The following is a 138,277-nucleotide window of genomic DNA, read 5'->3' on the forward strand; positions in this document are numbered from 1 at the left end:
ATTCCCTGCCGCTACGGATACATATAAGACCGAAAACATCTTAGCAGAAGGCTTCTGTTATTCGGTCGATATCATCCTATTATCGGCCACAGGCTGTGAGGAGAGTATTATTCCTTGAGGACCAGCTAAAACTGAAGTCACAGCAGGCACGCTTTCTGCCCTCTTGCTCGAACACTTAATGGATTTTGATTTCGTACTGTGGTTAACCATTGTCGCCACCTTGGAAAAGGTCTCGGCATGGCTAACCACTGTATGCGAGGAATTCTTGTGATTAAAAGTTCCTTTAAAACTTTTTTGATAGCCTATTTCCTAATACCTCGCATTATTTTAGAGTGTTTACTCCTCGGTTATTCAATTTGAGGGGTTTCGACATACCGTTCGCAACACTTCGTTACGCCTTTCTGACCAATACGTATTCGGTTTTCGCTCTTTCGGTTGTGGAAGTCGGCCGGGGGGTTGCCAAAATAGTTTTCGAGCTTCCATTCGGAATTCCCATATCCACAGTGTCTGTTAGATTGTGAAGTACCGGTCTACCGACTGTTGTCGTTGAAAATGTCGAATTATGCGTCATTTTGACATTTGCATCCTGTCTAATAGAGGTGGAGACTTTAAATACCATGTTTTTCTCCTCGTCCGGAATACTTCCCGAACTCAGACGAAAATCTGAATATTCCTCAATTAGAATGATCAGGGACTCACTCTGTCTTATAATATGGAAACGATGTTAATTAGACAAAAATTGTCTGTACCCGCAGTCTTAATGGCCTGGAATGTTTCGGAATCCACGATTTTGATGTTATGGGTAGAGTTCCTGTTCGAAGCCGTGGCAATATTTGGGATTTTCGCTCTTATGACAATGGGGATTGAGTAAGAAGAAGTTGTTATTTGTTGTGATTTTTGTTTAAAAAATGAACCCATTGGTCGATTAAGACAAGGACTTGGTAACTAAACCTAATACATCCTTAAAGGTATGAGACTATGAGTCCATGATTGCTCGTTAATTTAGGACGCTAATATTTGTCTCATCAGTCCAATGATCATTGACACCCGGTCATTTCCTCCGACAATCTCGCCTCGGACCCGCTGACTATCCGAGACTGCTTATTTTTTTCGTACAGGCGAATATCAGCAATAGGCGGTAATTATTGTATTAACATTTTGTTACCCACTGTTGTTGTTTCCGTAAATTTTCGTGTTTTTTGCAACAAATTGAAATAATATTCGATTTGTATATAAGGACTATAAGGATCTGAGTACTCTTTTTTACACAAACATTTAATTTCATGGTGTTTGATGATAACGGTAACGTTTGCTGTCCATTAAGGGAACCCCCCCCCCCCCCCCCATTCACGATTTTATTTTTTCAAGATTTTCAATGGGCTGGTAAATCAATACCAATGCTTGTTAAGGTTTGTAACTTCACACATATATAATTAAAGATTTAAAATAGAAGACAAATAATTTACAAAAAAATTTTGTTGTTGTTTTGTTGTTGTTTTTTGTAATTAAAGAAAAGTCCTTATTTTTGATGGCGGGCATGATAACTCCTCACTGGAACATCGGAATCCGAAAATTCCAACGGTGTTAGAAAGAGTACATGTCTGGCTCTCGTATGAACTAGGATTATTGACTTCGCTCTAAAATTAACAAAATGGCGGACCTTTGAAAAAATATTTTTGGAAAATCGCCGATTTTTTTACCAAAAACCAAGTTAAAAAATAAGGAAGATCTTCACCGATTGGCTTTATCCTAGTTCATAAGAGAGCTATACACTCCCAGAGAAACGTTGCAAAATTTGGAACCGATTGGATTATTAGTTTTTGAGTTATCGTGCCCGCCATTTGCAAAAAAATGTTTAGAGAAAAACGCGTTTAAAATTTGAGAAGCCCTTCAGCCGTCACTTAATGCTGACACAATAAATCGGCTATATCTTCAAGAGTTCTTGAGATTTTCACATGAAATTTTGTAGAGACATTCTTTAATCGGTGTAGATTCGAATTATATCTACAAAAATTTTGACCCCGAGAATGGGGGGGTCCCCTTAATTCATTGTCAGACAGTGGAATAAATTTATAACGAACTACTCGGGATTAAGTCTAGAATATGTTTTAAATATAAAATGTGGGTTGAAATAACCCTGATTCACTGTTAAAAACCATAAGTGAATATTGTTATCTCTGTCTGTGTCTTTGTATTTCAATTACTTTCCCTTATTTTTTTTTTTTTCTGACCACAATTGAAAATACGCAAACGAGCTGAACATTATATTTTGATATGTTTTGATTGAAAAGTAATTGTTTCATATGTCGGTAATCTGATAGTAATCGAGTCACTTAAGCGTATCCATGTCTCGGTTTCTTTACATTTGTTTGGGTTTTTGTTGAAAAGATGATACCTACCCTTTTTTGTTTTGTTGTTGTTTTTCAAATTGAATGCCACCAAATATTCATTGCAGCTTTTGTGGTTTACACATGGAATGCTTGGGAGGGTAATTTTCGAATTCTCACAACAATCTAAAGGGATGATTTGGCAATTGCCCGTTTTTGATATTATCATTTCATTGGCTCAACCAACAGACAATAAGAAGATACCCTCTGTTAACAGCATTAAATTAGCTTTTAATTGATCATAATGGAGAACTTAGAATGCGAACCGAGGAAATGTAAAACATTGTCGAAGGTAATTAGCACTGGTAGCACTGATAATGGTTGGGATGAAATTTGGAGAGGTCTATAATTTGTAGGTAGAAACTTTTACTTATGTAATAACCTCGACCAGATTTTCATAACATCGACCAGATTTTCATACTGCGTCAAATCCTAGACCCACGAAAAACACATCGACACATTCCACATATTAGTCGATTATAAAGTCGCATTCGACAGCACAATCCGTTCAGAGGTGTTTAAGTCTGAGTTCAACATTCCTGCAAAATTAATACGGCTATGCAGTATAACTTTAACTGGCACAATGTCGGCATTTAAATTCGGAGAGCCCTTCAATACCGAACGAAAATTCAGACAAGGCGACATTTTGTCGTTTGACCTTTTTAACATCCTGCAGGTCATACAACATACAAATGTGAACAGATATGGCACTCTGTACAAAACAGCATATTTTACTCGCCTACCCCGATAACATCGACATAATGGGTCGAACATTGCGAGCGGTAACCAACCAACTTGGAACAAAGTGAGAAGGAGTCTGGCAAAGTGAAACTGGCAGTAAATGGCGAGAAGACCAAGCCGGCGCAAGACGTACAGTAGACTCGGACCAACTGTGGAACTTGAGAACTTCGAATTGGTTAAAGATTTCATATATCGTGGTACCGCCATAAATAAAACTAATGGCATCAGTTTTGAAATTCGAAGAAGGATAGTGTTGACCAACAGATGCTACTATGGTCTGAGTAAGCAATTCCAAAACAAGGCTACCTTCTGATACTTACTTGCGGTACTTGCTCAAGCAGATGAGGCAGCTCTTGTAATTTATCCGTAACATCTATGGACCGATCCATGGGTTGTACCATTATCGAGCTGAGTAAGCAATTCAAAAACAAGGCTACCTTCTGATACTACCCGTGCTGTTGTATGGATGTGAATCATGGGTACTTGTGCCAGCAGATGAGGCAGCTTTTGTAATTTATCCTTAAGATTTATGGACCGATCCATCCATCTACCATTATCAAGCTGCAGTGACTACGTTGGCTGTTATATGTTGAGAGAATGGGGCGTTCTCATCCCCAGGGGGAAAACCACGAATTCGATGGAAAGATCAAGTGGAAGACAACATTTCGAAACATGGTATTTCAATTTGGATGAGCTACATACAAGGCAGACGCGCCTGCAAATAATTTTTATGCTCGGTCTATGAAACAAACGTTCTGTCACAAGCCAGCTAAGTAAAGTAAATATGACGATCGAAAATTATTTTCCTATTAATCCTTCAAATTCCATGTAGCAAAGAAACATTATTCGATTTTTTAGATAACTTGTCAAAAATCTTAAATATGTATTCTGGATCCATTCTTCAATTATTATACCCTACACCATAGTATGGAGGGTATAATAATTTTGTCAACTAGCCATGTCCGTCCGTCTGTTGTAATCTTCTGAAGGAATTGAGATAGGGTGCTGTAATTTCGCATAGGTTTGTCAGCAGGCAGGTCAAGTTCGAATATGGGATATATCGGTCCCATATAATTGTACCCCCAATTTTCGGGGTTCTTGACTGCGCTTTTCAACCGAATTTGCTGAAATTTGGTACATTGGGTACCAAATGTCTCCACTATAAATAATAAATATCGGCCACTTTTTCTGGTATCCCCTATATAACGGTACCCCCCAATTTACGGTATTTTGGGGAATTTTAAGCGCCTTTCGGTTTAAATTCGCTGAAATTTGGTACAACGGGTTCTTATTGGGTACTAAATTTCTCCACTAACAATTATACATAGGCAAATTTTTTAGGGTAGCCCCCATATAAGGGCACCCCCAATTTCCGGTATTTTGGGGTACTTGAGCGCGTTTTTCAACCGAATTCGCTGAAATATGGTGCATTGGCTTCTTTTTAGGCACCAAATGTTTCTACTACAAATTATAAATATCGGTTCACTTTTTCTGGTAGCCCCCATATAACAGTACCCCCAATTTAATGTATTTTGGGAGTTTAAACGCGTTTTTAAGTCGAATTCGCTGCAATTTGGTACAATGGGTTCTTATTGGGTACCAAATTCCTTCACTAAAAATATAAATATAGGCCTATTTTTTCGGTATTATGCGATTCTTGAGCGTTGTTTAACCGAATTCGCTGTAATTTGGTATTTGTAGTCGCATATGGTGACAAACATTCCTATATAAATTATAACCCCTTTCTTATATGAAAATAGCTGATTAGTTCCGTGTGTAGGGGTTGACCCCATATAGGCGTATTCTACCATAGTATAGGGGATAGTTGTTACTCGAAATAGTCTGTTTTACCCTACAAATTATTGAATTCTAAGACGATTTAGCCATCGGTTGTAATCATTCCGCTTTCTAAGGAAATCGTGATAAAAAACTCGAACCTGACGATAATGAAATATATCGGCCAGCATTTATGCCCATCTCCCCCATATAATTATACCCCCCGAAGAAAAGAATTGAGACACAAAACAAAAATATTGGATTCGAAATTGACTTATGTCGGCCATTAATTAGGCATAGACCATAACCCCAAATATTCACTAATTCCTACACAATGTAATCTAACTTTGTAACCGCTTAACCAACGGCGAAACGCGTCGCATAGTGGTAGGAATGTAGTATCTCTCTGGCTTTCCTTTTCATTGCAACTCCGATCATGTAGCTCAAAATTATAAATATAGGTCCACTTTTTCTTTTAGCCCCCATATAACGGTACCTCCTAATTTTCAGTATTTTGGGGGTTTTGATCGTATTGGCTGTAATTTAGTATTTTGAATTCTTAATAGGTACCAAATCTCTCCACAAAAAAATTATTGAGTATGGTTTTTTTCGGGTAGCCCCCATATAAGCCCCCATATACCCCCAATTTTCGGTATTTTGGGGTTCTTGAGCGCTTTTTTCAACCGAATTCGCTGCAATTTCGTATTTTGTAGACGTATGTGGTAACAAATCTCCCTACCAAAAATTATTAATATTCGCCAGCTTTTTGGGGCAGTCCTCATATAACCCCCTCTTTATATTAAAATAGTTATCTGATTTGTTCCACGTTTTGGGTTTGGTTCTAAGTCTCCCTTGTAATCATTTCACCTGCGGAGGATATCGAGATAAAAAACTAGAACGTAAGGTTCGATAATGAACTATAGCCCGCAGAAGGAGTGGACCGATCGGTATAGGTCAACTTTTTGATATGTTCCCTATATTTTCATTTCAGGTACCTGTCAGTATATCTATGGTGGAGGGTACACAAAGTTCGGCCCGGCCAAACTTAACGGTTTTTCTCTTGTTTCTATTAACTTCTGTATTCTAAGACTCAGGTATATCATTTTTGGGTGTACTCGCCAAACTTTTTCTATTTTTTTCATGTCTATCCGTCCCTCTATCCCAACAGCGCTCTCAAATTTTTTTCATTCGGATTATTTACGGCTAACGAAGTATTCTGGTGTATGTACTTCCTTTCAAGGCGATGTCCTCCCTTCCACACAATAAAATTGTCTCAATGACCACTTTTACTTTATACTTTTGTCCTTTAATGTATCGGAAGCTTGTTTGTCTATAAAATATTCTATACGTTTTGAAATATCTTCCAATGTTTATAACCAGTAAGCGGAGCAGTATAGTCGGACGGGGCCGACCATACGATACCCTACTCAACTACCGCGGACCTCAAATTTTCTGCGGATGTTTATTCCGAGGCTGGGCAATATTTCGTGATATTTGCATCCTCTTGCCCGATTAGAGGTAAACAGCACCTCTTCCTCACACTGACATATTTTCCGAATATTACGAGTATTCAGTACAGCTATTGTCCAGATTCCCTTCACCGTGGGTTGTGTTGTGATGTTCGGCTTTCATTTGTGGTCTATATATTGACTCGAAAACAACACAAAAAATTAAGTTTTGGGTCCACTTCATTCCAAAATTATTATCTGATCATTACCGAAAATTATAGGCGTTGTCCTTGACCACATGGAACATTTCAAAGCGATCAGCGCTATAAGTTCCACTCTCTAGAGCGATATTGGGTTCCTAAATAATATACGAATACGGAGATACCTGTAAATATTTAGGTGTAACTCCCACATCCGATCACATACAACAATATAATTGGTATTAATTTAAAGGTCAACCACTCCTCTTGGATATAATATCAACTTCTCGGGTCTATGTCATTCAGGGGTAAATATATACGCCATAGAATACAAATTTTGTCAATTTTCATACAAAAGTCGGGGTCCATTTGACCCGCTAAATATTGACCAATCTTTATCAAAACAGGCATGCCTATTCTTTGGTCCGATCCCCTTCTTCATGCAAAATTTCACGATGTTCGGGCCATTATTGCGGCCTCTGGAGCACCAGAAAAACCGACAAAAATTTAGAATTTGGTCCATTTCATCCCCTAAATATTAACCGATCTTTCCCAAAAACAATAAGGCTCTTCATTGGCCAGAACCCATCCTACATGCAAAATTTCGTAAAGATTGGTCCATAACTGTGACCTGTATCGTGTTTACAAATTATAATGGACAGACGGACGGACGGACACACATGTCTAGATCGACTCAGCTAGTCGAGATATGACGATCGGTATACTTAAAGGTGGGTCTAGGACCAATATTTCGCGGCGTTACAAACTTTTAGGGCTGCACAAAGCTATAATACCCTGACCACATAGTTGTGTAGGGTATAAAAATGTTTGACTCATATAAACGTGTACGCAGAAGTTCTTGATCCAGCTTCCCAGTCTGAATGCCTGTAATTTTGTATTTAATTTTCCCAAAACATAAACAACCTACTGGCAGACAATTAACAATGAAATAAGGTCCCGACCTTTAAAAAAATTAAATACCCACCATATTTTGCATGATATAAAAAACTCGACCCGCCGGACATGACGATTGCTATCGATGTAATATTTTATCATTTTAGCAATTACATTGATTCAAACTATTTAACAACATATTTCAAAAACCATTTATTTCTTCATACAAACCAGTACCTGTGCCCAGCCTACCACCACAACGCCACTTGACAATATTCAGCTAGTGATCTTGCTCTTCCCATTGTTCGAGACTACTTAGTGTGGTATGGTATTCATACAATTTACTGAATCGGTTTATGATTAGTCCGCTCGGATTAAAATAATGTTTGTGTTACTGATTTAGTCCTGTTTAGAAAACAATGATCTAATATTTGGGTCAAAAGAATGTGGCATAAAATGGTCGGGGAGATTCTGGGATCACCAATACATATTTTTTGGTTTTTTAAAATGTAACAAACAATTTTTACCTATGTTTGTATGTACTCGTATGTTGATGTTTATTCACTGTCCGACCTATTTACGTCTCTATGTATTCTAGTTATTCATAAGCTGATCAACTAATCGTCTCGCTCCTACTGTCGCTCCTCTTATCCTTGTTTTCGTCTACTTAGTTCGACATAATTCGCGCAAATTTGTTCAATCGTCTTATGATTATGTGTCCGACTAAGAAAGTAATGTTTATGCCACTAATCCGATCCTTGTTGAACAAACAATGGCAAAGAACAATTACAAAATAAAACCAGTAAGGAAAGTAGTAAAGACGGACGGGGCCGACTATATGATACCCTTCACCACTATGGGTATATTAAATAGGACTATTAACATGAAATTGAATGAAATAAAATATGTGATATTTATCTAAATGTGAATCTACCTTGATCTATACATAAAGTATGTAAATCGACTTCAAAACAATTATAAATAGGTCATCCGTTGGGCTATGTATGTACTTCTACAAATCGCAACTACGTAATTCTGTGCTCAATTTTGTACGTTGTGCAAAATTTGATGTCAATCTGAATAACATGAGGAGTTTTATGCCCAATTTACTTGAAATCGGGCGAAAATATATATGGAAGCTCTATCCAAATATTAAGCGATTTCAAACAAACTTGTCACAGGTTAGGTTATACTTTTTTCAGAACGTTTTGTTCCTATCAGTTCAATTCAGTACGTTATGCCAAATATCGTGCAAATCGAATGATATATAGGGACTTTGGGGCACCATTTACATGAAATCGGACGAAACTAAATATGAGAGCTATATCTAAATCTGAACCGATTTTCACAAAACTTAGCACACATCATTCTAGGCTCAATTCAGTACGCTATGCCAAATTTCGTGCAAATCGAAAGATACTTAGGGACTTTGGAGACCCATTTACTTTAAATCGGACGAAAATACATATGGGAGCTATATCTAAATCTGGACCGATTTTCACGAAACTTAGCACACATCATTCTGGACCTAATTCAGTACTCTGTGCCAAGTTTCGTGCAAATCGAAAGATATACAGGGACTTTGGTGCCCCATTTACCTTAAATCGGACGAAAATATATATGGGAGCTATATCTAAATCTGAACCTATTTTCAGTAGGGTTCGTCCTTGGGCCAAATAAGTGACTTGTGCCAAATTTCATCCAAATCGGATCATAAATGCGACCTGTATTTTGTTAACAAAAATACATGGACGGACAGACGGACATGCATAAATCGCATACCTATGCATATTCTCAAAAGGAACCATTTTATTATTTTTGCCTGTTACAAACATATGCACAAAGACATAATACCCTATATCACACTGTGGTGAAGGGTATAAAAAGAAGTTGATTTAGGCGCTTACCTAGGGTTTCTAGGTTATCTACTTGAAAAAAGTAGTATATGTTGGTTGATACAGATGAAACTTATTTATTTTTAAATTTAATTAAGAATTAAATCATTCTGGAATCCCATGTAAAATGAGAAAGAAGTAATATGTGTATAAAGTTCGGTGGAGCCGAACATATTATACTCTGCATGTTGACCAATCTTTACCAAAACATCCGGTCCTTCTCCATGTAAAATTTCGTTATATTTATATTTCGTCTTATGATTAGTCCGCTCGGATTAAAATAACGTTTGTGTTATCTATTTAGTCCTATTTAGAAAATAATGATATAATATTTTTGACAACAAAGTGTGACATGAAATAGTCGAAGAGCTTCATATATTGTTGAACAAACAATGATAAAATATTTTGGCAGAGATGACGTAGAAAGGTTCTGGCGCTTGCACACGAAAGAAATAAAATTGTCCAAAAAGTATGGTGTTCTTTTTGTTAAAGCATGAACTCATTCTGGAGCTTAATGTCGGCCAATATTGATTTTTTTAGTAGGGACATTTACCCATAAGTTCACTCCTTACACAAAGTGTTAATATTTCTAAAAGTTGTTAATTCAATATCAAACGAATGGGATGTCCGCTTTGATCCAAACTTTGTACATCATAATATTTTTACCTTGACAAGATCAAGTGGGACCCAGAAGGAGTGGATCTCCCTCTGGAACCTCTAATTGTAATACTTTTACCAAACCTAGATTGGGTCCGAACACGGGGCCCAACGATCCACTCCTTCTGGTACCCTCCCACACAAACATTCACACATATATTTCTATAGAGCAACCTCTTCCAGTACCTCTCCACAGATGGTCATCTATTAAATAATAGCATATACCTTAAACAAAACCAGTGTGTAGTAATTCCGAATACCTCCGTTAACCATAGGCTGGGGATAGACATCAGTCGGCAACACTGAATGACACTTTTTTTTATTGTTATACTCTCCAACATGAGTTGGACATTGAACATACCTTTAATCGATCTGTACATTTAGTATATGTCATTTATATGTCATGTTAATTACTGTCGGGAGAAAACGAAATACCAAACTACTGATAATGAGGTTAAAATTGAGATAGAACCTTGAAAATACCGACAACGATACGTGTCCTATTTTTGGAGCTATGTAGAAACATGAACTTATATTGAACATTTTCTGTGACAAGCTGTTTTTCAGTCACTTCGTAACGCTAAAATACTGTAACTTCGCCTAGAACCATCAAAATGTCAAATCAACCAAGATTTATAATAAGAACTCCACATATTAAATACCGCCAACACATTTGAAAAAATATTTGAAATTTTCAAAATTTCGAAAATTAAGTCTTAATGCTATATGAGAACCAAGTTTGCCAATTTGGGTATATACCGGGTAAAATCTCATTTGCATTGGTAATTATTTGGATATATATTATATTGTATCGCTAATACAACATCTTATACTCTATTTCCGAGTTTCTCTAATCCAATCGGGTAGTTTTATAGTTCATTAAACACGTGGGAATTACCAAAATAGTATTAACCCAAATATTGGGTACTAGCCAGTGCCCGCTATTTTGTATGCGGAAAGGGAATAAAAGCAAATAAATAATAATTTTTATGGAAATCTTGAATGCTGTATAATACCACCTCCATTCCTACATCTAAAATGAAGGTTTTTTTACTACTTAATACTTTTCGTACTCATAAGTATGAATTTTCAAAACTATCTCAATCGTCCTTTCAAATAGTAAGTCCAAATTTAAAAATTCCAGCTCTATCTGTTCACCAAAATCCAAGTTGTACCTGATTTGATACCATTCTGTACTTTTCTACCCATATTCCAATAATATCCCAATCCCAAGTAGTAACCGTTCACCACAGTCCAAATTGTAGCAAAAATATCTCAATTCTACACTCTGCAAAGTTTCAGGATCCCAGCCCTATCCCATTACATAGATCCAAATTGTACCATGTAGTACTTTTCGAACTTATAAATTCGAATTTCTTACACTACCTCAATCCTGCACTCCAACAGTAATTTTAATTTCAGCACTGTCCGGTCACACAAAAACAAATTGTAAACTATTTGGTATCATTTAGAACTTTTTGTTCTGATAAGTAGGAATTGCCTAACCTACCTCAAACCCACACTCCAACATAAATTTTAATTCTAAAATTCTGAGATCAAGTTCTATCCGTTCACACATAATCATATAGTACCAATTAGTACACATAAGTAATATACTTCCATATCTCAATTCTACACACCAACAGCAACCATCATTCCGAATTTCCAATACTGTCTCTATAGTATTGTACTATAGAGTCATTTTAATTTCCAATTTCAAGACTCCAGCTCTATTTGTTCATCTATATGCAACTTGTACAAAATTTAGTACCATTTAGTAGATACTTTTTGTACACTTAAGTACGACTTTTTAAAGCTACCTCAATTCTTTCAGGATTTCATCTCTATGCATTCAATTAAATGCAAATAGCACTAAATTTACTACCATTTAGAACTTTTCATACATAAAAGTACGAATTCTGTATTCCATTTAAAATGTCAAGATTCTATCTATATATGTTCAACATAATTTCAATTATAACTAATTTAAGTACTTTTCGTACACTTATAGGTTGAATTTCCAAAAACCGTTTTATACATATTACTAGCTTTCCATTTGTGACCCACATTCAAAATTTCAGAATTCGGAGGTATATTTTAGTACTTTTCGTACCCTTCTAGTTCGAAGTTGCAAAAACCTAGCCTTATCTCACGCCTACACATCAACAGCAACAACCGACACTTAAAATGTCAAGCTTCTAGCTTCTGCCGTTTCGTCTGGGCGATGATCTATCCGTGATTCACTCACTTATCACTAATCTATTTTATATATTAAGATAGAGACCGTGCTTTTACATAGGCGAAATATAAAGGTTACACCTTATTTTAGATATGACTATAAGAGAAATTTAGGGTTTTTCTGCATATGCAGCCATCTCTGGCTAAACCAGCTGATCCATCTCCGGCTAACCCAACACCAAGTTCGGTTGCAGCTTCTAATGGTAGCAGAATAGCACCGGTCCCAAACGACATCTTGACAGCATATATTTTCATTCAGGTTTCTTGGGGAATAAAAAAGGATCCGTAATTCGGGTTATGTTAAATTGTAAACAATGTACAGGTCGTATTTATGATCCGAATTGGATGAAATTTAGCACAGCTAATTTATTTAGCCCAAGGACGAACCCTATTGAAATTATGGAAAATTGGTTCCGATTTAGATATAGTGCCCCCATAAATCTTCGTTAGTTTTTATGAAGTGTACCAAAGCCCCTATATTTCATTTCATTTATTTACATATATATTATAGCATAATCAATCATTCGTTCGATTTGCAGGAAATTTTGCATGGCATACTGAATTAACCCGAATAGTGCCGTAATTATTTTTTCCGAATTGTGGGGCGAAACTTTCAGCGTCTCTAGATTGTGGGCCGCTGAATTCAAAAATTTGATTTGTATCCTTTTTTCTTATCAGGATAATCGACAGGATCAATTTTTGGGCTGTGGCCGTATGTTCACACTAGCACTACTCGGGTACAGGTGTTTTAGATTACTTATTGATCTATTATGAGTGTGACCATATGGTCAAGCTAGCACAGCTCGGTTTAAGAATCCAATTATGTGTACTAAGTTTAGCATAGATTTATTGAAATGGCATATGTACGGATAAAGATAAAAATCACATATTTTTGTTCAATTCCATGTCGATGGTTTTTTGAAAAGTCAGAATATACCCAAAGTGGTGAAGGGTACCATATAATTGGCCCAGACCGACTTTACTATTTTCCTAACTGGTTATATTACTAACTTACTGAGCTGGCTTATGACAGATAGAGTTGTACAGTTCACGAACGAACTAGTTCAAATGAACGATTCACTTAAAATACCGATTGAACTAGGTCTTTCAAAGTCGTTCTGTTTAGTTCGTTAAAAGAACGAACTGGAATAATCGTTCCTTTTACTTCAAATGTGAGCGTTTTACAGACCTAGTTCGATTTTTCTGTAAATGGAAGCGGCGCCGATCGAGTTTTATGTTGCATGTAATATTAACAGCGCTTTCACTTAGTAAACATGTAAAATATGTTGCCTATCATTTATGCTCGCAAGTAATTTTTCAATTATTCTGAAACTTTTTTTTTAAAATCCGCACCTTATACACCCCCATAAGCTGTTTCAAAATTTGTCTATATAATATCCTAGCCATAAAAAAAATTTTAAATTGATTTTATTCACACATCACAATCTTCCAAGAACACAAACTATCAACTGAACGATTCGGAGAACCATGAACTATTAAAAGAACAACCGAAGTAAAGCGACAGCTGAATAAAAGAGTTTAATTGTGAACGATTGAACTACTGAACTAGAAGACCGAACAAGTTCAGTCAAATGAGCTGAACTAAAAAGAGCGATCAGCTATCTGAACTAGATAGAAAAACACTAATGACAGAACGGTTGTTCCATAAGCCGAGCTTAGAAAAGATTTTCCAGGCTCGTCGGTCTTGTGCACATATCAATCAATTTGAAAGACCATTTTCCGAAATGTTGTCTTCTACTTGATCTTTCCATCGGATTCGTGTGCTTCCGCTTCTGCGTGACCATCACTTGTCTCGCTTTTATATGCCTTTTGAGCTGGGGCATCTTCATCCATTCTCACAAGATGGCCTAGCCAACGTTGTTGCTGCAGCTCGATCCGTCTGACTATGTCGATGCCCGAGAATATATGGTGTAGCTCATGGTTCATTCGACGGCGATCGGCGACAGATCGGCCCATAGATCTTCCGGAGAATTTTTCTCTCAAACACTACAAGAACTGCCTCAACTGCTAGCGCAAGTACTCATGCTTCAGATCCAAACAAAGAGTGTGAGTTTGGTCTGGCGAGAGGTGGCCTTGCTTTTCAGTTGCTTACTCCGACCATAGTAGCATCTGTTGGCCAACACTATTCTCTTCCGGATTTCAATGCTGATGTACCACTTTATATACGGTGGGAAGGAGACTTATTCCTCTATAGTTGGCACATATTATCTTGTCTCCTTTTTGTGCACGGGGCACAGGATGCTGAAGTTCCAATCATTGGGCATGCATTCCTCTAGCCAAATTGTACAAATGAGCTGGTACATGATCCTGCACAGCAACTGACCACGTCATCTCTTATTGGTTCTGGGGTATCTTCTTCACCGTCACTATTTGATACCAGAAGCTTTTCAAAATGCTCCTTCCAGATCCTCAACACGCTGTCTGTATCCGTCATCAGGTTTTCATCTGGTTATATACTTATATTTATTAAATTCTATGTATAAACCAGTGAGCGGAGCAGTATAGTCGAACGGGGCCGACCATACGATACCATACACAACTACCACGGAACTCAAATTTTCTCCGGATGTATATTCCGAGCCTGGGCAATATATCGTGATATTTGCACCCTCTTGCCCGATTAGAGGTAAATAGCACACCTTCCTCACACTGACATATTTTCCGAATATTACGAGTATTCAGTACAGCTATTGTCCAGATTCTCTTTACCGTGGGTTGTGTTGTGATGTTCGGCTTTCATTTAGGGTCTATAGATCGACTAGACTAGAAAATAACACAAAAAATTAAGTTTTCGGTCCACTTCATTCCAAAATTATTATCTGATCATCACCGAAAATTATAGGTGTTGTCCTTGACCATAACTGGAACCTCATGGAACATTTCAAAGCGATCAGCGTTATAGTTCCGCTCTCTAGAGTGATAATGGGTTACTAAATAATATACGGATACGGAGATACCTGTAAATATTTAGGTGTAACTCCCACATCCGAGCACATACAACAATATAATTGGTATTAATTTAAAGGTCAACCACTCCTCTTGGATATAATATAAACTTCTCGGATCCATGTACTTCAGGGGTAAATATATACGCTATCGAATACAAATTTTGTCATTTTTCACACAAAAATCAGGGTCCATTTGACCCGCTAAATATTGACCGATCCTTATGAAATCAGGCATGTTTATTCTTTGGCCTGATCCCCTTCTCCATGGAAAATTTCACGATGTTCGGGCCATTATTGCGGCCTCTGGAGCGACCGGAAAAACCGACAAAAATTTAGTATTTGGTCCATTTCATCCCCTAAATATTAACTGATCTTTCCCAAAAACAATAGGGGTCTTCATTGGCCGGAACCCATCCTACATGCAAAATTTCATGAAGATTGGTCCATAACTGTGGCCTGTATCGTGTTTACAAATTATAATGGACAGACGGACGGACACACATGTCTAGATCGACTCAGCTAGTCGAGATATGACGATCGGTATACCTAAAAGGTGGGTCTAGGACCAATATTTCGCGCCGTTACAAACTTTTGGGGCTGCACAAAGCTATAATACCCTGACAACATAGTTGTGTAGGGTATAAAAACGAATAATCATAGAAACCCCCAGTTGTATTATTTGAGCCTTCATTTTCAAATTACTAGTAATTTAACCACGTTTGCTAGAAGTTCCCATTCATATCAGATGAGTTGAATCATAAACATTATTTAATTTATATTTATTGAAATTATAATTATTATTAAATTATTAAAAAAAGACATGGTTAGTCAAAACAAACATTTTTTATTTTTAGTATTTATCTTCAAATATCTGACAATTTAACCACGTCGGTTAGCCTGTTTCTTAGCATTTTTCTTCTTTTGATTCTTAGCCTTGGAGTTCTTGCTACCCTTCTTGGCTGGCCTCTTGTTTTTCTGTTTCTTATTCTTTTGCTTCTTGTTTCCTTTTTTATTGTTTTTCTTTGCTGGTTTTTTGGGTTTCTTATTTCCCTTTCCTTTCTTATTGGGTTTTTTGTTAGTTGCAGGTTTTTTGGTAGGGGCAGAGGGTTTCTTGTTAGTTAACGGTTTTTTGGTAGTGGCTGAGGGTTTCTTGTTGGTTAACGGTTTTTTGGTAGTGGCTGTGGGTTTCGTGTTAGTCCCCGCTCCTACCGGTTTTGAACTGCCACTATTAGGTGTGGGAGACGGAGTTGGTGATGGGGAAGGTGTTGGTGTTGGTGCTGCTACAGCGCCGGTTGGAATAGCCGTAGATGGATCAGCTGGTGTTGCTCCAACAGCAGGTGTGGGATCCACTGGAGAGCTGGCAGCAGGTGCAGTTGGTGGTGGTGATCCCGTTGGATCTGTTGCAGCCACAAAGGCCAATAATAGGGAAAAACAAATAAGACTTAGAAATTTCATAGTTACAGCTGACGAAAAATTTCGAAGTGTATATTCGGAATGAACTGTAAGTGGTGATTGATACGAAACATCTTGAAAAATTCTGTATTTATAGTAATATTTTATTGAATCGTTTCTTGGGCAAATAAATTTGGAATTTAGTAAAGATGTGATCATATTTGTCCAGCTTTATTGAAATTTTAACTTTAAAATAAAGTTCGGCTTACGAAGAACGCACTATTTACTAATTACAAATAAATTCGATAGGTAAACATTGTCTGACGTTAACAAATGTTTTCATTTTGGTTATTAATGTTTACATTAAATGTGTCAGGGGCTGTTCTATTAAACATATGTAATAGTTGGAAAGAATACGATATTAGCCTCATAACGCACGTGTCTGGTTTACAGAATACACAAAACCCAAAATGGATGTGACTTACAACATTACGTTGTTTAGAGGTACCAGAAGAAGTGAATCGTAGGTCTATGTTTTGATATGGGGCCCATTTAGAGATCTTGACAAAATTTTGGTATTTTAAATATTGAACTGTTGTTAGTCTAGGTTCTTGGAGGGTAAACAAAAAAACTTCACACAAACTTTTACTATAGGCACCTGTTTTGACGTAACCCTCCATATAAAGATCGGGCAATATTTTCGGTATGTATCCTAAAACAAACGCTTAATTACCCAACCTGTGTAATTTGGAATTTCGTTTCGTTCAGAGTATAAAAAAAAACACTTCTAACAGACAATTGACAATGTAGATCTATGTTCTGCTGCAGTATTTGTATAGGAGTCTCCATAGATGATTTGTAGTATTTTCTACGTCCACCCTGTGGTTGAAATCTTTAGAAAATGATAAATCTAAATTTGATGGAAACATTTTCTAACCGAAGTGCCTTGGCATTTCTTGGAGAGTAAATAAAAATTTTCTCAGAAAATTTTCGACATAGTTTCATATTGTAACATAGTCTCCCTATATAAATGTCCCGCAACATTTTCGGTATGTTGCTGCTTCTAGCCGAACTTTTTCAACCTGGAAGGTTGGTATTTTATTTTAACAGAGGATACAAAAACCTCTTGACAAACACATCTCAATTTAGGTCCACATTTTAACATACCTAAGTAAGTATGTTAAAATGTCGGACCTGGCTTGTGACCGAATATTTGTTTAGTAAGCCTACCTTGTGCTTAGATCTTTCAATTTGAAAGACCATGTTCTGAAATGTTGTCTTCCACTTGATCTTCCACTTGATCCATCGAATTCGTGTGCTTCCCCTTCTGCGTGAGCCATCAGTACTCTCACTTTTATATGCCTATTGTGCTGGGGCATCCTCATCTATTCTTACAACATGACCTGGCCAACGTAGTCGCTGCAGCTTGATACATCTGACTATGTCGATTTCCGAGAATAGATGGTAATCTTTCGGAGATTTTTTCTCTCAAACACTCCAAGAGCTAACTCACTGCAGGCACAAGTACCCAGCATCTTGTAGAGTGTATGTTTGGTCTGGTGAGAAGTGGCCTTGTATACTTAGACCATAGTAGAATCTGTTGGCCAATACTATCCTTCTCCGAATTTCAAAACTAATGTCATTAGTTTTGTTTATGGCGCTACCGAGGTACAGGGTTGCCCATATTCGACGGACCGATGTTTTTTTAAAAAATCAAAGAAAAAATAAAAATTTGGCGGTTGGCAATGTTAATCATTTAATTTGTTCCAAGCAGATTTGTTTACATCAATTTTTGAATATGATATCTCTCAAATGGCCGCCTCTGGCGTTGATGACGTATTGTGCCGTTTTCGCACTAACGCCGCACCAAACTGTGACTTTTTCGTCATGAAGAGGCACTTCTTGAATCTCCTGAGGATTTTCAGTGGCGTAAAAACGGCAATTTTGCTTATTTACGGACCCATTCAATGTGAAATGGGCTTCATCGGACATGATAATTTTGTTCCAAAATTGCTCGTCATCTTCGGCCATTTCGACGACTCTTTGGGCCCATTCCAATCGACGAAGCTTGTCCGCAGGCAACATTCTTTGCGTCAATTGAATTTTGTACGGGAACAAATGCAAATTAATGCGAATAATCCGTTGTAAAGTGGACTTGGGGACCGTTGTTAAGTGGACTTGGGGACACTGGCTCGTACGGCAGCGATATTCTCGGCTGATCGCCTTAGTGAACTTTTATATGGCCTCTTCGGATTAGAAAGAGCCTTACCAGTCGAAAATTTTTCGTATAAACGCTTAATGGTGTTCTTAGAAGTCGCACTTCTCACATTTTTTAATGTTTTAAAAGCACGTTGATTTTTGACTTCTTCTGTTGAATTGGTTCATGGTAAAAATCTGCTTGGACTGACGCTTCAAATGCGGTATGTCATTAAGCGATGTGACATCTCTGTCAAAAGTTATGGCGTTGTCAGATAGGTCCGGCAACCCTGTATATAAAATCATTGACTACCTCGAAGCTGTAGTTGTCAAATTCCACAGTTGGTCCAAGTCTACTGGGCGTCTTGTACGTTGATACCATCAGCTTGATCCTCTCGCCATTTACTGCCAGACCCACTTTGGCAGACTCCTTCTCAATTTGTACAAAAGTGGCGGTTAGCGCTCGCAATGTTTAACCCATTATGTCGATGTCATCGGCGTAGGCGAGTAACATATTCTGCTTGGTGTACAGAGTGCCATTTCTGTCTACATTTGCATATCGTATGACCTTTTCCAGCAGGATGTTAAAAAGATCACACGACAAACTGTCACCTTGTCTAAATCCTCGTTCGGTATTGATGGGCTCCGATAGGTCTTTTCCGAATTTAACTGCTGACCTTGTGCCACTTAAAGTTATCCTGCATAGTCGTATTAATTTTGCAGGAATGTCGAATACAAACATGGCTTTAAATACCTCTAAACGGATTGGGCTGTCGAATGCGTATTTATAGTCGACGAATAGGTGAAATGTATCGACGTGTTTTCGTGGGGGTTTTCCAGGTTTTGGCGCAAAGTGAAAATCTGTTCAATGGTGGATTAGCCAGGTCTGAAGCCGCATTGGTATGGTCCAATTATGTCATTGCCCATTGGCTTCAGTCGTTCACACAGCACGCTGGATAAAACATTATATGCAATGAGATGGAGACTTATCTTACTTATCACATATATCTGTCTTTTCTCCTTTTTTGTGCACGGTATGTGTTCCAATCATGCCATGTTATATTAATCTGTTAGTGTTTACTCCAGATCAACGTCTGACCATCGATCATGAATACTTCGGCAGGTAATCCATTGGCACCTACTGTTTTACTATTCCTTAGCCGAATAATTTCTATTCTGACCTCATCATGGCTAGGTGGTATACACTCTATACCGTCATCTCTTATTGATTCTGGGATATCTTCTTCACAGCCACTATTTGATACCAGAAGCTGTGCAAAATCCTGTACGTCTCGATTTTATAGCGCTCACGTTTTTCTCATTATTTCTTCTTTATTTCCATATTTTATTTATTTATTATTTTTTATTTTATTTAAAATTCAATCCTGCCGAACTTATCATATCATTTGTATACCTTCCCCATAGCATTTATTGTCTCTAGTCGGATGAAGTTTAATGATGGGCTAGTTCGCTACACGTTTAGACAAAGCCCCCCATATAAAGGTACCCCCGAAATATATTCTGGATCTGAATAAAATTCTATTTCGATTTATGCATGACCGTCTGTTGAAATCACGATAGATAGATATTTATGATAGACCTCTGAAAATTTGCACAACCATTTTTATACCCTTCACCACACTGTGGTACAGGGTATTATGTCTTTGTGCATATGTTTGTCACAGGCAAAAGGAAACGAGATAGACCCATGGTTCCTTTTGAGAATATGCATAGAATCACTTTTTAAGTCGATTTAAGCATGTCCGTCTGTCTGTCTGTCTGTCCATGTATTTTTGTGAGCAAAGTACAGGTCGCATTTATGATTCGAATTGAATAAAATTTGGCACAGCTCATTTGTTTGGCCCAAGGACGAACCCTATTGAAATTGGGAAAAATCGGTTCAGATTTAGATATAGCTCCCATATATATCTTCGTCCGATTTAATGTAAATGGTGTACCAAAGTCCCTATATATCTTTCGATTTTCATGAAATTTGGTATAACGTACTGAATTGAGCCTAGAATGATGTCTGCCAAGTTTCGTGAAAATTGGTCCAGATTTAGATATAGCTCCCATATATAGTTTCGTCCGATTTCATGTAAATTGTGCACCAAAGACCCTATATATCTTTCGATTTGCACGAAATTTGGCATAACGTACTGAATTGAGCCTAGAGTGATGTCTGCCAAGTTTCGTGAAAATCGGTCCAGATTTAGATATAGCTCCCATATATAGTTTCGTCCGATATCATGTAAATTGTGCACCAAAGACCCTATATATCTTTCGATTTGCACGAAATTTGACATAACGTACTGAATTGAGCCTCGAGTGATGTCTGCCAAGTTTGGAGAAAATCGGTATAGATTTAGATATAGCTCCCATATATAGTTTTGTCCGATTTCTGTATATGGTGCAGCAAAGTCCCTATATATCTTTCGATTTGCACGAAATTTGGCATAACGTACTGAATTTAGCCTAGAGTGATGTCTGCCAAGTTTCGTGAAAATCGGTCCAGATTTAGATATAGCTCCCATATATAGTTTCATCCGATTTTATGTATATGATGCACCAAAGTCCCTATATATCTTTCGACTTACACGAAATTTGGCATAACGTACTTAATTGAGCCTAGAGTGCTTTACGCGATGTTTTGTGAAAATCGGTCCAGAATTAGATAAAGCTTCCATATATAGTTTCGTCCGATTTCATGTATATGGTGCACCAAAGTCCCTATAAATCTTTAGATTTGCACGAAATTTGGTATAGCATACTGGATTGAGCCTGGAATGATGAGTGCTGAGTTTCGTGAAAATCGGTTCAGATTAAGATGTATATATTTCCGTCAGATTTAATGTAGGTAATGTACCAAAGTTCTAATATTGCATAGATCGATTGATTTTAAGTAATTGACGCACCAAGGAACCAATATATGGTTGATAGGAACAAAACGTACTGAAATTAGTATAACCCAACCTGTAACAAGTTTCGCTTAAATCGGTTCATATTTGGATATAGATTCCACATATATTTTCGTCCGATTTTAAGTAAACGGTGCAAATGGTGTTTGTAAGATTGACATGAAATTTTGCACAACTTACAAAATTGAGCATAGAATAACGTAGTTGCGTTTTCTAGAAGTACAGACATAGCCCAACGGCCCAACATTTGTCCCATTGTAACAAACAAATGACATGCTTATAGATTGATCTAAGTTGATTCACATTTAGATAAATATCACATATTTTAGTTCATCCAATTTCATGTTAATTGTCCTGTTTAATATACCCATAGTGGTGAAGGGTATCATATTGTCGGCCCCGTCCGACTTTACTACTTTCTTTACTGTTTTTTTTTTAATTTTGTTGAATGGAAGCAAAAAATGTCGGAAATAGCATCAAATTTTACAATATGTTTAGATTTGTTCGAATTTGTCACCCTTGGCACGAATTATGGCCTTCAACGGCCAATGAAACCGTCTCACGCTGCCCGAATGTTGATCTACAAACCTTGCTTTCCAAAATACTCCAGACGCACTAACCCAACGGATTGGTATCCGGAGATTTTGGTGACCATTGTGCGCTGGAAATAAATCGAGGAACCTCATTTTGTAACCATTCTTGGTTGGCGCGTGCTGAGTGCGAAGGTTCTGAGTCCTGTTGGAATGTCCAAGGTCTGCGTACAAAATGTTTGCGTGCCCAAGGCTTTAATACAACTTCCAGTATATATTCGCGATAATATTCGTCATTCATTCTGATGCCACGGTCGTTTAAAACGAGCGGAAAGCGATCATCGGCTGTTATGACGGCACACACCATCACTATCGCCGGCACTTGAGTTCTGGTGGCCAACCAAAGGTGCACATTTTCAGCTGACCTCTTAGGCAAGTAAACACAATCATTTTTTTTGTTTACAAACTTCTGGACAACGAATGTTTTCTCATCGGAGAAACCCAAACTGGCAGTTCACCACTTTCAACCAATCGAAGAAACTCTTTAGCTCTTTTGAGTCTATTTTCTTTCTGTTGCGGTGTAAGTTCTTGCACTTTTTGGAATTTCAATGGCTTTACCCCGAGATCATTTTTCAATATTTGCCGAATGGAATATTGTGATATATTCAGTTCACGAGCCAGTTTTCGACCACTGCGACGCGGGTTTCGATCAAATCGCTTTTTTACTTTTCGAACCATTTCTGCTGATGTTGCTGTTTTCTTCCGTCCACTTCCATGACGTCGGGCTACGCTACCAGTATCACCGTAACGAGCGATGGTACGAGGCACAAAAGATTTATTCAATTTAAATGCGGCGGAAGTGCTCTAACGATAGCCACTTGTGGTTTTCCAGCCAAATATAAAGAAATCACACTATGACTTGAATTCCATCACGAATAACTTTTTTTCTGGAAAATTCTCAACAAAATGCTTTTGTACGCCTGTAAACAATATAATGAGCTGTCACTGGAATAATTTCAACAGCTGTCGGACGAGTGGCTTAGACATGACAGCAGTTTGAAGTTGGTTGCAGTTTTTTCATCTCACCCTGGAGTATTATCTCTAGTCAGGTTAAGATCGAAAATAGGATATATTGATTCACGTGGCTACCGTGATCTTCGATGTTTTGAGAATATAGAACACCCCAATAAATATCAATATTGGGCCACGGTTAGATAGTTCGGAAGTTGGACATTTAAACAAAAAGTTTGCCATCAGTGGCTGCAATGCAGTATTTATGGTTTCCTGTGGAATATCCATGGAGAACATAACCGTCATAGGTCCCACTTTTTGTTATGTTCCCTATAAAAAATTCAAAATCCTTCACTAGCTCCATGTGATGTTGAAAACTTTGTTAGAACTAATTCTCCGAAATATATAAAAAATCTGCCTGGCCGAACTTACTTCCACATGATCCTTGTTATCTACTACAGCCCCCCTTCGATACAAATTGTCATCATAGTGCCTCTTCATTTTTGGACACAAAAGAAATTGATTGGGCGCCATAATATGAAGTTTTGACTAAAACAAATCTGCGCCGTTCTGTTATTATGATGTTGTTTGTAAAAATCTATGATTTTTTCCTAACACCATTCCGAACATTTTAGGCAGATTATTTACAGAAAATTGCATATAACTTCCAGATACAATTTTTTTGCGAACTTGTAATAGAAACTCTTGTTGCATGATTTTTACCGTAGTAAACTATGAGCAGGACCAAAGACCAAACGTGGCCTGATTTTTTCAAAATATCACTAATGCGGTCATGACCTCTCTGTAAATTATCAGGGTCATCGGGGACTGAATCCAACATCTTTTAAAAAAGAGGCCAAGACAAAAAAAATATCAAATTCCATTAAAATAATTTTCGATATATTTCTATCAGACCGCGTAAAATCACATTTATGTGCAATTTTTTCTAAGTGCATATGTTCGGTCGCAGATAGTGTATCTGTCGGTACAAGTCCAATAGATAAATTACCTTCCACAGTTAATGATTTGTATCTGTCTTCCTAGAAACATTTAGTTCATATGTCACATCAAACCACAGAAGGCGAAAACGTCCCAACTTTTACCCCCAAAAAGTTTTAATATCAGATTCTACAAAACATATATTTTTTTAACAAATATTTACGTGTATGGCAAATTTCGCAAATTAGTAAATTACTAATGTTTTGGCATGAACTACAAAAAATGATAACAAGAAGAAGATGGAAACAGCAAAATGCTTTCATAAATATCGATTTGACATATCGAATTTTAATTAAATATTAGAAATGCCAAAACTAAAACAACTGAAATTGCAAAGATAATAAATGCTGTAAAAAGTTTTTTTTTCGAAAATAAACATATCGTGGGGGTGGCGCAGGGGATGATAGATACCAAGCAACGGCTCTGATTGGCTTTAACATGGCGACGCCCAGGCTTATATTGTCCCTCTTTCATCTCAATTGTGGACACTGACCTCCACGCGGTGTCACCCGTTGAAATAGTGAGCTGATATGTGCCGCGAGTTCACCCATAAAAACTATAAACAAGTGAAAAAGCATTAAGTTCGGCCGGGCCGAACTTTGGATACCCTCCACCATAGATATATACTGACAGGTACTTGAAATGAAATATAGAGAAAGTACAAAAAAGTGGACTCATACCGTCATTTCTACAAACCGATTATGTTAACCATGATACAGACTTCAGAAATTTTTATGGATAATTATACCCTCAGCCTTATGGATAATGAGGGTGTATACACCCTCAACGAAATATTGGTTCTAGACTCCATGTTTCTTTGGACCAAATTTATTTCAGAACATTTTGATTTCATCCAATTTTTGTCCATCTTATTATTTCTTCCAAACATAGTTCAAGTTCGAAGATGGGGAATATCGGTCCACTCCATCTGGTACCTCCTACAGCGGGGTTAGGTCTACAGAGGGCCATATATAGTTCATTATCGAACCTTACGTTCTAGTTTTTTATCTCGATATCGGATATGTGGAGATTTGGTACCTATTAAGAACTCCAAAAAAATCAATTACAGCCAATTCGGTGGAAAATACGATCAAAATCCCCAAAAATACTGAAAATTAGGAGGTACCGTTATATGGGGGCTACAAGAAAAAGTGGACCTATATTTATAATTTTTTTTGTGGATACATTTAGTACCCAATAAGAACCCAATGTACCAAATTTCAGCGTATTCGGTTTAAAAACGCGCTCAAAAACCCCAAAAGACTGAAAATAGAGGGGTACCGTTATATGGGAGCTATACCTAAACGTGGACCGATATATCACATCTTCGAACTTGGCCTGCCTGCAGACAAAAGACAAACCTATGCAAAATTTCAGCAACCTATCTCAAATACTTCAGACGGACATAGCTAGATCGTCTTAGAATTTCACCCTGATCAAGAATATATATACTTTATAGGCTCGGAAATGAATATTTCGATGAGTTACAAACGGAATGACAAAATAAATATACCCACCATACTATGGTGAAGGGTATAAAAAGGGGGTTATATGGGGACTACCCCTAAAAGGGGGCGAATATTAATAATTTGTGGGAGGGAGGTTTGTTACCATATACGACTACAAAAAACCAAAATACAAAGAATTTGGTGGAAAAACGCGTTCAAGAACCCCAAGATACCTTATATGGGGGCTACCCGAAAAAATGGACCTATATTTACAATTTATAGTGGAGAGATTTGCTACCCAATAAGAACTCCAAGTACTAAATTACAGTCAATTCGGTCGAAAAATACGATCAGAACCCCCAAAATACCGAAATTTGGGGGTAACCTTATATAGGGGCTATCCGAAAAAATTAACCATAATTATAATTTTTAGTAGGGAGATTTGCTACCCAATAAGAACTCAAAGTACCAAATTTCAGCGAATTTGATCGTAAAATGCGAGAAAAACCGCAAAATTGGGGGTATATTATATAATTGGGTATATATTTATAATTATACCCTACACAACTATGTTGTCAGGGTATTATAGCTTTGTGCAGCCCCAAAAGTTTGTAACGCCGCGAAATATTGGTCCTAGACCCACCTTTAAGTATACCGATCGTCATATCTCGACTATCTGAGTCGATCTAGACATGTGTGTCCGTCCGTCCGTTTGTCCATTATAATTTTAAAACACAATACAGGCCACAGTTATGGACCAATCTTCACGAAATTTTGCATGTAGGATGGGTTCTGCCCAATGAAGACCCCTATTTATTTTTGGTAAAGATCGGTTATTATTTAGGGGATGAAATGGACCAAATACTAAATTTTTGTCGGTTTTTCTGGTCGCTCCAGAGGCCGCAATAATGGCCCGAACATCGTGATTTTGCATGGAGAATGGGATCGGGCCAAAGAATAAGCATGGCTGTTTTGATAAAGATTGCTCAATATTTAGCGGGTCAAATGGACCGTGACTTTTGTGTGAAAAATTACAAAATTTGTATTCTATAGTGTATATATACCCTTGAATGACATAGACCCGAGAAGTTTATATTATATCCAAGAGGAGTGGTTGACCTTTAAATTAATACCAATTATATTCTTGTATGTGCTCGGATGTGGGAGTTACACCTAAATATTTACAGGTATCTGCGTATCCGTATATTATTTAGTAACCCATTATCACTCTAGAGCGCGGAACTATTGCGCTGATCGCTTTGAAATGTTCCATAAGGTTCCAGTTATGGTCGTGGACCACGCCTATAATTTTCGGTGATTATCAGATAATAATTTTGGAATGACGCGGACCGAAAACTTAATTTTTTGTGTTATTTTCGGGTCGATCTATAGACCACAAATGAAAGCCGAACATCAGAACACAACCCACGGTGAAAGGAATCTGGACAATAGCTGTACTGAATACTCGTAATATTCGGAACATATGTCAGTGTGAGGAAGAGGTGCTGTTTACCTCTAATCGGGCAAGAGGGTGCAAATACCACTAAATATTGCCCAGGCTCGGAATAAATATCCGCAGAAAATTTGAGTTCCGTGGTAGTTGTGTAGGGTATCGCATGGTCGGCCCCGTATCGTATGTGTAGCCAATCTTAGTAAAGAGATTGGCTACCCAATAAGAACTCAATATACCAAATTTCAGCGAATTCAGTTGAAAAACGCGCTGAAGAAACACAAACTACCGAAAATTGGAGGGTACCCTTATATGGGTCATCGAACATGACCTGCCTGCAGACAACAGACAGACGGACATGCTTAAATCGTCATAGAATTTTGCGCGGATCAAGAATATATATACTTTATAGGGTCGGAAATGATTATTTCGATGCGTTACAAACGGAAAAACAAAACTAATATACCCTCCATACTATGGTAAAGGGTATAAAAATGGGTTGAGTCTCGGAAAACCACTCCTACTATGAAAAAACAAAGAAAAATAAATTATAAATTAATTGATTTTAACCCCCCTAATGTTGATGACCCCCGCAACCGTATAAAGGACCACGATCTGCACTTGCAATGTGCGCACGTTGTACAGAACAGGCGCAATTCTCGCTTTCTCGGATGTACTCAAGAAGTACAAAGCCGATATTATTGCCTTACAGGAAATGCGATGGAATGGGACTGGCGTAAGTAAATCAGATGATTACGCCCTGTATTATAGCTGCCATGAAACGAGACATGAATTTGGCTGAGGATTTATGGTTAAAAGGAGAATAAAAGACCTCGTTTCCAGATTCACTACAGTAGATGAACGAATTGCTATTATCCGCTTAAAAGCGAAGCGAAGACAGAGATGAGTAGTCCAAAGATATATTTTACGAGCGCCTAGAAACAGCATATGATCGCTGCCCTGGCCATGACATTAAAATTTTGCTAGGAGATTTTAATGCAAAAATCGGAAGGGAAAATATCCTTGGCCCCACCGTTAGCAGCACCATATTCAAGCATCTTGATATACACAAGGCCACCTGGATTTCTCCTGATCAAGCAACGAGAAATCAAATTGACCATGTTGTGATAGACGGAAGGCATTCGTCCAGTGTTTTAGATGTTCGATCGATACGAGGAGCGAATATCGATTTGGACCACTACCTTGTAGCAGCCACGGTTCGCACGCGTAGCAGCAAAGGTGAGATCTAACACAGCACGGAAACTCGACGTCGAAAAGCTGCAAACACAACAGGTAGCCGAGGCCTACTCCGCTCAACTTACCCACCTGCTTGACGAAAGCACTTCATGTCCCACCACCAAGAAACCCACGGTACGATCAGGAGTGTCGTAATGCTACTGATGTGAAAAACGCAGCGTATAGGGCAACCCTACAGACAGTAGCAACACGTAATGTGATGTAGAATTATCGAGAGAAAAGGAGAGAGGAGAAACGTACTTTCCAAAAAAATAGGAAAGAACATGAAAAACGTGAGCGTGAGTACCAAGGAGTAAAACACCAAACCGAAGGTTTTGGTGCAGGCACATCATTATGTAGAGATGAAGAAGGAAACCTGGTGACAGATACAGTGAGGATCTGGAAGGATCATTTGAAAAGCTTCGGGTATCAAAGAGTGGCGGTGAAGAAGATTTCCAAGAACCAATAGGAGATATCGGTATAGAGTGTATATCACATAGCCAAGATGAGGTCATAAAAGCAATTAATTGGCTCAAGAACAATAAAGCAGCAGCAGCCCATGGGTTACCTGCCGAACTATTCAAGACTGGTAGTTAAATGCTGGTCAGGAGCATGCACCAGCTGATTAGTACAATTTGGTTAGAGGAATGTATGTCCAATGATTGGAATTTCAGCATCCTGTTTCCCGTGCACAAAAAAACAGACAAGACGATATGCGCCAACTATAGAGGAATTAGCCTTCTTCCCATCGCATATAAAGTGCTGTCCAGTGTGCTGTGTGAACGATTGAAGCCAGTGGTCAATGGCATTATTGGACCATTCCTATGCGGCTTCAGACCTGGCAAATCCACCATTGACCAGATTTTCACACTGCGCCAGATCCTGGAAAAGACCCACGAAAAACACATCGACACATTTCACCTATTCGTCGACTATAAAGCCGTATTTGACAGTCCTATTCGTTCAGAGGTGTTTAAAGTCATGTCTACGTTCGGCATTCCTGCAAAATTAATACGGCTATGCAGGATAACTTTAAGTGACACATGGTCAGCAGTTAAAGTCGGTAAAGACCTATCGGAAGCCCTTTTAATACCAAACAACGATTCAGACAAGCTGACAGTTTGTCGTGTGACCTGTTTAATATCCGGCTAGAAAAGGTCATACGAAATGCAAATGTGAACAAATATGGTAATCTGTACACCAAACAGCATATGTTAGTCTCCTACGCCGACGACATCGATATAATGGATCGAACATTGCGAGCCACCTTTGAACAAATTGAGAATGAGTCTGGTAAAGTGGGTCTGACAGTAAACGGCAAGAAGACCAAGCTGTTGGTATCAACACACAAGACGTCAAGTACACTCGAACCAACTGTGGAACTTGAAAACTACAGCTTCAAGGTAGTGAACGATTTTATATAACTTGGTGCCGCCATAAGCAATACTGATAACACCAGCTTTGAAATCCGGAGAAGAATAGTGTTGCCCAACAGATGATACTATGGTCTAAGCTGCAGTTTAGAAACAAGGCCACCTCCCGTCAGACCAAACTCACTACTGGCGCTACTTGCGCTGGCAGATGAGGCAGCTCTTTAAGTGTTTTAGAGAAAAATTCTCCGAAAGATCTATGGGCCGATCTGCGTCGACGGTGTATATTGGCGTTGAAAGAACTATGAGCTGTACCATCTATTCTCGGACATTGGCATAGTCAGACGCATCGAGCTGCAGCGACTACATTGGCTAGGTCATGTTTAGAGAATGAATGAGAATGTACCAGCTCAAAAGGCATATAAAAGCAAGTCAATTGTTTTTTTACGCAGAAGGGGAAAGCCACGAATTCGATGGAAAAATCGAGTGGAAAACATCTCATCACATGGTCTTTCAAATTGAATGAGCTGTGCACAAGACCTCTTTTTATGCTCGGCTTATAGAACAAACGTTCTGTCACAAGCCAGCCAAGTAAGTAAGAAAACCAATGAGAAAAAATTGTATATATAAGAGACGAAAAGTGATTGCTCCGACAAGTGGCCGATAATGCAAAGCAAAGTGCACCTAGATGTACTGAAATTGCAGAGAAATGTCTGGAAAAAGAAATGTATTCCTGAAACCGTAAAGCACGATGACACAACTCCCAAATCGTTCGAGAATGGATGTTTTATAATTGCTCAAAAGTGATTTAAACACCTCCTCAATCCCCGGGTTTGAGCGCTATAGAGACCTTATGGATACTTTTGACTGCGACCCACTGTATGTAAATTCGCTTTAACATAAACAAAATTTCTAACCTCATTTTTCTTGTAGGAAATAGTACCCGCTACTTCGTATGAGGAAAGGGAATACAAAAAAATATATTATTTTATATGGAAATCGTATGGAAATATGGTATAATTTGTTGTACTATAGTTCTGAATTCCACCTCTATTCCTACATCTAATATCAAGTTTATTACCATTAAATACTCTTCATACATATAAACACTATTTTCCGAAATCTCTTTCTTATTTCCATTACCCACTTTAGCAAAAACGTACAGGTTCCACATTTAGTTCCATTCAGCAACGTACACAGGATTTCATTTCGGGGGGGCCCGGTAGTACAAAATGAAAAAATTCGCTGTTGCAAACATAAATTTACTGTGAAAAAAAATTCATTTCGGGGGGCCCGGGCCCCCAGGGCTCCCCCCCTGCGTACGTCCCTGGTTCCATTAGTTCGAACACATAAGTACATATTTTCAAGACTACCTCCATACCAGCTCTCTTCGTTACCCAAATCCAAATTGTTCCCAATTTAGTGAATTTCTATTCTATTTATTTACTATTGGTACCCATAACTCCGAGTTTCCAAAGTTGTCTCCATAGCTCAATACTACACTTCAAAAGTAATATAAATTCCAAATCTCCTGATTCAATCAAAATCAAAATTTTCCAAATTTAGTACCGTTTGTATTTTTCATGCTCAAAAGTGTGAATTTCTAAAACTACATCAACCCTACACTCTAAAAGTAATCTTAATTCCACCAAAGTCCAAATTGCATCAAATTTAGTAATTTTCGTACTCATAAGCAAAAATTTCCAAATGTTCTGTACCCATACACAAAACCTATCTCAACATTCCAAACCTACTTTCAATCGTAAGTCCAAATTTAAGAATTTCAGCTCAATCTGTTCACTAAATTGTACCACGTTTGGTTCCATTCTGTACTTTTCCTACACCTCCAGAGTAACCTATGTTGCATCTTTCAGGATTTGAGTTCTACCCCTTAAACCAAAGTCCAAATTGTACCAAATTTTGTGCTTTTCGTACCCAAAGTACGAATTAAAAAAAATACCCTAGTGGAGTGCATCCAATAATAACCTTAAATCTACATTTAAAGATTCCAGCTCTATCCGTTCACCAACATCCAAACTGTACCAAATTTAGTACCATTTATTACTTTTCGTAGACGTAAACACGAGTTCCTAAAACTTCCTCAATTCCACACTGCAACAGTAATTTTAATCATAAATTTCAGGATTCCTGCCCTATCCGTTAACATAGATCCAAATTGTACCATATTTAGTACCATTTAGTACTTTTCGTACTTATGAGTTCGAATTTCCAACACTGTATCAATCCTTTGCTAAAAGAGTAATTTTATTTTCAAATCCATCCATCTCTATCCTTTCACTCAAATCTAAATTCTACTAAACTTAGTACCATTTAGTACACATAATTGGCATGTGTCATCCCACACTCCAAACTTATTTTTAAGTCCAAATTTTAGAATTCCCGCTCACACAAAACTAATTGTACCACAATTTAGTACCATTTAGTGCTTCTCGTATCCATAAGTTCGAAATTCCAATACTTTCTTAATTCTTTAATTTTCATTTCAAACGTTAACTCCAATCAAAATTGTACCAAATTTTGTACCATTTAGTACACACAATGACGAATTTTCAAAACTACCGACATATCTCAATTCTGAACTCCAACTGTAATATTAATTCATAATTTCAGAATCTCAGCCCTATCCGCTCACACAAAAACAATTTGTAAACTTTTTGGTACCATTTAGTACTTTTTGTTTCTATAATTAAAAATTTCCTAAACTATGTCAATCCTACACTCCAAAAGTAATTTTAGTCTTGATTTAGATTAGGCGAGTTTACTTGCGGCAAGTCTTTGTTTGTAGGAGAGAGGGGCAAGGGGAATAGAAATGGAAAAAAATTGCTCGTACCGACAATTTTCTGGCAATCCGTTTTGTTTGTTTCGTATTTGTTGACATTTTATATTTATTTAAATGTGAAAAAACTATTGACATCAAATGAAAAAAGAAATATTTTCGAAACCGAATTGCCTTGTATAGACGCATGGAGCAAGTTCAAAAGAGAACGACAAAAATTGCCGCAAGTAAACTCGTCTAATCTAAATCAAGACTTAGTTTCAAAATTCTGGAGTACAGCTCTATCCGTTCACACGTAATCAAGTTGTACCAAATATAGTACCATTTAGTACACATAAGTACTATGCTTCCATATCTCAATTCTATATTCCAACATCAACCATTGGTCCAATTTTTAGGTTTCCAGCTGTCTCCGTTCATCCAAATCCAATTTGTACCAAATCTAGTGCCGTTTAGTACTTTTCGTACACATAAATACGAATTTCCATAGATGTCTCTATAGCTTAATCTTCAACAAAAATCTTAATTCCAAATTTGAGGTTTTCCGTTCTATCCTTTCAAACAAAATCCGAATTGTACTAAATTTAGTACCTATAAGTACGAATTTCCTAAACTACATCAATCGTACACTCCAATAGTTATTTTAATTCCCAATTTGAAGGCTCCAGCTCTATCTGTTCATCTAAAACCAGCATGCACCGAATTTAGTACCATTTAGTACTTTTCGTACACATAAGTACGATTTTTTAAAGCTACCTCATTCCTGTACTCCAATAGTACTCCTAATTCCGATTATCAGGATTCCATCTCTACACACTCAACTGAATGCAAATAGTGCCAAATTTAGTACCATTTTGTACTTTTTATACACATAAGTACGAATTTCTTAAACCTTTTTCTTACATCAACATCACTTCCCAACCTGTATTCCTTATAAAATTTCAAGATTCTAGTTTTATATGTGCAATATATACAACTTTTCGTACACTTATAGGTCGAATTACCCGAAAAACCCTTTGGAACATCTTTCTAGCATTTCATCAGTGACCCAAATTCCGTTTCGTCTGGGCGATGATCTGCCAGTCACTCACTCACTTAACACTAAGCTCTTTTATATATTAAGACTAGCATATGCCCGCAACTTCATTAGCGAATGTAGGAAATATTTTATAATGTATTAATTATTTAATTTTTATATAAAACTGCATATGTCTAAAAAAACAATCCACACATTAATATCGAGCATAAATTAAATTTGAGTACCATTTAGTACCAAATTTCATGATTCGAGCTCTAAAGGTTCACCCAAATCCAAATTTTAACAAATTTTCCATTTGGCACACATTATTTCCATAACAATTGAAATTTCCAAAACTTCCTACTTAACCCAAACCTACACTCTATCGGTTCCACACAATTCAAATTGTACTAAGTTTAGTAGGTACTACTATACCAATTTCCAAATCTTCCTACATACCCCAATCCTACACCTCCACAGTGCTCATAAATCAAAATTTTAGGATTCCAACTCTATCGGTTTACCCACAATTCAAATTGTACCAAATTTGGTACACATTATTACAAATTTACAAAACTTCCTACATACCCAAACCCTACACCCCCACAGTGAACCCAAATCCAAGTTTCAGGATTCCAACTCTATCGGTTCACTATCAATTCAAATTGTATAAAATTTAGTACACATTAGTACAAATTTCTAAAACTTCCTACATATCTCAATCTTACACCTCAACATGGATCCTGGCTCCAAATTTCATGATTCTAGCTTTATTGGTTCACCCAAAATTCAAATTGTACCAAATTTAGTACCCATAAGTATTATTTTTGTAAACTGAATCCTGACTCCTATCCCACACCCCTACAGTGATCCTGACTCCAAATTATAATGTTCCCGCCCTATAGGATCACCCAAATCCAAACTGTACCGATTATAGTACTTTTCGTACACATAAGTAACAAATTTCCAAAACTACGATCATATACCAATCCTACACTCCAACGGTAATTTTAATTTCAAATTCCAGGATTCCAGCTCGATTTGTACCTACAAATCAAATTTGTACCAAATATAGTACCATATAGTACTTTTCGTACACATGAGTACAAGCTTTCGAAACTCTCCTCATATCGATCCTAATTCTCATTCTTAATTTGCATTGCAAATTTCAAGTTTTTAGCTCAATCCATTCACATGCTACGAAATTGTACCAAATTTAGTACATTTTAGTACTTTTCCGATACTTATAGTTCGAATTTTCAAAAAGTCTTTTGCTACATCTATTCTACACTCCATCAGGGACCCTCAATCCAAATTTCTAGCTCTACTGGTTCGCCAAATACAAATGATACCATATTTAGTACTTTTCGTACGGTTCTAGTACGAATTTCCAAAAACCCAGCCTTATCTGTCACATTTGGACCAAGAGTGACACTCACCCAAAATTTTAAGATTCTAGCTTCAGCCGTTTCGTCTGGGCGTTGATGAATCATTAAATCAGTCAGTCGGTCAATCACTTTACTCTTTTATTAGTATAGATTAAATTTGTACCAAATATAGTACCATATAGTACTTTTCGTACACATGAGTAAGCGCATTCAAAACCATCTCCTTAAATGGACCCTACATCTCAACCTTAATTCACACTCCAAACTTCAAGTTTTTAACGCTATCCGTTCACATGCTACAGAATTGTACCAAATTTAGTACATTTTCGTACTTTTCGGATAGTGGAGGTGGATTTTCAAAAACCCTTTGGTACATCTATCCTACATTCCATCAACGACCATCGAACCACATTTCAGAGTTCCAGCTCCACCGGTTCGCCAAATACAAATGGTATCACATTTAGGACTTTTCGTACCGTTCTAGTACGAATTTCCAAAAACCCAGCCCTATCTGTCATCTTTGGACCAATGGTGACCCTCACCCAAAATTTCAAGATTATAGCTTCAGCCGTTTCGTCTGGGCGTTGATGAATCATTAAATCAGTCAGTCGGTCAATCACTTTACTCTTTTATTAGTATAGATTAAATTTGTACCAAATATAGTACCATATAGTACTTTTCGTACACATGAGTAAGTGCATTCAAAACCATCTCCTTAAATGGACCCTACATTTCAACCTTAATTCACACTCCAAACTTCAAGTTTTTAACGCTATCCGTTCACATGCTACAGAATTGTACCAAATTTAGTACATTTTCGTACTTTTCGGATAGTTATAGTTCGGATTTCCAAAAACCCTTTGGTACATCTATCCTACACTCCATCAACGACCACCAAACCACATTTCAGAGTTCCAGCTCCACCGGTTCGCCAAATACAAATGATAGATTACCCACCAGAAAAATTAGGTTCCAAATACTGTCATCGGAAAGTAGTTAGAATTGTTATTTTCAAAATCTTTATGAACCACTTTTTCGTTACTTTCAATACCTCGGCATTAATTTGACAGTGTTGTCATCAGAGATTAGTGGCTCCGTATATTTTCAACAGCCACTTGAAAGAAAAACAACAAATATATATAGTAGATTTATTGAGAGTATATTGAGGGGGTATATTAGTGATTTATTTCTTCTTTCTTTTTATTTTTATTTACCATTTGGCAATGATCACAAAAACCCTCTATTTAGGTACTTGAGATTATAACCAGACGAGTGCTTCTTAGGCTTACTGGCTGGTCGAGCGACGAGTGGTCGGTCATCCAGTTAATATGGAATGTGCTGTGTTAGCAGGCACACCCGTAATTAGTTATCACAGATTTGTCATCGATAATTTATGGGAGTAGAGTAAAGGCGGCACAGAATTGTTCCGAAATCACAGCGGAACAAAATGTCGTTGTTGCGGTTTTATTACCACCGTTTTTTATTAGTGGTTGTTTGGCCACAATTAAATTTAAGTGGGCCATAACAAAGGTTTGTGGTTGGGTTCTCCAATCGAATTCTTGTTAGATTGTCATTTTGTGATAAGTGGCTTCTGTCGGTTAATTTCAGAACAGCTGATTTCTAAGTGTTTTATTTTTTGTTTGGCCACAATTAAATTTAAGTGGGCCATAACAATGGTGTGTGGTTGGGTTCTCCAATCGAATTCTTGTTAGATTGTCATTTTGTGATAAGTGGCTTCTGTCGGTTAATTTCAGAACAGCTGATTTCTAAGTGTTTTATTTTTTCTGCTCTCTCTCTTTCTTCCAACCACAATCATTGGCCTCTCTCTTATCTCACTGCATTCTTACAGATGCAATATTTTTTCGCCTGTTTGTCATCCACACATTTGGCCGTCTTCTCATAGATACTGTGCCGCGCAATATCCTCCACATTGAGATTTATGCTCTTTGTCCGCTTGTCATAATCCAATGTGGCACTGAATTCAGTTACCGGCGATGTTTTGGGTTTTGTCGTAAAATCAATACGATATGTTTCAATATCCGGAGATGCAGTAGCCGAAGACAACATCGCTGGGTCATGATCGCGCATCAATGCATTACTAATGCTCTGTACACCTAATTCGCTACACAACGAACTTAAATTACGCGCCCACAGCCAATCATTCATTTTCTCCACAACCATGGCGGCGATCTTTCCGACCATCGGACTCTTGGTGGACTGCGTGACATAGGGCAAACATGTACACCATGATTCGGGTACACAAGCCGAATCACAATCTCTATCCTCGGGTATTACGTCGAACAACGAATAAGCCGTAGGACAATCTGAGGCCTGCTGAGGTTTGTATTCGCCCAAAGTGGCCAATTGCAACAATTGTTGCAGGGTCAAATAGATATCATAGGGTGCGGATAGACGTTTTTGATTCAACTCCAAATTCCGCGATAACTCGGGGTACCTGGACTTAAACCAATTGGGTGTGGAAATGAAAAACATCGGCAGGCGTTCCTCCAAAAATCCCTCGGGTAATTTCAACAAAGGACCCCATCTCCGACCATGATCGCTAAAGAAAAACACCACCGATGTCTCCAAAATACCATTCCCCTCCAACTCCTCCAGATATTGACGCATTCTATCATCCATTGTGGCACTCGTGTCATAGGCATTGTGAGAAAATGAATTGGTCCAAAAGAGACCAAAATTTTTCCGATTCAGATAACGTTTGGCAAATTCTACACCATAATCGTAAACATATTCGCCATATTGGCGACGACCAACGCAATAATATAGACCAGCTTTTTGTCTCTTTTGCATTGTTTTTTCTATGGCCAAGGCGGCTGGTCGGAAGTAATGATCAGTGGGCGGTTTCAGGAATCCCTTTTTCTTATAATTGAAAGTACTGATTGAGACGGTATCCTCGGCAAAGCCCGTTACAAATCCGTGATCGTGAAAGCGTTTCCACACAAAGGGGCAATTATCCAGACCACCAACTGTTGTAGGCTTGCAATACTGCGTGGCATGTGGATCGGTAAATCCCGCGAGAATGGGCATTAAATTGGGATAGGTGTTGTCGGCAACCTGAAAATAAAAACAAGAAAAATTGTTACATTAAATGGGGCAAGGGAGGACTGGGGATGTAATGTTGAAGAGCATAAGTCAATAGGTAGTATTAAACGTATTAAAAAAGGAACGAAAAACATCGATCCGCTCCTTGAACTATATTGCCCAACTCTAGAAAAGGTAGATCGCAAACAAACTCCGGTTTAGAGACTTTTGGTCTTATATCAGATATTCATTTTAGGGTGGCAGAGACCTGGACACCCTTGTGCAAGTCTGACATCACATTGAACCTGAAACTAGAAGGCTAATTTCTGATAAATGCTATCCAAATCCAGATGGCGTTAATGAAAACGAAGAGAAGTTGGCTTTGATTCCCAAAGCGGGAAAACCTAACAACACTTTGTCTAAGGACTATAGACCGACTTAAAACATTGGGCCTTGATATAGACCCAAATAAAATCAGCAATTGACAGCATACCAACATCAGTCGACACTAGATTTTGATCGTTCCAAAATGAACTAGTTCAAAGGAACTATTCCGCAAAAGGCCCGGCATCGCCCATCTAATTCCTTTTGCTACATTCGCTCACCTAGCTCTTCCCGTTAGATTTTGGTCGTTCCAAAATGAACTAGTTCAAAGGTACTATCCCGGCATCGCCCATCTAATTCCTTTTGCTACATTCGCTAATCTAGCTCTTCCCGTTCAATGAACTAATTAAACGGCATTTACCAATGAACAATTGAACTAAAAGGAACTATAGAACTAATTTGCGAAGCGAACCGAACAATACAGAGCCGCTTCATGAACGAGATTGCCCGATAGTGCCTTACATTTTTCGTTAGCAGCCTTCCTCGATATAGAGGAATCGATTTGGCACTCGTGAACTCCGAGGACTGAGTTTATTTAAGTACAGCAGTGTGAATTCATTAGAATTAGGTTAGAATCCTCTCTAATGCACATCAGATCCCTCCAAAGTACCCAAGCATATATTGCACCTGTGTCATGTGGAGGCAACTTGTTCTCAAGTCAGCGTTCTGATTAGTCCGAACACTTGCGTAGCACAGGTCGACCTTTATAAAAGGTCTACATACCGCAGATAATAGCGGATTAATAAATAATTCATCTTTTCGGATCCATCTCCTTTTCGTCGCTTAATTTGACTGCGGGCCTATCATCCTTCTTCCTTCAAATGTTGCAACACATCAAATGCTCTAAGCATTTATTTATTCTTAGTGACTATTATGCTGACCTCCAACGTCAGCTTCCAGTCCCTGGGATCTGTAGGGTTAGATCGTCATTTGGTGTTTAAACTGCATATGCTGGAAAATCAGGTCTCACCTCGGGATATTCCGAAAATTCCTTTTTGCTACACATGTATCAGAAGGAATGGAAAGTTGTATGCAGCGATGTTTAGAAAACGGAAATCCACGAAAAATTGACGGGTGATGGTTATATTTGGCGAACTGTGGTGGGAGTATCCTCATTCACCGTGTAAAACGTGGAGTAGGAACATCAAGGTGTTTGTCGTTAAATGCTGCAGATTGGATTGCTATTATAAAACTGCGGCGGAGTTCCGAATTCCTCGAAATTAAGCTCTTTGCAAAGATCTACATCACTGCCTATTTCTGGCGCCTCCAGGTTTACCGCTTTCAATCATAAATCGATTTATAGCACACTTGTTAATTGGACAAACATTAGAAGTTTGGTGCACCATTTACCTAAAGTCGGACGCAAATATATATGTTGAAGCTGTATCTAAAATGGACCGCTTTCAATGAAACTTTTTTATGCCAACAGGACAAACATTGGGTATTTAGGTCATAATTTACATAAAATCGGAAGAAAATATACATGGGAGCTATATCTAAATCTCAACCCATTTTCACGAAACTTCAAACACATCATTCAAGACTCAATTCAGTACGCTATGACAAATTTCGGGCAAATAGAAAGATATATAGAGACAATTGTGCACCATTTACATAAAATCGGAAGAAAATATACATGGAAGCTATATCTAAATCTCAACCGATTTTCACGAAACTTTACACACATATTTCTAGATTTAATTCAGTACGCTATGCCAAATTTTGTGAAAATCGAAATATATTTAGGGACTTTGGTGCACCATTTACCCTACAGATCCCTAAGGACGAAAATATTTAAATATTTTAATAGTAAAATGTAATGTAACATAATCCCAGTAAAATCATAAAAAAAATTGGCGCAGAATATGCCAAAACACATTAAAAGTGTGAAGAAGAGCATAACTTGTGGATACAATATTAAAAATCGCTTTATATTTTGATTCTTATATGTGCAAAAGTGTTCCAATTGAGTTGATTTTCATTTTAATTACACCCGGCCCGGCCCTCGGATTTATTTTATCGCATATTTAGATTTAGCAAAAAGTGTTTTTGTAAAATTTTAATTATACCCGGCCCCCTGGTTTCTTGTATCCATATTCAGGTTTTTCAAAAAGTGATTTTTGTAAATTCGGCATCTTAGGAGGGTTTGGAAAGGGCAACCACTTAGTTCCAAAATTACTGATGTCGCACCTCTTACAAATTGGAAATATGCTATTGAATGCTTCACCGCCCACGAAAAAAAAGGAATAACACAAAGATACGTTGATGAGGACTCAGGACTTTGTATCGAGAATGAAAGATGTTTCAAAATGTATACAACATGTTACGTATAAGCTTCAGGCCATTGAGACAAACTTATTGTGTAAAAGACATCGAATTGAGGAAAAGCCTCCTGAATACTATATGTAGACGTAAACTTAGAAAATGTTTGGAGAGTATACCCAAAAATGCAATATACCTGAGTCCCAGAATACCGAACGCGATAATAGATCTAATTGGAGAATACATCCAGAAAGAAGTCTATTGTCGAAGAAGTGAATAGTGCTGTATTCTTGTCAGTTTTAGCGAATGAAATGAATATGTATAAAATTTTTGACAAGGTATCTATAAAATTTAAAGAAGGTTTCCCTTACTACGTGAAATTAGAATGGTTAACAGCAAAATAATTGTCGACCGTCAGAATATACATTTTTGACATGCCAAGTTCTAGTTCAGTTGGCTGATCGCTCTTTTTAGTTCAGCTCTTTTGACTGAACTAGTTCGGTCTTCTAGTTCAGTAGTTCAATCGTTCGCAATTAAGCTATTTTATTCAACTGTCGTTTTACTTCGGTCATTCTTTTAATAGTTCATCGCTCTCCGATTCGTTCAGTTGATAGTTTGGTTTCTTGTAAGATACTTTTGGACCTATATGGCGAGGATATTAAAATGAATAAATAAGAACAGTTTATGGACCTACATGGTGTGGATTTTTAAATAAATGTTTCAAAAAATTTGATGGACTTATAGGGTGTTTTAGTTTTAGAGCAATTGAAAAATTATTTGCCAACATATATATTTTTATTAGTGTTTACTAAATGGGAGCGCTGTAATATCACATACAAAATAAAACTCGATCGGTGTCGCTTCCAAATCGATCTATGTCAGTAAAACGCTCACATCTGAACTAAAAGGAACGATTGTTCCAGTTCGTTCTTTTAATGAACTAAAAATAACGAATTTGTAAGACCTAGTTCAATCGGTCTTTTAAGTGAATCGTTCATTTGAACTAGTTCGTTCGTGAACTGTACAACTCTACTAACATGTCAGGCAATTAAAATGGAGTGCATACAATTATTAAATCCAAATTCATTTCTGTGGTATACATTCATTGTTCTTTTCACATCTTAAAATTAAGTTTTAATGCAGCTTTAAAATTTAGGAAATTTGCTGATTCTTTAGAAAATGCAAAAGGGTCTGCTACTTTATGTAGATGTAAACAAATATTTCAAACAAATAAAGAAGATATAGTGGAATCTTTGGAAGAAACAGGGGAAATGGTCTTGAAAGAGATAGAATATAGCTGATGGTTCTATGTTTGGGAACCATTCAGCATGTTCCGCAGCGTATCTCAATTACAAGTTTAACTTCGTTCTCTTATTGGCAATTGATGTTTCTTTTAATAGCATCAACTGAAATCCGTCTCAAAGCAGTCACTCATCAAAATACATCAACGACATTGTTGCTGCTCACCAAAAGTACTTTCAGTGAGGGAGCCACATGTAATGTAAGTGCTGTTATTTTTTGTATTTTTGTTATCTTTTAATATTCTATTCCATCTTGCTATGAAAAACATGTAATGTAAGTGCTGTTATTTTTTGTATTTTTGTTATCTTTTAATATTCTGTTCCATCTTGCTATGAAAAAGAGTTATGTGATGTTATAATGAGAAAAATCAATCAGTGAAAAGATCATATAGAAAAAAGCAAATAAGATAAAATCATACTAGAGTTATTTAATTGTCTTTTTTCATTAAAAAAACAGGGGTATTACATAAGTATTAAAAAAACAAAAATAGAATAGGATCAATTTATTTGTTATGTACCGTGGCATCATCAACTTTGTAGTAAGAATTAATCCCACCCAATCGACGAGCTTATTTTCTGCCATTTGCAGAAAATTGAAATTCCAAGAAGTGCAAGAAATTACACCGCAACAGAAAGAAAAAAGACTCAAAAGAGCTAAAGATTTGCTTCGTTTGATCGAAAGTATTGAACTGCCGAATTTGGTTTTCTCCGATGAGAAAACATTCGTTGTCCAGCAGTTGGCAAACAAACAAATGATCGCCAAAGAGGTCATCTGAAAATGTGCACCTTCAGTTGGTCACCAGAACTCAAACGCCGGCCATGATGATGGTGCGGGCCGCCATAATAGCCGATGGTCGCTCTCGCTCGTATTAATCGACCGTGGTATCAAAATAAATGCCGAATATTATCGCGAAAATATGTTAGAGGGTGTATTAAAGCCTTGGGTACGCAAACATTTTGCCCGCCGACCTTGGTCATTCCAACAGGACATAGCACCATCGCACTTAGCACGCGCCACCCAAGAATGGTTACAAAATGTGGTTGTTCGCGCACAATGTATATCTAAATCAAAAAACCTATTTTCACGAAACATAACACAAATCATTCTAGACTTAATTCATTACGCTATGCCAAATTTAGTGCAAATCGAAAGATATATGGGGTCTTTTGTGCACCGTTTACATTAAATCGGACGAAAATATATATGGGAGATATATTTAAATCTGAACCGATTTTCACGAAACTTAACATACATCGTTCTTGACTTAATTCAGTACGCTGTGCCAAATTTCGTGCAAAGCGAAAAATATATAAAAATATATATGGGAGCTATATCTAAATCTGAACCGATTTTCACGAAACTTAACACATATCATTCTAGACTTGATTCAGTATGTTTTTGCCAAAAGCGTACTGAAAATCGAAAGACATATAGATACTTTTGTGCACTATTTACATTAAATCGGACGAAAATGTATATATGGGAGCTATATCTAAATCTGAACCGATTTTCACGAAACTTAGCACACGTCATTCTAGACTTAATTCAGTACGATGTGCCATATTTCGTGCAAATCGAAAGAAATATATGACCTTTGGTACACCATTTACATTAAATCGGACGAAAATATATATGAAAGCTTTATCTAAATCGGAACCGATCAATAGGGTTCGTCCCTGAGCCAAATAAATGAACTGTACCAAATTTCATTCAAATCGGATCATGAATGCGACCTGTACTTTGTTTACAATTTAACAGGAACAGACATACATAAATCGACTTCGAAAGTAATTCTATGCATATTCTCAAAAGGAACCATGTGCCTATCTCGTTTTCTTTTGCCTGTTACAAACATATGCACAAAGACACAATATCCTGTACCACAGTGTGGGGAAGGGTATAAAAGCCAAATCGATACTTTTGAGTGAGGCCCACTGTATATCACAAGAGAAGTCGTCTGTTTGGTAGATATCAGATTGATACTCTGATCTTTTTCTCTGGTATAATCATCATAGTACATTGCTACTATTTCTAGAATATTTGGTACTGAAAATGAATTATATCGGTCCATGTTTTGGTGAGCCCCTTATAACGAATTGGTTGTAATTTGGTATCATTGGTACATTGGGTTCGTATTAGGTAGGAAATCTCCTAACCAAAAATAATTTTATCGGTTCACGTTGTGGAGTCTTGGCACGTTTTCCAATCGAATTAGCTGGAACTTGGTATTTTAAATTAAAATAATTTTATCTGGATTATATCACGCTCTAATTTTATATTTTGGATTATCATTGAGTGTCAAATCTTCCTACCAAACATTATCAATGTTTTGTTTATCAAACATTCGAATTAGCTGGAACTTGGTATTTTAAATTATCATTGGATTGAAAAAATTTCTGTGTGTGGCCACCATATCGAAGTACAACCTGTCTGAATGATAGCTACATAATTATGAATGACACATAATTAATAGATTATTTGCTATGGGATTTCTGAAAAAGTTCCTGAAAGATTTCATTTTTTTTCTATCGGTCTCATAAATATGTTCTTCACCCAAAAGAAAATCGCAATAATAATTATGCAAAAGACTCCAACCTCTGCGCCAAATTAAAGGAGGCGCTATTTCTAAGCAACGATAGATGGCAGCATCATCTCCTAGGACGAGTTACTGCAGATCAATTATCTAGTTAGCGTCACCCGTAGGCAAATGGCAACAATGTAGGTAAAATGCCACTATAGGTAAAATACCACCATTTGGATTTCTATTGAAGAAATATTTTACCTTGGATTTTTTTTTGTACACAGATAACCTTTTGACCTTAGTTTTTCATTAGTATATTTACCTTATTATATCCTTTCAGCTCATACCATCCTTTCTCCTTTAAATATGCATAAGTATGTGGCATGGTACGACGAAAATTAATACGCGATAAACTATCAATGCCAATCAGCAGTATACCCAATTTTTCCACCTCACTTTGCTGCGGAATATTCGCATCGGTGTGATTTTTCGCCGACACTGGCTTTTTGGCGTCCTTAACTTGAATAAATGTAAATGCATCCTGTTGTATAACCTTCTTCAGCGATTTCGATGAACAGTCCACAATAATGGCATTGATGTGCGTGGGAACTGTGAAGTTCTGATGGAAAATTACGCAGGGTAATAAGCTAGAAGAAAAATCGAAAAAAGAAATGAAATTAAATGACCAAAATACTGAAATTTAAAAGGTACCGTTATATGAGGGCTACCCTAAAAAGTGGGCCAATAATTATGATTTTCAGCAGGAATATTTCTTATACAATAATATGTCATAATATCAAATTAATTCGATGAGAAAACGTGCCTAAAATCTCCTTATCGAATATTGGGGGGTACCCTTATATGTAAATTATACCAAAACGTGGACCCATATATCCCACCGAAATCACAAATAAAAACCAAAAGGTTTATACCCTCCACCATGAGGTGCACAATAAAATTATGTAAAATATATCGGGCTATATTGTAAATTTCCTCTCTTTGGAAGTTTTATCCTACCTACTAATACCGAAAACGGGATGCGATGAGGGATATATCAAAAATGGACCCAAATTGACAATTTTCTGTTAAAATCGGAAGAACAAGGAATATCACCAAGGAAAACGAACATAGGACAATTAATTATAATAGATCAGTTGCTCATGTTCGCGACATCCGCAAGTCCGGAGATGTGGTCTTCGAATTCGTAGCAACCCGCTGCAAAGAGACCCACGCACTGTTTCGTACGCCTACGTTACGTCGACGAAGAAAAAGTCCCAAACCGACACTTCTGCTCAACCAGGAGCCCTTGATGGCCAATGAGCGGTACTCATTGATCGAGTTGATCCCGATGAGTGCATCAGTGACCTCTTCTTGAACGACGAATTTCATCGTCAGAACTTTCGATTTGTCCAGGTCACCTTCTTCAATGAAATCCAGGTCATTAACAGTAGAACTAAGGAGTCATCGGTTTACCTTAAGAAAACTATTTTTGACCTTAACTCCCTTTGGGAAGGTAGTAAGCTATCGGCTATCGCGTTCGACCTAACCATGTGATGGTGAGTTTCTTCAAGGAGAAACTATGGTCTAATATCTTTTCCATCGCCTTTTGTAAAATTATTTGAACAATTTTCCTATTAACCGAATTAATCGATACAGTAATGGAGGAAAAATAATCAGTGCCTCTCAGCTCGAATACAGGGCGTAACCGCCGATACTCTTCACATGTCACTGATGATTCGCTGTTTACTGGTCTCTGTCAAATCAATATTTTTCGGTTTGCTTCGTAAAAGGAACTATGTCATGCATCTAGTTCCATAATTCATTTTAGTTCCATCGTTCAGTGGTACCAGTCAGTTTATTCGATCAATGAACGAGAAGATCTGTCGAATGATTGGATCAAAAGGAACTTGGCGAACGAGAGCAAAAATGAACTACTATTAGCAAAATTAACTATATGAACGAAAGAACCAGACCTAATACCGATCGTTACTTTTGCTGAGTAGTTTCTTTGAATTAATTCGTACCGGAAAGACTCAACTCTGATATTTATCACAAGAACAACCAACAGCAAAATCTACATTTGAGCGTAACGATCACCAGTTCCATAGTCAGAAGTTTCTTAGACAAAAAAATAATCTGCAGTTCCTGTGCTGAGAACCACTAGCCGTCTACGTTATTATTTATTACCTTAAAAGTGGCGAATGCCGCCCACCTTTATCGTGTCGCTATGATACTACCATAGCCAATTGAAATATCATATCTCCAGACCATGAGCTCCATTTTGTCGGATAGTGTTATTTACAACTATTTATTGTTGTTGAGATCACGGCACACAGTGGGAAAAAATACCGATCTAGCGCGCAGAAAATCAAAAAATGAAGTTGAAGGAAACTTTAAAACATTAATGCAGTTTTAAAGTAGAGTGTTGAGAGTACTTAAGTCCGTATAAAATAATCCGAATTGATAAGCTAGAACGGAATAACGGTACATTTAAAACAGAAAATTTTTCCAATGTTAAAAATGGCATTTTTTTGCTATAAAATTGCGATGGTCGTGTGCATTCTGTGAATATATTATTATAAAATTTTGTCCATTTTTGATATATAGTATTGGTATTTAATTAAATGGTATAGTTATATAACCCATAAGTTATTTTAATTTAGGTGTTTCGGGCTAAATATATGTAAGGTCCGTTTTTTTTAATTCCTTCAATTAAAATAGGGGTTTAGTATGGAGTGCAGTTGAGTTCAGCTTTGATTTTTGTTTTATTTTTCTTGTGTGTCTGTCTAGAACATCATACTAAATTTTTTCCTGCGACTTCCTGCGATTCTCGGATTTATGGCAATTTTTTGAAAAAATGCCAATTTTGTGTAGGAAGCTTTTTTAAGGTTTTGTTCAAATAAAATTAAAAATTTGTGAATTTTTTTGATATAATTCATCAAATATGACTTGGAATAGATCACAGCATAGCAGATAAGAAAAAAAATAAGTTCAAAATGTACATCCTAATGTTCAATAGTAATGGGTGTGAGTATGAAAATGAGGGATTTAAGTAAGCTGCTCCAAACGTTGATTTTAAACTCATGCACTGAATATACATTTATTCCAAATGTCTTTCTAAATGAAAATTAAAATTACAACGAAATCGGTTGTAAGAGTCTTCTAAAATACCGCAGGTAAAGGGTCCACTTTATGAACCCTGAAAAATATCATTGGTGTAACATTCATATATACACTGTTTTACCTACATTTATGGTTTTCGCTATAAGCACATAACAGCAAAAGTAATGAATGATTACAACAAAATTTCGTCATTAACCCCAAACATCAATTTATACGAATACGGTCTGTCTACCTTACATGCAAGGATTCGATTTTTAGAATGTATATTGCACATTTCATACCGACTGGTTTTGAAAAAGTGGAAAATTAATAGCTCCGATCGGCCACTTTTCGAAGAAAGGAAGGCACGTATCATTAATGATTTGAAGGAAGAAATGCACATTATTGTTGACACACCTAAGTCAGTATCCGGAACAACAAACGATGGCAATATTGCTAGGCGTTTTTAGCCAACCTGGCTTGGCATCATCGATAACTGGTGTTGATGAAAAATTAATTAAAAATTTTAGTATCATCCTTTCAACGATGGCCTGTGGATATGCTATTAACGCAGAGTCATTTGAAAAACTTACTGAGGAAACATTTATTTTTTTTTCGTGGAATTATATCCTTGGTTCTATATGCCTTCAAGCATACACAAAATATTAGTGCATGGAGCTGATATAATTAAATGTGCAGCTTTGCCCATAGGAATGTTGTCTGAAGAAGCCATGGAATCCAGAAATAAGGACTTTCGGAACTACAGGGAACTGTAGACCAGAAAAATTAGTCGTGAGGAAACAATGAGGGATCTTTTCAATAGGTTGCTATTTTCTTCTGATCCAAAAATATCAAGTTTGTCTCGTAGTACATCTCTTAACCATCGATATAGTGAGCCACTATCTGAAGAAGTCCTTAAACTACTGGAGGATCCAATGCTACCAACTAATTCCGATCAAAACTCGGATTCTGAATGTGATTAGTATTTAATAAGTAGCGCCTAAATTTTGTAAAATATATATAGTTTAATGTTTTAGATATGTAATATTTACAATCACCCCTATTCCGTATGTCGTCGTCGTTGTCGACGACGTTTCTCTTTCGACATCACATCACTTCGCATCGACATCACTTCGACACTGATTTGGTATTCTGTAACACTCATGCGACGATGTCGACTATTTATCGATAATATCAATAAAAACAAAAATTTTGTTGCATATTTTTGGGCAAAAATGTGCTTGTATCCTTCACCGCACTGTGGCACAGGGCATTATGACTTGGTAAATGTGTTTGCAACGACCAAAAAGAAACGAGATAGACCCATAGTTACTTTTTAGTATATAGTATGTACATAGAATTATTTTTCAGTCGATTTATGTATGTCCCTCCATTCATGTATTATTTTAAACAAGTTACATGCCACCATTATGATCCGAACGGGATGAAATTTGGAAAAAATCTATCCAATTGGGATGAAATTTTATTTCCACATAGACGAGTCCTATTCAGAGATGGCCTGTCAGAAACAGTGACGTAAATGACATACATTTCCGACGTATAATACATACGTCAGAAACGTCGGAAACCTACCCAAATCCATTAGGTTTTTGACAAAATAGCTATTTCCATTAATCAATTTGGAAATTACGCATTCTTTACTCAAATTAATATAAAATTTCAAAATTTTCTTCTCAAAAAAATTTAGAAATTTTTATCAGTTATACTAAGGAATAGTCAGATATATGTAAAAATAATATATATTCTTGAAAATAAATATATGCTGATAATATTGAAATAAATGACGTTTACTACATTTATTACATTATATACAGGTATATGACGTTTTCGACGTTTACACCTTTTTGACAGTCGAAAACCTAAAAATTCGTCACACGGACCATCCCTGGTCCTATTGACATTGGTCAAAATCGGTTTAGATTTATATATATATCCCATATATTTTTCTTTATTTACACTTTATTTTGCATTAAGTATTGAATAGATTCTAGAATGATGTATCCTTTTCTTTTCCGGTCATGTTTTTTTTTTTAATTTCAAAAAAAAAATGTTCATACGCTTCAGTCGTCAACAAAAACTATGACGAAGAATTCTTCGACATCGTCGTCGTCACACATTGTTACGGAATACCAAAAATGTTTCAATAGTTATCGATAAATGTCGACAACGACATAGGGAATACCAATTTGCAAAAGACGACTCTCTTCGACTCGTTTCGCGTCGACGACGACATACAGAATAGGGGTGAATAATAAAGATATATATAATAACAATAGTGTTTGGCCTTAACCCACTTTTTACCCTCCAAATGTTTCGGAATTTTTAAAAGAAGCTTCCATTTTAGGAGTACTATTAGTTATAACAAAAAATATTGCTTATTATAAAATATTTCAATTGCTTCAAAATAGTAATTTACACCAAAAAATTTAAGTTTTTTCTAAAAAAAAAATCGGCGCTTAATGGGTTAATAAAAAAAAAATTGCCAAATTTTTTCATAAAATAATTAAAATTGTCCATCTAAATCTATTCTTATCCAAAATATCGATAAACATACAGTAAAACATCTACTTTGATTTTCTGCGCGCTAGATCTGCATTTTTTCCCACTGTGCGGCAGTGTCGTAGCTTTTCGGCCTAATCTATATTTGATATTCAAAATGTATCATGACTTCGTTTGATAGAAGACCTTTTGATGGATTCGTCTTCAACGAATTAGGATAACAGGAGGTTTCGCCACCCAGATGAAAATCGTAAAATGAACTATGTAAGGACTCCCACCACCGAACCAAATTGACGAAGACGGGTTTTCTAAGCAACGATAGAGGAAAATGGCAATACTGAATAAGCCAGGACACCAACCACAGTACAAAATTCAAAAATACACTCTTTCTATGTAACGATAGATGGCAGCCCAACCAATGCTTCAAATTGAAGGAGACACTGTTTCTAAGAACGATAGATGGCATCCTCATCTCCTAATACAGGTTAATGTAGACCAATTATCTAGATAGCGCTACCCAGAGGCAAATAACAATACTGAATAAACAAGGCCACTAAAAAATTCAAGGTGATGCTGTTACTAAGCAACGGTAGATGACAGTCCCATCCTCTAGGACAGCAGCTGCAGTAAACCAATTATCTAATTAGATTAGAATAAAATACACTAATGAACAACGAAACTAACACAATCCCTATGCTCTCAACAGGAGTAACAGGGGAATATTTTCCCGGTCTTTCATAAATCGAAACCCTTATGGAAGTGTTTCATATAGTACGTTTACATTTAACCGGATTTCTTTAACCCAGTCGGTCTCAATTGTCAATTCCTTTGGATATATTTCAAATAAATCCTCATAAAGTAGGTTAACCCGGTAAAAAGTTCTAATGTATATGCCGTTATACATAATGAATACACAAACCTTTTTTTCGATTACCGAATGTGAATACTTACTTAAATTTCGAATCAGCACTGGCACCACTTCCGCTACGTTCGATGTGACGATAACAGCACCGCAAATCATCGACAATAGTTTCGCTGGTAGCATGTTTGATAAATTGTTGTGCTACCGAATAATTCGTTTGCAGCCGATAAACTTCGTTCGTATCATCGAAATGAACAGTGACGATCGGCTCATCTTTTGTACAACCAGTGGTGTGCGAAGGTTTAAACATTTTAAGAATTTGCGGTGTAAAGGGATCCACATAGGGCATGTGACATCTTGAGGTGTTGATATAAAATTTACGCGGTTGTTGTTGTTGAGTATTAAACGTGATGTTATTGTTGAAGACATTGATTGTGGTCTGTGGTGTATTTATGTAGGGAGGCGTAGGATGTTTTATGGGTTTTATTGTGGTTGCCGGTTTTACTGTATTGGTAGATGGCCTTGGGGTTGTAGTTGCTGCAAAAAGTTTAGTACTACTCTTCCCGGGTGTTGTGAAAACACTGCTTATATACGAATCTGTTGTTGTTGTATTTGGTTTATCAAAAGCAGTCCGAAAAAGAAAAGAAAAATGTGATTAAAAAAATATACAGATGAGTAAAAACTATTTGGAGGGATGGTAGAGCTATAAGTGAGTATACGTTACTAGGAATCTCAGGGTCATAACCGTAAAGTTTAAATTTGTTTTCAAAATCATCTCTTTTGTAGAATACTTATCAAAAGATTTTTAAATATTTTTATTTTCCAACGAGCTTCTGTGGATATTTTGAAGAACATGAGGCCTATAGGCGTTGATTTTTTAAAAGATCCCGAGGCCTTTGTTTTAAAGAGCCTCCTGCCTATTGGCGTTGATTTTTTTAAATATATTTTACTTTTTAAAACGGACCATGAGCCTATCGGCGTGTATTTTTAAAAGTATTTCAAAAGAACTTCAGGATAATAGGCGTGGATTTTTAAAAGAATCTCAGATCTATCGGTGTGGATTTATTAAAGAATATTTACCAAAAGAACATGAGGACAATAGGCATGGATTTTTATTAAAGAATATTATCCAAAAGAACCTCAGAACAATAGGCGTGGATTTTTATTAAAGAACTTCAGAACAATAGGCGTGGATTTTTATTAAAGAACCTCAGACCGATCGGCGTGATGTTTTGATTAAAGAACCTTAGACAGATCGGCGTGGTTTTTGATTAAAGAATCTTAGACAGATCGGCGTGGGGTTAATAAATAATATTTTCCAAAAGAATCTCAGAATAAGAGGCGTGGATCTTTATTAAAGAACCTTAGACCGATCGGCGTGGTTTTTGATTAAAGAACCTTAGACCGATCGGCGTGGATTTATTAAATAATATTTTCCAAAAGAACCTCAGAATAGGAGGCATGGATTTTAATTAAAGAACCTCAGACCGATCGGCGTGGATTTATAAAAGAGTATTTTCCAAAAGAACCTCAGGATAATAGGCGTGGATTAAAGAACCTCAGACCGATCGGCGTGGATTTATTAAAGAATATTTTCCAAGGGCCAACTGAGGCGTGGATTTATTAAAGAATATTTTTAAAGGGCCAACTGATCGGCGTGGATTTATTAAAGAATATTTTCCAAAGGAACCTCAGGATAATGGGCGTGGATTTTTATAAAAGAACCTCAGAACGATCGGAGTGGTTTTTTAAGAAGCTCAGGTCTATAGGCATGTTTTTAAAAAAAAAAGAACCTCAGACATATTGGCGTGTTTTTTTAAGAATATTTTCCAAAACTCAGGCATATATCCGTGGATTTTTTAAAAGATCATCATGCCTATAGGCGTGGATTTTTTGAAAGGATCTCAGACATTTATTTTATTTAAGAATATTTTCCAAATGAACCTCGGACCTATAGTCGTGGATTTTTTAAAAGAACCTCAGACCTATCGGCGTGTTTTCTGAATAACATTTTCCCAAAGGACCTTAGGCCAATTGGCGTGGATTATATTTAGAATCTAAGACCTATAGGCATGGATTTTCTTTAAAGAACCTGAGGACTACATGCGTCGATTTTTATTTTTTTTTTTGAAGGATCTCAGACCTTTTGATGTGAATTAAAAAAACTCTGACCTATTTTTCTACAACAAATCTCCAATATATGTTATATATGTTTTGACATAACCCCCATAACCCGCCTGATCTTCAGAATTTCGGGTTTTCTGCAGATAAACATCCTTAACTACTCTTATCAAATATACAAAAACTCTAATCGATCGTTATTTAAAATTTATTTCGGTGAGTATTATTCGGTGACGTGTGATTTGCCGAACAAGATGTGATTTGCTATTGTTAGATGGTAATCGCATTTATTATTTCTGTTTCTGTTTTTTTACGATATTCGACATAAGTGCCATTTAAAAATTGACAAGCATTTGATTCATACAATAAGAAAAATCAGATCAAAAAATCTGATAACCTAGGTCCACATTCTCAATCGAATACGGCCAACAATATCTACTGTTATTGTTATTCTTAGAATTATTTTATTGCTACCAATGTCGAATAGTAACAGATAACAGCGGAGGGTATGTATATTTGTCATAACAACATACGCATATACATATATGTATGTAATATTCAGACTAATTTGAAAATATTTTTGTTTATCTAAAAAATAATTGTGAAAAATAGGTGAAATCCGTTTGGCATAAAAATCCATTTTGTTATCGAATTGGGTAAATTTGGTGACTGGCAGGTTAATATCATGGACAGTACGTACACCTTGCATAACATATGTTTAACTTGGGTACAAAATAATAACTGTGAAGAAGACCCAAAAGAAAAATTGGACAGAACCACATTTATTTCGGATTTTCAAAATAAAAATGTATAGGGCATGAGGTATTTTAAAATAAAACAAAAAAATACAAAACATTTGTCAGTTGTAGTAAAAAATGTTATAAAACTCAACTCCTAAGGAAGTCGGGTTAAAAAACGATTTAAAAAATCCTCACCTATGGTCCTCTAGTCTGGTTAAAAAAAGATTTAAAAAATCCACACATATGGTCCTCTAGTCTGGTTAAAAAATTCACGCCTAAGGCGGTTAAAAATAGTGAAAAATCCACGCCTAAGGCTGTGATAGTCTGGTTAAAAAGTTGTTTAAAAAATCCACGCCTAAGGCTGTGATAGTCTGGTTAAAAAGTTGTTTAAAAAATCCACGCATAAGGCCTAAGGCTGTGATAGTCTGGTTTGATTTTTTACAAAATCCAGGCCTAAGGCTGTGATAGTCTGGTTTGATTTTTTTAAAAAATCCACGCCTAAGGCTGTGATAGTCTGGTTTGATTTTTTTTTTAAATCCACGCTTAAGGCTGTGATAGTCTGATTTGATTTTTTTTAAAAATCCACGCATAAGGCTGTGATAGTCTGGTTGTCGGGTTAAAAATTGTTTAAAAAATCCACGCCTAAGACTGTTGTTGTCGGGTTAAAAAATTATTTAAAAAATCCACGCCTAAGACTGTGGTTGTTGGGTTAAAAAATTGTTTAAAAATCCAAGCCTAAGACTGTAGTTGTCGGGTTAAAATTTTTTTAAAAAAATCCTCGCCTATGATAGTCTGGTTAAAAATTGTTTAAAAAATCCACGCCTAAGGCTGTGATAATATCGTTAAAAAATTGTTTAAAAAATCAACGACTGGTTAAAAATTTGTATAAAAAATCCACGCCTATGTCTGTGATAATATGGTTAAAAAATCCACGCCTATGGTTGTGATAGTCTGGTTTGCTTTTTTTTAAAAAATCCACGCCTAAGGCTGTGATAGTCTGGTTTGATTTTTTTTTAAAAAATCCACGCCTAAGGCTGTGATAGTCTGGTTTGATTTTTTTAAAAAATCCACGCCTAAGGCTGTGATAGTCTGGTTTGATTTTTTTTTTAAATCCAAGGCTGTGATAGTCTGGTTGTCGGGTTAAAAAATTGTTTAAAAAATCCACGCCTAAGACTGTGGTTGTCGGGTTAAAAAAATGTTTAAAAAATCCACGCCTAAGACTGTGGTTGTAGGGTTAAAAAATTGTTTAAAAAATCCACGCCTAAGGCTGTGATAGTCTGGTTAAAATCTTTTTAAAAAATCCACGCCTAAGGCTGTGATAGTCTGGTTAAAATTTGTTTAAAAAAATCCACGCCTAATGCTGTGATAGTCTGGTCAAAAAATTGTTTAAAAATCCGCGCCTAAGGCTGTAATAGTCTGGTAAAAACTGTTTTAAAAATCGACGCCTAAGGCTGTGATAGTCTGGTTTGATTTTTTTTTAAAAAATCCACGCCTAAGTCTGTTATAGTCTGGTTAAAAAAATGTTAAAAAACCCCACGCCTAAAAGAGTGGTGTCGGGTTAAAAAATTGTTTAAACAATCCAAGCCTATGGCTGTGATAATATGGTTAAAAAATCCACGCCTAAGTCTGTGATAGACTTGTTTAAAAAATCCACGCCTAAGTCTGTGATAGACTTGTTTAAAAAATCCACGCCTAAGGCACCGCTAGACTGGGTAGAATATTTCTATACAAAATCGCGATTTTAATTTATTGGACCATGCTTACCCTGTGTACTCCTTGAAGTTTCTGTATTTCGTGTTGTTGTTATTTCATAACTAATTGCATTGCTTGCTGTTGTTGTTTTTGTAGCCACAAATGTTTTATTGTTTGAGGTAATTAGTAAATCTTTATCTTTTGTTAATTTTGTTGTTGTTGTTGATGTTATTGTTGTATTTTTCGTTAACAGAAATGGTGATGATGTGATTATGGTACTTGGAGTCGACCTAGCCACACTATACCCATGCTCATACTCATCCTCATAATCATCTTCACTATTATTATTATTATTTTGATTGTTTGTTAAATTTGTTATTGTTTTATAATTATTATAATTATTTCCATTTGTTGTTGTTGTATTTTTTTGAAATTCTTGTTCCTCAACTTCAAAAACCGGAGGTGGTTGAATTTTTGTTTCACTATAATTTCTTCTCCCATTCAATGTAACAATTTCAATTATATCGTATTCCGCAGCCAGTGTATCGTTGTCGATTACAGAGGAGGCGGTAGTGTTCCGATTTTTTCCATTTGAATATTTGTAATATTCACTTTCATAGACGACATAGCAAATTTGGGTCAATAAAAATATTACAAATAATAATTTCAATGGTAGACTTATGCAAAAAACTTCCGAGTGGTCCTCTTCGTCGTTGTCTTCATGTGTTGCATTGGCGGGAACTTCATTTTCACTTGACTTCAAAGGTTTATATTTGAAATTATTCATATTTTATTTATTTATTGCGAGCTTCTATTTTCTTTATTCCAGAAAACAAATCACCCCGATCACAGCCTATTTTGTGCGCCTACGAAATAAACCCTTATTGACTCCGTTCCGCCGCATAAATAGAAATATATGTTGTGCTATGATCGACGTCAATCTTTAACTGGCGGGTAATTTTTATTTTTTGATTATTTCCCCTTACGAAGTGTTTGTTCGGAGAGTAGCCATTCAGGCTGTTCTTTCGCACGCAAAGAACTTCTACTGATAAAATAATAGCTACTAACAAAAAAATAATAATAAAAAAAAAAACAAAAACATATCCAATTACAACAACAACAAAAACACAAAACATTATTTTGTGTATTTGAGAGCTAATGCCGATCATTGTACTCCGAAACAAATGCTGATAAATTGCATTTTCATTATTAGTATTGTGGTTGTAGTGTTTTTTTGTTTGTGGAAATATTAGCATTTGTATCCCGATATCCAAATATAAATATTTCATTCGATACATTTGTGATGTACTTCATTAACCGAACAGCTTCATAGAAATTATTATGTACTTCAAATGTACAAGGGTGGTTCAGATATAACCAGACGTCCAGATTATCACAGCCTTAGGCGTGGATTTTTTGAACAATTTTTTAAGCCAGACTATCACAGGCGTGGATTTTTTAAACAATTTTGTAAGCCAGACTATCACAGCCATAGGCGTGGATTTTTTAAACAATTTTTAACCAGACTATCACAGCCTTAAGTGTGGAGTTTTTAAACATTTTTTTTTAACCAGACTATCACAGCCATAGGTGTAGATTTTTAAACAGTTTTTTAACCAGACTATGACAGCCATAGGTCATGGTACAATTATAAAAGGTAACAGCAAATCCCAGCTGATTTGATTCCAACGTAATACTAGTGTCAATATAAATTTGACAAATTATGTTTTTAAAAATCACCCAACAGGAAAATTGGGAACGCATGCAATTTGAGATTGTTATTTATTAATGTGCTCCCGTATTCAATTTACTCAATCTGCCTGCTGGGAAAGTTTGAGGAAGCAAATCTTTCTTGAAGGAATTACTCGCTATTCCCAGCATTGTCATATGTGTTACACATATATATGGCAATGGCTCAATTAAAGGAAAGATGTGGAAGCGATAGAAATATAAATTTGATAGATTTTCATTCATGTTTTTCAATTTTTATTTTGAGGATTCGAAAATATTCCATTTTCAAAATAAAAATAATTTGATGATAATTTGTTTGTTTGTTTACATTTTTCTGTCAAATGAGTTGACACTAGTAGAACTTACAACAACAAATTGCCATGTGGTTGTTGTATCGTTTTTTGTACAACAACACTTGCTGTTACCTTTTATTATTATACCATGGCCATAGGTGTAGATTTTTAAACAATTTTTTAACCAGACTATGACAGCCATAGGAATGTTTTTTTTTAACCAAAATATAAGAGCCATAGGCGTGGAATTTTTAAACATTTTTTTAACCAAAATATCACAGCTATAGGCGTGGAATTTTTAAACCATTTTTAACCCGACTATCACAGCCAAAGGCGTGGAATTTTTAAACCATTTTTAACCCGACTATCACAGCCAAAGGCGTGGATTTTTTAAACAATTTTTAACCCGACTATCACAGCCATAGGCGTGGATTTTTTAAACAATTTTTAACCCGACTATCAATGCCATAGGGGTGGATTTTTTATACAATTTTTAACCCGACTATCACAGCCATAGTCGTGGATTTTTTAAACAATTTTTAACCCGACTATCACAGCCATAGGCGTGGATTTTTTAAACAGTTTTTCATAGCCTATCAGCCATAGTCGTGGATTTTTTAAACAATTTTTAACCCGACTATCACAGCCATAGGCGTGGATTTTTTTGAACAATTTTTAACCCGACTACGAGAGCCTTAGGCGTGGATTTTTTAAACAGTTTTTAACCCGACTATCACAGCCATAGTCGTGGATTTTTTAAACAATTTTTAACCCGACTATCACAGCCATAGGCGTGGATTTTTTTGAACAATTTTTAACCCGACTACGAGAGCCTTAGGCGTGGATTTTTTAAACAATTTTTTAACCCGACTACGACAGCCTTAGGCGTGGATTTTTTAAACAATTTTTTAACCCGACTACGACAGCCTTAGGCGTGGACAGCCTTAGGCGTGGATTTTTTAAACAATTTTTTAACCCGACTACGACAGCCTTAGGCGTGGATTTTTTAAACAATTTTTTAACCCGACTACGACAGCCTTAGGCGTGGATTTTTTAAACAATTTTTTAACCCGACTACCACAACCTTAGGCGTGGATTTTTTAAACAATTTTTTAACCCGACTACCACAACCTTAGGCGTGGATTTTTTAAACAATTTTTTAACCCGCCTATCACAGGCGTGGACGAAGGCCCAAGGACGAACCCTATCCCGTTGCTCGAAATTTGGCATAGCGTACCGAATTGGATCTAGAATGACGTACGTGAAGTTTCGTGAAAATCGGTTCAGATTTAGATATAGCTATCATATATATTTTCGTCCGATTTAATGTAAATGGTGCATCAAAGTCCCCAAATGTCTTTCGATTTTCTCGAAATTTGGCATAACGTACTGAATTAAGTCTAGAATGATGTGTGTTAAGTTTCATGAAAATCGGTTCAGATTTAGATATAGCTCCCATATATATTTTCGTCCGATTTAAGGTAAATGGGGCGTCAAAGTCCCTATATATTTTTCGATTTGCACGAAATTTCGCACAGCGAATTGAATTAGATGTAGAGTGATGTGTGGTAAGTTTCGTGAAAATCAGTTCAGATTTCGCTCTATCTCCCATATATATTTTCGTCCGATTTAATGTAAATGGTGCACCAAAGTCCCTATATATCCTTCGATTTGCACGAAATTTCGCACAGCGTATTGAATTAGGTGTAGAATGTTGTGTGTTAAGTTTCGTTAAAATCGATTCTGATTTAGATATAGCTCCCATATATATTTTCGTCCGATTTTATGTAAATGGTCCACCAAAGTCCCCATATATCTTTCGTTTTGCACGAAATTTGGCATAGCGAACTGAAATCAGTCTAGAATGAGATCAGTCGATTCAAATTTAGATACAGCTCCCATATATATTTTCGTCCGATTTTATCTTAATGGGGCACCAAAGTCCCCATATATCTTTCGATTTGCACGAAATTTGGCATAGCGCACTCAATTAAGTCTAGAAAGATGTGTGTTAAATGTCGTGAAAATCGGTTCAGATTTAGATATAGTTCCCATATATATTTCCGTCCGATTTAAGGTAAATGGTGCACCAAAGTCCATATATATCATTCGATTTGCACGAAATTTGGCATAGCCTACCGAATTGGGTCTAGAATGATGTGTGTTAAGTTTCGTGAAAATCGGTTCAGATTTAGATATAGCTCCCATATATATGTTCGTCCGATTTTATGTTAATGGTGCACCAAAGTCCCTATATATCCTTCGATTTGCATGAAATTTGGTATAACGTACTGAATTAAGTCAATAATGATGTGTGTTAAATTTCGTCAAAATCGGTTCAGATTTAGATGTAGTTCCCATATATATTTTCGTTTTTTTAATCGCTGCTCGGTACACCCTAATCAACAATAAAATATGGATTAGTCAATCCATAATAACTTAAAACTACGCTCATTATGAATTCTATAATTAATTTTTTTTTTCAAAACAGTTGCAAGTAATCAATGACAGATTCATCAACGTTTTGAAAACGATATTGAAAAATGCAGCTGAATTTTTGCTATTTAATGTCGCTTTAACATTTAAATATTAAGGAGGCCTGTGTGTATGTTTATCAGAATCTAATACAACATTGTTACATGACCTACAATTGATAAATAAATAAAGTTTTCCCGATTTTCACTGGAACGATTTGAAATTATTTAAAAAAATAAATATTAAATTATTTATTTTGATTATTACCATGGTGCAATATATCAAGAGGTAGATTACAATGTTATTTCTTTTATGCGACCCTGTTCGGTCAACACAATAACCCAATTTGTATATGTGTTTGTAATGCATTGAAACATATTAAAGAAATAAATATTTTCAAATTAAGTTGTAATTAAAATTTAACATTATTACAGCATTCAGAAAAATATATTTCAGAGTTTTGGGAAGGAATCCAAAAAGTGGAACTATTTTTGTTTTAATACATTTTGTTGTAATTTTCCACATTGTGTTCTCGTGCAAATATTTGTCGAATGTAAGTCCATCCATTTTTTTCAAACTTGCAATGTCAATTCTGCAAATCATTGTTGGCCATCGCCAACAATTTATGGACATTCATCAAAAATTCATCACGGCAAGACCTTTACAACAACAAAACTTTTTTGTATTATTATTTTATTAGCATTTGTGCAACATAACCTAGTTTTCAATATTTCTTTTTATTTTACATATTTGCACATTATTGCATAGCTATGTATGAACCTATGTAGGTCTGCGTTTAATTTTGCTATGACAAAAGCTAATGACATTTACAACATGTCATAAATTTTGTTCAATGTCAAAGTTGTCGGAAGGTTTATTTTTTACATACTGGGAACTAAGGAACCATAAAATGTACAGAAGAGTATATTCGGATATCTTAAAGCTGTAGTGGAGAGAGGAGTATCTAGTATTATTAGCAATATATGATATTCATATTGGCGATAATGCTGCCCCTCTTAACTTTTTAAAACGATTAAAAACGTAATAAAGTTCTGCCATGGTAAGAATATTAAATACCATATTATAGGCATTAATAGAACATTAGCTTAAGATCTTTAATAAAACGAAAATTAAGCGGATCCTCTGCATGAATTTAGAAACTCTGACCTAAAAAAAATGGGAAAATTGTTCACTTACATTCGTTGGTAAAACGCGGCTAAAACCATCAAAATGTAGCGGGTTGTTCTTTATATTGCGAAATTAAGCCATCTTCCTTGGGGAAATTCGGTTAAAACTTTAAAAATATCGAAAGTTGGTATCCCCTTGGTTTTATATAATAAATTTTAATAATAAAAATGCCATAAGTGCCCGTTAAGCAATGAATTAACATTTATTCTTTTTTATATATGTTCACATATAATACATCCTAACATAAAATTAATGCAATAAAATAAACAATATTTAGTTTGATTCCATATTAAACCAAAACATTTAGATATAATCGGACGAAAAAAAAAAAATATATATATATATAGGATTCGTCCTTGGACCCAATAAGTGACCTGTGCCGAATGTTATCCAATTCGGATCATAAATGCGACCTGTACTTGGTTTGTCGACTCAGAAGTGATTCTATGCATATTCTAACCAGTAGGGAAAGTAGTATAGTCGACATGGGCCGACTATTATATGATACACCACTTTTGGTATATTCTACACAATCTCCTAACAGACGTCGCCTTTTCGAAAGAACATTGACATTAAATTAAACAAAAGATATATAAGAACTTTGGTGCACCATCGGGCAAAAATATCTTAAATAAAAAAATATATAACATAGTACACATCATTATAGGCGCATTTCAGTAGGCTATGCAAAATTTCGTGCAAATCGAACGATATATAGGGACTATGGCGTACCATTTCCGTCAAATCGGACGAAAATATATATGGGGGCTATATCTAAATCTGAACCGATATTCCCGAAATTTAACACACATCATTGTAGACTTAATTCAGTGCACTATAATAAATTTTCATGTAAATCGAAAGATATATAGGGACTTTGGTTCACCATTTACATTAAATCCGACAAAAATATATATGGGAGCTATATCTAAATCAGAACCGATTTTCACGTAACTTAACACATAATTCCAGACTTAATTCAATAGCTGTGCCAAATATCATGCATATCGAAAGATATATAGGGACTTTGGCGCACCATTTACCTTAAATCGGGTGAAAATTTATATGGGAGCTATATCTAAATCTGAACCGATTTTCACGAAACTTAACACACATCATTCCAGACTCAATTGAATACTCTATGCCAAATTTCGTGCAAATTGAAAGATATTTAGGAACATTGGCGCACCATTTACCCTAAATCGGATGAAAATTTATATGGAAGCTATATCTAAATATGAACCGATTTTCACGAAACTTAATTCCAGACTTAATTCAACAAACTGTGCCAAATATTATGCATATCGAAAGATATTTAGGAACTTTGGCGCACCATTTACCTTAAATCTGACGGAAATATGAATGGGGGCTATATCTAAATCAGAACCGATTATCACGAAACTTAACACACATCATTCTAGACTCAATTCAATACCCTATGCTAAATTTCGTGCAAATCAAAAGATATTTAGGAACTTTGGTGCACCATTTACCATAAATCGGACGAAAATATATATGGGAGCTACATCTAAATTTAAACCGATTTTCACGAAACTTAACATACATCATTCCAGACTTAATTCAATAGCTGTGCCAAATATCATACATATCGAAAGATATATAGGGAATATGGCGCACCATTTACCTTAAATCGGACGGAAATATATATGGGAGCTATATCTAAATCAGAACCGATTTTCACGAAACTTAGCACACATCATTATAGACTCACTTCAGTACGCTGTGCCAAATTTCGTGCATGTTGCACGATATTTAGGAACTTTGGAGCACCATTTACCTTAAATCGGACGAAAATATATAGGGGAGTTATATCTAAATGTGAAGCGATTTTCACGAAACTTTAAGTACGTCGTTCTAGGCCTAATTCAGTACACTATGCCAAATTATGTGCAAATCGAAAGATATATAGGGACTTTGGCGCACCATTTACCTTAAATCGGGTGAAAATGTATATGGAAGCTATATCTAAATCTGAACCGATATTCACGAAACTTAACACACATCATTCTAGACTCAATTCAATACACTATGCCAAATTTCGTGCAAATCGAAAGATATTTAGGAACATTGGCGCACCATTTACCATAAATCGGACGAAAATATATATGGGAGCTATATCTAAATCTGTAACCGATTTTTCGCAATTTCAATAGGGTTCGCCCTTGGCCAAATAAATGAGCTAGCTATCGTATGAACTAGGATAAAGCCAATCGGTGAAGATCTTCCTTATTTTTTAACTTGGTTCTTGGCCAATAATCGGCGATTTTCCAAAAATATTTTTTCAAAGGTCCGCCGTTTTGTTAATTTTAGAGCGAAGTCATACGAGAGTCAGGCCTGTACTCTTTCTAACACCGTTGGAATTTTCGGATTCCAAGGAGTTATCATGCCCGCCATCAAAAATAAGGACTTCTTTTTAAATACAAAAAATAACAACAACAAAATTTTGTAAATTATTTTTCTTCCTTTTTTAAATCTTCAAATATATGTGCAAAGTTACAAGCCTTAACAAGCATTGGTATTATTTACCAGCCCATTGAAAATCTTGAAAAATTAAAATCGTGAATAGGGGGGGGGTTCCCTTAAGACGATATTCCGACCACGAATTACCTCAAGATATTGGATGTAACATACAACGGCATTTTCTAGTCATCTGCGCAATCTAAGATCATACCCGTTCACCGATTCAACCAAATGTTGTCGACACAGTGCCAGCTTGGATGGTATCGTCGGGAACACCACTGCTATAGCCGTATGGACAAACACCCCGCCCAGGCACGTTAGGGGAGGCCTTCATGTTCACTAGAGAAAGATTGCATGTAAACCAATAGACCTAACAGGCTCAGGCAATAGAACAGTACTGGACACAAACTGATTGCTCGATAACCAGTCACATGATATGTTGGATAAGTATACTCACATAACTCAAAATTCCCTGTGGATGCTGCCCATGGAGGTAGCAAGACAGCCACAGGCAACCCGGCCTATTCTTGTTATATAGCAGCTACATTGGCTGTTCCTGTCAATGATTTTTGTAAGATTATGAATTGTAAGATTATTGATCCATTATGATCCTTATTTTGTGTACCCTATGACATCGGAAGTGGAAAAAAGAAAACTCCAAAAACGTGCCACCAAAGGACGTCTAAGTGAAAAGTAATTGTAAACATTTAAGTCCATGTTGTTTTATTGTATTGCTTACAAAAAATTAATATATTTATTTTAAAAATATTGTATTGTTTAAAAAAATAAATTAATTTATTAGAAATAAATAAACTAAAAACTGTTTTGTAAAAATCCGATTACTTACTTAGCTGGCTTGTGACAGAACTTTCGTTCCATAAGCCGAGCTTGAAAAAGATTTCCAGGCGCATCGGTCTTTTGCGCAGTTTTTCCAATGAAATTGAAAGACCATATTCGGCAATGTTGTCTTCCACTTGGTCTTTCCATCTAATTCGTGATCTTCCCCTTCTGCGTGAACCATCAGCTGGTTCGCTTTTATATGCCTTCTGGGCTGGGGCATTTTCATCCATTCTCACAATATGACTTAGCCAACGTAGTCGCTGCAGCTCAATACGTCTAACAATGTCGATGTCCGAGAATAGCTGGTACAACTCATGGTTCATTAGACGGCGATATTCACCGTCAACGCAGATCGGCCATAGATCTTTCGAATAATTTTTCCTCAAACACTCCAAGAGCTGCCTCATCTGCTTGCTTGTTCAAGTACCGATGCTTTAGATCCATATAACAGCACGGGTAGTATCAGCGTCTTGTAGAGTGTGAGTTTGGTCTGGCGGGAGGTGGCCTTGCTTTTGAGTTGTTTGCTCAGACCATAGTAGCATCTGTTGGCCATCACTTATCCTTCAAAACTGATGTCATTCGTCTTGTTTATGGCGGTACCAAAGTATATAAAATGTTTGACTACCTCGAAGCTGTAGTTCTTAGGTTCCACAGTTGGTCCGAATTTACTGGACGTCTTTCGCGTTGATGCCATCAGCTTGGTCTTCTCGCCGTTTACTGGCAGACCCACTCCTTCTCAATTTGTGCAAAGGTGGCTGTTACCGCTCTCAGTATTCGACCCATTATGTCGATGTCATCGGCGTAGGCGTAGGCGAGTAACATGTGTTGTTTGGTGTACATTTCTGTTCACGTTTGCCTCTCGTATGACCTTTTCCAGCAGGATGTTGAAAAGGTCACACGACAAACTGTCACCTTGTCTGAATCCTCGTTCGGTATTAAAGGGCTCCGAGAGGTCCTTTCCGATTTTAACTGCTGATCTTGTGTCAGTTAAAGTTATCCAGCATAGCCGTATTAAATTTGCAGGAATGCCAAACGCAGACATGGCTTTATACACCTCTGAACGGATAGGACTGTCGAATGCGGCTTTATAGTCGACGAATAGGTGGAATGTGTCGATGTGTTTTTCGTGGGGGTTTTCCAGGATTTGGCGCAGAGTGAAAATCGGGCCAATGGTGGATTTGCCATGTCTGAAGCCGCATTTGTATGGCCCAATAATGTCATTGACCATTGGCTTCAATCGTTCACACAGTACGCTGGATAGCACTTTATATGCGATAGGAAGGAGACTTATTTGTCTATAGTTGGCACATATCGTCTGGTCTCCTTTTTTGTACATGAGACACAGGATGCTGAGGTTCCAATCATTGGGCATGCATTCTTCTAGCCAAATTGTACTACTAATCAGCTGATGCATGCTTCTTACCAGCATCTGGCCACCAGCCTTGAATAGTTCGGCTTGTAACCCATCGGCACCTGCTGCTTTATTATTCTTCAGCCGATTGATTGCTATTCTGACTTCTTCTTGGCTAGGTGGTATACACTCTATACCGTCATCTATTATTGGTTCTGGGGTATCCTTTTCACGCTACCATTTGATACCAGAAGTTTTTCAAAATGCTCCTTCCAGATCCTCAGCACGTTGTCTGTATCTGTCACCAGGTTTCCTTCTTCATCTCCACAGGAGGATGTGCCTGCACCAAAGCTTTTGGTGGAGGCACCAACGGGTAAAACACCAACGGGTGTTTTACCCGTTGGAAGAATTTTCGGACTTCATTCTTGTTATTTCTTCTTTTTTTGAAAATACGTTTCTCCTCTCTCATTTTCTCCCGATAGTTCTCCATCTACGTGTTGCTACTGTCCGCAGGGTAGCCCTGTACCCTGCGTTTTTCATATCAGTAGCATTACGACACTCCTGATCGTACCACGGATTTCTTGATGGTAGTCTTTGGTACCCAAGTGTTGCTTTTGCTGCAGTTTATCGGGACAAGGGGTGCTTTCGTCAAGCAATTGGGTAAGTTGAGCGGAGTAGGCTTCTGCTATCTGTTGCAGCTTTTCGACGTCAAATTTCCGTGTTACATTAGATCGCACCGTATAAAAATCTGGATGAATGTCTTCCGTCTATCACAACATGATCGATTTGATTTCTCGTTGTTCGATCGGGAGAAATCCAAGTGGCCTTGTGTATATCGAGATGCTTGAATCTGGTGCTGCTGACATGTTTTTTGCTGCCGCAAAGTCAATCAACCTCATGACGTTGTCAGATGTTTCTTCATAAAGGCTGAATTTTCCGACGGTGGGGCCCAAGATATTTTCCCTTCCGATTTTTGCATTAAAATCTCCTAGCAGAATTTTAATGTCATGGCCAGGGCAACGGTCGTATCCTGTTTCTAGGCGCTCGTAAAGTATGTCTTTGGTCTGTTCATCTTTATCTTCGGTCGGAACATGAGCGCAAACGAGACTGATATAGAAGAACTTCGCTTTTATACGGATTATAGCAATTCGCTCATCTAAAAATCCACGCCTTGAAAAAATATTTTGAAAAAATTCCCGTCTTGATAGTCCTTGAAAAATTATTTTTAAAAACTCCACGCCTTAAAAAACTATTTTTAAAAAAATCACGTCTTGATAGTGCTTGAAAAACTATTTTTAAAAAAATCACGTCTTGATAGTCCTTGAAAAACTATTTTTAAAAAATCCACACCTTGAAAAAATATTTTTAATAAATCCACGCCATGATAGTCCTTGAAAAAAATATTTTTAATAAATCCACGCCTTGTATGATGGGTCCTTGAAAAAAATATTTTTAATAAATCCACGCCATGATAGTCCTTGAAAAAAATATTTTTAATAAATCCACGCCATGATAGTCCTTGAAAAAAATATTTTTAATAAATCCACGCCATGATAGTCCTTGAAAAAAATATTTTTAATAAATCCACGCAATGATAGTCCTTGAAAAAAAATTTAATAAATCACGCCTTGATAGACGAATTCCTAACGAGAATCCACTAAAATTGCGGCGCCTAAATATATGCTATAGTTTTTGCATCTTAGGTAAAATAATGATGTTTCAAGAACAATGATAATTAACATAAAAATTTAACATTTTTACAAAAATTTATTTCAAATCATTTTCCGCATCTCGATTAACATATGATAAATAAAATTCCAATTTTTTAACAATTTGTTGAACTTTTGTACGTGTCAACTCTTCCATGCCACTGCTTAAGGCAAATAATTTTTGAAATTCGGCATGTTCCTTCTTTGCTTTCTTCAAAATATTCTTTGTCAGCTGGAATATTTTCAAAATATCACTTAAGGCAGCCAATTTATTGTGACGTGTTGACATCAATTGCTTGGCATCGGATTGTAGCTGTTCTCGACTTTCTACCAGTAACGATTGAGGTGATCCGGTCGGTAGTAGTTGGGCGGCACCATTTCCAGTGGTTAATGCTTCCATTTCGACAGAAACAATTGCGTCTTCTACCTCTTCAAAATTAGTACCATATTTAAGGCTGGAACTTAAATTTACGAGAAATGCGGCGGCCTCATTTGGATTTGTTAAATGTTCTCCATGAAAATAGCGGGCCGTACATGCATATGCTGTCAAAATATTCCACAAATTGTAGTGCAAACATGGAGCCGGTTCTTTACTGCATATCGTTGAAAATTTTGCGATATTTTCATAAATTGCTGGCATGGTCCAATGTGATGGTTCTTCTTTCTTATTAGAAATATCAACAATTTTGGAATTTTTCGCATCTTTTAACCACCATGGTCTAAAATCGGGTACTAGTTTCATTATATCACCGGTGGCTAGTAATTTTTTAAATTCCTCCTTTTCTTCTGCCGTCAAGTGTTCCCATACTTCATCGGCATCATTGATATCAACATCTTTAAGACGTTCAGCAATATCCAATTCATCACATTCTTCAAATCCCTGTCTCTGTTGCAACGATTCACCATCTTCTTCGGCATCTTCATCCGGTCCACCACCACCTTCCTCCTCATCATCTGAATCTAGTGAATCTTGATCGAAATCTTCAATTGGTATGCCGGCATCAGATTCTCGTATTCTTCTCAGGATGTCATACATTTTTCGTACATCATCGCTGTTTTGTGGATCCCCAGCTTTTGCCGACAATTCATCTTGTATGCATTGTTTGTAGAACTCCTCGGAACATTTTAAGTGCGCTTGGGATTTATAGCAATCGACGGAGCAATATGCAATATTACACCGTGGACAGGTATATTTGAATTTCTGTTTGTTACAGCTGAAATTATAGATGATAAATTAGATGTAATGAAATAGTGGGTTAAATCCAGGAACAAGAAAAAGTTCCATTGATCCAACTATAAGATTATTTAAATGGCTTAATTTGAGTTTAGGTGCTCAACTCGACTTTTTCTGAAAATTTTCCATAAATTACGAATTTATGAGCAAACGAATTTCCGAACTTATAGGTTCACACCTCAGGAAGTGTGGACTTCCCCCATGAACGTCATATATTTTCGTGATCATGCTGACGAGACCTACCCCAACTTACTCCCTTTTTTGGACAAAACTCAGTTTTTTTTTTTCATGGATACTATCAGCCCAGATTTAAGGACTAGTTGATATTACCGAATGTAATGTGTTTTTCCTGTCCTCTGGTGAACTGGAAATAAACGTGCTATTCGTCAAATTATGGAACTGCAGTTTATCATTTTGGGAACAAATGCACTTTACGGACACCTCTCAGATCATTTTGAAATTTTTATCATAGGTAGCCCTTCTGATGCTGATTACAGCAACATAAATTTTTTCGGGGGGAAATCAGTACTTCCCGAGATATGGGGTTCCAAAGTTCAAAAAATACCCCTTTTTATTAAATATATTTAAGAATACCACTCCGAAACGTTTAAATTTCTTACAACACATAGTCCTTTTGGACCTGATTACAACCACATAATTTTTTTGGGAGAACTTCGTACTTCCGGAAATATGGGGTATCAAAATGTAATAAAAACCTACATCTTTTACCCTTACTTATTATCCGACAACAAATTGAGTTAAATTTCATTTTTTTCTGAAAAGCCGGCCTTCGGCCGGTGATTTAAGACTTTCTCCTGTGGACAGGTGGAAAATTGGGCTACGCGAGCAGAATTCTCTTTTAATTTCAATTTTTTTCTAAATAGCCGGCCTTCGGCCGGGGATTTAAGCCTTTCTCCTATGGACAGGTGGAAAATTGGGCTACGCGAGCAGAATTCTCTTTTAATTTCAAATTTTTTCCAAATAGCCTGCCTTCTGCCGGGGATTTAAGACTTTCTCCTATGGACAGGTGGAAAATTGGGCTACGCGAGCAGAATTCTCTTTTAATTTTAATTTTTTCTAAATAGCAGGCCTTCGGCCGTGGACTTAAGACTTTCTCCTATGGACAGGTGGAAAATTGGACACGCGAGCAGAATTCTCTTTTAATTTAAATTTTTTCTAAACAGCCGGCCTTCGGCCGGGGATTTAAGACTTTCTCCTATGGACAGGTGGAAAATTGGGCTACGCGAGCAGAATTCTCTTTTAATTTCAATTGTTTTATAAATAGCCGACCTTCGGCCGGGGATTTAATACTTTCTACTATAGGCAGATCGAAAATTGAGCTACGCGAGCGGAATTCTCTTTTAATTTCTATTTCTTTTTTAAAAGTTATACATGATTGAATAAAATTAAAAGCATATTTAGTAAGTTTCATTACTAAATCCCCGGCCCCAGCCTATTTTTTCCAAACCCAATTTCTCAAAAAGTATGGACTTCCTCCCATATAGTAACATATTTATGTAATCAGGTAAATTATGCATACCTCTGCTGATCCAGAACAATCCAAGTGTCCCTAAAGGAAAAAATCCTTAAATCAAACAAATAACAATATAAGCTTTTTTTTTAAATTTTGGAACTCCATATTTCCGGAAGTACGAAGTTCCCCCCAAAAAAAATTATGTGGTTGTAATCAGCTCCAAAAGGACTATGTGTTGTAAAAAAAACTAAACGTTTCGGAGTGGTATTCTTAAATATGTTTAATAAAAAGTGGGGGTATTTTTTGAACTTTGGAACCCCATATCTCGGGAAGTACTGATTTCCCCCCGTTCTGATTGCTGTAATCAGCATCAGAAGGGCTACCTATGATAAAAATTTCAAAATGATATTGAGAGGTGTCCGTAAAGTGCATTTAAGCCTCATTTTGATTGAAGTTCGAAGATGGTTTAGAAAATAGATCTCTGTATTATATAGCCGTTTGTTTGCGAATAATTTTGCTTCAACAGGATACGATTTGACCGCACAAGTGTATTCATGAAAACAATAATTCGTAATGGTTTTGCTGCAATTGGCATACCTCGCCACCTTGTAAGCTCCTTAGCTGGGAATTTTTTTTATATTTTTACTTACATTTGGCACTCATTTTCGGACATTTTATTTAGAAATTTTAATTAAACAATGGCACTATTCACAAAAGTGAACCACAGAACTAGGTCTCATTATAAAGGTTGTAGTGTGAATGAAAACGAGACGAATGTTTACGAATATGTAAAGGCAAAATACAAAAACAGCTGATATCCAAATTATAATTTGCAACCTAGATCACATCTTGTGATATTTCGCAAAGAGATTGTATTAAAATTTGAATCGATTGGAAAGTGTGTTTTGTCGGACGAAAAAATATAAATTTTAATATATGGTCTGTTCCCGTACTGCAAGAATCTACTCGATTTTACTATTTTCTTCGATATCATAAAGGAAAAAAGTGTTATCGGAGTAAAAAATAGTAGATTCTTGCAGTACGGGAACGTACCAATAATTGTCGTTTGTAGAAATTGGAAAAAAAATATTATGTTATGTGGATCTCTCTTCCTACAAAATGAAGATCTCTCCCAACATGCCTGGGCGGGGAATCTTGTCCAAAATGTTCTGCACCGATTACATTTGATTGTGCCAATGAACAGGTATGATCTTCGTCTTTTCATGAAGATAATACTTGTTTCAGTTCTCAGAGCGGCATTCCGACAGGTTGACAGGACACCAAGTCCTGCCGCTCAGTGACATGATGAATTGGTTCTTACTTCACAGCTTATCGTAATTAGCAGTGGCTTGAGCGCCCAACTTGTAAAAGTTGTTGAACGTTACACTTAATTTTTGTGGGGTAGTTTGTGGTCGGAATTTGCTTTTCATCGACCATTATATTCAGCGTGAGCTTCAATTCAGCAGTTCGAATAGTGAAAAGTGTGGCTGTGGATTTTGTAGCGGATCATTTTAATATTCTTACTGTAAACAGTCGTAGTTGCCTAATTACAACGGCCGAACTTCGGGGGCCCAAATCTAAAGAAGTATAGACATTTTCGTTAAGATAATTAAATTTTTGTAATCAGGACTATAAATTGGCATATATTTAAAAAGAACGGAAAAAATATAAGGTTCCCTGCGAAACTTTGAATGCGCATATCTTACGCAAGAAAACAATTGAAATAGACCTATAGGAAATTTCTGATGAGGATCAGTGGCGAGATCCGAAACTATTGTCATCCCTGCCTTACCCCTCGGCGGACAATGCCATACATTCCCCACTAATAAAAAGTTGTTTTTTATAAAAACAACAAACTGGGATTAAGCCTGACTATTTTGCAAAAACAAAATACAAATGGTATCCCAAATAACCCGCCAAACACTACTGAAGTTGTAGACGAGGCACGGTCATACTGTTTGGTTTATTGCTTAAGTAGCAATACCAACAACAACGTTATGTGCATTCGTCACAAAGTGACGACACATAGCAGTGGGAAATGTATTGTAGTTGTCTGTAAATGCCTTGTTGACCACGAAGTCAGGCGCCAACGAAACGAACTTCTCATTGGGGTCGTATCGCTGGTAACGTAAGAACTTCGAATTTTCACAAGAGACATTTGGGTTTGAAAGGTTTTTTGTAAAGAAGCTATTAATAGCTTCTGGGGAGAATATCCCAACAAAAAACTAAGGGAACTGATGAGGATCAGTGGCGAGATCCGAAACTATTGTCTTCCCTGCCTTACCCCTCGGCGGACAATGCCATACATTCCCCACTAATAAATAGTTGTTTTTTTTTATAAAAACAACAAACTGGGATTAAGCCTGACTATTTTGCAAAAACAAAATACAAATGGTATCCCAAATAACCCGCCAAACACTACGGAAATTTTTTTTTGCTAAGATGTTATTCACCCATCATGAACACGTAATACGAAATACTGAAAATCGGACTGATCGATCTTTATATTAGAGGTTATGTGAAAACAAAAACCTACATAGGAAAAACTGCTGTTTATCATCCTACGAGAACTCAGAATGCTAAATTCGGTTAGAACTTCAAATGTGTCAGGATCCTTATATCAGCCCTATGTCAATCAGGGACCTTTATAGAAGCGTTTTTAATAAATGTCCCCGTTATATGAGGGCTATACGTTAAAAGATCTATAATAAATATATTTAATTGGATCTACAATGGATATATCGAGATGTACGTGATCCACGTTTCGGTACAGCACCATATCACTGTACCATAACATATTCGGTATTTTGGGCACGTTTTACATCCGAATTGGTTATCATTTGATATTTTAGATTCTCATTACCAAAAGTTATCAATCAATTTGTCCGCTATTTGTGGTACCACCCATATAACGGTACCCCGAATAACGTCGGTGGTGGCCAACGTTAGTCCAATGTGTAAAAGCAGTAGGGTATTGAAAGTTGACCATCGCTGAGTGGCAGAAGACACAAATAGTTTGAAAGATATGAAATTTATAATCTAGCTTTCTTCTCCAAAATAGACCCCGATCAGATCCTAAGCTTTGTCAAATATCTGGCATGGCTAAAATAACCATCTTCTAGGCTCTCCAACTCCATCACAATGGAAAATTGACTCTGAGTGAACGGTTGTTATTAACAACCGTACATTTCTAACAAAACATTGGCATTTTGGCGAATTAAGGCACTTTTGAAAAGGGATATTTTTATATTTTAAATCAAAAGTTTCGATCGATTTTATAAATATTTACTAGAAAAATAATTGAATTGGTCGAATTTGTATAGTCGCCTCGCACAATATCCATATCTTCTGCTATCAATCCCAAGTGAGTAGCACTCAGTGTTCTTCTTCACTCCCATTTGTTGACATTTATTTCCTTTCGTTTTGTTCTATTTCCTACAATAAAAAAAGAAAAATAAAATGTGCTTTGGCTCCTGTCATTCGCTTGGCTGACCGAATTTCAATTCTTTACAGTTTTTGTGACGAGCGTGTGGAGACGGTCTCTGGTCTGGTGACGGTCGGTTAAATCCAAACCGCTCGAACGAACGCGCATTTTATAATACAAAAATTTTTTCTGTGTGCTAAAAATTTCTTTGAAAATTTTGAATTTTTGCAAAATTTCTTAAGTGGTTGTGGTGGACCAGACAAACAAAAGAAAGAGGACTCCAACAAGTGTGAATCCATCGGAACTATGACGACACCTGCAAATAGTGTTATGAACGGCAATCACTACGAGGAATTGCATCAAAGACGCCTTAATATGTACAAATCCAAAGTGGATGTTGTACTGGGTGCCCAATGGGGTGATGAGGGCAAAGGCAAAGTTGTGGATATGTTGGCCCTGGATGTTGATATCGTCTGCAGATGCCAGGTACATATAACAAACATATCTACATATGTAGATATTTAAAAAGAAATTAATAATTTAAGAAGAAAAATTTAGATTTTTTAAGGGCGTCATAGTTATTGTGTGTGTGTTTGTCATCCTCCCACTCATGTGTTTGTTGCCTTGCCTTGATTTGCTTTCTATGGTCAAGGACGTTGTCAGTAGTGTCTCTGTCAAAAAATAAGATACAATAACATTTGGTGGAACTACAAATCAACTGAGGCACAGCCGAAGAAAATCATGTGTATAGCATAGCCGCCTTCTGCTAGGGGAAAAGGAAAGAAAGAATAGCTTCTTAGCATGTACCTGCAAAACAGGTTAAGGATTTGCGACCAAGCAGCTGATGTTTTGGCCTATTGCATCAGAATTTCCGCTTGGTTATTTAAACTCTTTTTAGTGTTTGTTGGTGTTGTTTCAGGTTGGTTGCTGGTCGGTCACATGTGTTTATGGTGGTATCATATTGTGTTTCGCCGCTTGTTTCTTTTTTTATTATTATTGGCCTGGTCTGGCCATACAAATGGGGGAAGCACAGACATACAACAGTTTGCTGGCTGTTACATATATACATTTTGTATTTTCTTGTCATTTGCCATTTTTCTCTTGCACAAACCAACAAACAAACAAAGCAGGCGTCTGAATTGTTGGTATATTTTTCTACATTTCGACATATTTCTGGTATCTGCTGCTGCTGTATGCCTAACTATGGGGGTTTACATAACAAAAGAAAATACTCCTCCAGTACAAATATATTTATGCCCCTTTTTTGTCTATATTTCTTGTTGTACAGTGCAAAGGTCTGGCACGTTTCCTTCCTTCTTTCCTCGCTTTCCTTTGCTCCGTTTGTTGGTAGTCAGTCTGTCCACACTATGATATTGTCATCGTCGTTGTCGCCGATGATTGTTTTTGCGTTGTTTTGTTGCTATTGCTGATCACCATCATCATCATCTTGATTGTTCACTTCCTATTTCATCACGTTTTCTGTTTAGAATCGTTTTTATTATTTTTTTTTTTAAATTTACATTTAAATTGTTGTTGTTGTATTTTTTGTCTAGTATTGAAATTTGTATTAATTTGTTTTTTATTTGTTAATTATTATGTCATTTTTTTGTATTAATATTTTGTAAATTGAATTTTTACCGGGGGCAAAGCTTGAAAAATAACGTTCCGCTTTGTTGGCTGTTATCTTGTTTGTCAGAGGTGTTAATAAATCTTGAGATAGTAAAAAACATTCTGATGTTGTTGTAGATCGACGACTGTATAATGACCTTGTTGCGAATGTTTCAAATAGTTGTTCCCCATACAAACCTGCATATACACATACATGTATTTATTGATCGTTCTTCCAGGAAACTTATTGTATACCCTTCAACATTACAATGGAGCTCGCAATATTTAGGCAGTGGTGGTTTTTTAGTATAGCGGTTTTTGGAACCGATCTTGGCCTTGAGGCTAGATTCCCATTCATGAAAAATTATAAATCATGAAAATGTATAGAGCTTTGCAAGCGTTCCTAGTATTGAATATTGGATATATCGGTCCATTTTTTGGTATAGCCTCCTTTTATTGGTACTAAAAAACATCGGTCCTTTTGAGAATATGCATAGAACCACTTTTTGAGGCGATTTATTCATTTCCATCCGTCTGTCCATTTATAATCCGATTTGGATAAAATTTGCTCCAGCTCATTTTTTGGTACAACGACAACCCCTATTGAAATCGGAGATAATCATTTCAGATTTAGATATTGCTCCCTATATTTTCGAACGATTTTATTTAAATGGTGCACCAAACTCACAAGGTTTGTCCGATTAAGACAAAATTTTGCACAGCGTACTGAATTCAGGCCAGTTTGACATCTGTGAGGTTTTGTTGAATTCGGTCCAGATTTAGATATAGCTCCCATATATATTTGCGTCCGATTTTATTAAAATGATGTACCAAACTCCCAAGGTTTTTCCTATTCGGGCAAAATTTTGCATAGCTTACTGAAGTAAGTCCAGGTTGATGTCTGTAAAGTTTTGTTGAAATGGGCCCAGATTTAGATATAGCTCCCATATATAGTTTCGTCCGATTTTAGGTAAATGGTGCAGCAAACTAACAAGGTTTGTCCGATTAAGACAAAATTTTGCACAGCGTACTCAATTTAGGTCAGTTTGACATCTGTGAAGTTTTGTTGGAATCGGCCCAGATTTAGATATAGCTTCCATATATATTTTCGACCGATTTCATTAAAATGGTGCACCAATATTTGTCCGATTGAAAAAATATTTTGCACATCGTACTGAATTAAGTCCAACTTGATGTCTGTGAAGTTTTATTGAAATCGGTTCAGATTTATATATAGCTCCCATACATAATTTTTTGGATTTCATACAAACGTTAAACCAAAAAATTCAAGTATGCCCGATTTTTCATGCAATTTTTATAGATTTCAGAATGGTTAAAATATCTATGTAGATCACAATTTTTTTCTCCCAATTTAATTCCAATCTAAAGGATATTTTACACATTATCATCTCTTGTATGTAGCCAAAGTGGTGAAACGTATCATATAGTCGGCTCCGTCGGACTTTTGACCCTTCCTTACTGGTTTTAGATTGGAATGAAAATTTATGCTCATTGCTTTATTGGATTTGCCATATCGACGGATATTTTTTCTTGTGGAATGACATTCTCACGTTTCTTGATTTGGTTATTATTTGTCTAATTTGAAATTAGTTTCAGATCTGGTAGTAGCACCTGACAAAACACACGCGTTGACGATTTGTGATTATATATATCTAGGCAAATCTCTTACGTACAATAAACAAGTTATATTCAAATACGGTGTTACTTTCACAGAAGAATAGAAAAAAAAAACGAGCAACAACAAACATTAAAGGTGGCGCACACACATACACATACATTGTTTGGTAAACACTTGCTATTTGTTTTGCTGTTGTTTTTTATATAAAAATAAAAAAACTGTTTTTCCATATTATAAATTATAATAATCTCTGACCAAAATCCCCCTTTCAACCCTTGAATTTATGCTGAAATTAATGGTATAAGTTTTTTATGACTTTTATACATGAGAATTGTTCACAGGATTTACAAATAATATCGTATGCTCTTATTATAGTACTGGCCTTTAATAAGTCTCTCAAAGGCAGAGTCCATTTTAACCATACGTGGATTGTATTTACAATTTCAAGTACTGGTTCCAGGTCAATTAACATTGAGAGAACTGCGCGAAGTGCAGGTAAATATGGACAGTTGCTTATATCAAGGTGTCCGCTTTCCTAGATATAGAAGGAGCTTTCAACAACGTTAAACTTGAGTCCGTAAACCACTCAAAAACGTTAGCATTCCTGAACCCTTACTTGTTGGTTAGATATAATGCTAAATAACAGAATTATAAATTCAACTGTAGGGGATACCAAAATCAGGAAAACAGTAACAAGAGGTACTCCTCAAGGCGGGGTGCTCTCACCGTTGCTATGGCTATTGGCAATCAATAACATACTGATGGAACTGGACGGGAAAGGTATCAAACGACGTGTGATATTGTTTTCCGGAAAATTTCCGTCAACAATCTCGGAGCTTATACAATCCTGGACTGTCAATTACGATGGAATAGGAACGCCGAGGAACGGTGTTATCCTGAACGAACAAGGTATGACATTGGACCAACGCGTAAAACCAGTCCTGAGATTTGACGATATAGATGTCGTTATCCCTAACAGAGACGACTGGAACCGTAGCATCCCTCCTCTTGACGATTTGGCTTTTTATACAGACGGATCCAAGATGGAGGAAGGTACAAGGGCGGGCGTCTACTGTGAAAGGCTAGTCCTTGAGTGTTTTCCAAGATGAAATTTTCGTTATTTGGTAGGCAGTGGAATTGAAGAAATGTCTGGATCCAGATAGTCTGGATAGTATGGCGGCTCTTAAAGCCATTAAATCCTGTACAATCAATCCTGAGTTCGTCCTCGAGTGTAGAGTAGTTTTGGAAACACTCACAGCTATCGGCTGTGTTGGGTACCAAGACAACGTGACATCATGGACAATGAAAAAGCAGACGAATTAGCTAGACGAGGATCTCAATCTACAGATCTAGCAATCGATTGCCACTTATCTTTCATCTGTTTTTTGGAACTTTGAGGCGTTCTTCGACGATCGAGCCAATAAACTCTGGCACGATGAACCTATGTGCAATATGTCAAGATCTATCTGGCCGACTCTGTCAACCAAGAGAACAAACTCACTGTTCAACCTGAGCAAAGCTGAAATTAGAGTAATGACAGGAGTCATTACTGGTCATGGCAATATCAGGGTCTCTTTACCAGTAAATGGGACCATGATGTTACTGATTACTGCAGACTCTGTGCTGACGAGGAGGAGACGGAGACAATTGAGCTTCTCACTGGGTGCTTATTTTCCAAGGTCTCTAAGCTTCTTTTGAACTCTGGAACCTGCTTTAATCTACAGCATCATTAGAAACCGAAAGTGGTTGGGAAAGTGCAACCTTATCACGTAATATGTTTTCTGTCCAATTTCTATATATAAATTTCTATATATAAATGTCTATATATAAATTGTTGTATTCCCACCTTCCTCTCAATAATTCTTGTTAGCTTCTTATCCGTTCCTTAGTTTTATTTTTTTTTCTAATCACAACCGATTTGCGTGGATTTTTAAAATTTGTTTTTTTTTCCCAAACTCTAATATTAAAAAACATTTTTAGAGCAGTGCCAATAATCCTGGTTTTTTAAATAATTTTTCAAGCTACGCCAATAAGCCTGGGGTTATTTTTTCAATATGAGTGGATTTTTTTAAAATATAATGCATTACCGTAAGCTTTAGGTAAATGAAGTTATGCTAAAAAATATAAGAAACTTTTCTAAATAAGTTTTAGTTCGAATTTATGCAAAATAAAAGAATAGTTTTTATCATTGCCTGAAATGCCAATATTAAATCTCGTACATGGGGGGTTCGTCCAGTTGACGTAGCTGTTCTTTTTGTTTGCATCATTATGTTATAACAATCATATGACAATATTTGTTTTATTTGGAATGTCAAAGTCAAAATAAAAAAAAAAAACTTGGCAAAAAACTTCTATAATTTATTGGCGAAATTTCTTTCGCGTTGGGTAATATTTTTTTCCGAAATACTTCTCCTATTATTTATTTATTTTTTTATAATCATTGAACATTTTTCTAAAATATATATATATATATATATATATAACTATATGTTTTATTTATTTCTTAAATTGTTGGATTTTTTGTTTTGCATGAAATATGAAACAAGTGGCGGATTTTATTGTATACAACAATGTTTATTTATATTTTATTTTGAATATTTGCCAAAAAAACATAACAACATACATACATATAGTAAATACCCCTTTGTTTACTTTTCATTTAGTTGACTTGGGTGCATTATATTTAATTTTCAAAAAAAAAAAAGTATTATTTCTTAAATTTATAATAATAAAAAATTATAATAATATTATATGTAATATATTTTATATATTTTAATAATATTTATTTATTAATATATTTAACTATATGCTGGTACATCATGAAGTCGAAAATATAATCTTATGAGGAAGTTAATAAATTCCTACTCATTTGTTCCCATCAGGGTTTTGACTATTTTATTATTGGTATGCAAAATCTAATATTTATTTTAACCTTCATTGACTATTTTGTTTATATATTTAATATACATAACTTTTTTGTATTAAATTTTAATCCCCTATCCTATCCTATTTATTTTTTTTCATTTTCAGGGTGGCAATAATGCTGGTCACACTGTCGTTGCAAATGGCACCGAATTTGATTTCCATCTCTTGCCCAGTGGCATTGTCAATGAAAAATGTATTTCAGTAATCGGTAAGTTTATTTCACAATACAAACATATATAGGCAAATATGTATATTATTCTTGTAGTTGTTGTTAATTTTTTGTTCGTGCTGTAAACTATTCCAAGGTAACTGGACTCCCTGTTCTGTTTTTTTATTATCTGTGTCATTTTTATCACATCAAGATTTTTTCAAACTGATTAGATAACCCGAAAAAAGAAACTTGTTGTTCGTTGCGTTGAAAATCGTTTGCAAAATATATTTTAGCACGCAAATCCAATAAACCACTACTCTCTATAGTGAGAATATTAACTAATCTAGAAAAATAAACGTGAGTGGGTTCATTTCCAGCTAATATTCAACTCCGATTATTATACCCTTCATCACACTGTGGTACAGGGTATTATGTCTTTGTGCATATGTTTGTAACAGGCAAAAGGAAACGATATGGACACATGGTTCCTTTTGAGAACATGTATAGAATCACTTTCTGAGCTGATTCTATTGAAATTGCGAAAAATCGGTTCAAATTTAGATATATGTCTCACATATATTTTCGTACGATGCACCGAAGTCCTTAAATATCTTTCGATTTGCACGAAATTTGTTATAGCGTACTGAATTAAGTCTATAATGATGTGTTCTAAGTTTCGTGAAAATCGGTTCAGATTTAGATATAACTCCCATATATAATTTCGTCCGATTTATGTTAAATGGTCCACCAAAGTCCCTATATACCTTTCGATGTGCACGAAATTTGGTATAGCGTACTGAATTAAGTCTATAATGATGTATTCTAAGTTTCGTGAAAATCGGTTCATATTTAGATATAGCTCCAATATATAATTTCGTCCGATTTAAGGTAAATGGTCCACCATTGTCCCTATATATCTTCCGATTTGCACGAAATTTGGAATTGTGTACTGAATTAGGTCTAAAATGATGTGCGTTAAGTTTCGTGAAAATCGGTTCAGGTTTTGATATAGCTATCGTATATATTTTCGTCCGATTTAAGATAAATAGTGCGCCTAAATCCCTATATATCTTTCGATTTGTTTGAAATTTGGCATAGCACACTATATTAAGTCTACAATGATGTTTGTTAAGTTGCGTGAAAATCGGTTCAGATTTAGATATAGCTCCCATATATATTTTCGTCCGATTTAAGGTAAATTGTGCAACATGCAACGTTTAATTTCATGTCAATGTTTTTTTTTCGAAAGGGCTACGTCTGTTAGGAGACTATATTCTACATAGTCTACAAAGTGGTGAAGGGTATCATATTGTCGGTTCAGTCCGACTTTACTACTTTCCTTACTGGTTTTTTCGATAACATTTTATTAGCTGATTTGCACACTGATAGTTTCATTTGAAAGGAAATTGACAGACGAACTGCATAAAGGGCTTGAAATTGAGCTGAGACGTTTAGGCTCGAGGGAGGTAGTTTTTATAAACGAGCTGAAGGGAGTCTTTATAGATGAGCTGAAGGCAGTCTTTAAAGACGAACCGAAACATGGAATCTTTATAGACGAGCTGAAGGTAGTCTTTAAAGACGAACCGAAACATGAAATCTTTATAGACGAACTGAATGGAGTCTTCATAGAAGAGCTGAAGGGAGTCTTTATAGACGAACGGAAGGCAGTCTTTAAAGACGAACCAAAACAAGGAAACACTTAAAACATTTGATAGATAGATAGTTTTCAAAAATTCCTTTACTTCTCGCAAATTTCAACTACCGCGTACCTTAACGCCATGTTGTTTTTGTTTTTTGTTTTATTATTATTTGATAAGACTCAACTGAACTATATAGTTTTGGTTTGGTTTTTTTCGTATTCATTCATTTTATGTAATCTCTGGCCCATCATCTCAAGGCCCCATCGTCACTACAATAAAAATTATTATCTGAGAGTGACGCATTGCAAAATATGTACATTTTCAATTAGTAGAGTATGTGATTGTGTGGTGGTGGCACGGCAAATATTATCTTCTACTTATGGCCTATAGAATAACAGTATTAGTCATTATTACTTGGGGTTTTGTAACAAAAAACAAAACTAATTTATACAACGAGGTTTAGAATTAAAAAACAAAACTGATTTCCCCCCTTCTTCCCCTATTTCATTATTTATTTATTTTCTGATTAATATATCCTTCACATTAAATTGAAGATAAAATTTCCATTTTATTTATTTATTATAATAGTTTATATTATTTATACAACTATTTGTGTGTGTTTTTTTGCGGAACCCACCTCCCCCACACACACACACTTCGACATAACAAAAATTATAAATGCGTTACAATTTTACTCTGCTGTAATAACTTTTAATTGAATATAAACAAAAAAAAAGGCATTTGTCTGTCAGTCCATTGGTTGACTGATTCGTTGGTTTTTTAATCGATTTGATAATTTTGTTGTTTATTTTCATGTATATTGGCATTTAAGCCATTTTCTTTCTTGTACTTTCACAGTATGCATATTAGTTGTTTGTTTGTTATTCCCCACCCCGCGCCCTTGTGCAAAATACTCATTGTTATCATATTTTTTTGTCACAAGACTAATTTTATTTGATATATATTTCAAACCATAGCAATTTGTTTTCGTTTCGTGGAGTTTGACACTGACACTGTATTACGTTGTGCGTCGTTTAGTCGTTCGTTATATGAAACAATTTAAAAGTAATTCATATTAAAAGTATATTTAATGACAGGCGGTAACAATCATCATGATATGGTCGTTAACAAATTAGGCAATCATCATTCACGGAATGGTACAACAAACTTCTTTAGATAACAATCATCGTATAGATATCGTTGAACTGTTGTTTATTAATAAGGCAAAGGTAGTATTCATAGACGAGCTGAAGGGAGTCTATAGATGAGTCCTTATAGGCAAGCTGAAGGAAGTACTTATAGACGAGCTGAAGGGGAGTTTTTTATAGACGAGCTGAAGCAGGGAGTCTTTATAGACGAGCTGAAGCAGTGAGTCTTTATAGACGAGCTGAAGCAGGGAGTCTTTATAGACGAGCTGAAGCAGGGAGTCTTTATAGACGAGCTGAAGCAGGGAGTCTTTATAGACGAGCTGAAGCAGGGAGTCTTTATAGACGAGCTGAAGCAGGGAGTCTTTATAGACGAGCTGAAGCAGGGAGTCTTTATAGACGAGCTGAAGCAGGGAGTCTTTATAGACAAGCTGAAGCAGTGAGTCTTTATAGTCGAGCTGAAGCAGGGAGTCTTTATAGACGAGTTGAAGCAGGGAGTCTTTATAGACGAGCTGAAGCTGGGAGTCTTTATAGACGAGCTGAAGCAGGGAGTCTTTATAGACGAGCTGAATCAGGGAGTCTTTATAGACGAGCTGAAGCAGGGAGTCTTTGTAGACGAGCTGAAGCAGGGAGTCTTTGTAGACGAGCTGAAGCAGGGAGTCTTTGTAGACGAGCTGAAGCAGGGAGTCTTTATAGACGAGCTGAAGCAGGGAGTCTTTATAGACGAGCTGAAGCAGGGAGTCTTTATAGACGAGCTGAAGCAGGGAGTCTTTATAGACGAGCTGAAGCAGGGAGTCTTTATAGACGAGCTGAAGCAGGGAGTCTTTATAGACGAGCTGAAGCAGGTAGTCTTTATAGACGAGCTGAAGCAGGGAGTTTTTGTAGACGAGCTGAAGCAGGGAGTCATTATAGACGAGCTGAAGCAGGGAGTCTTTATAGACGAGCTGAAGCAGGGAATCTTTATAGACGAGCTGAAGCAGGGAGTCTTTATAGACGAGCTGAAGCAGGGAGTCTTTATAGACGAGCTGAAGCAGGGAGTCTTTATAGAAGAGCTGAAGCAGGGAGTCTTTATAGACGAGCTGAAGCAGGGAGTCTTTATAGACGAGCTGAAGCAGGGAGTCTTTATAGACGAGTTGAAGCAGCGAGTCTTTATAGACGAGCTGAAACACTGAGTCTTTATAGACGAGCTAAAATGTGCTGTCGTTTCATCAATGTAATAATTTTACCACACTGTGGTACAGGGTATTATGTCTTCGTGCATATGTTTGTAACAGGCAAAAGGTAACAAGATGGTTTCTTTTGAGAATATGCATAGAATCACTTCCTGAGTCGATTTATGCGTGTCCGTCCGTATGTTGATGTTAAATTGTAAACAAAATACAGGTCGTATTTATCATCCGATTTGGATGAAATTTGGCACAGCTCATTTATTTGGCCCAAGGACGAACCCTATTGAAATTGAGAAAAATCGGTTCAGATTTAGATATATCTCCCATAGATAATTTCGTTCGATTTAATATAAATGGTGCACCAAAGTTCTTATATGTCTTTCGTTTAATTTCATGACAATGTTCTTTTGAAAAGTCGACGTCTGTTAGGAGACTATGTAGAATATACCCAAAGTGGTGAAGGGTTTCATATAGTCAGACTTTACTACTTTCCTTACCGGTTTTAGTTATCCTATTAGATTACTTCGTGTTCCACTTTAATTTTTCTGCTACGGAAGGCTTATGGGTATCAAAAATGATTATAATGGGGATTTTTTACATTCATTGTCGTATATATACACGACAGTTTGCTAGCAGTTTTTTATGATACAAAATGCGAACGAGTATGATAAGTAAGATACATTTCAGTTTTATGATATACATACGTCACCACACACACATACCTATCAAGCAAACGTTATATCATTTCGTTATACAAGTGTTACAAATTTGAAAAAATCATATGTTTGTGTAATACTTTTGCATGGTATCGTTTTTGAGAAAATGTTCATCTAATTAGGATAGAAGGAAGATCACATGGAATCTATATCCAGTACTCTTGGATCTAAGCAGAATAGAAGTATGTGTTTTCAAAAAATGTAGAATAAAGAATAAATCATGTTCTTGAATAAATCAGTTTTTAGCTTAGACCCCCATAGGTAGGTCAAGAGAACCTTAAAAAAACAACGTTTATACCAGTAAATCGGACGATATATCTAAATATGAACCGATTTTCACGCGACTTAGCACATATCATTATAGACTCAATTCAGTACGTTATGCCAAATTTCGTGCAAATCGAAAAATATATAGGGACTTTTGTGCACCATTTATATGAAATCGGACGAAAATATATATGGGAGCTATATCTAAATCTGAACCAATTTTCACGAAACTTAGCACACATCATTCTAGACTAAATTCAATACTCTGTGCCAAATTTCATGCAATTTGAAAGAAATTTATTGGCCTAAGTGCACCATTTATATAAAATCGGACGAAAATATATATGGGAGCTATATCTAAATCTGAATCGATTTCAATAAAACTTCGCGTACGTAATTCTGTACTTCAGTACATTATGTAAAATTTTGTCGCAATCGGACTAACCTTCAGAGTTTTGATGCACCATTTATACAAAAGCGGACGAAAATATATATGGCAGCTATATCCAAATATGAACCGATTTTTTCCAATTTCCATAGCGTTCTTCCTTGAACCAATAAGTGAGCTACGCCAAATTTCATCTCATTCGGAACATGAATGCGACCAGTACTTTGTTTACATTATAACATGGACAGACGGACGGACCGACATGCATAAATCGACTCAGAAAGTGATTGTATGCATATTCTCACGTTTCCTTTTGCCTGTTACAAACATATGCTCAAAGATACCACAATGTGGTGAAGGCCATAAAAATACTTCCTGCTTCCGCTCGTATATAAGACTCCTTTACGCTGGCATATACGCCGTTTACGCCGTTTATAAAAAATTCCTCTTTCCATTTAGGAAACATTCCATTCTGCTCATCCATGAAAACTCCCTTGAACTCATCTATAAAGACACCAACTGTATGTAATCTGAGTGGAGTCCATTTGTCCGAGAATTGGCTAACTCAGCTTTGATTAGTCAATTCTCGCCTATTCGATCATGAATTCAGTGCTACACGGCTTTTGTATCCGTTGCCCTCGACTGTTTATTTCATTTCCATTTACCCCAGTTTCTTTTCTGGAAGGTTAGATTCGATATCATGTCTTCAAATTCGTAGTACATTGATGGATGGTACGGATCGTGATTTAGACACTTTCATATTTAAATTTAGGGCATATGGAATCTAATCGCTCTCAGTCTAGATTTACTAACAATCTGCAAAAGAATCCGATACCATTCACCTCTGTTCTCCGTAGGGAAAACAAAAATTAGTAACCTTCCAATTTATTTTATAAAGAATCCAGGCTCCATCAGTACAATATTATGCGTTTCTTCTCCAACTAATAAAGACTCATTGTACTTAACTCTAGTATACAATGACTCACTCGTCTGTTAGGATCCCTTCCTTCAGCTAGTGTATAAACACTTCCTCTAGCTCGTCTTTACCGATTCCCTCCAGCTCGTCTATAAAGACTGCCTTCGGTTCGTTTATAAAGACTGCTACTCAGTTATGGTATCCGTTGCCCGTCGACTGTTTATTTAATTTCCAATTACCCAATATATTTTTGTTGGGTTTTCTTTCCAAGTGAAAAAAAACTGTTCCCCATCAATAACTATTTTCTGCAACTAGATGTTTTTATTGGTGCTTTAAATTTGAAAGATTTCAAATCGTTACCTGTTTAAAGAGACTTAACGTCTTCTACATTATTTACCTTTATAAAATACATTTTATCCAATATTCATTTCCTTGCCAGAATCACTATTTAGCATCCCACTACTACCGGACAAGAAACAACAGCATATACAAAAACAATGCAAATTTTCAAAATCTTTTAAGATTTGGCCCCCCTGTAGAAGAAAACAAAAACAATATTTAGCACGTTCCGTTCAATGAAATGTTCTTAATGCTTGTTCTTATTTGATTTTTTGTCTTGTGTTCGTCATTTCGAAGTCATGTGATTACACACAGAAAACAAAAACGTTTTTTTTTTTTTTTTTGTTATTAGCTTTTTGTTGTATATACTAGGTATACCACGGACCATGATATGGGGGAGGTACACATAGAACCAACAACAACAATAAGAGCATCGACAAGATAAATAATATACTCGTAAAATGAAAATTAGATTTAAATTTATAAAACAAAAAAAAAAGTGAAAACATCACAGCATCATCTCATCGAGAGGGAAAATCATGGCAGCCAAGGAGAAATTGCTGTGAAACATTGTCTAATGTTGTTGTTTTACTAAATATATATACACTTGTGTATATATGTAGTTGAAATGTTTATATATCGTCGTATGTATAAAATAATTTATTTTTATTTTGCATTCGGTGAATGTCAAGGGAAGAGTGAAAGGCTTTTGTCTTTAGAAGATTTTCATTTCAGTGTTTTTGGTTTTGTGTTTGATTTTTTGGCAAGTACGAATTACGAATCTGACAGACACACAAAAAAACAATAACAATATCATAGACAGATAATCATGAAGTAACAATAATTTCATGGTTCCTTGCATGCATGCTTGGTAAGAATGTATGTACGTGGTCATGATGTCGTCGTTTATTGTTATCTCTCACATCCAAAAAACACAATTTATTGGATAATTTAAGACGTTCAACGCAAATTCATGAATGAATGACGACAATAAACAAGAAGCGAATATGACTTTGATTGGTAGATGACAGGGAATATGCATAATAAATACCATCACCACATAAGCTTTTATATTACAAATTAGAATAAAAATATTAAAAAGTTATTTTCGTTACTAACGATAAAATTTTAGTTAGGAAAATGATTTTTGAAAATTGCACCCTTCCAATTAAAGTTTTGAAAATCCCTCAATAGAAAAAAAAATATTTATTTTCAAGAACAAACAATTAAAAACAAAACACTTGTCTAAATATTAAGAATCCCCATAAATGTCCAGTTGTATGCTGGAATGTTCTGGATATGCCGTAAGAAGAATTTTTTTCTTTTGCAGTGTTAAAGTGTAGTTTGTTTGGATGATACAATTTTGTTTGTACTGCTCGGTATTATACTTAGAGTCTAATACTGTTGGAAATATAAAAGGATTCCGATCATGGAGAATTTAAGAAATCAACATTAGTCAAAACGCTAGTGTCCTCAACATAACACCAGGTTGTAATTTTTTGACGAGAATCTGAAAAGCTATCTGCCCTGAATTCTCTCGCCGAAGAACTTCTTCGCTGTTGTCACATAATAAGAGAGAGATCAAAATTATTGTGGGGAGCATAATAGGTCACTGCAAGATTAGATCTCTCACTTCGAAATGGGACTCCAGAGGAGAGGATTACTGTCGTCTATATGAGGACGAAGAAGAGCTAGAAACAATTGAACATATCCTCTGTAGTTGTCCATCGCTGAGTGGCAAAATACTCAAACACTTTGAAAGATATTAAATTAATAATCTAGCTTTCTTCTCCAAAAATAGAGTCCAATCTTCTCCAATAGGCTTTGTCAAAAATCTGGCATGGCTAAAGTAACCATCTCTAGGCTTTCCTTTCTTCTACTATTTTCTCCTCTCTCCCACTCTCTCTTCTTTCCCCCTTTTCTTTTCAGTTATCAAGTATGATCACAATGGACAATAGTCTCCGAGTGAACGGTTGTTACTAAACAACCGTACATCCCTAACCTAGTCTCCTTGCCATGACAATGACTTAACAATTTAGTCTATGTGAAGACGCTCGTCCATAAAGACTCCTTTTCGATCGCCTATAAAGACTCCCTTTCGCTCGTCTATAAGGACTCCCTTCAGCTCGTCTATACAGACTCCCATATGCTCGTTCAGCTATTAGGATTTCCTGTCTTCAGCTCGGCTATAAAAATTTCCTCCCTTCAATTCGTTTTTAGACTCCCTCTAAATCGTCTATAGAGATTCCCTCCAGTTCGTTCATTAATACTCCTTCTAGCATGGCTATAAAGAGTCCTTCCAGCTTTCCTAAAAAATGTCCTCTAGCTGTTCTATAAAGACTCTGTTTCCCCCGTCTATAAATACTCCCTGTAGCTTGCCTATGAATACTCCCTGTAGCTTGTCTATAAATACTTCTCCCTATAAAATGTCCTCTAGCTGTTCTATAAAGACCCTATTTCTCTAGTCTATAAATACTCCCTATAGCTTATCTATAAATACTCCCTCCAGCTTGTCTATAAATAGTCCATTGCGTTTCCCTATTAAGACTTTTTTGGATTCTCTACTCCCTTTTTTGTTGATTTGTTTCTCCATTTATTTTTTAAATAAAAAACTAACCCATTTTATTCCCTCCTCCTCCTTCTAATTACAGGTAATGGTGTTGTCATTCACTTACCCTCACTCTTCGAGGAATTGAGCAAAAATGAAGCTAAGGGCCTACAAAAGATCGAACATCGTTTGATCATTTCCGATCGTGCTCATTTAGTGTTCGATTTCCATCAGGCCGTCGACGGTATGCAAGAAGCTGAAAAGGGTGGCAAATCGTTGGGTACCACCAAAAAGGGTATTGGTCCAGCCTACTCCAGCAAGGCTACACGTAATGGTATACGTGTTGGTGAATTGCTGGGCGATTTCAATCTCTTCAGTGATAAGTAAGTGGGACAGGAAATTGTTTTTTAAATAAAAAAATTAATTGCTATTTTTTCTTGTTATACAGATTCAAGACCATTGTGGCCACTCACGTTCGCCTGTTCCCCTCCATCAACGTCGATGTTGATGCTGAATTGGCACGCTACAAAGAATATGCGGAAAAGATTCGCCCATATGTCAAGGATACAATTTGCTTTTTGCACACTGCCTTGCGTCAGGGTAAGACCATTTTGGTTGAAGGCGCCAATGCTGCAATGTTGGATATTGATTTTGGCACATATCCCTATGTGACCAGCAGTAATTGTAGTATTGGTGGTGTGTTGACTGGTCTTGGCCTGCCACCACAAACAATTGGTGAAGTTATTGGTGTTGTCAAAGCCTATACGACACGTGTTGGTGATGGTCCCTTCCCCACCGAGCAATTGAATGTAAGCTAAATAATTCTCCCAATAATTTAAAATGCAATGCTAATTTCCTTATTGTTTTGTTTTGTGGTTACAGGAAATTGGTGAGCTGTTGCAAACTCGCGGCTTTGAAATTGGTGTTACCACCAAGAGAAAACGTCGTTGCGGTTGGTTGGATTTGCCTCTACTGAAATATACCTCATTAGTTAATGGCTATACCTGCATCTGCCTTACAAAACTTGATATCCTAGATACTTTAGATGAAATCAAAGTTGCTGTCGCGTAAGTTTTCCACCGCACACACACTCCCAACAACAAATCATGGTTCTAATTTCCTTTCTCCTTCTCATCTATCTATCCATACATCCAGGTACAAACGTTCGAATGGTGAAAAGCTGGATCATTTCCCTGGCACCATTGCCGAATTGGGCACCATTGAGGTCGAATATGCCGTTCTGCCCGGCTGGAAGACGAGTACGGAAAATATCCGCGACTTCAAGGAATTACCCGAAAACGCACAAAAATACGTACGCTTTATTGAGAGTGAACTGGGTGTACCGATACGATGGGTCGGTGTTGGCAAGGGCCGTGAATCTATTATTAATGTACATTAGCACTTAGCACCTTTCTCCTTTTAGTTTAACGCAATTATTTTAAAAGCATATATACCTATATATTCAACAAATGAAAGAAACAAAATATGCCCCACCACTTTTTTCTTCTTTTGATTTTTATTGTTTTTTTTTCTTCTCCATTTATTTTTTTGGGTAATTTTTTAAAATGCTAAATATATATTTCAGTGAAAACTTTTTGACTATAAAAATATAACTTTTTTAAAAAAGAATTGCTTCCTTACCATTATTAGCCCTTTTTATTTGTACAATGTTTTTATCTAAGCCTACATTTACTTAAATTACAAATTAAATATATATATTAAAAAGAAACCAAGAAACAAACAACTACAAGACAAAACACATGTAATAATAATACCAAAATTCATTAAATGTACTTAAATTTTAAACAAAACAAACAAAATAACATATGTGGCTATGCAATCAATAATAAAGATGAAACATGTTTAATGAAAAAAATAAAAACAAAAGGAAATCTGGAATAATTGAAGTGGATATGAAATGAAAGAATAGATTTCATTAGATGGGTCTAGCTGTAATATATAAATAGACACCTCGTTCCCACGACAATCGGATCTACGCTCCGGAACGACTCAGCCAAGGATTGTCAACTCAGCGACAGCTATACCAAACGAAAGTTTCTTCTACAAATGAGCAAATCATTTACGCATCGCTGCTAATTCCACCTTAGTTCGATGCAATAAGTGATGTCACCTAAATAGGTGCTTAGGTCTCACCTCACACCGCGACTGGCCGCACAACTTCATTGCCAGCTGTTGGCTGCAGCCTACAACATCCAGCATCTTATCTCCAACAACCCTGAGACACCTGCCCAGAACTCAAAGTGGAACCATTCGTAACATTTGTAAGGTGCATGGGTTGCAGTAACTGGGAGAAGATGTACCACCCTGCGTTCACACATTAATTGGAATACCGGCTTTGTAGCCGATTGCTTCATTAGTAATCCAGCAATATCCGCTAGAATCCAGTTGAGTCCGTTCAGAACTACGGCTAACACTCCGTCTATCTTTCCATCCGGTAGTACTGTTACTAGTGTGAGTGCTAGTTGCATAGCTAGTTATTCTACTAGCTCTTCCTCCAGTTCTGCTGCTAGCACTTCTATCACTTCCAATGCTGGTAGTCAGACTAGTGATTCAAGTACTATGACCAGCACTCCGTCTACTTCTCCATCCGGTAGTACTACTACTAGTGTTCATGCTGGAAGTCAAGTTAGTTATTCTAATCGCTAGCACTTCGTCTACGGCTAGCACTCCGTCTAGCATTCGTCAAGTAGAATTCATTCTAGTGTTCCGACTATCACTCCTTCTAGCCATTCAATTCCAACATCAAATTCTCAAGACTTCCCATCCAGACAACAGCATTACAGGCAGGTTTTCAGTTCGCCGAATAATTCCATCCGCCTGCCTCCCCAAGAGCATCTACAGCAGCGGTCCTTGCAGGGGAGTTAACCAAATACCTCATTCCTAATCTTGCAATTTAATTGTAATAGTCTTAGGAATAGGGCAATTGAGATCACAAACTTCATGCATGAAATCAACATCATTGCTGCCTTGCAAGAAACGAAGTTGACCAGCAGTTATTCCTTATCCTCCTGGGGGAATTACAACATCATGTAGCGATATGGAGACCATGGTGGTAGTCTGGCATTCACCATCCAGCGAGATGTCAGATATACCGTGACATTCCCTACGCCTCCTTCCCAGTCTAATCCTTTCCTGAAAGTTTTGAGCATTTCAGTTTATTCCGACAAATCTGAAATTGTCAATATATGTATTCCGCCTGTCAACAACATTGGGGCTAGTTATCATCCAAGGATCATCCATCTTCCATCCAGGGGAGCTAATAAAATTGTTCCTGACGATTTCAATGCTAATCATGAGATATGGTTTTCCCAACTACCAAATGATTCTCGCGGTATTCTTATTGTAAAACAGATAGATGAGTCTGATTTTGCTTCCATCAATGAGGAATCTTCTACCAGAGTCACTGTCAGGTGTTCAAGCTCTTCGGACATTTCCATAGTCAGTCCATCCCTGGTCACGGTAGAGAAACCCAGCGATTTCCTGCAGCCCGATCAGCGTACTTTCATGAATTATAATAAAGCTAACTGGCACGGCTTCACAAAATGCATTGAGGTCTCATTAAGCCCTATGCTAGAAAGAGTAAGAAGATATTCCGTGAAACTATTTTAAAACCGACAAACCGCTTCATTCCCGCAGGCAGAATTCCTCTAATGAGACCAAACTATCCATCCAGGTCCTCCAGATTGGCACAGCAACGCAACCAAGGATAAAGAATCGTTGGTAACGACATACAAGGCCACAGATCGTTCAATCCTAAATTCTGCTGCCCCAGTGTGGACTTTCGTTCCACGCCTCCTTGACTTTCTATTTCCAAAGTCCATCGTAATCGCGGCATAAAAAGATCGTATATCGCGCAATACCCCTCGGAATGATCTATAAATTCGGGTGAAAATACACTGGAACCTCTTACCTTTCAGAGTTCGAGACCGACTTTACCGTTGCCCACCGTCGACCCTGCAGTAATGTAGAAACACTTCAGCTGTTTTAGCCGCTCACCGACTAATCTATTGACTTCACCTGTCAGATCCCTATTTTTGTGATAAGTAGAGTTCGTGAGACGAAGCTCATTGGTCTTAATTCTGGTACTCGACACTCATGTATACAGCTAGCGGCTGCAGGTGTGATGATGAACCCGAAATTGAATTCTTTAAAAAATCAGGTGGCCTGTAGATAAATATAATAATTGGTACGTGGTCTGACCTCAATTAATCGACGTCAGACTCAGAGACATGATATATATGCCCTGTGAGCTGTTGGATTCTCCGCATGCCTTGTATCCCTAACCTATGGTGCATGCGGTTATAATAAACTGAACAGAACCATGGACCGGATTTTGTATTCATCCCAGACAATAATGATTTTTTTCTATGTCGAGAGACAACTGTCAAGGTGCTTTTTTATAAATTTTCACTTAGAATACAGAATCGTGAATTTATGTGTAAATCGATTGGGCGCCATCTAAGACTAACAAAATTGCGATTTCGTAGCCGGACACAGACACATGACCTTCGAACTGTGTCATTCTCCGTTTTTTTTTGCATCCCCCGATATCAACCTACGGTACATGCGTTTATAGTAAACTGAACAGACCCATGGACTGGGGTTTGTTTTGATCCCAGACAGAAATGCGTTTTTTCTATGTCGATATACCACTGTCGGGGTGCTTTTTGAGAAGTTTCCATATAGAATACAGAATCATGAATAGATGTGTAAATCGATTGGGCGCCATTAAAGACTACCAAAATTTTCATTTCGTAGCCGGACACAGAGACATGACCGGTGAACTGTGGCATTCTCCGTATTTGTTGCATCCTCCGAATTTGGTTTTCTTCGATGAGAAAACATTAATTGTCTGGCAGTTTGCAAAACAAACACAATTATCGTGTTTACTCGCCAAAGAGGTCAGCTGAAAATGTGCACCTTCGGTTGGCCACCTGAACTCAAACACCGGCTATGGTAATGGTGTGGACCGACATAACAGCCAATGGTCGCTCTCCGCTCGTATTAATCGACCGTGGCATCACAAAATTTTTGGCCAAAATTATTTTTCTGGAAAGTTTTAAAGCCTTATATTTTTTTTGCTGACCGGAATCCAACAGGACTCATGACCAGCGCACTCAGCACGCCCCACCCCAAGAATGGTTACAAAATGAGGTTCCTCGCTTCATTTCCAGCGCACAATGGCCACCAAAATCTCCGGATACCATTCCGTTGCACAGTTGTCGCAATCACAAAATTTTTGGCCAAAATTATTTTTTTGAAGTTTCATATGTTTTTTTGTCAAAAAAAATTTTTGTCGGAATAAAAATCTAAAATTTTGTACTTAAAATCATATAAAGGAATAATAGAAAAAAAAAAAACACTTCAAAAACAAAAACATCCGAAAATAATTGGTTTTTTTTAATACCATTAATAGCCGCTCGTTGGTGTAATGCTAAAGTTGAAAATTGTTTGTATAAAAAATAGAACAGACTGTGTGCTGTAAAATATATACTTTTTGGTGTGCTGTGTGGTCGAATGGGTATACGAAATTCAGACCAAAGTTATTATGAATCTGAAAGCTGATAATAAGTGCTTTCATAATATATAAAGAAAGAACGATGAAACTTGTAATATCTGGGTAGGGAGATAAAAGTTTGTGTGTATATTGAAAATTATTTTTTTCAAATATTTTTGAAATCTTTTTAAACTTTAGAAAAAATGTAAAAATATTGTCTCCTCCAAAAAATTTTTGGAAGCTGGCAGGGGTATGTACTATCATATTCAGATGAAATATTTTGCCTTTTTTAGAAAAAAATGTATTTTTCTACTTTAAGTTGAGTGAAATTTTTTATAAATTGATGTTTTTATTGTATATAGTATTGAACTGAAAATGTGGGATAAAGACAAAGTTTCATCCGATTTTTCTTAAAAAATTTTTTTTTTAAATACCATTAATAGCCGCTCGTTGGTGTAATGCTAAAGTTGAAAATTTTTTGTATAAAAAATAGAACAGACTGTGTGCTGTAAAATATATACTTTTTGGTGTGCTGTGTGGTCGAATGGGTATACGAAATTCAGACCAAAGTTATTATGAATCTGGAAGCTGATAATAAGTGCTTTCATAATATATAAAGAAAGAACGATGAAAGTTGTAATATCTGGGTAGGGAGATAAAAGTTTGTGTGTATATTGAAAATTATTTTTTACAAATATTTTTGAAATCTTCTTAAACTTTAGAAAAAATGTAAAAATATTGTCTCCTCCAAAAAATTTTTGGAAGCTGGCAGGGGTATGTACTATCATATTCAGATGAAATATTTTGCCTTTTTTAGAAAAAATGTATTTTTCTACTTTAAGTTGAGTGAAATTTTTTATAAATTGATGTTTTTATTGTATATAGTATTGAACTGAAAATGTGGGATAAAGACAAAGTTTCATCCGATTTTTCTTAAAATTGATATTTAAGGTTTTAATAGTATAAAAAACATTTCTGCAACATTTTTTGAAAATTGGCCCACACTGTGACATAGCCGTACCGTCCGATTTAAGATATTTTAAAGATTTTAGCGATATTATTTAACCGATTCGGCTCTAACTTTGCATTTTGACTTCATGGAAAGTATAAACTGTTTGTACCAAATATTTTGGTTAAGACCTCCCACAACGGCGCCTCACTATTTAATTAATTTTCGCGAAAATACATTTCAATTGATATTTTGGGACATTTGATTAACCTAGTAATCAATTTTAGTATAAAAACGTCGCATATAATTCTTGTATGTTTAACATGTCAATTTCCCCTTGATTTAGAAAAATTTAAAAAATACTGTTTCGAAACAGCTAAATATATTCAGGGCCATTATCCTTGGGTAGTGATGACACCAACAGTGCACAAGGTCTTGATTTGTTCTAAGCAAATAATGCAGAATGTTGTGTTGCCAGTTGGATGTTTTGGAGAGGATGCTGCTGAATGCAGAAAAAAATATATAAAAATGACAGATTATTACACGCTAGAACAGTAGTCGTGTCAATAATCTCACAGACGTATTTAATAGAGCATTGGATACATCTGATCCACTTATATCATCTATACGCCTAAACGCCCACTTACAAGAAAGAAAGCGGTTAAACCTGCCATCTGAAGTAATCGAATTGTTAGTTTGTGAACTAAACGATGAATTACGGCCCGCGAATGATACTGATTGTGATGAAACCACAGATGAAGAATTCGAAGAAGAATATGGCGATGAAAATATAGTTCTAGAAAACGAAATATCTACATATATTCAATAATTAATTAATTTAAAACTTAATAGAGTTCTTTTATTTTCTTTACTTAATAGTATAAAACAACCTTCTTAAGCCTGTTTTAGGTCATACTTTTATAAAAAGAGTAAATTTTGAATTATGTTTACCGCATTTTATTTTGTTTTACAACTCATGTTTGTACTAAAACATCACATTTTGTACCCTAACATTTTGTATGCCTTTGCATATCTAAAAACCTAATAAATAGTACTATATTGTACCTTATATTATAATAAATATTAATCTATTTATAAACGAAAAGTATACATTATGTTGTATTAAATAATTTTGGCCAAAAAAATTTGAATTGGGACAACTGTGCGTTGGACTATTGTGTCTGGAGTATTTTGGAAAGCAAGGTTGGCACTAAAAAATACCAAAGTGTCGATCACCTCAAGCAAGCGCCTCGCCGGGAATGGACCAAAATACCGCAGAACAACATTTGGGCAGCGTGCGACGGTTTCATTGGCCGTTTGAAGGCCATAATTCGTGCCAAAGGTGGCGGTTTATTTGGGATACCATTTGTATTTTGTTTTTGCAAAATAGTCAGGCTGAATCCCAGTTTGTTGTTTTTATAAAAAACAACTATTTATTAGTGGGAAATGTATGGCATTGTTTGCCGAGGGGTAAGGCAGGGAAGACTATAGTTTCGGATCACGCCACTGATCCTCATCAGTTCCCCTAGTTTTTTGTTGGGATATTCTCCCCAGAAGCTATTGCTTCTATACAAAAAACCTTTCATACCCAAATGTCTCTTGTAACAAAGCGAAGTACTTAGCTGACCAATATATATATATATATAACATTATGGCGTTTGACTTTGTTGCAGTTTTTTTTATCTCACCCTGTATTTCGAATTTGTTTAACCTAATTAACAATTCGTAGTCGTGAATTGCTTTCCAGCGAAGTTGTATTCATATGACATGTTTCCCATTTTATTAATCCAATTCAGACCACCTCTAGGATATTTGGTACTAAAATGGGATATATCGGCCTGGGTTTTGATATAATAACCCCATATACAGGATAAATTTCTTTATTCGGTATGGTATTGGCCACATTTTTCAACCGAACTGCCTATTCAGAGTTCTCATTGGGTAGAAAATTATCTCACCAAAAATATTCTTCTTGGGGTATATCCCTTATAACGAAATCTAACAAATCTCGGAATCTTGAGCAATATGGATACGCTTTTCAAACAAATTGGCGGTAATTTTAAATTTTAGATTCTTATTGGGTAAAAAATATCCCTTCCATATCCTGTCAATATTTTTGACAGATTAGACCCATGAATCCATATATCAATCAATTGGGCGGCATTTAGGATTAATTTAGTTTTCGCCTGTCAGTAAATTAATGGCATGTCTCGGAATCTCAAGAAATCTTTCTATCAATCTTTCTTTAGAACACCACACGTGTCCTGTAATTACTCAATAGGATCGTACACATTAGAAAATGGCGACTCCTTTGTCGATCTTGGTGTTATTCTAGATAATATTGAGTGTCCTGTATTTACTCAATAGGATTGTACACATTAGACTCCTTTGTCGATCTTGGTGTTATTCTAGATAACAGACTACGTTTCCACTTACATATTGAAGCTTGTGTTAATAAAGCAAAGTCATTGGTAGGCTTAATAAAATGTTGGTATAAAGAGTTCGATGATCCCTATGTGACCAAACATCTCTTTGTCACTCTGGTTCGACCTACCTTGGAATATTGTTGCGTACTTTGGAGTCCTTTCTACAAGTGTTATTCTGGCAAATTAAAATCCGTTCAAAAACAATTTCTTCTTTTTGCTCTTAGAGGTTTACCATAAAATACAGATATAGTTCTTCCGCCTTTTGAAAATAGATTGAAGCTTACAGATCTCCCAGCTCTTGAGAGAAGACGTTTAATGCCCCGCGCAATTTTTATTACTAAACTTTTAAGAGGCAATATAGGTTCGAGTTTTTTAGTTGGTGAAATAAAATCAAATGTGTCTCCACGTAACACGCGTAACTACATTCCACTTAAAATTTCTTTAGCAAAATCTAATTATGAATTAAATGATCTCTTTCGTGCTATATGTGAAGTAGATGTAATATAAAATGCAATCCTTCGTATGTAGTTGTTTTGTCCTTGTTCGTAGTAAGTACATGTATGGCCGGCTGAAAATATTTGTAGCCGTTTCCTACCATCATAACCCTCCTTAGTCCGGTCTATGGGGTGTACGTGCTCCTCTCGTTATGAGGAAGTGGCCCCCTCTGCCGGCAGGTGCGGGAATGAGTGGCGTGGGAACGATCGAAATAAAAACATGACATTTCCCCAGAAACGTCCCAATCGATTTTAGGCATTTTGAAGGGAAACGATTTGGCCAATTCTAGATTTTTTTAAATCCCCAATACCACATTCTGTATGTTATAAAAATGAAACAAAATCATTAACAATTTATTATTTTTTTTTTTCAATTTTATTGATTAATTGTGTTGTGTGTTGAGTTATTGTAACTATTATTGCTTATATAAAAAATTGCATATTTTCATAAATATTATTATGTATGTATATTTAATTGTGTAATTCAATTATCTTAAATGTATATCAAAAATGTTTTTTTTTTAATTTATTATAAAAATGCTATTAATAATAATGCCTACTTACAATACAAAATTTTTAAAGCAAATAATTTTTTATTATTGGTTTATTTAATTTCAACTGCATTAATCGTATATATCTTTCTTTTGGTTTTGAAGCTGAGAAGATATTTTATTAGAGCATTATTTTGTAATACTAATTGATGTGGAAAGGTTTTTTCGATACATGGAAGTATAGAGATTGCTATTCAAATAAATAATTGATCCAATTCGTTTTTCACTTTTTTGTTCGTTTAATGTGATGATATTTTTAATAAATATTTTTTTTTATTAATATTTTTTAAATTTTATTTTATAAATATTTAGCAAAATGTTTTATTCAAAGGCATGGTCGAAAACGGTTATAACGAAAAGAAGTCGACATATAAGATATGTTCGGTTACTTTTCCAGTAGCATTTTTCCAATATGAATTTGGAAATACTCAATATCACAACTGTTAAATTTTCTCCCTCAATTCGCTTTCAAATTGAGGAAATTCTGTATTTTGCAGCTGGGAGAGTTAAGGAAGATTGCAACTAGTAAAAACTCTCATCAAGGCAGATTTAATAAGGTAGCCGCATGAGAAAGATGCTGGAACAAATAGCTGTCAAAAATGTTGTTGTAATTGAAAACAAAATAATAAAAATTATAAATGACAATCTTATTAACGATATGTCAAAATATTTTTGACATATCATAGAACTCCCATCTACCTTGTCTCTCACCTACAATCTGACATATAGAACACGTGGCAACCCGAAATTTCTCTAATCGTCACCAAGGCCTATTAATAAGGTCATCCAGGGATACAAGCTGGATATCAACTGCCTCTCAAATTTGCAAAACGTAAACGAAGTCAAAATTTTTGACATTAGACTTGAGAACAGCTGATTATCGATAGCTGGGTGACCTATTCAATAGATCTTGAACGTCACCATTAATCGATCATCCATAACCTTTAAGCGCAATACTTTCCTGAACCGTTGTAATGCTTATTGACAACGTTTCAGAGATTTATGTAATCACCACTTCAGACAGCCCAATTCCTTAGATCCTCGGGTAGCTGCCAGAAATCCCTAAATCTTATTTTCCTATAGCCATCCGCCATTTAACTGGTGGACGAATACACGAAGTGAGACATAATTTCCCAGCAAAGGTGACGGTACTTGCGAATTATCTTGATGAGTTTCGTCGTACAACGTCAGAAGACCCGAAAGCATTTCCACACATATAACGTAGGACTCATCCAGAACAACCAGTTGGATCGCGAATTATATGAGTGGACGCCAGTCGTACATGCAATTCATAAACATGAAGTGGAAGACCCGTAGAGTTAAACAGGGAGCTCCCCAAGGTGGGGTGATATCTCCGGAACTGTTTAACCTCTACCATTCTAGAATTCCACACCCACCGGACGGCAATCAAGTTCGTAACATTCGCGATTGATAGTATGATCATGGCGTCAGGACCCAAAATTGATGACATTTGCGAGAGGCTGGACCACAATCTCGTGGATATAGCTGACTTTTTCTGGGCGAGAAATATGGAAATATCCACCACTAAATCAATGGCCACACTGTTTACCACATGGACAGTGGAGATGCGGCTAACATCCAATGTGCAGTTCGATGGGTCCACAATTCCGACCACCAACTACCCCAAGGTTCTAGGGGTCACATTCGATAGCCCCTATAAGTCGTCCGCTTATGCCACAGCTATTTGCAATAAGATCCCTAGCAGAAAAAAGGTTCTCAAGTCGCTAGCCGGCAGTACTTGGGAAGCTGACAAAGAAACCTTGTTAACGACATGCATAGCAATATGCCGGTCTGTGGTAAACTATGCGGCACTAGTGTGGCCGGCTAACGTTTGTGCAACGCAATGGAAAGTCTTCAATCCTGCCAGAATGCATCCCTGAGGACTGCAACAGGGTGCCTCCTCATGACTCCAATGGACCACTTACGTAAGGAGACGAAGATCCTTCCGTGTGCATCAACACAATAAGGTGTTGTCGATGCAATACCTGCTTGGGTGTTATACAAGTGGCCATCCAAATCATTACCTAACCCACCAGCTAGGCATGTCAGAAAGGATATTCATGATTTGGAGAGAGAGGTCCAAAAGTACCAAAGGGAGCTTCTAGATCAACAGGCCAGCTGCAGAAGAGCAGCAGCTACACCGACAAACCTGAGTCGTCTTGGCACAACTGAGATCTGGACGGTGGAGCCACCTCAATTCTTATTGGCCACGCATTGGCGGCACGGTCAATTTTGCTCAGCCAAACCCTCTCATCTAACCCCATATTCACTGTGGACACAACCAATAAAGAACGCAGCCTTTTTGAACTTGGAGTTCGAAGCAGAAACAGATTAAGGAGATATACACATCAGTACAAGCTGCTACAACAACAACTGCGAATGGGTTCACCCTTGATTCAACAGACTAGTTTACGAGCATATGCGCAAAAATATGGCTAAACCACCTGAAGCGTTTCAACTTTGGAGACGAGGCAATGGATTAAGATACTCTTGAATATTGGAAGTAATGATGATAGAACGACTGTCAAATTCTAAGAGATGTACGAGTTATTGAGCATCCGGAGGGTAACAAGGAGTGTGCTTCAATCATATGCAAAGCTGTTCGAAGGCATAGAGAAGAATCTCCTATGTTTGGTCGACAGTCATATATGAAACTGGTAAATAAGAAATCGAAGACAGGAAGAATGGAACAGTGACTTTCCCAAGATGGGGACATATCTTCATTCTACCACTACCTTTGTGTAATTACACAACCACCGGACGGTGAAGATATCGTAATGTATGCGGATGTTTGTGCGATCATGGCGATCCATGATGGCATATGTGAGAGGGTAAACATCTGAGGAAAACATGCGCCAACAACCACAATGTTCTGTTCTGCAAGTGGGACCTCTCGGTGTCCTTCAACACCGAACGAGGATTCTGACAAGGTGAGAGTTTGTCGTGTGACCAGTTTAACATCCTGACCAAGGTGAAGGTATCAACGCGCAAGACGTCCAGTAGACTCGCACCAACTGTGGAAATTTAAAACTACAGCTTCGAGGTAGTAAATGATTTTATATACCTCGGTACCGCCATAAACAAAACTAATGACATCAGTTTTGAAATTTCGAGAAGGATTGTGCTGGCCAACTATGGTCTGAGTAAGGAATTCTACTATGGTCTGAGTAAGGAATTCAAAAACAAGGCAACCTCTCGCCAGACCAGAATCACACTCTACAAGACGCTGTTATTAGCCGTTCTATTATATGGATCTGAAGCATGGGTAGTTGCGCAAGCAAATGAGGCAGCTCTTGGAGTGTTTGAGAGAAAAATTCTCCGGAAAATCTATGGGCCGATTTGCGTCAACGGTGAATATCGTCGTCGAATGTACCATGAGCTATACCATTTATTCTCGCACATCGACGTAGTCAGACAGATCGAGCTGCAGCGACTACATTGGCTATGTCGTGTTGTGAGAATGGATGAATATGCCCCAGCTCAAAGGCATATAAAAGCGAACCAGCTGATGGTTCACACAGAAGGGGAAGGGAAATAATTAGATGGAAAGATCAAATGTAAGACAACATTGCCGAACATGGATTTTCAAATTGGAAAAACTGCACAAAAGACCGACTCGCCTGGTAAACTTTTTTAAGTTCGGCTTATGGAACGAAAGTTCTGCCACAAGCCGGCTAAGTAATTAAGACTTTTCAGCATTATTATCCGGTCACGACGTTAGACTTGTAACAGCACCCATTGCTGGAAAAACTGTTGAAATAGTTGATGTATCTTTTCGGGTCCTCCATTATTGCTACAGTAGATATCGCATATAAGAAACTCAAAAAAAGTCGGAGATTTCTTTCTTATATGCGTTTTTTTCTTATATGGAATTATCGGATATAAGAAAGTAAAAGTTCGGTGCTTTTGATAATATTTCTTATATGCGATTTTTTCTTATATGAGATGTGCTTATATCCGATATCTACTGTACATAATCGAGACCAGTTTAATCCATAAGCACATTATTTGGTAGTCTGGATGCATTTGATGGGAAAGTATGTCTCACTTTGGGTATTCTATCTGATACGTAGCGGTGCTATCCGATCAGTAGACGCGATGGAAATGCTTGTGAAAGGCAAGCTCTCGGAATTGATTGTTGGTGAACTCTCCATAGCCTGCTCACTTGACATTACTTCTTCAATGAAAAATGTACACTTAACATCCGGGAGTATGCTGACGAAGATGATTATTGGGAGATGATACGTTCCATACCGCCTAAAATTAGAAGGTATGAAACGGGTTTTTTTTTTGGAATTGATGATTAGTGAACTCTTCGAAATCTGTTCAATTACCATTCCTTTCATTAAGAAAGGTGCAGCGGGGATGAAATCGGATGATGGAGACAATTCTATAGAAGTTCCAAGAAAAAATGTTAATGGACTGCTAGCAGTACATTTTATCTTTAATTCGTATTTAAAATTTCATAGCAGGTGGTCATTAGTTCCTAATTTTTTGTACCCGTTTGAAGTACCACCACGAAAAAAAAAATTCGCAGCTCAAAAATTATGCCTTGCCTTTTAAGGGGGGAAACACATTCGAGTATTTTAGGCATGCCTCTTTATGTTGCATATCAGAATAAATTTTTAATTTGGGAGCCATTCTTAGTCATTCTTCTATATGCTATGCATTTATACCATCCTCACCAGGCACATAAAAACAAGTTTAGAATATGCCTTCTAAACCCACTCGATTTGTAAAAGCAGAAACTAAATCGTAACTGTTTAGACTAGTATTAAAATGATTTAATGTTGTCAGTCAGCTGATATTTGTTTACGTATATTTTATGGGAATTTTTTTTAATTCGACGAAAAATATGAAAATGATCTGTGTTTAAAATTGTTGTTATATGTGATTTTCGCTTTAACCGTTTTCGATTAAAAATACACCATAGCACATGTATTCATATGCAAAAGTGGTCAAATCAAAACTTTGGTCGGAAGGTCATGGTCAAGACTATTTCTAGCTGTGTGATTATGATTAACTTAAATGTATAGCATTTCCAAGTTCTAATGGAAATGGTGTGGGCACCTAAATTGATTACAATTCAAATGCACAACTTAACTGAATGGTCACCCACATTCGTCAGTTTCTTATAAAAATTATTGGAGGTTTCGAAAGAGAGGTGGCGAGGAAAAAAATTAATTTTTTCGTTTGTGTCTGGATCCACGTTTTTCTCATTCCTATGTGTTTCCCACAAAATTGTTTATCATCTCGATCTGTACATGTCACAAAGCCTGGTGTGTTTTGCCATAAAAATAAACCTCTCACTTCAGCTTCGATATTTCTCCTCCCTATAAAGACCACACACAAATAGACGTGCATACTCTTTGAGAAAAGCTAATAGAAAATTCGTATATGAAAAAAAAATTCGTCAAAATTCGTCTTCTTCTTCTCTTAGGTCAAATGATTCTATTGATTTTTCTTGGCACGCCTCCGCTTGAATCCAGTCATCTGTTTCAATAATTGTGTATTTTCATCATCCAAATCCAAACTTGGCTCCCATAAACGTAAACGTTTGGGTATATACATCAGAGCTAAAAGGGTTATGGCTAGAATGGGGAAAATAAATTTAAATTTTATTAAAATAATTTAATTTTTTTTGTTAATTATTTTTTTAAATACTTACAATTTAAGACACATGGAAATATGACATAGAAATTTAATGTACACGATTGAAAGTATAATGTTTCGGTTAGATATAGGACCAATGTCAGGGCCAATGAACATCCGCCCATGCTGACCACCCTGCAATGGAAGAGAAGAAATTTAAATTTTTAAGGTAAAATAAAAAATTGCTAACAAGGCATGGGTTTATTACAAATATTCTTTTCTAGGACTAATAAGTGTGGATTTATTAAAAATAATTTGTTCTAGGACTAAAAAGGCTTGGATTTATTATCAATATTTTTTTCAGGTACTAGAACAAGGCGTGGATTTATTAAAATTATTTTTACAGGGACTAGAACAAGGCGTGGATTTATTAAAATTATTTTTTCAGGGACTAGAACAAGGCGTGGATTTATTAAAATTATTTTTTCAGGGACTAGAACAAGGCGTGGATTTATTAAAATTATTTTTTCAGGGACTAGAACAAGACGTGGATTTATTAAAATTATTTTTTTAGGGACTAGAACAAGACGTGGATTTATTAAAATTATTTTTTCAGGGACTAGAACAAGGCGTGGATTTATTAAAATTATTTTTTTAGGGACTAGAACAAGACGTGGATTTATTAAAATTATTTTTTCAGGGACTAGAACTTTTGTAACTATCAAATAGTAGCAGTGAAGTGGATACCCCAGAACCAATAATAGATGACGGTATAGAGTGTTTACCACCTAACCAAGATGAAGTCAGAATAGCAATCAATCGGCTGAAGAATAATAAAGCAGCAGGCCCCGGTGGGTTACAAGCCGAACTATTCAATACTGGTGGTCAGATGCTGGTAAGGAGCATGCACCAGCTGATTAATACAATTTGGCTAGAACAATGCATGCTCAATGATTGGAACCTCAGCATCCTGTGTCCCGTGCACAAAAAAGGAGACAATACGATATTTGCCAACTATTGAGGAATAAGTCTCCTTCCCATCGCATATAAAGTGCTATCCAGCGTGCTGTGTGGTCAATGACATTATTTGCCCATACCAATGTGGCTTCAGACCTGGCAAATCCTCCACCGTACTGTGTGAACAACTGAAATCAATGGTCAATGGCATTATTTGACCATACCAATGTGGCTTCAGACCTGTCAAATCCACCAGTATAAAGCCGCATTTGACAGCCCTATCCGTTCAGAGGTGTATAAAGTCATGTCTGCGTTTGTCATTCCTGCAAAATTAATTCGGCTATGCAGGATAACTTTAACAAGCACAAGATCAGCAGTTAAAGTCGGAAAGGAACTCTCGGAGCCCTTTAATACCGAACGAGGATTCAGACGAGATGATAGTTTGTCGTGTGACCTTTTTAACATCCTGCTGGATCATATGAGAGGCAAACGTGAACAGAAATGGCACTCTGTACACCAAACAACACATGGGTCGACATAATGTGTCGAACATTGAGAGCGGTAACAGCCACCTTTGAACAAATTGAGAAGGAGTCTGCCAAAGTGGGTCTGACAGTAAACGGCGAGAAGACCAAGCTGATGGTATCAACGCGCAAGACGTTCACTAGACTCGGACCAACTGTGGAACTTGAGAACTTCAGCTTTGAGGTAGTTTAAGATTTTATATACCTTGGTACCGCCATAAATAAAACGAATTACATCAGTTTTGAAATTGCTACTATGGTCTGAGCAAACAACTCAAAAGCTAGGCCACCTCCCGCCAGACCAAACTCACACCTACAAGACGCTGATACTACCCATGCTGTTATATGGATCTGAAGCATGGGTACTTGCGCAAGCAGATGAGACAGCTCTTGGAGTGTTTGAGAGAAAAATTCTCCGAAAGATCTATGGGCCGATCTGCGTTGACGGTGAATATCTCCGTACCGGCTATTCTCGGACATAGACATTGTTAGACGTATTGAGCTGCAGCGACTACGTTGGCTAGGTCATGTTGTGAGAATGGATGAAGATGTCCCAGCCCAGAAGGCATATAAGAGCGAACCAGCTGATGGTTCACGCAGAAGGGGAAGGCCAAGAATACGTTGGAAAGATCAAGTCGAAGACAACATCGCCGAAAATGGTCTTTCAAATTGGAAAAACTGCGCGCCTGGAGATCTTTTCTAAGCTCGGCTTATGGAACGAAAGTTCTGTCACAAGCCAGCTAAGTAAGTAAGTAAAGAACTATTGTACGATTAACTTTTTGGTGCGTTTGAAGCTTCAATAACGAAAAGACTTGTTTGCTTGTTGAGAACTTGATTACGAGTGACAACTTCCATGGTACAATTATAAAAGGTAACAGCAAATCCCAGCTGATTTGATTCCAACGTAATACTAGTGTCAATATGAATTTGGCAAATTATGTTTTTAAAAATCACCCAACAGGAAAATTGGGAACGCATACAATTTGAAATTGTTCTTTATTGATGTGCTCCCGTATTCAATTTACTCAATCTGCCTGCTGGGAAAGTTTGAGGAAGCAAATCTTTCTTGAAGGAATTACTCGCTATTCCCAGCATTGTCATATGTGTTACACACATATATGGCAATGGCTCAATTAAAGGAAAGATGTGGAAGCGATAGAAATATAAATTTGATAGATTTTCATTCATGAGGATTCGAAAATATTCCATTTTCAAAATAAAAATAATTTGATGATAATTTGTTTGTTTGTTTACATTTTTCTGTCAAATGAGTTGACACTAGTAGAACTTACAACAACAAATTTCCATGTGGTTGTTGTATCGTTTTTTGTACAACAACACTTGCTGTTACCTTTTATTATTATACCATGGACAACTTCTTACACACTTCGCATGAAACATGGCCTATAAATTAGGTCACCTATGGCCTATAAATAAGGTCAAGTTTGCTGTCAAAATGCATTATTGTGAATTGACGTCCATTATGAAAACGTATGCAAGGTCAAAATTTTTGAGGAAAAAAACTGTTTTTCGATTTCGATTACTACTTGGGTGATCTTGGTATGAAATCTTAATACCACAACAACTATATTTACAACTAGTGTGCTTCGCACACTGCGATCATGTCACAATTACTCATCATGTGTCTTGTACGATCGTATCGTGGAGATTCAATAACTAACTCCAACAATTAATTTTTCAAGGGCTAGAACTAGGCGTGGATTTATTAAAATTAATTTGTCAAGGGCTAGAACTAGGCGTGGATTTATTAAAATTAATTTTTCAAGGGCTAGAACTAGGCGTGGGTTTATTAAAATTAATTTTTCAAGGGCTAGAACTAGGCGTGGATTTATTAAAATTAATTTTTCAAGGGCTAGAACTAGGCGTGGATTTATTAAAATTAATTTTTCAAGGGCTAGAACTAGGCGTGGATTTATTAAATTAAATTTTTCAAGGGCTAGAACTAGGCGTGGATTTATTAAAATTAAATTTTTCAAGGGCTAGAACTAGGCGTGGATTTATTAAAATTAATTTTTCAAGGGCTAGAACTAGGCGTGGATTTATTAAAATTAATTTTTCAAGGGCTAGAACTAGGCGTGGATTTATTAAAATTAATTTTTCAAGGGCTAGAACTAGGCGTGGATTTATTAAAATTAATTTTTCAAGGGCTAGAACTAGGCGTGGATTTATTAAAATTAATTTTTCAAGGGCTAGAACTAGGCGTGGATTTATTAAAATTAATTTTTCAAGGGCTAGAACTAGGCGTGGATTTATTAAAATTAATTTTTCAAGGGCTAGAACTAGGCGTGGATTTATTAAAATTAATTTTTCAAGGGCCAGAACTAGGCGTGGATTTATTAAAATTAATTTTTCAAGGGCTAGAACTAGGCGTGGATTTATTAAAATTAATTTTTCAAGGGCTAGAACTAGGCGTGGATTTATTAAAATTAATTTTTCAAGGGCTAGAACTAGGCGTGGATTTATTAAAATTAATTTTTCAAGGGCTAGAACTAGGCGTGGATTTATTAAAATTAATTTTTCAAGGGCTAGAACTAGGCGTGGATTTATTAAAATTAATTTTTCAAGGGCTAGATCTAGGCGTGGATTTATTAAAATTAAATTTTTCAAGGGCTAGAACTAGGCGTGGATTTATTAAAATCGATTTATTAAAATTAATTTTTCAAGGGCTAGAACTAGGCGTGGATTTATTAAAATTAATTTTTCAAGGGCTAGAACTAGGCGTGGATTTATTAAAATTAATTTTTCAAGGGCTAGAACTAGGCGTGGATTTATTAAAATTAATTTTTTCAAGGCGTGGATTTATTAAAGAATATTTTTCAAGGGCCAACTGAGGCGTGGATTTATTAAAAATAATTTTTCAAGGGCCAACTGAGGCGTGGATTTATTAAAGAATAATTTTCAAGGGCCAACTAGGCGTGGATTTATTAAAGAATAATTTTCAAGGGCCAAAGGCGTGGATTTATTAAAAAAATTTTTCAAGGGCCAACTGAGGCGTGGATTTATTAAAGAATATTTTTCAAGGGCCAACTGAGGCGTGGATTTATTAAAGAATATTTTTCAAGGGGCCAACTGAGGCGTGGATTTATTAAAGAATAATTTTCAAGGGCCAACTGAGGCGTGGATTTATTAAAGAATATTTTTCAAGGGCCAACTAGGCGTGGATTTATTAAAAAAATTTTTCAAGGGCCAAAGGCGTGGATTTATTAAAGAATATTTTTCAAGGGCCAACTGAGGCGTGGATTTATTAAAGAATATTTTTCAAGGGCCAACTGAGGCGTGGATTTATTAAAGAATATTTTTCAAGGGCCAACTGAGGCGTGGATTTATTAAAGAATATTTTTCAAGGGCCAACTGAGGCGTGGATTTATTAAAGAATATTTTTCAAGGGCCAACTGAGGCGTGGATTTATTAAAGAATATTTTTCAAGGGCCAACTGAGAGGGCCAACTGAGGCGTGGATTTATTAAAGAATATTTTTCAAGGGGCAACTGAGGCGTGGATTTATTAAAGAATATTTTTCAAGGGCCAACTGAGGCGTGGATTTATTAAAGAATATTTTTCAAGGGCCAACTGAGGCGTGGATTTATTAAAGAATATTTTTCAAGGGCCAACTGAGGCGTGGATTTATTAAAGAATATTTTTCAAGGGCCAACTGAGGCGTGGATTTATTAAAGAATATTTTTCAAGGGCCAACTGAGGCGTGGATTTATTAAAGAATATTTTTCAAGGGCCAACTGAGGCGTGGATTTATTAAAGAATATTTTTCAAGGGCCAACTGAGGCGTGGATTTATTAAAGAATATTTTTCAAGGGCCAACTGAGGCGTGGATTTATTAAAGAATATTTTTCAAGGGCCAACTGAGGCGTGGATTTATTAAAGAATATTTTTCAAGGGCCAACTGAGGCGTGGATTTATTAAAGAATATTCAAGGGCCAACTGAGGCGTGGATTTATTAAAGAATATTTTTCAAGGGCCAACTGAGGCGTGGATTTATTAAAGAATATTTTTCAAGGGCCAACTGAGGCGTGGATTTATTAAAGAATATTTTTCAAGGGCCAACTGAGGCGTGGATTTATTAAAGAATATTTTTCAAGGGCCAATTGAGGCGTGGATTTATTAAAGAATATTTTTCAAGGGCCAACTGAGGCGTGGATTTATTAAAGAATATTTTTCAAGGGCCAACTGAGGCGTGGATTTATTAAAGAATATTTTTCAAGGGCCAACTGAGGCGTGGATTTATTAAAGAATATTTTTCAAGGGCCAACTGAGGCGTGGATTTATTAAAGAATATTTTTCAAGGGCCAACTGAGGCGTGGATTTATTAAAGAATATTTTTCAAGGGCCAACTGAGGCGTGGATTTATTAAAGAATATTTTTCAAGGGCCAACTGAGGCGTGGATTTATTAAAGAATATTTTTCAAGGGCCAACTGAGGCGTGGATTTATTAAAGAATATTTTTCAAGGGCCAACTGAGGCGTGGATTTATTAAAGAATATTTTTCAAGGGCCAACTGAGGCGTGGATTTATTAAAGAATATTTTTCAAGGGCCAACTGAGGCGTGGATTTATTAAAGAATATTTTTCAAGGGCCAACTGAGGCGTGGATTTATTAAAGAATATTTTTCAAGGGCCAACTGAGGCGTGGATTTATTAAAGAATATTTTTCAAGGGCCAACTGAGGCGTGGATTTATTAAAGAATATTTTTCAAGGGCCAACTGAGGCGTGGATTTATTAAAGAATATTTTTCAAGGGCCAACTGAGGCGTGGATTTATTAAAGAATATTTTTCAAGGGCCAACTGAGGCGTGGATTTATTAAAGAATATTTTTCAAGGGCCAACTGAGGCGTGGATTTATTAAAGAATATTTTTCAAGGGCCAACTGAGGCGTGGATTTATTAAAGAATATTTTTCAAGGGCCAACTGAGGCGTGGATAAGAATATTTTTCAAGGGCCAACTGAGGCGTGGATTTATTAAAGAATATTTTTCAAGGGCCAACTGAGGCGTGGATTTATTAAAGAATATTTTTCAAGGGCCAACTGAGGCGTGGATTTATTAAAGAATATTTTTCAAGGGCCAACTGAGGCGTGGATTTATTAAAGAATATTTTTCAAGGGCCAACTGAGGCGTGGATTTATTAAAGAATATTTTTCAAGGGCCAACTGAGGCGTGGATTTATTAAAGAATATTTTTCAAGGGCCAACTGAGGCGTGGATTTATTAAAGAATATTTTTCAAGGGCCAACTGAGGCGTGGATTTATTAAAGAATATTTTTCAAGGGCCAACTGAGGCGTGGATTTATTAAAGAATATTTTTCAAGGGCCAACTGAGGCGTGGATTTATTAAAGAATATTTTTCAAGGGCCAACTGAGGCGTGGATTTATTAAAGAATATTTTTCAAGGGCCAACTGAGGCGTGGATTTATTAAAGAATATTTTTCAAGGGCCAACTGAGGCGTGGATTTATTAAAGAATATTTTTCAAGGGCCAACTGAGGCGTGGATTTATTAAAGAATATTTTTCAAGGGCCAACTGAGGCGTGGATTTATTAAAGAATATTTTTCAAGGGCCAACTGAGGCGTGGATTTATTAAAGAATATTTTTCAAGGGCCAACTGAGGCGTGGATTTATTAAAGAATATTTTTCAAGGGCCAACTGAGGCGTGGATTTATTAAAGAATATTTTTCAAGGGCCAACTGAGGCGTGGATTTATTAAAGAATATTTTTCAAGGGCCAACTGAGGCGTGGATTTATTAAAGAATATTTTTCAAGGGCCAACTGAGGCGTGGATTTATTAAAGAATATTTTTCAAGGGCCAACTGAGGCGTGGATTTATTAAAGAATATTTTTCAAGGGCCAACTGAGGCGTGGATTTATTAAAGAATATTTTTCAAGGGCCAACTGAGGCGTGGATTTATTAAAGAATATTTTTCAAGGGCCACTGAGGCGTGGATTTATTAAAGAATATTTTTCAAGGGCCAACTGAGGCGTGGATTTATTAAAGAATATTTTTCAAGGGCCAACTGAGGCGTGGATTTATTAAAGATATTTTTCAAGGGCCAAAGGCGTGGATTTATGGAATATTTTTCAAGGGCCAACTGAGGCGTGGATTTATTAAAGAATATTTTTCAAGGGCCAACTGAGGCGTGGATTTATTAAAGAATATTTTTCAAGGGCCAACTGAGGCGTGGATTTATTAAAGAATATTTTTCAAGGGCCAACTGAGGCGTGGATTTATTAAAGAATATTTTTATGAGGCGTGGAAAGAATATTTTTCAAGGGCCAACTGAGGCGTGGATTTATTAAAGAATATTTTTCAAGGGCCAACTGAGGCGTGGATTTATTAAAGAATATTTTTCAAGGGCCAACTGAGGCGTGGATTTATTAAAGAATATTTTTCAAGGGCCAACTGAGGCGTGGATTTATTAAAGAATATTTTTCAAGGGCCAACTGAGCGTGGATTTATTAAAGAATATTTTTCAAGGGCGTGGATTTATTAAAGAATACTGAGGCGTGGATTTATTAAAGAATATTTTTCAAGGGCCAACTGAGGCGTGGATTTATTAAAGAATATTTTTCAAGGGCCAACTGAGGCGTGGATTTATTAAAGAATATTTTTCAAGGGCCAACTGAGGCGTGGATTTATTAAAGAATATTTTTCAAGGGCCAACTGAGGCGTGGATTTATTAAAGAATATTTTTCAAGGGCCAACTGAGGCGTGGATTTATTAAAGAATATTTTTCAAGGGCCAACTGAGGCGTGGATTTATTAAAGAATATTTTTCAAGGGCCAACTGAGGCGTGGATTTATTAAAGAATATTTTTCAAGGGCCAACTGAGGCGTGGATTTATTAAAGAATATTTTTCAAGGGCCAACTGAGGCGTGGATTTATTAAAGAATATTTTTCAAGGGCCAACTGAGGCGTGGATTTATTAAAGAATATTTTTCAAGGGCCAACTGAGGCGTGGATTTATTAAAGAATATTTTTCAAGGGCCATTTGAGGCGTGGATTTATTAAAGAATATTTTTCAAGGGCCAACTGAGGCGTGGATTTATTAAAGAATATTTTTCAAGGGCCAACTGAGGCGTGGATTTATTAAAGAATATTTTTCAAGGGCCAACTGAGGCGTGGATTTATTAAAGAATATTTTTCAAGGGCCAACTGAGGCGTGGATTTATTAAAGAATATTTTTCAAGGGCCAACTGAGGCGTGGATTTATTAAAGAATATTTTTCAAGGGCCAACTGAGGCGTGGATTTATTAAAGAATATTTTTCAAGGGCCAACTGAGGCGTGGATTTATTAAAGAATATTTTTCAAGGGCCAACTGAGGCGTGGATTTATTAAAGAATATTTTTCAAGGGCCAACTGAGGCGTGGATTTATTAAAGAATATTTTTCAAGGGCCAACTGAGGCGTGGATTTATTAAAGAATATTTTTCAAGGGCCAACTGAGGCGTGGATTTATTAAAGAATATTTTTCAAGGGCAACTGAGGCGTGGATTTATTAAAGAATATTTTTCAAGGGCCAACTGAGGCGTGGATTTATTAAAGAATATTTTTCAAGGGCCAACTGAGGCGTGGATTTATTAAAGAATATTTTTCAAGGGCCAACTGAGGCGTGGATTTATTAAAGAATATTTTTCAAGGGCCAACTGAGGCGTGGATTTATTAAAGAATATTTTTCAAGGGCCAACTGAGGCGTGGATTTATTAAAGAATATTTTTCAAGGGCCAACTGAGGCGTGGATTTATTAAAGAATATTTTTCAAGGGCCAACTGAGGCGTGGATTTATTAAAGAATATTTTTCAAGGGCCAACTGAGGCGTGGATTTATTAAAGAATATTTTTCAAGGGCCAACTGAGGCGTGGATTTATTAAAGAATATTTTTCAAGGGCCAACTGAGGCGTGGATTTATTAAAGAATATTTTTCAAGGGCCAACTGAGGCGTGGATTTATTAAAGAATATTTTTCAAGGGCCAACTGAGGCGTGGATTTATTAAAGAATATTTTTCAAGGGCCAACTGAGGCGTGGATTTATTAAAGAATATTTTTCAAGGGCCAACTGAGGCGTGGATTTATTAAAGAATATTTTTCAAGGGCCAACTGAGGCGTGGATTTATTAAAGAATATTTTTCAAGGGCCAACTGAGGCGTGGATTTATTAAAGAATATTTTTCAAGGGCCAACTGAGGCGTGGATTTATTAAAGAATATTTTTCAAGGGCCAACTGAGGCGTGGATTTATTAAAGAATATTTTTCAAGGGCCAACTGAGGCGTGGATTTATTAAAGAATATTTTTCAAGGGCCAACTGAGGCGTGGATTTATTAAAGAATATTTTTCAAGGGCCAACTGAGGCGTGGATTTATTAAAGAATATTTTTCAAGGGCCAACTGAGGCGTGGATTTATTAAAGAATATTTTTCAAGGGCAAACTGAGGCGTGGATTTATTAAAGAATATTTTTCAATGGCCAACTGAGGCGTGGATTTATTAAAGAATAGATTTAACCATTAGAATAAACTAGAATAAGAATTATCTAGAATAGAATTATCTGGAATAAGTTCAGAAGGAGATAAAAGAGGTTGTAACATAGAGAGATTGTCTCAGTTTATAAAGTTGCGCTCAGTTGAAAAGTGTCGTGCTCTCAGTTGTTAACGTGTGTCGTTATAAGTTTGAATTGCTGCTGTAAATAAAGTTTGAAAAACCCCTCGAACATAAAACTGTGTTTTAATTACTGCTGTGGACATCGCCTGGATCATTTTAAAAGGATAATTTCAACAGGTTATGGGCCCAGGAAGCTCTGGATGAAGGATTGCCCAAACGAACGCTGAAAGATCAAGTGTAGCCCAGGTAGCTGAGTATTAAGATTTGCCCAGGCGATCTCTTAAGGATCAAGAGGATAAAGTGATAATCAGTTGTGTGTCAACAAACGGAGAGTTTTGAATTTGTTACTGTGTGTCGGTAGCAGAAAAGCAGAGAGCTGTTGGAAAACTGTGTGCGCAGGCAAGTTGTGTGTCAATAACAAAGTAAAGAAAACGCATTTGGAAACACCAGCGTAGAGATGATGAGTTCTTCCATATACAGCATAGAAAAGTTGGATGAGTCCAATTATGACTCCTGGAGCGTTTCTATGAAAGCAGTTTTAATCCACCAGGAGTGCTGGGATATAGTCAGTGGTGAATGTAAGAAACCCCAAAAAGAGGATGAGATCTGGATTAAGAAAGATGAGAAGGCACTGGCTACAATAATTTTGTGTGTCACCCCGAGGCAGATATCCTACATAAAAGGTTGCAAAACATCGGCCGAAGCATGGAATATTCTACGTGAAGTGCACAGACCAAAAGGTCCAGTGAGGAAAGTCACCCTGTTTAAAAGGTTACTGGCCATGCGTATGGGTGAAGATGACGAGATTCAGCGCCATGTAAGTGAGTTTACGTCGTTAGTCGACAAATTGGCTGAAACGGGCATAGAGCTCCAAGAAGAGCTGTTCGTCATCATGCTTCTAGCAAGTTTGCCGAGATCATTTGAAAATTTTGTGGTGGCATTAGAATCAAGAGATGAGTTGCCCACGTTGAGTAGCCTAAAGATCAAGTTGGCAGAGGAAGGTGAACGCCGAAAAACCACCAATGAGGCAGAAAATGACGAAATTGCGTTCATGTCGCACAGCAACTATAGAGAAATGGCCAGAAAGTTCCTGAGTAGCAACAACAAAAATGGTGGCAGTGAGCGATCGCACAACAACAACAAAGAAAGGTCCAGAATGTTCGAGTGTAACAACAACAACGAAAGTGCAAGTGAGCGGTCATACAGCAACAACAAAGAAAGGGGTAGAAAATTCGTGTGCAGCAACAACAACGAGCATAGAAGTGAGCGAAGGTACAACAACAAAAATAATGTGAAGTGCTACAGTTGCGGTCGCAGAGGACATTTCGCTGCACAGTGTAAAGACAACAACAACAGCAAGAAAGCGCACACACATTCATACTCAATGTTAGAACCGCCAGACAACAACAACAAGAACGTATTGAACTCCAGCGTGTGGTGTGTCGACAGCGGAGCTTCAACGCATTTATGCTGCAATAAAGCAATGTTCGAGAAATTTGAAGATCATTATGAAGAGATCAGTTTGGTTGGCGAAAAGAAAATTGTTGCGAAGGGCAAAGGCAGTGTGCGGTTAGCAGAAAGTAATGTGCTGTTAAAAGAGGTTTTGTATGTACCTGAGATGCAATGTAATTTTTTGTCAGTGGGCAGAGTAGCAGAGAAAGCGGGCGTGAAATTCGATGACAAAGGGGCAAGAATTGTTGAAAAGGGAATAACAGTGCTATGTGCAAGGAAAGTAGGGAATATGTATTTATACAGCCCGCCCAAGAGACCAACAGAGTGTTTGAATTTCAATTGGAAGAAAAGTTATAAAAGTCCCATTAAGGAGGGGAAAACACAGGTAGACCGTAAAAAGAGTTATAAAAGAATAAAATTTGATGAGCAAATTGTGGAAGCCTTTTAAAAGATATATGAAATATAATTAATGGAAATTATGAATTAAATGTATGTATATAATTGCAGTGTGTCTGCATAGAGTGTAGGGTTAGTGTAGTGTGTCTACAAAAAGTGTATGTCATTGTATGTCAATGAGAAGAATGAAATCGCAACATAGTGTGTCTATGTAGTTAAGAATTACCATTGTAAGTCAATTTGTAATGTATATATGTATGTAAATATAGAGATTAAGAAATATATGTGTTGAGGAGGGGTGTTAAATATTGTGAATTAAATAATTGGCAACACATATATTTAATGGTATTTAGTGATCCCTAAGTTGATCATTTACAATATGATAAGTAGGCAATTAATGATTACTTTAATAGAGATGAAAATAGATAAATGAGTAACCATTAGAATAAACTAGAATAAGAATTATCTAGAACAGAATTATCTAGAAGCAGATAAAAGAAGTTGTAACATAGAGAGGTTGTCTCAGTTTATAAAGTTGCGCTCAGTTGTAAAGTATCGTGCTCTCAGTTGTTAACGTGTGTCGTTATAAGTTGAAGCTGTGTAAATAAAGTTTGAAAAACCCCCCGAACATAAACTGTGTTTTAATTACTGCTGTGGACATCGCCTGGATCATTTTAAAAGGATAATTTCAACACTAGAACTAGGCGTGGATTTATTAAACTTAAATTTTCAAGGGCTAGAACTAGGCGTGGATTTATTAAAATTAATTTTTCAAGGGCTAGAACTAGGCGTGGATTTATTAAAATTAAATTTTTCAAGGGCTAGAACTAGGCGTGGATTTATTAAAATTAAATTTTTCAAGGGCTAGAACTAGGCGTGGATTTATTAAAATTAAATTCTCAAGGGCTAGAACTAGGCGTGGATTTATTAAAATTAAATTCTCAAGGGCTAGAACTAGGCGTGGATTTATTAAAATTAATTTTTCAAGGGCTAGAACTAGGCGTGGATTTATTAAAATTAAATTTTTCAAGGGCTAGAACTAGGCGTGGATTTATTAAAATTAAATTTTTCAAGGGCTAGAACTAGGCGTGGATTTATTAAAATTAATTTTTCAAGGGCTAGAACTAGGCGTGGATTTATTAAAATTAATTTTTCAAGGGCTAGAACTTGGCGTGGATTTTTTAAAATTAATTTTTCAAGGTCTAGAACAAGGTGTGGATTTATTAAAATTAAATTTTTCAAGGGCTAGAACTAGGCGTGGATTTATTAAAATTACATTTTTCAAGAGCCAGCAAGGCTTTAATTTTTTAAAAATATTTTTTCCAAAGATTTTTTTATTTAAATATTGTTTGCATCATACTTACGGCCTATAGTGTATATATAGAGTACAGTGCACCAAAGCTAAAGCCTTAAGCAAACAATACATTCCAATAATACGCGATACCGTATAATCTCCTGAAATTAAAACGAACAAAAAAATTGGAAATATCAAATCACTAATCCTTTAGCAGAATTTTTGTCGTTTGGTTGCCAATGATAACATTTCAAAGCATAATTCTTGCATAACTTACCTTCGATGAATTGTGTATCGGCATGGTCGAGAAAACTTCGTCGCTCAATATAGCTACGAAATGCTGTGCCCAAATCCATAAAGGCCACAAATGCTATCCAGCCTCGAAAGGCGTATAGCAGTTTACGTTCCATTTTCGTGTGGTACGGCGTTTTGGCGGCTTTTCTTCTTACCCGGGTGGTGTTAAATGCAGTCGACCCACTAAGTAGGTTGTTGATCTCTCGAGGTGGTGGCGGCGTTGGCGACGACAGCCGGCAGACAGACTGTTTGGTAATGATGTTCTTTTTTGTGTTCTTGTTGCACTCTCGTCTCGTTTCTTGTTTCTGCAAAAATTGTCGGGTATCAGCAACCACTCGCAGTTAAAACAATTGTAAATGAATAAATGAACTCGACCGGGTTTTTTGTTAATGCTTTCAGTAAATAACTACAAAGGGTTCCTTGACTTTTTTGTTCCAATACCACTAACGTCAGTATGGTTGGTGATGAAGATTGAAGATACTATAGGTATTACATTGGCACTTGATGTTGTTGGTAGGTATGTAGCTTTTTCAACGAATATTGTTGTGGGTTTTTTTATTTTTTTCGTTCTCTTGCAAGTGATTTTGGTGTATTATTTGGGTCAATTACTGCTACAGTTCACAAGTGGAATCTGTGTTGAGTACAAAAAAAGACACTTAACCTCTGTTGTACTATGGAACGAAAAAAGGTAAAGAGATAAAATTTTGAGAGAGTTAATTAATTATAAATAGTTTTATGATAATTAATATGATAATAGTGAAAATGGAAAAATGCTTTATAGACAAAATTTTAAGAAATCAAGAAAACTGCAGGTCGAAACTCTTGAAAACCACATAATCTATTATTTTAATAAAAGTTCAGCGGTCACATTATATTGCTACAAATTTCTGGAACATTTCTTGTAAAATTATGTGAGTATAAGAGACCTTGATCGGTCCATGAAGCGTGGTTGGGCGCCATACGGCAACACAGATTGATTTACAGGGTGAGATGAAAAAACTGCAACCAACTTCAGACTGGTCGCTCTTCGCTCGTGTTAATCGACCGTGGCATTAGGATAAATGCCGAGTATTATCGCGAAAATATTCGGGAGGGTGTATTAAATTCTTGGCCAGCACCATCGCACTCAGTACGCGCCACCCAAGACTGGTTACAAAATGAGGCTCCTCGCTTCATTTCCAGCGCACTATTGTGTTTGGAGTATTTTAGAAAGCAAGGTTGGCACTAAAAAATACCAACGAGGTGTCGATTACCTCAAGCCAGCGCTTCGTCGAGAATACCGCAGAGCGACATTCGGGCAGCGTGTGACGGTTTCATTGGACGTTTGAAGATCATAATTCGTGCCAAAGGTGACAAATTCGAACAAATCTAGACTTAATCTAAAATTTGATTCTATTTCCGACATTTTTTGCTTTCATTCAATAAAATTTAAAAAAAAATGTAAAAATTATGGCGATTGACTTTGTTGCAGTTTTTTTTCATCTCACCCAGTATTACTTTGATCTGAAAGCTGTCAAAATGTTGGAAATACTAGTTCATATCAATATTGAAGGAGAATATCGATTTGGTAAAAATTGTATGAATGAAAGAAGCCTTGATTCTTCCATGATTTTGGATATGAGAAGTATTACTTGTAGAACATATGTTACAACATCAGATCATACTGAATTAAAATATATATTCAGTTAAAAACACTGCTACTCTTGGGGAGTATTATGAACCCTGGTGAATGACCCTGAAGAGATTTTTTTATAAAGGGTTATCCTCAGCATCTGACAATCTGAGGTAAACTACTCTTATGTCCTAGGGACCCCCTAGCATGAAACTATCGCATTGACTATTTTGCCTTGGCGTAAGCTCAGTCTATGGGGTCGCAGTTCTTGCCAGTGAGTTAGACCAGTTAGGGTGGAAAAAATAACCAAATTTATGTTACCAGCGGATCATAATATAAACTAGTGATGAGTCGTTTCACCACACTGCAGAGATTGACACAAATAAGATTGGCTCTGTAAGAGAAAAACCCACCTCTCCATATTATTCCTCTCTCTAAAGTTTCACTGACGGAATACCTCGATATTACACCACCTGACTTAATTCTACGTTTCCTTATCTTCTGTAATTTACTGATAATAGGCTTTTTTCCACTTTCAATTCCACATTCACTTTTATTTAGGTGACTTTGTGCAGAGGTATATCCGTCCGTAGTATGTGTATGGCACAATTGCCCATATTTGTGCCTCTAATAATAAAAGTGTAGAAAGGCTTGTTTATTCGTTGCCCACATTATCTTCCGGGTTAAATTTCATGGATTTCGGATTATAAACATGACCTTTAATCCCATAAATATTAACCAGTCATTACCGAAAACTATAGGTATCACCCGGAACTTTAAACATTTTGTAACGTTCGGCACGAAATTTTATTAAATTTCCACATCCGAGTAATACATCATAATTTTTAGTATATTTAAATGTCAACCACTCATCTTTGATATAGTGTCAACTTCCACGGTTTTCGTTTTGCGGAGTATTTTTTTTCATTTTTCACACAAAAGTCTTGGACCATTGGACCCGCCAAATATTGGCCGATATTCATGAGAACATCTATGCTTATTTCCAGATCAGATTGTGATCTCTAGAGGGACCAGAAAAAAACCAAAAATAAATTTGTTGGTCCATTTCATCCCCCAAATATTTACCGACCATTGACCTAACCGATTTACCGATCATTGACCTAACCAAATGACGAAGGATCCATAACAACAAATTATAATAGGCAGACGGTCGACATATATCGGTATACTATAAGGAACAATTTTACGCCTTCTTTTAAATATTGGGCCTATAATATATCTCACAACATGGAGAAAACAAATATAAAATATCAATATGATGAAAACAAAAAATGCCCAAAATCCGCCCAAGTCATAAATTTTACATTCATCCTAAGTGTTTGATCCTGGAGTATAGTACATAACCATAGTCCTCAAATTGTAGTTAGCCACCCTAATAGTTCCCGATGCCTGGAAAATGGCCAGGGGGTCCCGGTACTGGCGTAAGAGATGGTAGATACCAAGCAACGGCTCTGATCGGCTTTAACATAGCAAAGTCCAGGCTAGGTCCCTCTTTCCCTAAATCAGACGATTACACCCTGTATTATAGCTGCCATGAAACAAGACATAAATTTGGCTGCGGATTTGTGGTTAAGAAGAGAATGCAGTAGATAAGCGAATTGCTGTAATCCGCATAAAAGCGAAGTTCTTCTACATCAGTCTTATTTGCGCCCATAATCTGTCGGACGACAAAGATAACCAGATCAAAGACATTTTAACGAGCGCCTAGAAACAGCATATGACCCTGCCCATGACATTAAAATTCTGCTACGAGTTTTTATTGCAAAAATCGGAATGGCCTCACCGTCGGAAAATCCAGTCTTTATAAAGAAACATCTGACAACGGCATGGGATTGATTGATTTCGCGGCAGCAATAAAAATAATAGTTAGCAGCACAAGATTTAACCATCTCCACCATTCGCGGCAGCAATAAAAATAATAGTTAGCAGCACTAGATTTAACCATCTCGATATACATAAGGTCACCTGGATTTCTCCCGATAAAACAAAGAGAAATCAAATTGATCAATTAATCGACTGAAGAATAACAAAGCAGAGTGTGCCGAACTATTCAAGTCCGGTGGTCAGATGTTGGTCAGGAGGAATGAGGAATGCATGTCCAATGATTGGAACCTACAGCTACCAGTTAGTAAAAGATATTATGTACGTCGGTATCGCCATAAATAAAACTACTGACATCAGTTTTGAAATTCGTAGATGGATAGTGTTGGCCAACAGATGCTACTATGGTCTAAGTAAGCAGTATAGAAACAAGGTCACCCCTCGCCAGACCAAATTCACACTCTACAAGTCGATAATACTACCCGTACATGGGTACTTGTGCAAGCAGATGATACAGTTCTTGGAGTATTTAAGAGAAAAATTCTCCGAAAGATTTACGGGCCGATCTGTGTCGACGGTGAATATCGGCGTCGAATGAGCCATGAGCTTTACCATCTATACACGGACTACGGTGGCTAGGCTATATTGTGATGAGGATGCCCCCGCACAAAAGGCATATAAAAGCGAGCCTACTGATGGTTCACGCAGAAGCAGAAGGCCATGAATTCGATGAAAGATTAAGTAGAAGGCGATATATCAAAGTATGGTATTTCAAATTGGAAGAGCTGCGCACAATACCGACGCGCCTGTAAATGTTCTGTCGCAAGCCACAAAGTAAGTAAGTGAGTTAAAAAGCTATATATTTTTGTTGCAGCTATTGCGGGTTATTTTTGAGATGACATGTCTTCAGTAAAATATAATGAAGAAGTAAGAGTAGGCCTTCTTACGAAATAGCTGAAGTACGTTTTCTTATAGAAGAGGCGGAGTAGGACTTCTTATAAAAGACGAGCAAGATAGAAGAGGTCATATTATAGAAGAGCTTTTTTAGGGCTTCTTACATATGAGCCTATGATGTCTTCTTCTGGATGTAAGGGCCTCTCTTCAATTGTTTGAGGATTTTCGAAACGCAAATACGACAATTTTGTTTATTAACATACTAACCGCGTGAGAAAAAAATCCTATTATACTCTATTCTGAACTGTTCTTCGCATATCTGAAATATATAGTCTCCTTCAATATATAATTGATATGAACTAGTATTTCAAACATTTTGACAGTTTTTAGATCAAAATAATAAATCAAACTGTGTTACCGTATGGCGCCCAACCACGTCTCATAATCAGATCAAGGTATCTTATACTCACATTTTTTAACGTTGCCGTAATTTATACCCATATATTGTGACCGGTAAACTTTTATGAATATTATAGATTGTGTGTTTTCAAGCTACCGTTTGAAGTGTTTTGACCTGCTGTAGGAGGTCTTCTTATAGAAGAGGTGGAAGATGTATTCATATAGAAGTGCTAAAGGGATGATATGTTTATACCCTTCACCACTTTGTGGTGCATATGGTCTTTGTGCATATGTTTGTAACAGGCAAAAGGAAACAAGATAGACACATGGTTCCTTTTGAGAATATGCATAGAATCACTTTTTAAGTCGATATATGCATGTCCGTCCGTCCGTTTGTTTGTCTGTCTGTCCATGTTAAATTGTGAACAAAGTACAGGTCGCATTTATGATCCGAATTGGATGAAATTTGCACAGCTCATTTGTTTGGCCCGAGGACGAACCCTATTGAAATTGGGAAAAATCGGTTCAGATATAGCTCCCATATATATTTTCGTCTGATTTTATGTAAATGGTGTACCAAAGTCCCTATATATCGTTCGATTTGCACGAAATTTGGCATAGCGTAATGAAATACCTCTAGAATGATGTCTATTAAGTTTCCTGAAAATCGGTCCAGATTTAGATATAGCCCCCATATATATTTTCGTCCGATTTTATGTAAATGGTGTACCAAAGTCCCTATATATCTTTCGATTTGCACGAAATTTCGCATAGCGTATTGAATTAGCTCTAGAATGATGTGTGTTAAGTTTCCTGAAAATCGGTCCAGATTTAGATATAGATCCCATATATATTTTCGTCCGATTTAATGTATATGGTATACCGAAGTCCCTATATATCTTTCGATTTGCACGAAATTTGGCACAGTGAACTAAATTAGGTTTAGAATGATTTGTGTTAAGTTTTCTGAAAATCGGTCCAGATTTAGATATAGCTCCCATATATATTTTCGTCCGATTTTATGTAAATGGTGTACCAAAGTCCCTATATATCGTTCGATTTGCACGAAATTCGGCATAGCGTAATGAATTAGGTCTAGAATGATGTGTGTTAAGTTTCCTGAAAATCGGTCCAGATTTAGATATAGCCCCCATATATTTTTTCGTCCGATTTAATGTAAATGGTGTCGTCCGATTTTACACAAAATTGACACAAACTTTTCGCAACGTACTGGAGTTAGAATAACCTAGAAGTTGGTTTTAAATGCTTTAACATGGTGGGTCCAATCAGCACAAAATTTTACTCTACGTACTGAAGTTACTATAACATAACGTGTGGCAAGCTTAGTTCAAATCGGATTAGATTTTGATATAGCTTTCATAATATTGTCCCTGGTCCTTTAAAAATTCGACGTTTTTTAGGTTTTATCTGTTGGATATACCGAAAGTGGTGAAGGGTATCATATAGTCGGTCCCGTCCGACTTTACTACATTCCTTACTGGTTTTTATAGAAAACCTCAGAAGATGTTTTCTTATAGAAGAACTGGAGGTGGTCTTCTTAAAGAAGAGCTCAGAAGATGTTTTCATATAAAAAAAACTGAATTGGTCTTCTTATAGATAGCCAGAGAAGTCTTCTTCTTGAAGAACTGAAGGAAGTCTTTTTATAGAAGAGCTGAAGGAGGTTTTCTTATTAAATAGCTTAGAGGGAATATATATTAGGTAGGTCCCTCAAAGACGAGAAATCGATATTCTTATGGTCTCGTAGTACTTTTCAAATTTTTCCCGATCCATCCTAAGAAAACCGTATATATAAAAACTAATACATTACGAATAAATTGTAGATTATGAAGAAATATATGTCATAAGCAGATATCATTATCCTAATAACATGAAATTTATGGACCGGATTTTCAGAAAACAACCCCGATTTTAATAATTAATATTTATTTAATTATATTTTAACTTACTTAGATCCTTTTTTCGAATAACTCAGTCCAATGTGCCGCTCTGTGGAATGACAAGAAAACAAAAGCTGCGAATACTTGTTTCTCGTCGTCTAACTTCCGGTTTCCTGTGTTCCGGTTTTTTTATTTGTAGGACTATATTATGTTATGTAGGTGTTTACTTTTTTTCCATTCCATTGGAGCTTTGAACTCCGCTAATGTATTCTAGTTGTCGTTGTTGTTGTTGTTTTTTTTCGTTGTATTTTTTGTTGGCAAACTTTTTTCTTTTGATTGACTTTTGTTTTCATGTTTTGTGTCACACAAAACGACATAAAGCGATTAAAATGGTGTACTTATTTTGAAATACACGCGATACGCGATATTTGTTTTTATCACATTCAGATCAGAAAAAAATTAGAAAGAGAGACGAACACACACACACAAACACCGACGACAGAAAGCCGAACAGACTTAAATACAGACAATCAGTCAGTCAGACAGCCCAACCATTCAATTAGTGGAGCCGAGGGATATGACTTTTTTCAAAAAGAAAAATATGGGCCAACATATAAATCACTGGGAATAAATAATAATAGAAATGCACGTCAGTATGTATGTACGGGTGTTTTTGTTGTTGTTGTCGTTTTGGTAGATATTTTTATGTTTGTTTGCAGAGCCCCACACTTAGGTCAACAATAGACTATTTCGTTGTTATTGTATTAAAAAAAATATTTGCTACTTAATTTCTATTAACTTTGTTGTTGTTACAATTAAAATATATTGTTGTACATATATAAAAAATTTCGCTAATTAAAAAATATATTTTGGCTTATGTTTCACTTCACTTTGATTGTCGTCCTTATTTTAATTTAATTTTTGGTTAATAATTCCGGTGTTGTTGTTGTTTTTGTTTCCGATTTTCTAATAGATTTTTATTAAAATTTCTTTAACGATAAAAAACACACACAATTTTTCCGCATTTGTCTAGACCCACCGTCTGTTTATAGTTGACAAAAATTATTGCTGAATATTTTCTTTGCTATTGCAGAACTTGACCGAAGAGAAAATTTGTGTCGGAGAGACCAACCCCATAGTTAGGTACGTAGGTACTTGTCTATACAAATGCATTGAGTTTCTTGTTATGTTTACCGGCATGTCATGCGCATTACGAACCACATTTCGTGAGTGCTCTTATTCTCAAAAAAAAGAATGCGAGGGGTGTAAATAGAAGTTTCTAATAAACATAGACGTCGTAATTTATTTGGATAAACTAATAAAATTGTTTATAGAAGAGCCGGAAATGGTCTCCTTATAGAAGAGATAGAGGAGAAAGAGGGTTTCTTGAAGATGGCTGGAGGAGTTATTTTTATAGAAAAGTTGAAGGTGGTATTTTTTTAGAAGAGCTAAGAAGCTATTCTTATGGAAGAGGAACTTTTCTTACAAAAGAGCTGGAGGAGATCTTGTGGGGTGTGCCTCTGTTTGATATTGAAAATACATATGAAGATAACAAGATTTATTAATAAGGTCAATCACCTAGCTAGCGAATGTTTCAATGTCAAAAAAGTTTGCCTTTGTTTACGTTTTCATAATGGAAGTCAATTCACAATAATGAATTTTGAGTGCAAACATGAGGGACAGCTGGTCTCCCTATATGACCTTATTTATAGGCCTTGAACAAAAGCGCTATAAAAAAGTGCAAATAAAACGCCTATAAATAAGGTCATCCATGGAGACCAGCTGGATATCAACTGCCTCTCAAGTTTGTTGTCAAAATCCATTATTTTGTGTTGACTTCCATTATAAAAACGTAAACAAAGTCTAAATTTTTGACATATGACTAAGAGAAAAACAGCTGACTTTCGCTAGTTGGGTGAACTTATTAATAGATCTTGATAAAAGCTAAACAAAAAAGTTTTTCTTCCTGGCAAAGAGATATATGAATATATGAATGTGCGACTCCGAATGTTGTATTAACTTTTAAATTATCACTTATTTTTAAATTTTGAACGCTGTTTATTTTAAATCCAGAGGCCAAAATATATGAAACGTGGGAGCTATTCGATTCAGAATAGCAATTAATCGACTGAAGAACAATAAACCAGCAGGAGCCGATGGGTTATCCGCCGAACAAGACTGGTGGTCAGATGCTTGTCAGGAGCATGCACCAGCTGATTAGTACAATTTGGCTGGAGGAATGCATACCCAATTATTGAACCTCAGCATCCTGGAGACAAGACGATATGTGCCAACTATAGAGGAATTAGCCTTCTTCCCACCGCATATAAAGTGCTATTCAGTGTGCTGTGTGTACGATTGAAGCTGATGGTCAATGACATTATTGGACCAGAGAGAAGGAGTCTGCCAAAGTGGGTCTGGCAAGGCACAAGACGTCCAGTAGACTCGGACCAACTGTGGAACTTGAGAACTACAGCTTCGAAGAAATTAACGATTTTATATACCTTGGTACCGACATAAATACAACTAATGACATCAGTTTTGAAATTCGGAGAAGGATGCATTGTAGCATCTTTTGGCTAGTGATGGCCTATTGGCTAATGGTCTAAGTAAGCAGTTTAGAAACAAGGCCACCTCCCGCCAGACCAAACTTACACTTTACAAGAGTTATATGGATCCGAAGCATGGGTACCTGCGCAAGCAGATGAGGCAGCTCTTGGGGTGTATGAGTGAAAAATTTTCCGAAAGATCTATGGGCCGATATGCGTCGACGGTGAATATCGGCGTCGAATGAACAACGAGCTTTACAATTTCGAATTGGTATTACTCCTAGGTAAAGGCATCACCGCTTATTATTAATTGGAGACGTCTTCTTACAAAAGAGCTCGAGGAGGTCTTCTTATAGAAGAGCTTAGAGGATATCTTCTTATAGAAGAACTGGAGGAGGTTTTTCCATAGAAGAGCAGTCGGAGGTCTTTTAGAAAAGCTGGAGGATATTTTATATATAAGCAGCAGAAGGACTTCTTATAGAAGAGTTGGAAGAGATCTCATTATAGAGAATTAGATGAGATCTTCTTATAGTTGAACTGGAGGTCGGTTTTCGTGTAGAAAAGTTCGAGAATTATAGAAATGCTGGAGGATGTCTTATAGAAGAGCTGGTGAAGATGCTTTTATAGATGAGCTGAAGGAAGTCTTCTTATAGATGCACTGGAGGAAATCTTCTTATAGAGGTTCTATAATATACAAGAGTTCCAAATGTTCTTCTTATAGATATACACCAGCTGTTCTGTAAAAGTGGAAGTCATGTTAGAAGTGCTAAATCATGACGTCTTTCATAGTAATGATCATAATCTTTCAAAGAGTATAATATAAAAGGGCTGATGTAGGTATTCTTAAAAAGTGCTGCTGGTAGAAATTATCTTATAGAAGAAATATATAATTTCTTCTAATAGAAAGGCTAACATTCCCTGATCTTTAAATCAGGTGTATATATATATACGTATTAAACCGGCACGAGCTGAAGCAGGAAGCATTTTATAGAGGATTTTGAAGTCTTATGCGAGAAGAAGTGGAGGTTTTTGATAGAAGAAATGGATATCAATTTGCATTCCAGCCTCGCCGTTGTTAAATACGTACATATATTCAATATATTCACGATAAAGCTCGCAATATTTAAGATAGAGCTTGGAACATATATTGTACTCCTATTTCTCCTAGGATAATTGGTAGTTGGTATTTTCATTGAGTAGCAAATCTTCCTAAGTTTCAGTATTTTGAAAATTTTGGGCATATTCCTCAACCTAATTTGTTATATTGGGCGCCATTGGTATTGTTCCTATGTAAGGGTATCGCCACTTATTATTCATTAGAGGATATTAAACCAATTTACTTTAATTATATCAGAGATGGTCTGTCAGAAACAGTGACGTAAATGACATACATTTCCGACGTATAATACATACGTCAGAAACGTCGGAAAGCTACCCAAAACCATTAGGTTTTTGACAAAACAGCTAATTCCATTAATAAATTTAGAAATTACGTATGATTTACTCAAATCCATATAAAATTTCAAAAATTTCTTCTCAAAAAAGTTTAGAAAATTTTATCAGTTCTAGTAAGGAATAGTTAGATATATGTAAAAATAATATATATTCTTGAAAATAACTTTATATGGTAATAATATTGAAATAAATGACGTTTACTACATTTTATACAGGTATATGACGTTTTCGACGTTTACACCTTTTTGACAGTCGAAAATCTAAAAATTCGTCAAACGGACCATCCCTGAATTATATATTTATAGTTCTCACTTTTGCACCCAATGATAATTTTAAATATATAGTTACGGTCAATACGATTATTGTCTGTTCACGTTTTTGTATAGCCCTGCTATAATTTATCTGTTCCCGTACTGTAAGAATCTACAAGATTTTACTATTTTCTTCGATATTATAAAAGAAAATTCGTTATCGTTGTAAAAAGTAGTACATTCTTGCAGTACGGGAACAGACCAAATGTTACCCCCTTATATTCGATATTTTGGACACGTTTTTAAAGCGAAGTGTAATTTCATATATTGTGTTCACAAAAATGGAACCAGTTTTTAGGCTCGTCTTCACGCAGGCTTTTCAACAAACATGGCTTTAAATTAATAGTTTCGATTCTCATTGGCTAGCAAATATCCCGACCATTTTGGACATGTTTCTTAATAGATTTAACTTTAATTTGATATTTTCGGTTCAGGTTGGGAGCATTAAATCAATTTTTTTTTTTTTTTTGTATTTTGGGGATATCAGAATTGTTTTTCAATGTTATTAAAAATACAACAACCACAAGGCAACGATAACACAAACAAATATCGTTTCCTTGTGGTTTTTGTATTTTCGATAACATATAACGCACGGATGGCTCAACGCGAGCATTCTGCGTAGCCTTTTAAAGCGATAAACGCCCAACGTAATATTGTGCACTAGCCATAGTAAGTGCACAGCCATAGTATTGTGATGACGCCGTCACTACAATTTATACTAGCTTCTCATTTAAAGTAGGGATACGTAGTCGAGAGTAAAGGGCTAAGCAGAATGCTCGCGTTGAGCCATCCGTCGCGTTATATGTTATCGAAAATACAACAACCACAAGGAAACGATAACACAAACGCATATCGTTTTCTTGTAGTTGTTGTATTTTTGATAACAAATAACGCGACGGATGGCTCAACGCGAGCATTCTGCTTAGCCTTTAAAAGTCGACGACTTTTAGACATTTCGATGTTTGCTTTTTACTGAAAAATCAAAAATCTAATAAAAATTAAATTTTTTATATGAATTGTAGTCATCAGACGAATAAAATTCTGGAATATGTATTTTTTGGGAAATTTAAGGGCTAAACAGAATGTTCGCGTTGAGCGTTTTTTGTTATCGCGTTAACGCACGCAAAAAGTTAAAATATATTTAACTCCGAAGCGCAGCGCACAACAACTTCAAGCGTTTGTGTTATCGTTTCCTTGTGGTTGTTGTATTTTCGATAACACATAACGCAACGGATGGCTCGACGCGAGCATTCTGCTTAGCCCTTTACCTGCGTGAAGTTAGCGACATCGCTAACTTTCGATAACAAAATTTTTATCGAAATTACAGGGTGACACAGAACATCACAATTTCACATTTAACACTATTTTTATCAACAGTGCTTTCCAACAGAGATAGCGCAGAATATTATAAAATAATATTTTTTAAAATTATTAATAAAAATGTTAACATAATTCAGTAGAAATGAAAAATAATAAACAATACGAAAATGTTGAAACATATTTTATTATAATCTAAATTTTTGTTATTTGAATTTTGCCTTGTAAGGGCAGTGATCATTTGAAAGTAATTTTTAAGTGGTTATTTATACTCTTTCGAGTCGAGCTTGATGATCTAAGTTTTGCAATGAAAAGGAAAGCCAGGAGAAGAACCTACGTACCCACCATTATGCGACGCGTTTCGCCGTTGGTTAAGCGGCTCATCAGGCATATTGGGCTATGTGGCTTTACAAATGTCGTACGTTGATAACTTGTATTTATTCACCCTGATGCGAAACTTGGATATGCGAATTAAATTCAAATTTGTCAAAGTTCGACATTTGTCTTCATTCTAGGAACAGTCCTTTTCAAAGCAGATTTTTGTTGTAGCGATGGATAATTAATCCACACACCTACAATTGCTTCCTGGTATACACATGTTTTTGTGCAACCGTTTTGGAAGTGTTGATGGCTCAGAACGTTAAGCGGTCCTTGGCAACATTTGTGTTGCTCTGAGGACCTAGGTTCGAGCCCTAGCCGTGCTCGGCTGAAATTAACTTTTGTTATTTGAATTTTGCCTTTTAAGGGCAGTGATCATTTGAAAGTAATTTTTAAGTGGTTATTTATTCTCTTTCGAGTCGAGCTTGATGATCTAAGTTTTGCAATCTAAAATTTAAGTATTACTAAATCACAAACATTTTAATCCAGTGAATCAGGAGAGATGTCCGCCTCTGGAAGCCTCCCTATACAAACCTCGAACATAGTGATGGTACCAAATGAAAGAGGGAGTCTCTGCGAGTATTTTGGTATGCACCATATGTTCAGATTCAGTTTTTTGTAGAACAAAGTTGCTGAATTTCCGATTTCCAACTGGTGGTCAGGACACCAAAATGGCTCTGGAAGCCTCCGTATACAAACCTCGAACAAAGTAAGGGTATCAAACGAAAGAGGGAGTCTCTGCGAGTATTTTGGTATGCACCATATGTTCAGATTCAGTTTTTTGTAGAACAAAGTTGCTGAATTTCCGATTTCCAACTGGTGGTCAGGACACCAAAATGGCTCTGGAAGCCTCCGTATAGAAACCTCGAACAAAGTAAGGGTATCAAACGAAAGAGGGAGTCTCTGCGAGTATTTTGGTATGCACCATATGTTCAGATTCAGTTTTTTGTAGAACAAAGTTGCTGAATTCCTGATTTCCAACTGGTGGTCAGGACACCAAAATGGCTCTGGAAGCCTCCGTATAGAAACCTCGAACAAAGTAAGGGTATCAAACGAAAGAGGGAGTCTCTGCGAGTATTTTGGTATGCACCATATGTTCAGATTCAGTTTTTTGTAGAACAAAGTTGCTGAATTCCTGATTTCCAACTGGTGGTCAGGACACCAAAATGGCTCTGGAAGCCTCCGTATACAAACCTCGAACAAAGTAAGGGTATCAAACGAAAGAGGGAGTCTCTGCGAGTATTTTGGTATGCACCATATGTTCAGATTCAGTTTTTTGTAGAACAAAGTTGCTGAATTTCCGATTTCCAACTGGTGGTCAGGACACCAAAATGGCTCTGGAAGCCTCCGTATACAAACCTCGAACAAAGTAAGGGTATCAAACGAAAGAGGGAGTCTCCAAGAGTAGTTTGGTATGCACCATATGTTCAGATTCAGTTTTTTGTAGAACAAAGTTGCTGAATTTCCGATTTCCAACTGGTGGTCAGGACACCAAAATGGCTCTGGAAGCCTCCGTATACAAACCTCGAGGGAGTCTCCAAGAGTAATGCAATAGTAAGGGTATCAACTGGTGGTCAGGAACCAAAAGAGGGAGTCTCCAAATGAAAGAGTAGTATTTTGGTATGCACCATATGTTCAGATTCAGTTTTTTGTAGAACAAAGTTGCTGAATTTCCGATTTCCAACTGGTGGTCAGGACACCAAAATGGCTCTGGAAGCCTCCGTATACAAACCTCGAACAAAGTAAGGGTATCAACCGAAAGAGGGAGTCTCCAAGAGTATTTTGGTATGCACCATATGTTCAGATTCAGTTTTTGTAGAACAAAGTTGCTGAATTTCCGATTTCCAACTGGTGGTCAGGACACCAAAATGGTGGATGCCTCCGTATAGAAACGAACAAAGTAAGGGTATGTTCAGTATTTTGGTATGCACCATATGTTCAGATTCAGTTTTTTGTAGAACAAAGTTGCTGAATTTCCGATTTCCAACTGGTGGTCAGGACACCAAAATGGCTCTGGAAGCCTCCGTATACAAACCTCGAACAAAGTAAGGGTATCAAACGAAAGAGGGAGTCTCCAAGAGTAGTTTGGTATGCACCATATGTTCAGATTCAGTTTTTTGTAGAACAAAGTTGCTGAATTCCTGATTTCCAACTGGTGGTCAGGACACCAAAATTGCTCTGGAAGCCTCCGTATAGAAACCTCGAACAAAGTAAGGGTATCAAACGAAAGAGGGAGTCTCTGCGAGTATTTTGGTATGCACCATATGTTCAGATTCAGTTTTTTGTAGAACAAAGTTGCTGAATTTCCGATTTCCAACTGGTGGCCAGGACACCAAAATGGCTCTGGAAGCCTCCGTATAGAAACCTCGAACAAAGTAAGGGTATCAAACGAAAGAGGGAGTCTCTGCGAGTATTTTGGTATGCACCATATGTTCAGATTCACTTTTTTGTAGAACAAAGTTGCTGAATTTCCGATTTCCAACTGGTGGTCAAGACACCAAAATGGCTCTGGATGCCTCCGTATAGAAACCTCGAACAAAGTAAGGGTATCAAACGAAAGAGGGAGTCTCTGCGAGTATTTTGGTATGCACCATATGTTCAGATTCAGTTTTTTGTAGAACAAAGTTGCTGAATTTCCGATTTCCAACTGGTGGTCAGGACACCAAAATGGCTCTGGAAGCCTCCGTATACAAACCTCGAACAAAGTAAGGGTATCAAACGAAAGAGGGAGTCTCCAAGAGTAGTTTGGTATGCACCATATGTTCAGGTTCAGTTTTTTGTAGAACAAAGTTGCTGAATTTCCGATTTCCAACTGGTGGTCAGGACACCAAAATTGCTCTGGAAGCCTCCCTATTCAAACCTCGAACATAGTGATGGTAACAAATGAAAGAGGTCAGAAATTTTCAAAATGTAAAATAATATACATTACTTTGCACTTTTTGCCATATAACACAATTCACCCATGCATTTTAAAGGGGGAAACTTTCATTAAAATTTAAAAACTGAATATTAGCAAATTAAATTTATGAAAAAAATTGGAATCATATGTCAGCATGAGACTACCTTGCGTAATTATGCCATGGATTTAGCATAACTTAAATCACTTTGTAAACATAATAAAATTAATTTTAAAATTAAATCACATTCTAATGCTTATTAAAAAATATATACAAAAATATTCGATCAAAATTTATTAAAACATAAAATGACATAAAATCAAAAATTTATATGGTGCAAAATACATCTAATTTCGTAATCTTATTATCCCATTTGAAATTTTTGAGAAATCGAAGCCAAAAGTCAAAAACTCCGTTTTTTACTGGAGTTTACTGGGTATGTTCAAAGGTGTCCCACCTGTGGTATTTTACGGAAATTTATAATAACTTTTTTTGTAGTAAATATATATGAAAGAAAATATTTTAGATATGTTTGAAATGATTGTTGGAATGCAAACAAATTGTTTATCGAAAGAAAACTATCACTGAATTCTTCCTGCGCCCTTACAACCAAAAAATGAAAAGTTTACAATTGCAGTGCGAAAACATAGTCACTCATGTAAATTTTGTCGACCACTGAAAAAGCTAGCCAAAATGGCTTATGCCCTGTTTACATTTAACCGGATTTCGTTAACCCAGTGGGTTTCAGTTGTCAATTCCTTTGCATATATTTCAAATAAATCCTCATAAAGTAGGTTAACCTGGTAAAAAGTTCTAATGTACAATGAGTTTTACGCAGATAAAGAACAAGATTGGCACATAAAAAATTTTGGTTGCGGGTCGGGAAAATTTTAAATCGAGATTTTATGAGCGCTGTTCAAAGGTGCCCCCTCTCCCCTTTATTTTTTACCCCATTTAATATTAATTTTGTGTATTTTAGGAAAGTTTTTAATCTTTTAAAACTATATCGATGCCTTTGCCGAAGCTAACTTTGTTCATTTTTTAATTCAATATATTTAAAAAATGTTGAAAAATTGCCTTAGTTTTTAAAAGATAAAAAGGGAAGACTTAAGCATAAAATAGTATGTACATTAGAACAATTTAGATCTACTGCATTTACTAAATCTAGTAGAGTGTAAATGTAGTATTAGGCATGAATTTACCCCCTGTAGACCTTATTAATAGTCCATGCTTGTTGTGTGTCTATACGTGCATGCTTGTCGTTTTTATTTCAATCAACGACGCTTGTATGAGCGACACAACGAAATGAACAGTGAATTTTTGTGCAAATGGTTATGATCCAAGTACAGGCGTTGTTTCGGGGGGATAATGATGACAAGGAATTTCATACCATGGAGTCCACCACAAACTAAGTTAAAAAATAAGTAAGAACTTCACCGATTGGCTTTATCCTAGTTTATACACTCACAGAAAACATCCCAAATTTTGAAATCGATTGGATTATTAGTTTTTGAGTTATCGTATCCGCCATCAAAAATAAGGACTTTTCTTTGATCACAAACAAAAACAACAAACAATTTTTGTAATTTATTTTTCTTCCTTTTTAAATCTTCAAATATATACACCTTAGTCTGTTTTTACGCGGTAGATTGGTTCCAGCAGTAGCCGTGTAAAAAAGGGAATTCCCCTAAATTAGTGCTATTCACATTTGCTTTGACCAGTAAAAATTGTTGTTTAGGTGTATGTGCAAAGTTACAAATATTAAGAAGCATTGGTATTCATTTACCAGCCAATTTAAAATCTTAAAAATAAAAAATTGGAACAACTCTAGTTTAGTAAAAACGATCAGATTTTTCCGAAATTTTTTCCAGAGGTAGGTATTTTTACCCTAACTATGGGGATATCTTTTTTTCTTGGGGGACGTACCTAGTTACCCGGTTATTTGACCCGGATGTTCGGGTTCGGGTACCCGGTTATATCGGGTTCAACGGATCCTGTTAATATAAAATGGGTATCATTTTAAAGGTTATAAAAATACCTTTCAATTGAGTGGTGATACCCATTTTATATTAACAGGATCCGTTGAACCCGATATAACCGGGTACCCGAACCCGAACATCCGGGTCAAATAACCGGGTAACTAGGTACGTCCCCCAAGAAAAAAAGATATCCCCATAGTTAGGGTAAAAATACCTACCTCTGGAAAAAATTTCGGAAAAATCTGATCGTTTTTACTAAACTAGAGTTGTTCCAATTTTTTATTTTTAAGATTTTAAATTGGCTGGTAAATGAATACCAATGCTTCTTAATATTTGTAACTTTGCACATACACCTAAACAACAATTTTTACTGGTCAAAGCAAATGTGAATAGCACTAATTTAGGGGAATTCCCTTTTTTACACGGCTACTGCTGGAACCAATCTACCGTGTAAAAACAGACTAAGGTGTATATATTTGAAGATTTAAAAAGGAAGAAAAATAAATTACAAAAATTGTTTGTTGTTTTTGTTTGTGATCAAAGAAAAGTCCTTATTTTTGATGGCGGATACGATAACTCAAAAACTAATAATCCAATCGATTTCAAAATTTGGGATGTTTTCTGTGAGTGTATGAACTAGGATAAAGCCAATCGGTGAAGTTCTTACTTATTTTTTAACTTAGTTTGTGGTGGACTCGATGGTATGAAATTCCTTGTCATCATTATCCCCCCGAAACAACGCCTGTACTTGGATCATAACCATTTGCACAAAAATTCACTGTTCATTTCGTTGTGTCGTAGCATGCACGTATAGAACGTATAGACACACAACAAGCATGGACTATTAATAAGGTCTACAGGGGGTAAATTCATGCCTAATACTACATTTACACTGTACTAGATTTAGTAAATGCAGTAGATCTAAATTGTTCTAATGTACATACTATTTTATGCTTAAGTCTTCCCTTTTTATCTTTTAAAAACTAAGGCAATTTTTCAACATTTTTTAAATATATTGAATTAAAAAATGAACAAAGTTAGCTTCGGCAAAGGCATCGATATAGTTTTAAAAGATTAAAAACTTTCCTAAAATACACAAAATTAATATTAAATGGGGTAAAAACTTTCAACAGCGCTCATAAAATCTCGATTTAAAATTTTCCCGACCCGCAACCAAAATTTTTTATGTGCCAATCTTGTTCTTTATCTGCGTAAGCCATTTTGGCTAGCTTTTTCAGTGGTCGACAAAATTTACATGAGTGACTATGTTTTCGCACTGCAATTGTAAACTTTTCATTTTTTGGTTGTAAGGGCGCAGGAAGAATTCAGTGATAGTTTTCTTTCGATAAAAACATTCCAACAATCATTTCAAATATGTCTAATATATTTTCTTTCGTATATATTTACTACAAAAAAAGTTATTATAAGTTTCCGTAAAATACCACAGGTGGGACACCTTTGAACATACCATGTAAACTCCAGTAAAAAACTGAGTTTTTGAAAAATTTCTCAAAAATTTCAAATGGGATAATAAGATTACGAACCATATTTTTGATTTTCCAATAAAAATCAAAAACATTGAATATAATGTTTAAAATTTTTGCACCATATCCCGATTTTCAAAAATTTCAAATGGGATAATTTACGAAATGTTTTATAAATTTTTGATATTTCCAGAGCCATTTTGGTGTCCTGACCACCAGTTGGAAATCGGAAATTCAGCAACTTTGTTCTACAAAAAACTGAATCTGAACATATGGTGCATACCAAAATACTCGCAGAGACTCCCTCTTTCGTTTGATACCCTTACTTTGTTCGAGGTTTGTATACGGAGGCTTCCAGAGCCATTTTGGTGTCCTGACCACCAGTTGGAAATCGGAAATTCAGCAACTTTGTTCTACAAAAAACTGAATCTGAACATATGGTGCATACCAAACTACTCTTGGAGACTCCCTCTTTTGTTTGATACCCTTACTTTGTTCGAGGTTTGTATACGGAGGCTTCCAGAGCCATTTTGGTGTCCTGACCACCAGTTGGAAATCGGAAATTCAGCAACTTTGTTCTACAAAAAACTGAATCTGAACATATGGTGCATACCAAACTACTCTTGGAGACTCCCTCTTTCGTTTGATACCCTTACTTTGTTCGAGGTTTGTATACGGAGGCTTCCAGAGCCATATTGGTGTCCTGACCACCAGTTGGAAATCGGAAATTCAGCAACTTTGTTCTACAAAAAACTGAATCTGAACATATGGTGCATACCAAACTACTCTTGGAGACTCCCTCTTTCGTTTGATACCCTTACTTTGTTCGAGGTTTGTATACGGAGGCTTCCAGAGCCATTTTGGTGTCCTGACCACCAGTTGGAAATCAGAAATTCAGCAACTTTGTTCTACAAAAAACTGAATCTGAACATATGGTGCATACTAAAATACTCGTAGAGACTCCCTCTTTCATTTGGTACCATCACTATGTTCGAGGTTTGTATAGGGAGGCTTCCA

The 138,277-nt window shown here is 36.4% G+C and overlaps 5 protein-coding genes and 1 long non-coding RNA gene across 6 annotated transcripts; 2 read left to right on the forward strand and 4 right to left on the reverse strand.

Annotated features, from left to right (window-relative positions):
• Positions 1 to 16,084: 16,084 nt before the first annotated feature.
• Positions 16,085 to 16,660, reverse strand: LOC133321626 (uncharacterized). Its single transcript, XM_061530712.1, has one exon. It carries the CDS (start codon positions 16,658 to 16,660, stop codon positions 16,085 to 16,087), a length of 576 nt encoding a protein of 191 aa, XP_061386696.1.
• Positions 16,661 to 36,785: 20,125 nt separating this feature from the next.
• LOC133321637 (uncharacterized) lies at positions 36,786 to 64,008 on the reverse strand. The gene is made up of 4 exons (XM_061530722.1): positions 63,903 to 64,008; positions 51,043 to 51,550; positions 44,792 to 45,116; positions 36,786 to 38,033 (listed from the first exon to the last, which is right to left on the reverse strand). Exons 1-4 carry the CDS (start codon positions 64,006 to 64,008, stop codon positions 36,786 to 36,788), a joined length of 2,187 nt encoding a protein of 728 aa, XP_061386706.1.
• A 3,624-nt stretch (positions 64,009 to 67,632) lies between these two features.
• LOC133321645 (zinc finger HIT domain-containing protein 2) lies at positions 67,633 to 70,955 on the reverse strand. The gene is made up of 2 exons (XM_061530731.1): positions 70,933 to 70,955; positions 67,633 to 68,788 (listed from the first exon to the last, which is right to left on the reverse strand). The coding sequence occupies exons 1-2, from the start codon at positions 70,953 to 70,955 to the stop codon at positions 67,633 to 67,635; spliced, it is 1,179 nt and encodes a 392-aa protein (XP_061386715.1).
• A 3,057-nt stretch (positions 70,956 to 74,012) lies between these two features.
• LOC133321656 (adenylosuccinate synthetase) lies at positions 74,013 to 90,565 on the forward strand. The gene is made up of 6 exons (XM_061530742.1): positions 74,013 to 74,192; positions 79,984 to 80,086; positions 89,261 to 89,540; positions 89,606 to 89,966; positions 90,040 to 90,224; positions 90,313 to 90,565. Exons 1-6 carry the CDS (start codon positions 74,013 to 74,015, stop codon positions 90,554 to 90,556), a joined length of 1,353 nt encoding a protein of 450 aa, XP_061386726.1. The 3' UTR covers positions 90,557 to 90,565.
• A 6,221-nt stretch (positions 90,566 to 96,786) lies between these two features.
• Positions 96,787 to 119,692, forward strand: LOC133321676 (uncharacterized). Its single transcript, XR_009754019.1, has 2 exons — positions 96,787 to 96,966; positions 119,595 to 119,692. It is a non-coding gene; the product is annotated as an uncharacterized LOC133321676 (long non-coding RNA).
• Positions 104,553 to 118,399, reverse strand: LOC133321667 (uncharacterized). The gene is made up of 4 exons (XM_061530751.1): positions 118,229 to 118,399; positions 118,022 to 118,112; positions 104,785 to 104,903; positions 104,553 to 104,707 (listed from the first exon to the last, which is right to left on the reverse strand). Exons 1-4 carry the CDS (start codon positions 118,359 to 118,361, stop codon positions 104,568 to 104,570), a joined length of 483 nt encoding a protein of 160 aa, XP_061386735.1. The 5' UTR covers positions 118,362 to 118,399; the 3' UTR covers positions 104,553 to 104,567.
• Positions 119,693 to 138,277: the final 18,585 nt, after the last annotated feature.

The sequence above is a fragment of the Musca vetustissima genome, unplaced genomic scaffold, assembly GCF_032173495.1.
Source record: "Musca vetustissima isolate MV318-11 ecotype Yass unplaced genomic scaffold, APGP_CSIRO_Mvet_v1 utg11827, whole genome shotgun sequence".
NCBI classification, from domain to species: domain Eukaryota; kingdom Metazoa; phylum Arthropoda; class Insecta; order Diptera; family Muscidae; genus Musca; species Musca vetustissima.

Coding starts and splice junctions, on each gene's coding strand:
- LOC133321645 (XM_061530731.1), bottom strand. CDS start 70,955: ATGTCCGAAAATGAGTGCCAAAT. Junction 68,789..70,932: donor TCCGAAAATGAGTGCCAAAT/GTAAGTAAAAAT, acceptor CTATAATTTCAG/CTGTAACAAACAGAAATTCA.
- LOC133321637 (XM_061530722.1), bottom strand. CDS start 64,008: ATGAAGGCCTCCCCTAACGTGCCTGGGCGGGGTGTTTGTCCATACGGC. Junction 45,117..51,042: donor AGTGCTGATTCGAAATTTAA/GTAAGTATTCAC, acceptor TTTTTCTTCTAG/CTTATTACCCTGCGTAATTT. Junction 38,034..44,791: donor AGCTGAAAGGATATAATAAG/GTAAATATACTA, acceptor TTTTATTTTCAG/GTTGCCGACAACACCTATCC.
- LOC133321656 (XM_061530742.1), top strand. CDS start 74,013: ATGACGACACCTGCAAATAGTGTTATGAACGGCAATCACTACGAGGAA. Junction 80,087..89,260: donor AAAATGTATTTCAGTAATCG/GTAAGTTTATTT, acceptor TTCTAATTACAG/GTAATGGTGTTGTCATTCAC. Junction 89,541..89,605: donor TTCAATCTCTTCAGTGATAA/GTAAGTGGGACA, acceptor CTTGTTATACAG/ATTCAAGACCATTGTGGCCA.
- LOC133321626 (XM_061530712.1), bottom strand. CDS start 16,660: ATGAAATTTCTAAGTCTTATTTGTTTTTCCCTATTATTGGCCTTTGTG.
- LOC133321667 (XM_061530751.1), bottom strand. CDS start 118,361: ATGGAACGTAAACTGCTATACGCCTTTCGAGGCTGGATAGCATTTGTG. Junction 104,904..118,021: donor CTATATATACACTATAGGCC/GTAAGTATGATG, acceptor CTTCCATTGCAG/GGTGGTCAGCATGGGCGGAT. Junction 104,708..104,784: donor ATTTCCATGTGTCTTAAATT/GTAAGTATTTAA, acceptor TCCCCATTCTAG/CCATAACCCTTTTAGCTCTG.